The sequence below is a fragment of the Diadema setosum genome, chromosome 18 (genome assembly GCF_964275005.1).
Source record: "Diadema setosum chromosome 18, eeDiaSeto1, whole genome shotgun sequence".
Lineage (NCBI taxonomy): Eukaryota > Metazoa > Echinodermata > Echinoidea > Diadematoida > Diadematidae > Diadema > Diadema setosum.
Window position 1 is genome coordinate 16,579,828 of NC_092702.1, and position 132,518 is coordinate 16,712,345.

The window sequence follows — 132,518 nt, forward strand, 5'->3', positions numbered from 1 at the left end:
ATGGGCTGCGGTGCCTCCAAAGTAAGCCTACTATTCACTTCGGGGCTGCGCCCCTTAGTGAATAGTACTATTTTGGGGTCACCTCTGCCTATAATTTTAAAGGTAGGCCCTATTGAAGTATTATTATTATCATTATAAGTGTTATTGTTATTGTTATCATTACATTTTATTATCATTACTGATATAATTATGGTTGTAATTGTTATTATTATTATTATTATTATTATTACTTCTATTATTATTATCATTATTACTATCATCATCATTATCATCATCATCGTCATCACTGTTTAGTTATTGAAACTGCACTGGTCTTACAATCGAGACTAAGTGAACAGTTGTAGCACATTCATCTTTTATATTTCACTCGACACTGAGGTAATACATGGATATTAAATGAATTTATAAAGGAAATACAAAATATACAGTGGGTTGTGACTAGAAAGTGCGTCCTTACGAGATCTACATAAGGAACATAGCTTCAACAAGATTATGAAATATGAAGGCACCACAAATGCAAAGCTTGTAACTCGGGTTCCAGGGAAGAGATAACATGTAAATACGTCTAGCATTATTATCATCGTCATCATCGTCCGGGCGTCATCACCATCATCGATCGTCGTTATCATCATCATCATCGTCACCACCACCACCACCATCATCATCATCATCATCATCATCATCATGATCATCACTTCCTTTGGCGTTTCGCAACAAATACCATGCTGCAGTGTTGCGTAAAATACAATGTATACCTGAACCCACGGGAGCAGGTCGGTGTGACCCGCCAACCATGCCCCATGGTACCTGCCCAAGGTACGGGTATTGAGATGTGATTGAGAGACGCAGGAGAAAGCATCGAGACAGGAGGAGGCGCTTCTTGAAGACTCGCGCACGAATCCATCGACGAGATCGTCTTCGAGTTCGATCGACTCGGCGCGATTCAGCGGCCACTCGTACGACCTGTGTCCTGGGATGGAATTATTGATAGATCATACCATGCTTTTCAGGTCCACTCATAGTTGAGATTTACTGACATTAACTCATCGCAGCGAACTGTGTGATGTCAAATTAGCAACACTGAAATTTAATCAGCGTATTGTGACACTTTTTCTCTAGATTGCCTTTCTTTATTTTGTTGAAGAGTATATATGTGTTTAGACCTACTTGTTTGCATTTTTAGAGTCAGATTTTGTTTTGTTAATTTCAACCTGAAGAAAGGGAATAAATAATAAGTTAAGTCGTTCTGACTTTTTTGACATTGACTTGAAAAATCAGTTAAAGGAAAATGAGACTCGAATGTCATTTAATTTATGTGAATTGAGTGAATGCGGCAGCATGTAGATCTCTTCAGTGAAAAATAAATTCGCGTTAAAAATTTATGAATTTTTGAAGTTTTGATGCTGCTATCGCTGGATGAGAAGATCACAAAACTTTGTGACATCCTGCAAAACGACACAAAGAAAATATACAGAAAATTCAACTATTTTCACTTTTCTAGCAATCACTTGACTTACTCGTACCTCTTTCATACAGAAAGCAAACGATATCATAATATTATCCTTAACATAATGTCAGCAGCAAGTATAGAGAATCTTTACTTTCCATAGAACATGAAATTTTGTGGATTTCTCTTTATACATAATCATTTTTATATCGTTTTCCATACGTGACTTCACTAACTGAGATAGTATTCTCACCCAGCGTCGGCTACTCCGAAACTTCAAACGTTAAACTTTTCAATGAATTATCTGATTTTCCTGGAAACTTTAACTCAAGTGTTCTACTAATATTGATACATTCAATAATAATCCACATGATCATCTGGGTTTCAGTCCACTTTGATTTCATGGCCGTTGCACTTATAGTTTTCATGGTACAATGAATTATACAGTCATTCGAGAGAAAGAGAGGGAAAAAAAGATGATTATAATACATGCTCATAATATCAAACTTACTTACAGATACATTAGTAATATACGTCTAGCCTCTGCGGGCATCTGTTACTATCATACTGCCCTAAATCAATGACAGCACGCATAACTGACTGAATTCAAATCGACTGATGTGCAGATTATTCAAATTAGGCCCTACTGACACTTCGAAATGAGTGAAAGGAATTTCTTTTTTCGAGTACAGCTCAACTGGTGTTTCTGATGATATAAGCACTTTGCGTCACACACACTTGCACCAATACAAACTCAATATCACGAGCAGTGTTCCAGCATTGCCGTTTTAATCCTTACTCTTCATGTTTCACTTATATTTATTTGTGAATTCCTTACACACACACACACACACACACACACACACACACACACACGCACAAACGCACACACACACACACACACACACACAAATTAGCAGCTCATTCCTGTCATTTCAATCACTAAAATCAAATATTAAGGTACCATCCTTAAAGAATATAGAACGTTTGTCTTAGTTGAAAAATTAATAGGGTGATATGTCTCAGTGCAAATATTTCCTTCTTTGTTTTCCTAAATGAGAATGACAAACATATAGGTGAACTGTCAGATATTCTCCCTCTAATCTCCCATTCATTTTGTTCATCTTAAAGCACAAATGACCTTAAAGAAACACGTGACGAAAGACCAAGACCAAAAACAAACAAACAAACAAACAAAAACATGACTCATTCTGCTATCATGCAGTGTTCGGTGAAACTAGACACGTTCGATCTGATACAGAGAATCCCGTCACAAACCCGCAGTATAATTATATCATTCTTTTATCTTCATGTCACATGGAGAAAGAAAATACACCATAGAAGAGTCCATTCATATAATAATGGAAGGCATGATAATCAAAAGATACACATTCATTGCCAGCCTTGAATTTGTTGATCTGAAGAAACGCAGTTTACAAGGTATTTGAAACTATAGGCTTCCGGTTGAATGAGCTTTCTAAGCAAAAACATCAAGGTTGACTCACCGGTGTCAGCAGCAGTCATGAGCAACAGAGGCAATGCAAATAGACAGGCATTTCTAGCCACATCTAAACAATCCGGGTGAAGCATCGTCCATCAACAGAGTTATCACTATATTCAGCTGCTTAAAGTACAGAAACACAATTATAATGAATTAACTATGCGTTCAAGAAGTCAGATATGCCAGTGTGAGCTGCTCTGTCATTTCCACTGGGTGGGACAGGAATTAGTCTGTCAGGACAAAAAAAAAAAAATGCAGATAAATGTATAAAGACAACACGGAAACGTCGTACATAAAGATGCATTTTTGTAAGAACGAAAAAAAAAAGGACACGAAAAACCCACTCAGTTGCTTGGAATATTGAGTTTCTTAAAGGATTTTCCCATCAAACTGATAAGATCTCTGCTCGGAGATTATGATTCACTGCGTAAATAATGAGCTTTGTTGAATTCAAGATGATTTTTTTTCCCCTCAAGACAATACGGGAAGGCATGACGTCCGATATAACGATTTAGAAGCTGTTGGGATAGTTTGTTTTTTTCTAGCTCGGTAATTATTGATCAGAAAAGTCTACTTACTGATATCTTACAACAATTATAGGATTATTCACTCTGTATCTATAACAACAAGTTTTGCCTCTAAGTTTGACCGTCAGTGGTTACTCATAGAAAGTGCTTGGTAACGCCCTATTTGTTTCAATTACATAAAAACAACTAGGCGAAGTCATGTTCTCGAATTTGGGATTGACAGTAAAGTGCAGAATAAAGGCACGCATATGAATAAAAATCTATAATAATTTTAGGCCAGTTAAAAGTTGTCTGAAAATAAAGGGTAAAATGTTTCGAGCACAGCAGTCAAAGTTCATTCAAAATTGGATTAAAAAGTAAGGAATTAATGAAATTTCAAAGATTCGCTCCCAACTTTTGCAAAATAGTCTTCGAATAGATGATGTGAATATGCAAATGAGTGAACATATCTAATTATGTCATTACCTCACAATTTTCCATTGATCGCGTACAAAAAAAAAATTACGAAAGTTAAATTTTTCTGCTATCAAAGTGTAAAATAAAGGATTATAATTAATCCTGGCTGAATAACTTCAAAATAATGATCAGTCAGATACATAAGGATTGAGACTGTGGCCTAATCACGTTTGATTAAAAAAAATAATAAATTTCAAGATTTTTTTGTACAAATTTTACTTATGGTAAGTCATGAAGCAACAACATCAACTTTTTGCATACTCATGTTGACTGTTCAAGAAATGTTTTCGTGAAAAAAAAAGTCACATTTTTTTAAACTTCCCTAATTTTCATTCGATTTTGATCAAATTTTCACTGTTGTGCTTGCGTAAAAATGTTACTCTTTCTTTTCAGACTATTGACTGGTCTAGAGTCCACCTTCAACGTTTGATATGGGTATAGCGCCCTTCGTATTACTTGGTGTTCGTGTGTGATATAAGCTAGAGCTCTTTCTTCTACTCCTACTCCTTGAGCCAAAGTAGAGCGTTGTCTGCGAGTCACGTTAATCCAAACCAGATAAATGTAAATGGGCGTGAAACTGAGATTTCCGGTTAGATTAATTAATAATAGATCTGAATTTATCTTCTTACTCCCTCTCTCTCTCTCTCCTCCTCCTCTTTCTCCTTCACCTCTTTCCCTAATCCGTTCTCATTTCCCTTCCGTCCCGGGCACCCTCTCTTTAAAGGGATCGTATAGTTTTGGTTGAGACCTAATTTCAGATTTCTAACATTTTTTTTTTTTTTTTTGTGAGATAATGAGAAACCTCTTATGAAATATGAAAGAACATGTAATTCTATGAGGAATTCAACGTTTATTTGATGAAAATTGGTTTTGAAATGGCTGAGATATCAAAAAAAGAGCAATTTTAATAAAGTGTGGGACCCACACTTTATTACGATCGCTTTGCTCTACGTTGGCTTTGGATGTTTCAGTCATTCCAAACCCGATTTTCATCAAATAAATTTTGAATTCCTCTTAGAATGGTATGCTCTGTACTATATCATAAGTGTTTTCTTGGTATCTCTCAAAAAAGTTAAAAGCCCAATTCTCATCTCCACCAATACTGTACCATCCCTTTAATCCCCACCCCATATAATCCAAAATAATAATATGGATGTTGTTATACACAAAGTAACTTGCAAAACACGCACATGCGCGCTTCCCTCTCGCTGTTTCTCTCTTTCCTTCTCCCGCGTTATCTCCTCTCCTCTCTTTCCTTTTTTCTCTCTCTCTCCACTTCTCTTTTTTCTCTCTTTGCTTTTTCTTTCTTACGCTCTCTCTCTCTCTCTCTGTTTCTCTCTCTCTAAGCTGGTGTGCTTGTAGCATCAGGGAAAGATTTCCTAAAGTGAAATCTGAACACATAAATTGGAAACAGTTAAACTTCTGTATATCATTAAAAAACATAATTATTTATTATCACATCGCAAAGACGGCAAAACCGCATCACATCAACACTGCACGTTTTAAACTATTTTTTTCCTCTCTTGCTTTGTGGGTATGTATACAAAGTTAAATAAACATTGCATGTGCACCATCTTCGCTATCATTCAGCCACCCAAATTTCCAAGATAATTTGCATTAAAAAGCCATAGATGGGTTTTAAAAAAAGTTCCTGATACAACTTACCGTGCATTTTCTGACATCATTTGCCGCGTTATAGTCGCATGATGGCACACAATACTTAATTCAAGACTAGCCAACGACCACCAATGACACGACCACTGTAACTACTCGAATGGAAAGTTGCTAAAGTTGTATCAGTCCTAATTCTTTCAACTACCAGTACATAAACTCTTCTCTCTTTACGTATCAGGATGCAAATTATCAAAAAGAAATGCAGCATTCATTATTCTCTCTCTCTCAGTTCATCACCATCTCATGATAGACATACATGTAATTGCATGACTTAACAGCAGAGAGACCCACACACGTGATGTTGTTCAAAATCAAACATCGCTAATGTTTTGTTGGGTTTAAAATGCTTCCAAACATCATGGTACTGACGCTGCTGCAATTGGAAATTGTACAACAATCATGAACCATCAAATAACTTAGAACCAAACATATGCAAATGCATAAATACTTCACGTCTGAACATTATGGAAATCGAAGCAAAAGATGGAAGTTCTTGTCATATTATTGCATAAAGAGTGATATCTACAAACTTGATTTACACTTTTTGTGCACAAATGGATAAGTTCATATACATCAAGTGAAAATACATTCCATGAACGCATTATTTTATTTTACAAATCCTCTTAGGTTGTTTTTTGGAAGAGGTATTTCTTGTTTGGAAAAAAAAATTCAAAACAGCTGCATTTGACTACCCTATAACAAAGTGAATAAGGGAGAAAGAGTAGTAATCCCACATAGCCCTGATTTGCAATCCAAGGGCTGTCTTTTCATCTCTTCCACTTTAACAAATATGATGATTGCATTGAAGATTTCAAATTTCACGGTACGTTTTTGACTTTTGGGGAAAAAACCCCACAACAACATCAGAGCATGCACATCAAGGTGACATAACTAATGCAAAAACAAACAAACAAACAAACAAGATTAAGAAAAATGACAGAAATTACAAAACCAAAATAAATACGAGGCCTGTTTCATGAAGAGGTTTGCTAATACTGCATGTTGCAATGATTGGTAACAGTAAAGAGATAACCAGTTGGCTTTGAGTGTTGTAAGTCATGGCTGTGCAGTGACTACATTATTATCAGACAGTACAACCGTTACTCACAATAGCATAAAAAATATTACTATGAAAACAAAAGATCCCTGTATTCCTGCACACTATGTGCAATAAGTGGGGAAATTTCAGCTTAGGAAAACAACATGGTCCAGATTCTATAACATCCTGTTCGTATTTGATTCCATATACAATGTACTAAAGTGCAAACATCAATTCAATGTGAATACAAAATCTGTACTTGTCTTTTGAGCTAAACATTTCTTTTTTCTTTAAAGGGCAACACTAGTCACATAAACAGCATGACAAAAGAAAAATGACAAGTATAAAAACCTGGGGGGGGGGGGGGGGGGTTTCTCATGATGTTGCACAGAGCTGTAAAGGCTTCATGCTTTACATTAACATCATTACATTTGAGAACACATCCTCATTTTCACACTGTCTATAAACTACATAGAATTACAATTTGACAAGTGATAATCTACAGTGTTAGTGTCTATTGCACCAAGTCCATGTCAGTCATTCAGTGTTGGTATGATTTCAAACATAATTCTGCATGAAACATGCATGCTATTTTTGGCACTAGTTACAGGCAGAGTCTGAAATACATACATGGCCAAGTCACATTCCATCCACCCCTTCCGGGTTAAGTATTTTCTGTTGCAAGTCACTGTCTGTGAAGTGTGATTCAAATACATGTACTGCGCGTATACCTTGATGCCTTTTCCTCGATACCATTTGCTAGTTTCCTGCGACAAAAGTATGAAGACAATGCAGTGGCAGGTTCAGGAGAATTTTTCAAAACGGTGAACAAAAGCATAAACAAACAAACAAAAGATGAAGGCATGTCCCCAAAAGGAGGTCACATTTTGATAAATGCCTTTTGTGATGATAAAAAATTAATAAAATCCATCATCAATACATCAGTGATGATCATTTATCTCTTTCTCCCTTCTTTTCTCCCCAGCCCCTCTCTCTATCTCTTTTTTTTTTCTTCACAAAGTCGAAGTTTTTATCACTGAGTCATGACTAAGAACAAGCTGTCCTCTAGAATATATGACAAATCATCATCTATTCACTAGATGAAATCAGGTGAAACCAAGAGCTACCAGTACGTGGTTTCTTTTTAAATGACCCAGTCACAAACACAAAACTGAGACGTTCTGCCACAAGGTGCACAGTGTAATTTCCACTCTTTGTGAAGACAGCGGTAGTTCTCCATTCACAACATGGGGGGTGGGGGGGGGGGGGGGGAGGGGGAGACCGAGCCGGGGTCATATGTGGTTTCCTCTCTGAGAGTATGACACTTTAAAGTCATCTATTCGCAACATGACCACAAAATGAGACCCCTAGCAAGTGCCGCCCACATCTTTTGGAAATGATGTTCTGGAATTTGAGCCACAGGAGAGGGAATAGCCTTAGAGTAAGAAACTACCATGTCATCTCGCAAAAATTGGAGGGATTGGAATGAACTCCACAGATCGCTCACTTTCTTTGCACAAAATACCCTCGTAACACAGCCTTTTATATTGAACCTGGAGAGGTATAATAAATTACATACGTGACACCACACAAAGTGGCCAGCCACTCGCCCAGCAATCACTTCTTTTTTGTCACCTTCTAAAATGCAGGCTGCTTCATTGATTACAATAAAATTACACAGGGTACAGTGGAGGCTACCTGTATTTAACTAAAACTTTTTTTTTTTCACCAGCATTCAATAATCCCTGCAAACTTGACCCAGTGGTGAGTTTGTTAGCAAACCCACACAGGCATTATGATGTACACTTTAAAGGGTGTGTACAGTTCTGGTCGAGGCGAAGATTTAGCTTTTAATGTTTTGCGAGAAATTCAGAAACCACTCTATGAAATGTCAAAGAGCATGCAATTCTAAGGGGTATCAAAAGTTTATTCGATGAAAATCGGTTTTGAAATGGCTGAGATATCCAAAAACAAGGTGAAACAAAGAGATCCTAATAAAGTTGTGGCATGTCGCCTTTTATCATTAGCACTTTTTTTTTGGATATCTCAGCCATTTAAAAACCAATTTTCATCAAATAGATGTTGAATCCTACTTAAAATTACATGCTCTTTCATATTTCATGAATCCCCACCTCAACCAGTACTGTACAGTCCCTTTAAAGTCAGTCAGACAGGAAATCCATGGCAACATAATAGGAATTAGGGGGATTTAGGTAATTTCTAACCACTGAAAATCAGTTTTCAGACAAATTTGCCAATCTGCGAAAAAAGATATCTAGCTGCATACCGATTGGAAATCAACGCACATAAATGGTTTAAGATGGAATGTTGGGTCAAATTAATGCTGGGTGTCATATGGAACAGCACAGTCTGGTTCGCATATGTACACTACATGTGGTATTAGGAGCATCAGAGCCATGCTCAATGTTTTGGTTATTGTACAAGAATATTACAGAGAATTACACTTCACATCAAGCATTGAATTCCACTGTAATAATAGAGGGCCACAAATTTGTAAATACTGCCTGCTTCTTCTTCTGTTGTCCTTATCATGAAACAAAGTTTTCCTCATACTGTACATAATGCCAGCCCTGGTTTAATTTTTACCTTGCACATCAGAGAGTGCTGGCATTTGATATTGCCTACCCTATGTTAACAACTGATTTGTGTTTCTCCTTGAGTGTGTTTCCAGTTCAGGCAATATTCTTCAATATCATTAATTTCAGCATGCTAGCTACACAGTATAAATGCCAGAATGTTGTGTCTACTTGACTTGTCTGTATGCCATGAAGCAGATACAATATTACTAGTACTGTCAGGGGTCGCACTTAACTTTTTTTTTTAACTAGCCAGGCGGACTACTTAGAATCAATTTTGATACTGAAGCGATTTTTTTGGCTAGCCAGACGGACTAGTAACTTCAGAATTTTATGATTTTTAGCTAGTCCGACGTGATTTTGGGTGGCCAATGGCCAGTGGGACCATCGCCAATTTCGAACCCTGCTGTACAGCTAACAATTTTCCCATGGGCTACTACATCAGGGTCCTGTTTTATGAAGAGTTATGATTATATAGTTGAATTTTGAACAGAAGTCTATGACAGCGTGAGTGGTAAGGAAATTTGTAATTGATTATTATGATCGCTTCTTCATAAGCACAAATGCAGACGTCATCAACTTGTCATGATTACCTCTTCTCCTTGAGTTGTTCATATTATACTCTGTGATTCTTGGACAAAAATCTTTAAGGTACATACATGTGACTTGTCAAATTTGCCAAGTCACTGCATGATGACCTCAGTGATGCCACATAGTGCAAACTGCGCCTTGCATAATTTAGCAGTGTTGTAGCAATCACTGAGGCAGCCTCCATTTTAAAGGCTTCAAGGTTTGCATCAACAGGCGGAATTCAGAGAGAGGGATGAGTGATTCCACCTGCAGTAAGTAATTGATGGCATTGATTGATGGCATTGCATGGCCTTTAATGATTGCTTCAAATGAATGATTCCACTGGATCATGGGAATTCATGAAATGTTCCCTCGTTGTATCCAAACATTTCGTGGAATGCATCATAAGGTCATTCAATATAGACCTACAATGCAAACAGCCCAATAATGATGAATGGCAGCAAACACATGTTTGTTGACATCAAGACATGACTGAATACACAAAGTAATTTGCAAAGAGGATATTCCTGGTCATGACAAACAAACAAATTTACATATAACTGATACAACTAAACTGTAAACCCTCCTCCCCCACCCCCACTCCTTGCCTGCACACTTCCATTAACATACATTCAAATTGCAAGAAAATGTCAGTACGACAAATGATCACATGATTTCGATGGTGCCATTCTACTATTTTTTAGGGCGCTTTCTCCAAAATACCCATCCACAACCCTTGCATCGCTGTAACAAAATAAGTGATCATAAGATTAAACTTTCCCATATTCCATCCTACAATGTGTGGATTAACAATGTGACCATGATCTTTCATGGTCGAACCTGTCCGTTGTCTGTCAACTTGCAACCAGAAAAAAGAAAGAATCTCGTTTTAGGGCATTGAAGGCTCTCGGAGAATTGCAGGAGGAACAGGTTAATGATTCCCTCTGCTTCTAAGCATTAACATCAGACAGTGCCAGATGGGGGCAGGTTTAAAAATTTCTGGCTATAAATGATACATAGTGAAGCAAAAGTAACATCTCAATACATCTGGGAATCACCAATGTTATGATGCTATATCCAACCTGCCGTAGTCTCAAATTTATCTTACAACATCCCATTATCAACAACACTGCCCTGTTATACACAACAAAAATGGATTCTTCATATGAAGCAGAAATGAAGTAAGACTGACAATTGGAGTTCTATGTCACAACAGTATTTGAAAACTTCACATCACAAGATTAATTTCTTCATGAATATCCATGATAATTGTATTGCACATCTTTGCTTAAAATCACATTTGAAGTAAACAGCGCTGAAAGAGACACACGTTGTATCACACGTTATCATAGCTGCCAACCAATTCGATTTCAGTGGAACCATTTTGATCTTTTCAAGCAGATTTAAAGTTCTCAAGTTGTGTGAAAAGTATTTGTATTTTCCATCACTTCGGTGTCATGAAAACAATGATGTATATGATGTATAATGAAAACAACTAAAAAAAAAAAAGAATTAATGAACATCAAATGGATGACTTTAACTGGAGATTCATCATTAAAATATTGAAGCTGACATCTTCATTTCATTTTAGTTTTATAAAGGGAAACCATTTGAGGGTCATTCAAGTATTCAACACTTAAATCAGCTATTACATATAGTAAGCAACAGACATCCAAGAGCATTGCTGAGACATCACAGAAAAGTCCAGTTCCATCAACTCTTAGAGCTATGCTACTGAAGTGAACTGTTTCATAAGCAGCAGATCTCTATGCAAGCATCACAGAAAAGACAAGTTGCAGTATTACAACAAAGACAGCTTCAGCTCTTAGGGTGCAAGTGTATGTACTGGGTCGTCACGGTAACAAGTCTCATGCTACCATTTAATCATCTTCTAAACAGGGGATCTGATTGGATGTCACCTCTCTCCACTTGTTGATGACATTGAAGGCTTTTATTGCCCTTTCCTGCCATAAATAATACCCAGTTATCAGAAAGCCAACATTCTCTGGCACAGACAATTGGAGTTCTGGCACAGAAAGGATGACCTCTGCATCCATCAACGACTCCACATCAGACTGTCAAACCAGCTACTTGCACTGGCAATCGAACATGCAGAGCCAAGTGTCATAATCAGTCAGGGTGCTGTCCCAGATGGAGTGGCAACTTTTTGTAATCCATACAAACAATGTTCGTGTTCTAAAAGCACTACAATGGATGTCTAACAATCCTCTACAATTTGAAGTCGCGATAGGCACTGCCCTACCTCCGAGAAGAAAGTTTGAGATGCAGAAAACATTTTATATTTCATTGAATTATAAGTTGTATTTCATTGTAAAATTTTGAATGATACGCTTCTTTCAGAATTTTTTTAAGGACAATATAGGAAAGAATTAAATGATATAAACAAGTACATGTATTTCATTTCTCCTCATAATGCACAAAATTGAAATAAATGAAATTAGGTCCTCTTGATAGCTCAATGTATTTCCACATTGCAAACATTTGCGCATGCAGGTTTTAGTGCTATGGCATATTTGATCTTTAAAATGAAGTACACTGCTAAAGAATGTTTCAGCATGTTTTCCACTTTTTGATGCTAAAAGTGTAATTTTTACATTGCAGTTTGATTCACTGCTCCAATTCAAGGCAGAAACATTCATCTCTGCCAGCACATAGACAGAGAGCGAAGAGGGGGAAGTCTCCTCTGCTGTGAGAGCTCTGTAGTCCTGCTTTAATACTGATGCTCTCATTTGCCAAAGCACCCGGGTACAACCTGCAGTTTCGTGAATAACTCCTTGACGGAGCCGAGCACAACTTCAAAAAAGAGTAGAAGTCCTTGTCAGGTCAATACCAATAATAACCCTGAGACAAACTTCCAGGAAGCAGAGAGTAAGAAGAGTGATGATGAGTCATGCATCAATCAATCAGCCCAAAACTTCCTTGGAGAAAGCCAAGCAAGTGATGACAAAGAAAAGAAAAGAAAAGAAAAGAAAAGTTCCTGCCATGGGAAGGATGTGGGGGAAGTCCTCATCTCCCTCCCTCCCCTTTTATGTGAGGGCACTTAAAAGCCCTTCACCTGTTGAGGACGAGTCCCAAGTATACTCGGGCAGGTGTCCGTAGGAAATGCGTGTTATAGCAAAATCAGTCCATCCTCAACGGGTTAAAAAAAAAATTACGGATGGCAGCTATGCTCAATGATAATTTAAGTTTCAACTGCAATTCATTGCGACACAATATTATTACAATAAATCATTTTTCTTAACCCTTTCAAAGCAAACATCAAATGTATACTGTACCTATAAGATGTAAAATTTCAGTTTTGATTTTGTCCATCACATGCTCTGTCAATGAATTATCATGTATTGAATTTCAGTTTGACCCCCCAAAAATAATGAATAAATAAATAGATAAATGCACAAATTCCCTTTATCTCCATTTACTGTTTATAAGATATATTTTCAAGATACAATATTTCTCTATAAAGTGAGACATGTCAGACATTGATGATTGAGAACCACAGGGATGGAATGAAACCTAAGTATTTGCATATTTCAGATGAAGAGTTAAATGATTTCTCACACTGAAGATCATAAAGAGCACATTTGCTATATAAAAAAAGACAGTATTTTTTCAAGTTTGTTAATTTTGCCAATATCAGCACACTTGCAAAGTTTATGAAAATAAGCACAATGATAAAAAATATCCATAAACAGTGTTCTCTCTACGCAGCTTCAAAGACATCATCCGGTTACTATGAAATACTGTACGAGCTGAAATTTTCGTGGTGGTTTTATTTTCGCGAATTTCGCGAATCGCCTTTGAACCGCGAAAATAACAACACGCGAAAATAACAACGTGCGAACAGATAAGCACAGTTAGACCTCGCAACAACGAAATTAACAACATGTGAAAATGTTCTCCTAGTAGCAATTCGCGAAAATATCTGTACGCGAAAATTTCAGCTCGTACAGTATAAAGTGATATGCTCAATCAAGAAACTGTTACTTAATCAGCAACTTGTGATCCGAGTGTTGTACAGATATAGTTCATCATTATTCCTGTTTCCAATGGTTGAAGATACATCTCCCAAATTTTCTTGATCGGATGGCCAGTCAAGATTGTGCCATGCTACAAAACATGCCTAGGAATATGCAAAGTAAGAACAAACACAGATATGGATATATGGGACTGACACAAGTGTTTTCTGCTCAGGGGCGAATAAAAGTTCTCTGTCAGATGAACTTTCATGTGAACATGCAAGTCGTAATAATATACCCAAGGCTTTGCATCAATTTAGTCTACGGCTCTCTTGAAGTGTACACATCGGTCTCTATCCTCCATCATCTAATAAATCATATAAATATAATTATAATGCTAGTTACAATGCTTTCATGGTTTTGTATCATATCAAATATATGTGACCCAATCTAAATAGTCCTAAAGATGTATTATACTGTAATTCATCTTTACACCTGATGTTATCTGTCTTCTTAACAAGGCAGCAAAAAAGAAAAGAAAAAGAAACCCTGTTCTTTGTGCAGCAGCTCATGATTTCATGATAATGTTCTACAAAAATTCATTCAGAGCACACGATAGCATTCCAGATATATTGGTACAGCAGCTAGTGAACATTGAAGTTCATACACCTTATAAATCTATTTATCTCCATCATGACAGTGACCATTTTTATTTAGGGGAGACTGACAATGCTTCCATGAGGTGCTATAAAAGCCCTTAAAACCACAAATGAAATTTCACACTACCTGAAAGAACATTTCCTCTTGTGTTACCTTTCCACATATTTGAGACTTTCTTCTAACAGCTCAAATAGTCTCTTGAAAACAGCTGTTTCGGAAACTTTCATTCTGGATGGAAGCCTCGTCTGATGTAGACAGTCCTGGAGAGCCAAGTCTAGCTGGTTTGCAACTTGGGTGGGTGGATATCTGAGCAGGCCTGGGGTACCAAAATGTCGACTGAAGATATCTGAACATACAGCCTGGGACAAGAAAACACAAAACAGAACAGAACACATTCAGATGAAACTGCATTTAAAGATTCTCACTTATAATACAGGTAAATCTCTGCACATAGAAATCAGTTCCTCTTTTATAGAAGCAGTCACTACAAATGCAAAACATACAAAAGGATCATATCAAAAAAATTGTAAGCCATAGTACAGCTGTATGCATTGATAATATTTCATTTGACCAATGAACTGCCACTTTTTGTATATATTTCAGAGACAACTATAACTGGATTGTCACTTGTTTTGTAGCTGAAGCAAAGAACATAATTCTGAAAACTTAGAGAAAAATATTTCTGCTCATTAGCAAAATGAAAAAAAGGAAAAACTTACAGATGGACATTGCTATGTAAGACATTGAAAAATGTTACCGGTACATTGTTTCACTGTCATCCACAAATATTACACAGACATCAAGTGATTTGTGAACAGTGCATTCATAAACCACAGTTGTATATCTGTAAACATCAATATTTTTGTGCGATTCATTTTCGCGCTGAGCAGCTCAAAAACAGAAAAACTGTGCCGCTCCAACCATTTGAATGTATGGCCTGCACACACTCTACCAATACCTGGTACTGCAAACACAATCGTATTATAGGGAAGGCATCACTAAAGAAGCCCATTATTGTAATTCAACCTATTCAAAATATGCAGGGAAAAATGGTGAAGATATTTTTCACGGGTTCTAAAAATTAAGCTCACCAAAAGTTGTCTGAAATATGCGAAAATTAATGTACTGTGAAAATTTCCCAGTTTACAGCATCACATGCAGTATTGGGTAAGAGTTCATATACCTGGAGATTCGTGTTTTTCCTCTGGGAATGGCACTTCCCAGCAGCCATGTCACATGTGCCCTTGCAGTCAAAAAAGTGGCAGTCTGCATCACTGGTGCAGGCTGGCTGATTCAGCGTGATGTCTAGCTGATTTTGGTAGAATGTTATGTCAACGTCGATGGCCTTCACCACAAAGTCTGCACTGACGCCAAAGTTGTCATGCTTCACATCGCACAGGTGGAGCTTTTCAGGGAAGGCGCCGTCCATCGCCGCGACAAAGTCCATCATGCCAAGGGCGATCTTGGCGCGGTTCAGCCAGGGAAGTGAGGCCAGCTGTTCCTGGACACTGACCACACCCGGGTTAAGAATAAAGCCCGGTGGCACGTTCTCCAAGATGTAGAAGTGGCCACATGTGCCGTGCACCCGAGGATAATGGTGGAATCCATTCCAGTACTGAAACGCGACAAATTCCTCCTGTTGCAGCAGTGCCCACAGACTCACAATCTCCGACTCGGTGAGGTCCTTCATGCGACTCTGGCCCGCACCCCTCCACATGCGCTTCAAGAGCTCTTCCTCTGAGAGTTTAAGGTCAAAGCCAAACTGCCCCTCAACCGTGTGCCGCACCATGGATTCGAAAAGCCCCATGTCGGGAACAATGGTTCTCATATCACCATTCTGACGAATAACGGAAGCATACGGCTGAGAGTAGTCCGAAAGCTGGCTGAACTTTGACTTGAGGATGACAGGCTCACCGTTCCATGTCCCTTGAAAGACAACTTTGCCCTTGAGATAGTTAAAGCAGGATACATACTTGAGAGCTCCGCTTTCACAGAGGTCTGCACACAGATTTCCATCCACGAGGCTGTTTTTATACAGAAGACACTGTAGGAAGAAAAATGAAAGTGATAATTTACGACATATGAGTGTAATCCAAAAATTTCACTCAAAATTGTTCTTGCAAAACTTTTCTCACATTCAGATCTTGAGCTCAGCTTTCTGATGAAGTGTGTTTCAGATATTCTATTCATTTAAGCCATTTCATGATTTTGGGGTTGGTTTTTCTTTTCGTTCATAGTATATCTAATTTTAATACAATGTTGAAAAGTCTAAATCAATGATATAGGTTTTGTTAAAGACCAAGGATAAGCAAACTTTGAGTTATCTAGAAGTTAATGTATTAAATGACATACTAGTTCAAGAGAGAGATCTTGGCAAATCACTGTAATGAGAACATTTAAGTAAAGTAATTAAGCTAGATAAGAAGGCTATAAAACAAGTCATGAAGTCACAGTGATGAAACAAACTAAACTTTGTAAAGCAAGTATGTTCAGAATTCCACAAATATGATTAATAATATGAAATGTAGATACTCCTTCCACTTACAAGTATTATTTATAACTAGTCAATGAACCCGTGGAGTGCTGAATCAGCCGAAGTGGGGCACGGGGGGGGGGGGGGGGGGGGGGGGGGGCTATGATGAAGTACATGTATCATGCTTGTTTGGCTTCAGCCAGTGCCCACAAATCCTCTATGGGGATTCCCCCAGAAATGGTCAAGGTCACTGGGTCAACGGAGGTCAAATAACTGTTTTACGCACTCCTTGGTCCGATCTTGGCCAAACTTGCTGGAAGCATAAGTAGGCCTACACCTGGGAAATCCCCATTGAGGATACCGGTATTCCTGGGGGAAATATGTCATACCGAGGTGCCACCACATGTACCAATGCAGCCAAGGTAGGAAAAGTAAGAAATCAATATAGCGCCCTCTATCGGGTGTCTGATTATTGCAGCTGACGAAGATTAGAAGTTATTTGACCTTTGACCCCAGTGACCTTGACCTTTCCCAAAATGAACCCCTCAAGGGCAATATCGCGGTCAACCTGTATCCACCCACTAAGTTTGATGGAGATCGGACCAAGGACCTGGGAGCAGTAGAGGAACAAACAGACAGACAGGCAAACGTTGCTCGAATTATAGTATGATATGTGATAAAATTCATATGATATTATTCCCGTTGCTCTTTCAAGCAGTAAGTCCATGGCTCTTTCACTATAGTAGAAAAATTTGTTAAAAATGTGGAATTCTTTTCACATTTTCTGACAACATTTCACTACTTTGACATCAGGAACTGTTGTAGCCTTCTTATCCCGCAATGGTGGCACCAAAAGAAGAAAACTCTTAGAAAGGAGTCACATGTGTAAAATGTCAAAATGTCTTGAGCAATATGTGACAGTGTGTGTCTGCTTCAATGTGCTCTGTTGAGCTTTTTTGTTTTGATTTAGAGTTTAAAGGAGACCTCCGGATGATTTTCAGACTTTTACTTTTGTCTGAACATCTATAAATTAGTTATACTGGGTACAAAGTTTCAGAATTTATAGTGACTGGGATGAGGAATAAGAATGATTAAAAAAATTATAACAAATTGTAATGAACAAGGATGATGGCATGGCAGCCTCACCATAAGCATGCATGAGTTGGGGCTCAAGCAAGCAGAACAAAAGAAGAAGGCATGCATAGATTCCACACAGGTGAACTTGTTGTAGTAAGCAAGCGGTATTGTAATGAATTACACTGCTACATTACTGAAATATGAGTCTCCGATGTCATCATCACTGTTCAGTGTAATTTGTTTTTAAAAGGTTTTTCAGAGTATTGGTTTCTCTGCTCAAGGACCACAATAAATTCCACAAATCTATACATGGAGTTGTCGATTTATGTACTAAATGATGTGAAATTTTGATAATCATCTGGAATGCCCCTTTAAAGGGATCATATAGTTTTGGTTGAGACCTAACTTCAGGGGCCCGTTTCATAAAACTTGTCATCAGTGACAAGTTGTCATAGATGTGACAAGCTACAGATGTACTGAAATCCTTGCATCTGATTGGCTGAGAACAAATTTGTCATAGAAATGTGGCAGTTGTCACTGATGACAAGTTTTATGAAACGGGCCCCAGGTTTCTAACATTTTTGGTGAGATAATGAGAAACCTCTTATGAAATATGAAAGAGTATGTAATTCCATGAGGAATTCAACGTTTATTTGGTGAAAATTTGTTTTGAAATGGCCGAGATATCCAACACAGAGCAATCCTAATAAAATGTGGGTGTCCCACATTTTATTACGATTGCTTTGTTTTACTTTGTTTTTAGATGTTTCAGCCATTCCAAACCCAATTTTCATCAAATAAGCTTTGAATTCCTCTTAAAATGGTATGCTCTATACTATTTCCTAAGTGTTTTCTTGGTATCTCGCAAAAAAAAAAGTTAAAAGCCCAATTCTCACCTCCACCAATACTGTTCTATCCCTTGAAGACTTTACAGTATTCTAAAACAGTGGATGGCATCCTTTTGAGTATTGAGTCAGCTCCAGCTCCTGCCGCCTGACTCAACATGTGTACTCACCAAATTTTGGACAATCTCTTTGCCCTTGTGGTTTGGACACTCATAGGAGAGCAGACGTGTCAGCTGGTTGCCGAGGTACAAGATGACAGAGACAGCTCCCAGCATCAGGCTCCTGAACAGGAGTTTCTTGGATACCCTGCGCATGGTGCCTCCCTGGGTGTCCCTAATTCAATAAGACCCTCTTGCTGTGTGGTCCATACTCTGGAAAGAATAGGATACAAGTTGATCCCAGTTAGTTATCATATTTGACATGATCTGATAATCATTCTTTGTATCACTTTTGATTTAAAAAAATGTTCAATAAACAAACTAACAGAGAATTCCCGACGGCAAGACGAACTGGCATTAATCTGAGCAGTCAGACATCAAAGACAGATAAAAAATTATGCAAGTACATGTAAAGCCCCCACAAAAAACACACAAAACAAAACAAAACATGCTACTTCCTTGGCACACAGACATCAAGACTTCAGGGCTTAATTACATTTGTACCTAGACCATCCTTCAGTGCCAATGCATCATCACTGCTAATTATCTACATGTGTAGAGTGCCACGACACGGAAGCTTTATCTGCATTCTACACTAGCTGTGAAGACATTGCAAAAAACAAAAACAAAACACCTAACTGTATTAAAATTAAATGTCTAAACTCTTTTGCGTATTTGTAAATCCCTTGAGCCACAGGATCTCAAGGACAGCGTCCTCGCTTGTGGGAGAGCACTCATTCAAGGTTCAAGGCTGAAGTGATCTTTGCTGCCCCACTGTTGCCAAAATGGTTTGTTTTTGTTTTGTTTTTCATAAAAAGCTTGCTTCAATTCAAACAAAATTCATTCAAGGCAGATTTTCCCTTTTGTATTTCAATAATCTGTCACTTGCAATGGTAATCATTCTTGCACACTGCTAACCACTGATCAGCTGTTCAGTGTAAAATGTTTGAATCAGAACGCACTGTCACAGTACATATCCCAAATCTAAAATGACATAGACCCGTATGTCCCTAACCACCCCTTTCCCTTCTAATCTTCCCCCTGGCCCTGTAGTATATGTAGGCTGTAGTACTAGAGAAGTGACATGCCTTGAACATTTTCTTCTTCTTCTTCTTTAAAGGACAAGTTCACCTTCATAAACATAAGGATTGAGAGAATGCAGCAATATTAGTAGAACACATCAGTGAAACTTGTCCTTTGAAGAATTGAATCTAGTACCAAGTACTACCTCTCCTCATACCCAGTTCAAGGCTGCCAACCTTGAGTTAGAGTTTGGCGTGAGACACTGCGAGGGAGCGGAGCGACCTCCTGGCTAGCGCCTGGCGGCCTGCTGTGCGGCCGTACGTACAGTATATGGCAAGCCGTTAGTGTAAAAAGTCGATAAACTCTGTTTTTCACTGATAAACACTGTTTATCACTTGATAAACCGAGTTTATCAAGTGATAAACACAGTTTATCAGAAAAACTGTGTTTATCAACTGATAAACTCAGTTTATCAAGAAAAACTCTGTTTATCAGAGAAAAACAGTTTATCGGAAAAACTCTGTTTACCAACTGATAAACACAGTTTTTCCGATAAACTCTGTTTATCAATGATGTACACTTGATAAACTGAGTTTATCAAGTGATAAACACAGTGTATCAGAAAAACTGTGTTTATCAACTGATAAACATTGTTTTTCTGATAAACTCTGTTTATCACTTGATAAACTCAGTTTATCAACTGATAAACACAGTTTTTCTGATAAACTCAGTTTATCAGAGAAAAGCAGAGTTATTCAAACCTTCTCGGTAGTGGGCGCTAGCAGCATTTAATACGCAGAGCCGTCTGCTCTGTTAATACGTACATATATGTACGCAGATCTACAGCTAGTGATGCCATACACGGCACTGTATATGTACGCGGGGCCAGCCGGGGAGCGAGCAATTATTATCAACGAGCAGAACATATCAATCAGTGAAAACGCCCTCTCTTGTGGAGAGATAAATAACTCTGCTTTTAATATCAAAAGTGAAAAACTCTGTTTTTATCAACTGATAAACTGAGTTTATCAGAAAAAAATGTCTTCATCAACTGATAAATAGAGTTTTTCTCTGATAAACATTGTTTTTCTGATAAACTCAGTTTATCAAGTGATAAACTGAGTTTATCAGATTGATAATCTCTGTTTATCAATTGATAAACAGAGTTTATCAGAAAAACTGTGTTTATCAGTTGATAAACTGAGTTTATCGAAGAAAAACTCTGTTTATCAGTTGATAAACACTGTTTTTCACTGATAAACACAGTTTTTCTTTGATAAACTGTGTTTATCAACTGATAAACGCTGTTTTTCTGATAAACTCAGTTTATCAGATTGATGAACACTGTTTATCAATTGATAAACAGAGTTTATCGCTGATAAACACAGTTTATCAGAAAAACTGTGTTTATCAGTTGAGTTGATAAACTCAGTTTATCAAAGAAAAACTGTGTTTATCAGTTGATGAACACTGTTTTTCACTGATAAACAGAGTTTATCAGTGAAAAACAGAGTTTATCGACTTATTACACAAACGGTTTGCCATGTACGTACGTACATGTATGTACTACGCACACAGTCAGTGTATGTAAGGCAATGTAAAGCACACGTCATATCCATACATGTACTGTAATTTGCCAAAAGTACAAGCTACGCTCACGAGGCATAGGTAGAAACCATTCCTCTAATAGCTCATCTTTGCGCGCGGACCGAAAACGATTATTATTGGTTAAGCTTTACACCCGCGCGGGAAAATCTCAAAATTTTGGGCTTGGGCATATCGATATTCGGAATATCAGAGAATTTAGAGATATAATTATTTTTGTAGTCATGTAGGAGCCTACATTCCATTTTGGGGGTTTAGCGTGAGATTTAGTTTATCAGAGTGAGACAGTCAAAATTGGTTGAATTACGCGAGTCTCGACGCTCAATGCGTGAGAGTTGGTAGCCCTGCCGAGTTGATAATGATGAGGAAGCTCTAGTACTTACTAACTAGATTGTCTAGACAGAAAAATCTGTCTGTCCAGAGGAGGTTTTTTTTATCATTCTTTTTTGTTTTGACTTTTACAGCTCTTCTCGAGGGGATTCTGCGAAGCCATACTAGACATCTATACATATGCAGTCTCCGCGGAACATAGAATCTATTCCCGAGGCCTGACAAGATACACACAAATCCTTCTATTCACTAGCTAGTAGTAGTAAATTACTTCAGAAGTAGATCTCTAACAGTTAGTCTAGAGACATAAAGTGTACTCAAAGAAGAGTACATAAGAGGCATTTCCAAAAATTAATTTTGGGTTTTGGAAGACACACATGTACACATGCATGACATCATGTGTATACTACAAGGAGCGCCCCTACCCTTTCAAGTCAGATCAGCATGATATCAGACCCCCGTTTACGTGGTTAATTGCCAACTAAGTACTACAAACGGCATGCCATCATGTTCTACTGTGGTACTGACCACTTAGTACTGGCACTACTACTGGGATATGACAAGAAATGTGTTAATAGCTAAACTTAAAGGCTGGGCTAGTTGACGTAATAATATTTCAGCAATTCCTGACAGTTGAGTAGCAGCACCCGATCGCGTGCAGCACCTCATCGGCTCATGGCCATACATGCCATGCCTGGCCCTAGGCCCTCTGCTGGCTGTATCAACAATAACATAGGCCTAGGCCTATGTAGAATCTAGTTACATTACAAGTCGTCACCATTTCCATGACAGCGATTTTCACTGGTGGGACTACGAAAATCTTTGGTTCCTAGATACTAACTTTTTTGACGAAACAATTTTACTGGAAGCAAGCGTAATGTAAGTGCCTGATTGCATTGATCCCATCACATCACAAATACCACGACGGTAGGCTGCATGAAGGCCGATCCCTAGTCGTTTGCAGGACAAAGTCCGTCTGCACTAGGTGAAATGACATAGAAATTACACATCCATCCTGCCTGTATGAATGCCATATGAATACACAGACACACAACTAGCTGCACCGTACCCTCATGCCTCAGAGTTCACGTTCTCGTGCACATATGCACATGCGTTGCATTTGTAGACCACTCAGCTCACAACGCCCAAGCTAGGCGAGGAATCGACCCACATTAAAATGGATTCGGATAATCAGGTAAGAGAAAATTGTTGGTCACAATTCCGGCGTCCATAGAGTTTCGTATGGGCATATGAATATTTCTGAAGGTGTTTGATTTTGTGATTTTTGCATGCTTGAAGTCGAAGCGGTAACATATTCTTAGGCGTGAAAATGTGTTGGAATTTCTTCATAGTCCCACTCATTCATTTACAAAGTGTGCTTGCTTTCCACACTGCCAGCCGCGACGTCGCGTCGTCATTGACAAATGACATTAACCCTACGTCATTTTTTTCTTCTTCTTCTCTTCCTCCTCCTCCTCGTCCTTCTTCTTCTTCTTCTTCTTCTTCTTCTTCTTCTTCTTCTTGAATCGTCTTTTTTCCTTCTCCTCCTCCTCCTCCTCCTCCTCCTCCTCCTCCTCCTCCTCCTCCTTCTTCTTCTTCTTCTGTGTTGTACTATCCAACATTATGCAACACCCGGCACCCCTGTGCAGGACCCAACCTAACGTTAGACAGGGGATTCTGTGAAGCCAGATGCAGTCTCTGGCTGCAGAACATACAATGTATCCCCAGCAATCCCATTTCTACAGACCAATCTTTTGGTCAAAGGCCTACCAAACAGTGTCAGTAGCCTGACCAGACGCCCCCCGTGCATGACACTTGTGTACAGCGACAGGGCTGTGCACAGCTGTGTATAGTTAAATTTAACCAAACAGGGGCTGAGGGGGTGTGCTGATGTTAAGTTGGCAGGGTGGAGAGAGAAGCTTAGAAGCTATTTCCTTTGCTCTTTAAGTTGAATGTACATGTAGTAAAGGGTTGCTGTTTTGAAAGAATCCTTGTTTGTGATGCCAGTGTTTTGTGACCGTCGGTGGTAGGTAGTACATTCCAATCTGTATCTGTGATAGTTCTTTGAATGAATGAGTACTTGTACAGCAGTTTCTGTTTGTGGTGATTGGGATAAAACTTGCAGAAGATGCACCCAGTGTCTACAGCTTTGAAATTGGTTTGGATAATCTGCCAACTCTTGCCTCGAGACGCCAGGTCCTGAGACTATAACATCCTACTTCAAGGTGGTCGAGGGTTGGGACCAAGGCGAAACATCACAGCCAAGAAATTCAAAGATTGTAACGTGGACAACATTGTAGAGAAATATGTTACAAATCATACATGTACAAAGTGTTATTCAGTAAGACATTGTAAAACAGAGCAACTGAAAAATTATTTTTTTTTTTTGTGAAAATAACTCTGGCTTGGAATCTGCTTCCCACCGAAGTTGTCAATAGTACACTGTACATCACCAGAAATCTTTAAAGGACAAGTCCACCTTCATATACATAAGGATTGAGAGAATGCAGCAATATTAGTAAAACACATCAGTGAAAGTTTGAGGAAAAATGGACAATCCGTTCAAAAGTTACGAATATTTTAAGTATCTGCGCAGTCACTGCTGGAAGAGAAGACTACAGACCCACGCCTTTTATTAGGATCTCTTTGTTTCACCTGTTTTTGGATATCTCCGCCATTTCAAAACTGATTTTCTTCAAATGAATTTTTTTATACCCCTTAGAATTCCATGCTCTTTAACATCTCATAGAGTGGTTTCTGAATATCTCGCAAAATGTTAAAAGCTAAATCCTCAACTCAACCAGAACTGTACACACCCTTAAGTGGCCAGATTTTGGTCAGCTTACTCTTTTATCAGATGATTCCTGCTCAAAACCAACTGTACCACTGCACAACCAACTCTCATACTTTTTGTAGAACAATACTACTCTGTAATGGGCTCCTGGGATCCCAACCAACACCCTTGATATTACCCCACTAGAGTGATCATATCGTTTTAGCTGAGACCTACAACTGTAACTTCAGATTTCTAAAATTTTTAGATGAGATAATGAGAAACCTATTATGAAACAAGAAAGAGCATGTAATTCCAAGAGGAATTCAACATTTGTTTGATGAAAATTGGTTTTGAAATGGCTGTGACATCCAAAACAGAGCAATCCTAATAAATGATTGGACCTACCTTTTATTACAATCACTTTGTTTTACTTTGTTTATGGATATCTCAGCCATTCAAAAACTAATTTTCATCAAATAAACATTGGAATTCCTTTTGAAATGGTATGCTCAATACTATTTCATATGTGGTTTCTTGGTATCTCACAAAAAGTTAAAAGCCAAATCCTCATCTCAACTAATACTATACCATCCCAAAGAAAGGTGAGCAGTCTGATATTAGGTCAGAGGTTAAAATCATGCATAAGAATGTTTGTTCTTCTGTTCTCCTTTCTTTCTTTTTTTTTCTACTGCAGATAAGTGAAGATGAACTGACAAGGTTCCAGACATTACTGAAAGGATTGACAGAACAGGTAAGATTGTTTGGGGACTCTTGACTCTTTGATTTGTGGACTGCAATGTGATGATGCCTTTATGCAGTACATGTACAATGTACTACACTTGCATCATATCATAGGCTAACTGTAGCGCACTACTGCAGCTCACTTGTGGCATCATGCGGGTTGTGGTGTGCTGCCTTTATTGTGCACCATGTGTTTACATGACACTCCACATAAGCTTGAATCTGCTAAGTTTCCTTGTGTAGTCAACAGGAGGAGGTCCATGTCCACATCATGTGAAAGTTCCCATTGTAATATTTGTAACTTGAGATTCAACTTGCCTACAGGTATAAGTGCAAGCATGATGGCAGAAACAGGTGACCAATAAGGTACAGGATCAAAGATTTAAAGTTAATTTGAAATACATAGGATCTGTCCACATACTGCAGTACTAAGCAACACAACCAAAGCAACAAAGGAACCAGCTCTTCATAAAGAGAGGGGACCTTGGCGGAATTAGAGTTTACTTGGCAATAATTCCTGCAATAACAAGCGAGTAATTTTTCGGGATGTAATTCTTCCCTACTGCAGATTTCTGGTGTGGGAAAAGCAATCAAGGCCCTGCTTAAACGAGTGGAGGATGGGGAGCTGTCGACAAGAAAAGGCATCAGTTTTCTGGATGTCAAGCACCATCTTCTCCTGAGGTAATGTATGGCCCCTCCAGGGAGGAACAAGAAAAAGTCAAGTGCTCTTTCATTTTTGCCAGGAAAAATGTGAATCCATATATATTATAATTATTTGAGGTAGGTTACTATACCCTTTCAGTTTATAATGAGAGCATGATTAGATCCACTAGTGTGAGGTATTATGGCTCAAGTTGTGATAGTACATGACATCACTACGTTCATGTATTGTTAACATATCTATTTTGGTATGCAATGGCAGTTTTTGACAAGAGTGAACAAATTAAGAAGAACCAGAATAATTGACAATATATAGTGACAACCTGTATGTAACTGGGCCTTACAAGAAGAGGATTTGTGAGTAGGCTTGTTTCATGTGTAGAGGTGGTAGTGATGTTTATGTAGTGAAGATGTCACAAAATAATGTATGATCAGCATGTAATAGAAGTTGGAGAAGAATTTCTCATTTGTATTGTCTGAAGGAGAAACCATTTGAGTATGTTGAAGTTAATCAAAGAATCATTCACAGAGATTCCATTTTTCTTTGTATGGTATTGGAGGAATCCTGCTGAAATACGACCTTATCTAGACATTGTTCCCATTTGTGATATTGATCCAGCTATCTCACAGACCTCAGTTACATCATGCTGCGCAAGGCAAACGGCAAGAAGATCAGTGGCGATCCCGCTGTGATGAGGCTTGCAGAGAATCGCACTGTGCTGGAGAAGATGCGACCTATAGACCAGAAGCTCACTTACCAGATCGACAAGCTTGTCAAGACGGCCGCAACTGGGGTACCTGCTGCCAGTGACCCACTGCGCTTCAAGCCAAATCCTGACAACCTTGTGAGCCGAGTGAGTGTTGTCATTATCATCATCATCTCCTCCTCCTCCTCCTCCTCCCTCTTCCTCCCTCCTCCTCCTCCTCCTCCTCCCTCTTCCTCCCTCCTTCTCCTCCTTCTCCTCCTTCTCCTCCTCCACCTCCCACCTCCTCCTCCTCCTCCTCCTCCTCCTCTTCCTCCTCCACTCTCTTAGCCAGAGTATTTATTTCACTTACCATGGACTAGCATTTCTCTCTAAGATGTGATACAATCAACGTCACTTTCGGCATATTAGTATTTGCTGATGATGATTACAAGGTTAACTCCCATGTTTGTTTGCTTGTTTTTATATTACTTTTGCATTTCCCATCCAGCTGCAAGATGAAGATGTCAGTGACACTGATGATGAAAGTGATGAGGAGAAAATGAAGAAGCCAAAGAAATATGTTCCTCCAAAGGTTGCTGCCATGTACTACGGTAAAGTGACTAACCCTTTGTCCCTGAGCTATTTTTCGTTTCACATAGGGCTGACATGTAGTACAATCAGTTCCTGTTAGCAATGGATCGCACAGAATCATCTCGTGTACAGCATCTACACTTGTATTTTACAGTCATTAGAGGACATGTCCAGACCGGTCAAACGTTAGTCTGACAAGAAAGAATGTTGTTTGTGAGCACAGCATTGAAAACTGTCCGAAAATCATATAAACTTAAACATTTATTGGATAAAGTTATGAAAATGGAAAGTTGTGCTAATTTTCACAAAACAGTTCTTGTACAGTCAATATGAATGTGCAAATGAGTGAGCTGATGATGTCATCACCTCACAACGTGCTGTGTAGTTTGTACGTGAAACCTTGAAATTTCCAGTTTTTGTCGAGCCCACTGGAGGTGAGGGGAGACTAAGGGATCGCCTGTGGCGTCTGTCCGTCCGTCCGTCCGTCCGTCCGTCGTCTGTCTGTAACGCTACAAAAGCTTCAATAACTCTTTACTCTGGGCTTCAATTGCAATCAAACTTCGAGGGAAGAGAGGTCATACAAAGTTTCGATTTTTACCATATATGAAGGTCACCTCAAGGTCAAAGGTCACAGGCAGGGGTCAACAAACTTGTAGAGCCCAATGTTAAGTTTTTATGGCGCGTTTCTATTATGGGTCATAACTTTTGATCCATAACTCCATTTGTGACCAAACTTGGATTGTGGATGTCCCTTGAGGAGTGGATGGTCACCACAAGGTCAAAGGTCACAGGCAGGGGTCAACGAGCTTTTAGAGCCCAATGTTAAGCTTTTATGGCGCGTTTCTATTATGGGTCATAACTTTTGATCCATAGGTCCGTTTGTTACCAAACTTGGATGGTAGATGTCCCTTGGGGAGTGGATGGTCACCACAAGGTCAAAGGTCACAGGCAGGGGTCAACAAACTTTAAGGGCTCAATGTTAAGTTTTTATGGCACGTTTCTTTTTTGCCATAAATTTTTACTCTTTTATATCTCTTTTTATCTGTTATATCTCTTTTTTTTAATCTGTTATATCCATTCACGTACAATTTCTTGTACGGGAATGGGCGAGACACATCATGTCGCTTGCCTTTGTTTTTGTTCTGTTTTGAGGTGTTTTTTGTTGTTGTTGTTGTTGAAGTGAGTTGAAGCCTCAAGTCCTAATAAATGTGACTGATCATTATATTGAAGTTTTTCAGCCAGAAATAACATTGTTTTACATTTTGTATCAAGAAAATTTTATTTCAGCCAGATTGTTGTTTTTTTTTTCAAAATCAGATTTTGAGGTGATGCCGTCATCAGCTCACTCAGTTGTATATTCACATCAATTGTTTGAGAACTATTTTGCAAAAATTAGTTTATTTTTAGCATTTCATAGCTTCCTTATTTTTAATCTGATTGTGATACAATTTTCATTGTTATTAATTTTTTTTTGGTCCTTTTCTGGGGGGGGGGGGAAGGGTTAAAGTTAAATCTGGTTCAGGACTGTCCTTAAGATGATCTTGACAACTATGAAATTGTATTTTCTATGTACAATAAGTGTACATTACACTTTTACACAAATCAAGGCTTCTTGGATAGTGTGAAATACATGTTCTCATTTCTAGAACACAACGTATTAGTTTTGGGGTATTCTTATGTTCAGCAATGTCTCCTGTCACACATGCTGGAATTGCGTTTAAATCACACTTGAGCCTTTTTTTTTTCAAAAATGCTATAACAGGTGCCAACTTGATAATGTCAGGGCTATTGAGATATATACAACTAGACAACACACTTGGAAAATTATGGACTCTGATTCTCCTTTGTTGCTGATGGGATTTGTGCAAGGACTTTTCAGAAATTCATCCAGTAAACTTGTTAGGTTCATAAAAGTTCCACATAGCATTCTAAGTCAGATCTTGTCATGTCACTCTTTGTCTGTCCCTCACCGTCATGGCAGATGGAGACGAGAGCTTGAAGGAGAGACGAGAACGCCAGCTGGAGAAAGCCAAGAAGAGGGCGCTAAGCAGCCAGATGATCAGAGAGCTACGTGGTACGTCACCATATGATTACATAATTTATACATGTGACCCTGCATCACAAAACCAACAAGAAGTCGCCAGACATAGATTTTTAGTGAAGGGCAGATTCTTAAAGAGCAGACTCTAAGCTTTAAAATGGTGTATAACTCAGTTTAAATGGACTCCCCTAACTTATCTATTAATACTAGAAAGAAAGCACACACTCTGGAAAATGTGAACTGAGAAAAGAGGCTCTGAAGTACAGGGCCTATCTGTCTATTCAACCGTTTAATCTTTACCAAACCATGCTGGCTGTGCAATGAATGGGACAAAAAACAGGATGTAAACCACTGGAGTAACAACACAGAAGGGATAATCAGATTAAATTGAAATTGAGCATGCTCTATTAGTATTAACACATTCTATCCATGATTGATGCCAACTTTCAAAGCAGTAGCGTTATCCCTTCAAAAGTTCTCAGACTTGAAAGTGAAGAGTGTGCTAAGGGTTATCAAGAAATGAAAAGGAGCCTCTAAGACATACCTGATCTCATTTCTCTTCAAAAACGGGTTGTAGAAATACTGCTGAAAATGCACTTTTGCATTCATTTTATGATCCCAAACTAAACTAATGTAGAAGAAGGGTAGCTCTTTCAGAAAATATGGAAAACTTAATATTTACTTGGTTGACCCCTTTCACCTTTTTTGAGTCTTCACATAAAATCAAGGGGTGCGACTTTTTGGTCATTTTGTGATGCATGGTCACATATGATTACATAATTTATATATACAGGAAACTTCCGTTAAAGCAAAGTCCTTGGTACCAACATTTTTTTTTTTTTCATTTCATCAAATTTTTGTTAATTCTGAAGGGGCTTTTACCATGCATTGTTCACTCGCTAACCAACCAGCTAAAGAGACAAAGGGCAAAGATCACTTGAGACTGGATGTGAAACTTCCTATTTGGTTCAAGATTAATTCAATAACAATGCTGGTACCTTTGTGTGTATTTTTGTGTAGACCACCTCTTAAGAGTCTTAGTCTTGAGATTGTACAAAATATTTCAATGATTGTACAATGCATATTCATGGATCTGTTCATTAACAGTTATATTTCACACTATTTTCCTTGACTTCATTTGCAGTTGAGTACTATGATGGACCTGAAGAAGTTACGGTATGTCTTTTCATTGTTTTGTTGATTCACTCGTATCAAATAAGGCAGTGCTTGACTCTTTTTAACTCAGTGCTATGTAGCCTCCCAAAAAGGAGGTAACATGAGTATATCTCCAAAGATGCACCGGTGTTACTCATCTACACCAAGAATACAATCTTTGTAAGAGCAGTTTGTGTTCATGTTAAAGCTGCTCATTATCTTTTGTAATAAACTGTGTGCAGTTGTAATGTGCTTCTTTCATATTTGTTTGCAATCATTCATCATCATCAGTAATTAATGTAATTACTTGATGTGAATGTCACATTCCAGATGGAATGGGCAATTCTTAAGAATTCAGGGCCATCATCTTTTCAATAGATAGTATTTCTGCAAGTGCTTGCTTCATTATAATCCTGTAAGGATTATGATAGTTACTGTTAGGAAGCTGGGAAGACATCAATACAGTGCCTCCTATGTGAGTTATTACCATCATCTTGGTATTTTTGTGGGATCACATATATAGCTCATTACATTAGATGACATGAGATAATTATAATTATGATTTTTTTATTTTATTATTTTTTCTTTTCTTTTTTACTAAACAGGAGAAACATTGTGTAATGCAATGTATCCTGAATGAGTGATTGCTTGTCGGAAATTGTGCCCTCTTCATATTTTCTTAAGCGATCTTTAAGGCAAAAGGCACATGTTGTTGACACATTTGAATGCCCAAAGTGCTATGGCAAAATGACTGTAAAGTCAAAGTGTACGTATGTAGTTTCACACAGTCATATGTCAAGTTCTGTCCACATTGAGTAAACTTGCAGAAAGAAAAACTTGTGATAGGAGTTCCATAAACATATGAGTTTGTGTGTTCGCCATGGATACTAAGAAACCAAGTACTGTATGTGCACTCACTTGATTCTGATTTCATGTATGTGACAGGAATCCATAGGTCTTCATCGTCTGCGAGAAGATAGGGAGGCCAAGGAAAAACGAGAGTAAGTTTCTATTTTTGCAATCTTCTTGAAGGCATTCCATGAAAAATTCTTGATTTAGACAAGTGTTTCTGTTGATTACTAGTGATTATGATTTCCCTACATGTCTAGGTCTAGACTGTGGCATACTCTACTATTAACCCATCAAGGACAAGCTGATTTGCAATAGCATGCATTTCCTGCAGACACCTGCCCGAGTATACTTGGGACTAGTCTTCAACGAGTTCAACATACTCGCGTTATTTTTGAGACAGTTAATGACCCTTTTTGTAAGGTCGCATATCCGAGAGAATGCTAACCTGACATGGGTATGCTAAACTAACTTGCCTGGTTTTCTTGTTGAAGATGTTGCTGCATTTCATGTGCAGATATTGTTCTGTAGATTTTGAGGGCTGTGGAGTGCAATTTGATAATTGCTGTATCAGAGGGAAGTGCTTCTATTTTGTATTTAGTATAAACAAATATATCAAAAGAGATACACATGATTTACAAGAATAATCAAACCAAAAGAATTGACACTCCTACAGGTGGAAATTTGTGCTTCAAAGCTACGTGGCTACTATGTACCCTTGTAAGTTTTAGATTGTCTCCCATTTGTTACCTACACTTGCCCAAATGAAATGTCAATTCATTCATCCAATCAGGTTTGAAGAAGAAAACTTCATGCGCCTCCCAGTTACCAAGAGGGACAAGGTAAGTGACACAGTCACAACAGTGATGAAGAATATCTTTTCTGTTCGTTTCTTCTTTCTACCTCCACCAAGGAAGGAGGAGGTTGAGTGATCATCGGCATTAGTCTGATTGCTTGCAAAATAACTCAAAAAGTTCTCAACGGATTTGAATAAAATTTGCAGGAAAAGTTGATAATGACGCAAGGAACAGATGATTAAATTTTGGTAGTGATCTTGAAAATTTTATGGATTTTTAAAGGATTTAGGATCTTTTGACATATAATGTCAGTGAACTTGGGACTTCTAGCTGCGCATACCGAAGGTCTACATACGCGCACTAAAGCGCGTGCTCTGCTTGGGCAAGGCACCGTGTAGCTGATGATGTGCTGGGGTAATTGCCAAGGGGTTAATTGCTGTAGACCCCACCACTGTATGAGCTGTTATTTTTTGCGTACAGTTTTTTCGCGAATTAGGAGGTCAAAGACATTTTTGCGAGATGTTGTGTTTGCGAATCGTAAATGAAATGCATTGTTACCCTAGCGCATGGCAACATTTTTGTGTGTTGTTAAATTCGCAATCTAAATGTCATTCGCAAAATTCACAAAAATTAAAACCCTCATGAAAATAACAGCTTATACAGTATATCTTGGTTATATAAACCTGCTACCGAGAACACCTTATAGTGACTCGTTTGCTGTGGAAAGTGAAAAATTGGCTGTTGGTCTAATTTAGCAACAGAAAGGTCTTTCATCATTGCATAAATTGTTTCTTGTCAGGTAGCAGTAATCTCTGCTATTTCCTAATTGTATAAAAAACAATGGCTAATTGTGTTAGTGTATTATACTCTTATGAGTCAGTTATTCATACACTTCTGATGGTATTTTGATTGATTGTAGCCAAAATGTGCATTTATGTGAATAGATAAAGATGACATGAAACTGCATGAATCTGAAATAAATTTTTACTCAGCTGAATTGAAGTAATTGAAAAGAAGTGTGGTTAATTTTGTAATTCTTTGTATAAGTTCACTTTGTGTGTTTTAAATTACAGAAGTAGTAATTTCCTTTGCAAAAACTGTTTTTGCCGACATGTGCCAAGGAGAGTTACAAATTACTCTTTTTTGTTCCAAAATTCATGTCTGTAAGCAAAATTCAGTACTAATCATTTTAATATCTTGGCTTGATTTAGAGAAGAGGTCACTTTTTTTTTCTTTTATAACAAACCATTCAGCCCTTAAAAAAAGAAAGAAAAAAAAAAGTTACAGCCAGAGTACACTTACCATTATTTTAAAACTGTGAAATCGTCAACTTCTGTAAATAATGCTTCTAATATATTTGTCTTCTGTCTTTGGATCGTTTGTTTTATTGTGAAGCCTTAGAGGAGTAAATGGTGAGGCTGTGATCTCAAAGGACAGCGTATGAGTTTACTAAATTTGCTGGCATTAAAGCTTAAGTTAAGCATGTATGGACTGGTGCATGCAAGTAACCATCTGTCAAACCAACTTCTCATCGCACAATTCTCAGCAAGCATCCCGCCGCCTGACCACCATGTCCAGCCTGGACGGACTGACGAAATTTGACAACATCAGCGCGCTGGACAGAGATCTTGATGGAGAGCTAGATGAGCCAGTCAGAAAGAGGTAACCCTACACTGCACCAGTATTTTTGTTTTCTCTTTCTCAGTACCCCATCATGAGAATTATGATATCTGATACAGTGTCTTTGGGTGCATCTGAGTAATTCGCCCCCCTCGACGTTTCGCGCTATAATTCTGTAACGTGAGAAGGCCTCGTCGCGAGGCTTCTTGACTTTCTTTGTTCAAGTCTCGCGCAACTTTTGAGACCAAATTTGCAACGTCTGTGCATGCTTTTGCGAAGCCACGCCCATTTTTGTAACGGAATGTCGCCCCAAAACGGGCACAATTTTGTGATTTTGTGTACATTTCCTATGGAAAACAGTGCTCTGTCATGAAAGTCATAAAAACCTGATTATTTTTACAATTAATCACTTTCATTGATTAATTTTGTGCCAATTATGGTAGAAAAGTGGTCAGTGACAATTTCCAATGAAAAAACAAAGAAAAACAAAAGTTGAAAAACAAAGCAATACATAAGAAATTCAGAAAACAATAAAATACATAAGAATTGAAATGAGTTTTGGAAGTTTTTGTGATGTACAATTGTTGAATATGCTAAAACAGAGTTACAGATCAAAAATTAGACTCTCAATGCTTTTAACTAGGCTGAAATATGATCTTGAGCTTAATTTGCATTATTTATTAATTAAAATTAGAAATTGATTGTTTCAGAAAATCTTATGACACAATCTTGTAGATTATGACGTGGGTCTCAGGCATGCAAATTTTCATCGCGATCGCACCGCCGATGGGGGGGCGGAATCCATCCCCCCCCCCCCCCGGTCTGAGCATAGCCAAAAAAGCCCGGCCCTTTTAGGGTCAAAGTGCATCTTACCGTACCAAATATTGTCAGGGGAGCACTTGAACGCTCCAAAAGTGTACTGTACTGTACCTTGCTGAACCAAAAGTGGCCCACTTTTCTTTGTACCAATGTGCTCCAAAAGTGTACCATACCTTACCAGAATTCGCCTGAGAAAAATGCCCATAACATGCATGTATGTCATAATACAAAGAGTTGGCTCCTTTCATGGTAGAGAAAGAAATGGACATTGAAGTATGACTGTTTTTCCAAAGTGTGCAGGTATAGAGATTCATGTGAGCAGATGATGGTGTTCAAAATGCTGTAGGCATTCTTGGGTTCCCAAGCCTTGTTCCATTTGCAGTGCAGTGTGTCTGATCTGTAGCAAACATGAATTCCTAGCTCAACAATGCTAATACTACAGTTTGAATTGTCCATGTATTTACAGCTGGTTTTTTTTTTTTTTTTTTTGTGGACAATCCTTGCATCCATACCATCAGTTTTGTTTGTTTGTTTGTTTGTTTGTTTTGGTGCTTTCATAAGAGTTTTTATGCAGCACTTTATTGTAGAGTAGTTTGATTATGCATGCTTTACTGGCCCCATACACTTCTGAACAACCCCATACACTTCTGAACAACCCTCTACACACCCTTCATTTTCAGCTCTAATAACTTCTAAAAGTATGCTGCTACTACTTTGAAAGTTGGTAGTAGTCATGAATAGAATATACACATGCGGTGTGTAAAATTTCAGCATAATCTGATAATCCCTTAATTGTGGTTACCATGGGGTCTTACATCCTGTTTTTTTTTTCCTTGTCCCATTCATTGCACAGAGCAGTGCTTGATGAGGATTAAGTGTTTGAATAGACCTTCAACTTCAAAGCCCCCTTTTTTTCAGTAAACACTTTTCTAGAGGGTGTACTCTCTTTCCATTATCTACATTGTAGATAGGTTTGGAAACTCCATATGTATTGACTTATACACATATATCATTTTACAGCTTAGAGGCTGCTCTTTAGTATCTGTCCTTAACCAAAAATTCATGTTGGGCCACTTTTTGGTGGTTTGTGATGCAGGATCACAATTATGAGGTCCTGGAGTCAAGTCCACGGGCAGCAGGAGTTGTGCTCCTAAGGCAAGGCACTCTGCCCCATAAGTCACTGCCTAGTCCTTTCAAGGGAATGCAAAAAACGGTTGATTCTGTAGTTGCTTTCTAACGAGTATTCTTTGCTTCCACAGCAGTCATGTACGTAAAATTAATCATAAACATGAACCCTGATTTGCACAAATGAAGTCTTTAAATTTGCCAAAGAAGGCTCATTTAATGATTATCACCAGTCTTTACTCCCTCTTCTTTTGAGTGACTGACCATTAAATATTTTTGTAATATCCTTTTCTCTCTTCTTTTATCTCTTTCTATCTGGTTGTACATATCTGCAGGAGCAAAGTATCCAGCAAGGTAAGCATTGACAAATTCTTTTCTTCGTTTTCTTCGTTTTCTTCTTCTTCTTCTTCTTCTTCTTCTTCTTCTTCTTCTTCTTCTTCTTCTTCTTCTTCTTCTTTGTCACTTATCTGTTGACTGCAAGAAATCATCTGTCTTTTATTTTACATCCTATCACTACCAAACGGACTGTTGTTCATGGTCATTAACATTGTTTGCTTGTAGAACTTCAACTGTATAGGGGACAATTCATCAAAGTAAGCATGCAGTATGTTATGTTAGGTGTTGTACATTGAATGTTTATTTTTAAAATAGAGTTTAGCCAAAATGGTTATTTCAGACAATTGCCATGCAGAACATATCCCACCTAGTCTAAGTGTTAAATCTGTCTCAGGAAAGATGATCTTTTAAATCTTACACAGATGCTCCTTTGTCTTCTATCCCCAGATTCGAAAAGCGAACAAAAAGAAAGCGATCAAGGCCCTCAAGAGGAAAAGGAAGAAGTTCTACTGAGTCCAGCTTGTGTATGGGAACATGCGCATACTGCAAAGTGTGTAATTTGACCCCAAATTTGTGAAGTTACTTTTCATGTTTATTAGTATGTAAGAACAGTACAGGTTTAAATATCAGTGACTTCAGGGACACAAATGTGTGCAACCAGTTCTTGCATTTGAGAATAAGTGACTAACCTCCGCATGTCACATCAATTTTCTATCCATAGGTATGTGTATGAAATTTGTGCATGTTGAAAACTCATCGTTCACAGAAAGGGTTAGTGAGAGTAGACCCTGATTGCGGCTCAGACCAACATTGTTCCCCTACTGTGAATATTCTAGTACTCTATGCCCTATTATTTCTTTTTATTGATGATGAATTTGCAAAGTTGCAACTAATCTTTCTTTTTTTTTTATTGTGCCATACTGTTTCTGTTTCATTACAGCATTGATTTTGTCAGAATGAAAGTAGCAGCTACATTATTTTGTAATTGCTGTAGACCCTACTGGAGGCTTTTATCTTTGTGAGTGCACTGAACAATTATAATAATCTCCATTTTTAAAAGAAGTGTATCCACGACACAGTTGTAGGAGTTGGGACAAACATCAGACAGCATATCCTGAAATTTAAAGTCAGTGCTTCCCAATGCTAAGCGGTACTTTTATTGTGATTCCATGTATGGGTACACTTAAGTGGTAAAGAGGGTATAACAGATACAATACCTTTGATATCTGGGCCCTGTTTTATGAAGAGTTAAAATCGATTATATAGTTGATTTCAACTGTAAGTCTATGGCGGCCTGTGTGGTAGGGAAATTTAAAATCAATTTTATCTTTTGATAAAACGGGGCCCTGAACATCTACAGCTGTAGATGTACTCTGTTGTACAGTGATACCAAGCATATGATATCCTCTTCTTTTTATTTCGTCTCTTTTTTTCTTTTTTTTAATGTTCTATTATTAGTACAATGTAGCATACAATGTTTTCTTACAGAGGGGATTACTGTGGAATATAAATAGCTGTGTTATATGAAGCAACATTGTGAGAGTATCAAACTGTATCTTGTTATGTGCACAAACATCCACATGCAAACCCCAGATTCAACGCTAGCAAATGATTTCAAATTACGATCAGGTTTTTAGGCAGTCTTTATTGTCTGACGGTTATGTCAGATCTCGCCCTTCACTGTACATGAAGACAAAGTGCCATCCATAACAATATATATGACCAGGTTTTGACTTGTGATAGTCTCATCTTACAATAAGAAGCAATATTTTGCTTTAAAGGGATTTATAGTTTTGGTTGAGACCTAATTTCAGGTTTCCAACATTTTTTGGTGAGATAATGAGAAATCTCTTATGAAATATGAAAGAGCATGTAATTCTATGAGGAATTCAACGTTTATTTGATGAAAATTGGTTTTGAAATGGCTGAGATATCCAAAAAAGAGCGATTCTAATAAGGTGTGGGACCCACACTTTCATTACGATCACTATGTTTTACTTTGTTTTTGGATGTTTCAGTCATTCCAAATCCGATTTTCATCAAATAAACTTTGAATTCCTCTTAAAATGGTATATGTTTTCTTGGTATCTCGCAAAAAGTTAAAAGCCCAATTCTCATCTCCTCCAATACTGTACCATCCCTTTAATTTCAGAAATAGCCAATCACTGCTGATAAATAGGAGTTGATAACCCATTACCTATTAGAAAGAAATCTCCTGGGTTCTATGTGTAGTCATATGTATCAGAATCCTGTAACAAATGGGTTGATTCTGGCTGTATTTTGATATAAATGGATGTAAGGAAATAAATGCATGAAATGGCAAGTACCCAAGTTAGCCATTCTGTAAAAAAAAAACAAAAAAAAACAACAAACAAACAAACAAATGAAACTGTATACACTGTGTACAATTGGGTCTTGATATTACATGTTATCTTCTTACCTAGCCCAAGTTGAAAGCAGCTAGCCCAAATCATGATTGTCACTATCTCATGTGTTCCTGACTGTCCCATGTTACCTGGTGTTAACCTTCTTTTTTTTCCCCCAACCCTCACGGATATGCATTTTTGTACATGTATACAATTTAGAATAATTGCGGACAAATAAATCTGCATGCATTTCCTGTCATCACTCACATATCTGAATATTTTTCTTAAAAAGGAGTCCAGAATTTGAAAATATTGTATGCAGTACATGTGCCCTTGAATATTTGTATGTCCTGGTACCCTTAAATTGCCAGAAAATGTTATTGTTTTGATTTTGTCTCTGCCCATGTCACCTGGTAAAATGTGATTAATAATATTCATGTGGTTTGCCATCTGGCTAAACCTTTGTGAAATTATCATCTTTTAGGTTTGTTGGGGATTGTAGTGCTAGGTCACTGCTCCTAAGGCCCTTTTATAATGTGTAATTTTTAATGGACACCCACACAGACAATTCTCATTATTAATGATAGTTATTTACATATGGGGCCTTTCCACAACATCATGAGTTTTTACAATTGGTCAGATTGTATTTGTATACAAAGATGAGTGTTAAAAATGAAGTAAAAGAATGATTACACCAATAGATTTAGTTTTTGTTGTTTTTTTGTGTGCATGGTTTTGATGTACCTCTACATTTTCCCATACACAGGCCTTGAATCTAGTGAGACCTTTGCAAAGGCAACAGTACGGTCAACTGGCATGAAAATCAGGTTAACCAGTGTTTGTGTGTTTGTTTATTTTATGGCCAAAGCATAACTCCTGGCCCTGGTAAATATGTAACACTCGTACATGTATATTTCAGCCGTATTTCACGAGTCTTAGTATGGTATTAAGTTTTGTGATGACTTTTGAGGCCCAACTTATACAATACAAATAAAAAACAGTGCAAGCACACACACACACACACACACACACACACGCACGCATGCACACACACACACAGATGCTCACCAACTCAATTTTCAAACAACACAATGCTGGTACATACACGTACAGATAAGAAATACATTGTACTGTAGCCCTATAGACCACTGACAATTGGATGCTGTTCAAACAGAAAAAAAAAGAAGTATTTTTTAATATTTTGACGGAACTTAAGCACACTGGCATGAAGGCACTAGTGACATGGGATTCTGTGCACACAATATTCAGCCTGCAAGTCAGAAGGTAAATTGAAGTCGCATTTCAAAGTATCTGCACTGATATCTGACACTATCCAACTTAATCGGTAGAAATATTCATTAAATGCCATTCAATGAAATAAATTAATCATTATGGAACTCTGTTGAGTTTGGCAAATGTTTGGCAATGGCTCAACAAAAGTGCAATTCTTAATCATTTTGCCAGTTTGGAAGGTAGGGATTTACAGAGGAACAAGACAAAGTTTGAGCAAATTCTGCTAAAAACTATCAAAGTTATTACTTTTTTTTTTGAAAGCTGTGATTAATCAAATACAAATTGACAATTCCATGATGTCAAATGCAAGCTCACATCATTTGCCATGTACTGTGAAGTAAACAATTCTTACTTTTCCTATCAAGTAAACTTCCAATTGTACATGCACTCTTAATGCAATTGCAAATGGTTTTCTCTGCATCTCTGCATGGAAAAAAAAATCATTAAAAATACCCAAAAAAAAAGAGCTCATATGCTACACAGATTGTCAACTTTTGTATAGTTGGTAACACCTTCAAAATTTCATAGCTTTCTTATCTCTAGTCAGAATGTAGTCATACTTTCACTATCCTGCCCCCCCCCCCCCCCCCCAATCAAATCAACACATCGGTGTCTTGTCATGGGCAACTCATATTCTGTCTGGGATGGCCATTTTAGGCAAAAGCCTGAATTCAGGTCCTCCATTTCATGAAGTCATCACATAATTATTTCAGGTTCTCTCTTTTGAATAGCTGGCATCCCCGTTCTTTGCCTCTCTACTAAGAGTATCTAAACACAAGATATCCACAAGATATCTTAATCAAAGTTCTGGAGATCTTTTAGATTTACACAGTACCAGGCCAGCACTTTACCCCTTTGGGGCCACCTGTAGCCTACCATTCATACAACTGACTGTCGGTACGGAAGGATATGAACATGTTCAAGTTCACAGACACCAAATAATGAAAGATTGGCGGACAAGAAGCAACAGACATTCTCATTTGGCCTTTTCTTTATGTGAAACAATACTATTAGAACTTTGTACAAATGCAGACTCAAAACACATACAGTGAAACCCCGTTATAACGAGGTCCGTGGGACCGGCGATATTACCTCGTTATAACCGGTACCTCGTTTTATAACCGTACGCATCAAAAACAAAGAAAAACATAAGCACGATGTCATACCCGTCAATCAAGCTTAAGAACATCCTTTGCGTTGTTATTACACAATTATCGATCGTTATTATTGAGACAATAAAGGGAAATTATTTGTGAATTGATACATAAAACAGACGGAAAATAGTAGGGGTTGAAATGCGTTAATTCTTTATTTTTCTTCCAAAAATCTCTTCGCATAATCGTTGCACATTATGTTCTTGAGAAGTAGGCCTAATCGACAGGATCATATTCGTGATTCTTTCTACACCTATCTCTTCCTCTCTTATCGAACCATTATGAAAGAATGTTTTTTCGTTTGTGAAATTCAGTGTACACTTTTAAATGACAATGAACAAAATCAGATTGTATAAAATGCGTTTGTTTAGTTTTTCTAAACACCAGCGCAAATAGAGTAACATACATGCGTTGTTTATCGTAACTTGCAAGGTATGTTACGCTGTTGGTGCCTTGAGGGAATGCGATGATTTCGTGAATCATTTCGGCTATAATCTTATACAATATTTAATCGTTGCGCTCGAAGGGATTAAAAATGTGTTCGTTATTTTCTTCCGAAAATCTCTTCGCATTTTGTACATTAGTTCTTGAAAAATATGCGACAGTGTTGAATTTGAAAGGTTGGCCACGAGTGTCGCTACATGAAAAGTTTTTGAATGCGTTATATTTTTTTTTCCCTCGTTGCGCTGTGGTCTGACCTAATATCACGCACGCGTATCTCGCGAAAAACAAAATCGAATGATTTTATTCAATAACTTAGTAGGAACATCGGAAGGTATTTCTGAGTCTTATCGCGTGGTTTAGAAGAAAACATGACTTACTCTGCAAAACGGGAAAGAGACATGGATAGCGTAAGGCGGAATTTGGTTTTCAATGTTCTGTTTGTCGCGTGTTTGAAAGCGGCAAGTCTAGAATGGATCCTCGCAAAAAAAATATGAAATGATTATGATTATGTTATAGTGGTTAAGAAGAAACATGGAAGGAACGGTACTCGATTATTTGTCACTGATAATGGGTGGTAAAGAAGGATAACGGCAGGACTGAAACATGTTTGTTTCTGAGTCTTCCCGCTTCAGATAGTACATGCAGAGATCGAGACGGGACGGGCACTTGTGCAGTGTGTTACTGCGTTGTACACAGACTATGTAAAACGGGGATAGCGTGAATTCGCTTTTCAATGTTTCGTTCGTCGCGTGTTTGAAAGCGGCAGGTCAAGAAATGGAACCTCGTTGTATCCGATCAAATTGCTTATGTTTTTCTTCATCATGATGCACCGAAAATGTCCTCGTTATCACCGGAATCTCGTTATAACCAAACTTGTTATAACCGAGTCGTTCTGCCATAGGTTTATACGCAAAGGAAAACGGGACCGACGCGATCACCTCGTTATAAGCGGTTCCTCGTTATAACCGAACTCGTTATAACGGGGTTTCACTGTACATGGATATGTCACATAAGCTGTATATTACAGTACTGCACTTGCTGCAAGTTGCAATGAAATGAACAAGTTGGCAAAAATCAAAGTAAGCATACAAATCAATGTCTGAACATCTGTAGATTTCAGGTTCCTCTAGAACAGATTAACAAGACCTAATACAGGTAGCACGTTCATGGTGAATTTCATTTTAACAAGCATGATACCTGTGATAGAGACACAAGGCATAATTTACATTGAGTGCACACACAGTACATGGATTAACAAATAAGTCAGTTGTAGCACCATAACAGTGAAAAGAATGTTGGTCACACAGAGTACCTGTACACACACGGATACATGTTTTCACTACACACCATAATTTCGCTGTTAACGACATAATTTTCACACACTGACGCGCAAAATATATTCCACCAACCTGTTGGATATTTGCTTCATTCTGTGAGTCAACACTGGCAAAGTATTTGTCGTGGAGTGTTTCAGCACAAAAATTCTCTTTGTTGATATTTCTGATGATTTTTCCCAGGAAGTGCATCAGCACCTTGAATAACGTCAGTTACATTGGAAGATAAACAGCAAGAGGGGGAAAATCACAGGGAGTATGGGTGCATTTGGAATATTAAATGCGATAAGAATGTAAGTTCACTGCCTGATCCTTTCCCTATCCTCCCCCCAACAAATATCTGCAAAATACAACACTCCTTTTCATCATACACAAGTTTAAACGACGATAGGCAATTCATAATTGAATTTGTGTGAGGCCGTCCACTACCTCCTACTTCCCTTGTAAATTCCCCACTATTTACCTTCGTTAACATGTGAGCATCAAATGAGTTGTTTGTTTTTTCTTCTCCTTTTGGGTGTAAAGGGGTTGGGGTGAACCACTGAAATAATTCTTCTCAACATTCATACAGGGGGCAGGAAGCAAACTGCATTACAAATAAATGATAAGAGCTTAATTGTGATTCTACTGCATGATCAATTTCTGCTATAACCGCATACACATATAAGAAGTCCAGAGTCAAGCACACGATTGCCAATCCTATGTATGAATATGCCATTACAGTACACAAATAGCATTTGATAAAACTATGCATGCACTGGAAACAAGTCCCTGAAGTTATCAAAGAAGACTGATGAAACTATTTCAGAACTCAAAAAGTTGGTCATCATCAATTGCATTGCTTAAGCTCCAATCACATACCTGTAGGCTTTTCATAATTACAGGCATTATCTCATTGGAATAATAAGCTGAATAAAAAGAAAGAAAAAAAAATCAATGCTTATCAAACATATATTATATTATTATATTATTATATTATTATATTATTTCAGCATGCAAGGGATAATGGAGACTTTTGGTTAGTAGAGTTAGTAGTTGGTATATCACATTACTCAAAACATTAAAGACCACTCGTTTGGAGCAAAAGTATGTCATAGACTACACGAAAGAGAACCATTCAAAGTCCAACCGTTTCCACTAGGTAACTATTGCCATCATTCTGGCAGTGTCTTGCTAACTTTTGATAATGCTAGATTTTTACATTAATGCGACAACTTGGAGTCTTTCGCTTGTTCTAATATTGTGGTGCTTACACTTTGTTGAGGATTTTCATTTTTCTTATCTACACAACAAAAGTCTGAAAGAGGCACTCATCTGATTTGAGGGTAGTCCAATCTGCATGTCTCAAATCCTGTATCCAGGCTACAAAGTAAACCTACTGGTGGATTTTCGTGATAGCATAATGCCCAGTTACATGTGTGCACTACTGGAAATGTTAATGATGCTGATGATATTTTGAGCAAAGTCCCAGCAAGGTCAAAGATCAAAGGTCACTGAACATTGTCCATCAAATGTCTTTTTCTAGCCATAACTTCCAACTGACCATAATTGATTTATGTTACTTGGTAGGACGGATGTATACATATGGCCATTTGCTTCCGTAAAAATGTAAAGTGATTGATGAAGAGTCAAAGGCTACACACCTATGATCACTGTAATTGACAGCAAATCTGTCCTTTTCATACATGACTTTAGCTACAAATATCCAAAGGCAGTATAAATTTGGCAGGAAGGATAGCAACAATTTAAGTACAATCATTTGCATGAAATGACAGCATTTAAAGGTAACCTGCAACTAAATGTTTCATCATCAAGCCATATATTTAGCTAGAAATGTCCAATTTGCAAATCCCCAAATTAAGCTACATGTAATTTTTCAGTTGTTAAATGGGCAAGAGTTGAACGAAATTGTCATCTGAGATCATAGATAGAAATAAGTTGAAATCTTTCCTTTGTGCACAAAGTTTCGATGCACAAATAATCCTCAAAGTCAGAGGTCATGCCCATGCAAATAGGTGGACGAATCACAGTACGAGGTAAGTTGCAGATGAATTGCTCTCATTTTCTAACCTAGCTATTTTTTTTACTACAACACATAGCCTTCAGCAAAATATATAATATTTGTTTTCATACTACAAAAATAACCTGGATATTGGAAAGTTCTACACAGATAACTTTTATCTCAGCTTGACACTGCCTCAAGATTATTCTCTATCCTTGCCTGATCAAGATGAACCAATAGATTCAATCTTCACTGTATACAATATTTCAATTATAGAACATATGTACAATTCAATGATGCACACACTATTGTATGTAATCATGAAAACAGAACATTTATATGTAATATCCAACAACGTACAATAATTGATTCAGATACACTACTAAATGAAACTTCACTTCTTAAAGCACACACTAAATTGCAAAAGAGATAATGATTACAATGGCTAATTCTTATCACATTTTTACCTGAAAGCAATCGAGAGAAGGTGGATGAAAGTTAAACTGTGCTGTATTTTGTAACACTGCAAAAGGCCAGGGTCCTTGTAAATACAGCATCCCTATGACAACTTTTTAACTGCAACAATATCAGCTACTGTGGCAACAAGCAGAAATTCTGAGGGCTGAGTGGCTATTGCCAGTTTCTGCTGCTCCTACAGGAATTTACTTAACTAGTACCCGTTAAGTCATTTATTCAATAAATGGGGCATATCCAGTCAAAAGACAATTGCAATCTTACTTAACTATAGACTATATTAAATTTGATAGATCTCTAAAGCAAAGCAAAGAAGGACGGCACACTGCATTTTAGATAGAAATGAATTATAACACAGTCTCCACTGATCAATAGGGACTTGTATTATCAACAGGAACACTACTTTATGGGACAATATTGCAATAACTCATCCATAGCACTAATTGTCCTATTAATCCATAGCACAATTTTTACTAATGAAATGGGATCAGACAGTGGTTACTCAGGACATTCTTTCTGGCACAAGGAAATTTGTATAAGATTCATCTCGACAAAGGGGGGGGGGAATTATGAATCTATGACAAATGTAGCTATGAGTATTAAAAAAAAAATACTGTCCATAGTATTGGAAACTACTCATACAAAGGCATATTTAACCGCTGTTGAGGATTTACCTGGTATTGCTGGACAATGCATATTGTCCACTGACATGCTTTAAAGCCCAGCCTAGCCCCACCATCTGCCAACCACATGACAGGGTGAATTTCAGACCTGGATAGTTGCTTTGTCGGGACAAAGGTGTTATTCCAGAGTCATCTTGATTAAGCGGTGGCGGTTGTTATTAAAAATTCTCACTTGGTTCCATTAATTTCAAATTCATGTTTTGGGTTCTCACCACTGTGGATGTAGTCTTCAAAGAACTGTGAGAGGACATAAGTGAAATGATGGCCCTGCCAGAAGACTTTCCCGCAGGAGACGCAACAATAGAATGTGTCTACCTGATCCAAAATACCCCCAGGAATGATGTCAACTTGCAACGGGACGGACTCCCCAACGACCACCCTCTCAAAGTCGATGGCGTCCTTCAAATATGAGATGGACAGGCTGCTCTTACTCCGAGGCAGTGATGATGATAATGATGACTTGTCGTCGTGACAACCCGCACCTTCAACATGTGGGGTCGCTTCATCTCCTCGTCCACCCACGGCAGGAGAAGTCGTATCTGGACATTTGCTTTGCAAAGATGTGGTCGGTTGAAAAATACTGGAAAGTGGAATAGCAGGAGTTGCATGCCCACTGGTATGGCAGTCAATTGCATCATCTGCATAGGATGCCTGAGTCATCGTATTGTGTCTGCTCTTGTGGACTTGAGAGGAAGCATTTTCCACGGCAGCGGACCCCTTCACATAAGTTTGCAGCTTCATGGAGGACCCATCTCCCTTCTCCATAGCATCACCACCCTCCATCCAGCATTCATTGCCGGCTCCGACAGCCTGGTCGCTTCTCATACCAAGGAGGTCCTGCTTACGGTGCCAGAGCCTCCGCATGTCTGGATTGGACAACTTGACACCAACCCGCCCATTGCACACCTGTATCAGAGAGTGGGAGAGTGAGACACACATTCAAAATATCCGGTCGACAGCAAGAAATGGCATTAGCAGAAACGTGCTTTTAACCTCTTGTACAAACTTCTTCAGCGGTGTACATAGTCATAGGGCATACATAGCCTACAATTGTACATTTTTATCCAATCTACCCATCACATTACGTATCAATCAAGATATTCCCAAATAATCTGACAAGTTGTTGGTATGTCCGTGTCAGTGAGTCAAATAATATATCAGTGGCAAATATGTAAGGAATAGTCAAGTGAAACTTACTGTCACATTACCTGTCAAGGGAATCCCGCGTTTCTCAATGAAATCATCACTAATTTAGAACAATGTTTCAGGCTCTCGAGTTCGGATGTATCAGCTCCCTATGTCCGTCCTTCCAAATTTTCTACTACGCCACACAAAGTCAAGCCCTCTAACAAAAGTGGGAAAATATATATGTTGGTTTTTTTTTGTGTGTGTACAAAGTACTATGCAATAGATGATATGGCCAAGTGATCAAAGAAGTTGGACACAAAGCCTTTCTTAAGGGTTAAATAGCGACTGTTAAACAACCATCATGATTCCAGTATACATAGTTCAAATTTTAATAACACAATACCTTTCTAAATCTTTGTTGGCTTTATTGGATAAAGAGAAAAATGCATACAAACAAACCAAAAAAAAGAGAAGAAGCTGAATATGAATTTCCCAACAAGAAAATAAGTTGTGCACGAAGGAATTAAAAACAGGAAACAAATAAGCACAGGCTCATTGGACAACATCCAGTCCCACCTATTGGAATCTACGCCTGGAGCTCCCTGCCTTGGCGGTCAGTGCTGTGACTCAGGACGTGGGAGAATTGGGAGCAGACGTGTTCGAAATGTTTGCCCTCCCAAAACACCTTCCCACAGGTAGCACAGCAGAAGAAGAGTTCCACCTGGTCCAGAATCCCACTGGGCACCACGTCCACCTGAAGCTGGACCGAGCCCTGGACAAGAACCTTCTCATAGTCCACAGCATTCTCCAGGTACACAACTGGGGAGTGGCCTGCTGCCGAAGATGCTGCCGCATCCCCTTTCTCATCCATCACAAGATTGTCCTCCCTGGTACAGACAGACACTGGATCAAAGTCAGCGTCATCTCCGGCGGCCAATTCAGTTGACGAGACCTGATCCTGTTGCACGGCCGCACTGGGTAATGAGAGATCTTGAGTCATGTCAGTCTGGCCACTGGTCAGCTGCTGGCTGTTCACCACATGTGAATTCTCGTGACTATTCCAGCTGTAAGTCCCCCACTTGGCTTGCGGAGCACGCGGCAGTTCCTCCTCTTCGTAATCGTCGTCGTCATAGTCGCCTGCGCCGCTAATAATCATTCCATCAAAGTCGTCTAGATCTTCATCTTCATACGACGTGACAGCCGGCTGAGCCTGCATGGCACTGAGCTCTTTCTTGCGCTGCCAAAGTCGTCGCATTTCGGGGTTTGACACTTTCACATAGATGTTTCCGTTGCACACCTACAGTAATAAGGGGACAAGGGAAGGGTTGGGTAAACTGTGAAGCTCTTTAACTTCCATTACATTTTTCATATCACTGAAGCATAATATACTGATGCCTTTAACTGCAGGAGAAAATATACCTAGCTGCAGTCATTGCCAACATAAACTGGTGACTGATCCCAAATTTGATACAGTATCTAACTATACCTAACAAAGATTATTTTCTCATCTGTTACATAGTCATTTTAACAGTATCAGCTTGACATTTGTTTTTAGCTCAGACACAAGTGCTTTTGACTATCAACGATCACTGGTAATTAGAGTCACTTCGATGATATGCTCAACTTAATTTTGAAATGCAAACATAGTTGCTTGAAATAGTCTGCTAAAAGGAACTTCTTCTGCAAATGTGATTTTTTTTTTTTAAATGTTCATAGCAGTGCACCAAAATAAGAGCATAATAGCTTTGTGCTATTCTATTGCTCTTCCATCTCACAAACTCAACTGGCAACCCCCCCCCCCCCCAAATAAAAGAAACCCATACTCAACAATCCAAACACACAAGTCAGATTCATAAGTACCAAATATAATTAAGATTGAAAGTTTACGTCAAGAAATCACCGACAACTGTGTCTGCGACTTGCCAAGGTCAGATAATGGAAGCAGTTTGGTACTAACAAATGCCCAAATGCTTATTTTGGGGTAAAACAAAATACAAATATCTGATCTTTCACAGAATGTTAATGAAACTAAATAGCTACTGGCAAGAGGATGGCTGCATCAACCAATTCAGAACACATAAATGGAAGAAAAGTACATCTCCTAACAAGGACAAAAGCTAAGGGGTTTAGGGTTTTCTTTTTGAAGTACACTTTATCTTCGGTACTAAAGGTGACATCCTACCTAAGGATTTCTACACATTTCTCCAACACATCACTGTTTTGATATGAAAACCTTAACAACAGAAAGCATTTGGGTCTACGGCCTTTTGGTCAAATCGTATGAATGATCATGGAAAATGGAACACTGCAATATGCTGAGGTTATACACTAATGTATTCATTCTGATGCATGAGTAAGTGACACCCAAAGCCATATTCTGTTGGGTAAAGAGGCAACAGGAAGGGCTGTTGGGGTTTACAGCCCTAAAAAGGGCTGCTGCTTTCTTTATTTTAAAAAAAAAAAAAAAAAAAAAAAAAATCCAACAGTCTTGACTGATACTCCTTGAAGGATTAAGCAGTCATTTAGCCAACTTTTCAGTCTCCCAGCAGAAACCAAATGTAAAGTTGCTTATCTTGTTAGGCAAGGGGTTTGCTGTACACAGGTTCTTGACTACTCCATTTCTCAGCGGGGAATTTCTATGGGGTTGTTATAGACAGGTGCTCGCTGGAGTAGGATTGACTGTACCTCAAAAACACCCGTATGCCATTGTCACCATAATTACTGGGACATGACAGCATTATTATGAATGCATCATAGACTCGGACAGGTTCATTTACAAATGATATGAGTCAGTAACTACTCATCATATCCAAGAATATTGTTGGAAAGTGTAGGAAGGAGCTACAGGCTTTTTCTTTGGAATGCTCCTCATTCTGAAATTTGATTTTCAGGCCCATTATACAGTTTCAGATCCAATTCCTACAGGCAGATATATCACAAACATCTCCAATCTTCAACTGCTGTGACAACCTCCATTGCAGAAATCCACATTTACCCATCCTTCTATAGTACATGAAGTTTGGTGATTTTATGCAACAAGATGCAGCTGCCCCCTGACACCAGAGTGTTCCACGGTTCATGTCCAAATCCTCAGTATTCCCACTGGCAAAAATCATCACCCATGGTAATCACTGCAAGCTGCAGAAACATTTGAATGTGCCTCAAAGTTGGAAGCACATGCAAACATTTTAATGGCTGATTACTTCTCTTAAAGAAGATGACCTTGCAAAGCAATTATTATGCAGCATTGCGCACTGCTGTACAAGGTTTTTACCACATCACTTCTTCACTGTGGAACATTGGACACAATCCCTGATCATATATTATAAATCAACACATAATCCCAGACCATGTATGTTGTGAAAGCATAGGGAGGCTGGGGTAATAACTGTCAAAAAAAGGTAACTACCATTCATGGCAAATGGTTCTACTAATATAATTCCAATGTGGCCCCTCCTCCTCCACATACAGCAATTAAACAATTTTTGCCCCATTTCCTGTAAATAGTCATTACTGCCAATCACTGAAACCAGTCAAAATTTCAGAGGTGAAGATCAAGTAATTTGGACAGTTGGCATTCTTCTTCCAGTCTTCTTTACAATCACTGTTTAACATGCAGATGACAGATGTTTCCACTTAACCAGCATGAAGCAGATATTTTACGAGAGGTGAAGACCCATCATTATCAAAATGCATTTTTGACAGTTAACTGTTGACACACTTCTTCCATTATTTTCCTACAATCATTGCTCCCCATTCAGGCGACAGACTGTTCATACTTTCCAGCATCATGAAGATATTCATGAGAGATGAAGATCCATTGGGATGCATCTGAACTAGGAACACACTTCTTCTACTCTATTTTTTTAACATTCACTGTATCACAATCACATGATAGAATAAGTTTCCACTTTTCCAGTATCAAGCAAATATTTATGACAGTTGAAGATCCATCTAGAAGCATTTTGACAGTCTGCACACTTCTCCTATTCTTTATCAAAATCACAATTTCTTTATTCAGATGGCACGGACTGTTTCCAATTTTCCAGCATCAGGCAGATATTTATGAGAGTGAAGATTCATCCAGAAGTATTTTGACAATTTGATGGGCACAGTTATTCTCCTCTTATTTTACAATCACTGGTTCCAATTCAGATGACGTATGTTTCCAGTTTTCCAGTATCAAATAGATGTTTATGAGGTGAAGATCCATCAGGAAAGATAATGATAATTGGTGGTTGACACACTTCTTCTGTTACGTTTTTTACAATCGCTGCTTCCCATTCAGATGTCAAACTTTTTCCACTTTTCCAGTATCACACAGATGTTTATGAGAAGTGATGATCCAGCCGGAAGCGTTTTGACAGTCGCCGCACTTCTAGCATTTTTACAGTCACTGGTTCTCATTCAGATGACATATATTTCAAATTTATTTCTCAGTATCAAGCAGATATTTTTGACAGTTGAAGATCCATTGGGAAGATAATAATAGTTGGTGGTTGACACACTTCTTCTGTTAAGAGTTTACAATCACTGCTTCCCATGCAAATGTCAATCTATTTCCGCTTTTCCAGCATCAAGCACATCTTCTTCTATTTTTTATGAGAGTTGTAGATCCATCAGGAAGATAATGATAATTTATGGTTGACACACTTCTTCAGTTATGTTTTACAATCACTGCTTCCCATTCAGGTAATAAACTGTTTATATTTTTCCAGCATCAAGCAGATACAGATGAGAGGTGAAGGTCCATTCAAAAAGACTTTTGACACTTAACACATTTCTTCCCTTCTTCTTTATAATCACTGGTTCTCGTTTAGATGGCACACTGCTTTTTACTTTTTCAGCATCAAATTTACGAGTGGTGAAGATTCAGCTAGGAGCATTTTGACAGTTGCCACACTTCCTCTGGGGGGTCAAGGGCAATTACCGCCCCTAGACAATTACCCCTGGACCATTCTCCTGAACGTAACCCTAATTCTAATTCTTACCCTAATTCTAACCCTTAGTTGCCTTGATACGCCTCTATTCTTTTTTACAGTCACTGGTTCTCAATCAGATGTCACAAGTTGTTTCCACTTTTCTAGCCGTAAGCAGAAGTCACAGCACTGGTTTGTATGAAGGTATCGGCAGATGCAGCTGTGCTTCTGTCAAAGCACATAGTTACAATGAAAGACTACTCTAAAAGTGGGCATTTTGGGGGAATGGAAATGTCCATGCATTTTGGGTGACTACCACCACACCAAACTACCACCAAAAAAAAAAAAAGAAAAAAAAAGAAAAAGAAAACCACAAGAGTCTTCTGCTCATTGTTTGGTTACTTTTGTTATTTGTAGTTTTCTGCAAGTTCTCTAGTCCCACTGAGTGTAATGCTGACAAGTTACATTTACTGTAGCACGTCCCGCCATAGCCCTAACATTGGCAGCAGTGAGCTGTTGTGATAGCTCAATTGTCCTGACTGTCCATGTACAGTCAACTTCGGATACCTCGAATTCGTCGGGACTGAAGAAAATGGTTCGAGGTACGTGAAATTCGAGGTACGCGAAATTCGAGGTACGCATACGTACGTCGAATTTTCTTCGACTTATCCGACGTTTATCGATGTTCAACATGGTATCTGTTATAGTGCCTACCGATTGTTTGCATGCTTGTCAATTGGAATTGAATCGACTTTTATGTGAATGAATTGAATGAAAATCGGAATTGAAATCAATATGTCAGAAATGAAGATTTTGGTGGCCCTATCGCGCTACCAAAAAAAAGTCGGATGTTTGCCTTTACTTTTGAAAATGAACAGCGGTAACAATCGGCTCCGTAAGATACTAAAATAAATGTCGGATGTTTCCTCATACTTTTGGAAATGAAAAACGATAAGACTCAGCTCCGTATGGTGCTAAAACTAACGTCAGATATTTGATTTTGCGTTCGGAAATGATTAAGGACAACATTCGGCTCCGGAAGACGCTGAAATAAATGTCGAATATTTGCTTTGACGTTTGGAAATGAAAATCAATATTCAACTCCGTACGATGGTTAGATAAGAGTCGGATGTTTCCTTATACTTTCGAAAGGAAATAACAATAACATTCGGCTCCGGAAGATGCTGAAATAAATGTCAGATGACCGCTTTTATATTCGGAAGATCCAGTAACATTCTGCTCCATACGATGCTAAAATAGCTGTCTGATGTTTGCTTTTAAATTTCGAAATGAATAACAGTAACATTCAGCTGCGGTCAATAGTAAAATTAATGTTTGATGTTTGCTTTGACGTTCGGAAATGAGTAACAATAACATTCAACTCCTCACGATGATAAAATAAATGCTGGATGTTTGTTTTTACGATCGAAAGTAAATGACAATAACATTCAGCTCCGGAAGATGCTAAAATACATATTGCTTTTACGTTTGGCATGTTTGAAAGTGAATAGCAGTAATATTCTGACCCATATGATACTAAAAAAAAGTATTGGATAATTTTGCTATTACATTTCGAAATGAATAACGGTAATATTCAGCTACGTTTGATGGTAAAGTAAACGTCTGATGTCAGCTTCGACGTTCAAAAATGAAAAACAGTAACATTCGGCTCCGTACGATGATAAAATAATATTGTCAGAATGATTCATTTAGCTTTCGGAAGTGGACAGCAGTAAAATTCGGCTCCGTACGATGATAAGATAAATGTCGTATGTTTGAAATGAATAACGGCAATATTCTGCTTCGTACGATGCAAAAATAAATGACAGATTGTTGCTTTTACATTTGGAAATGATTAACGGTATTAATCCGCTCAGTTAGATGCTGAAACAAATAGCGGATGTTTGCTTTCACGTTTGGAAATGGATAAGGATAGCATTCAGCTCCGTAAGATGCTAAAATGAATGTCGGTTGTTTGCTTTTACATTTAAAAATGATTAACGGTAATATTCGGCTCCGCAAGGTGCTAACAGACTAATAAATGTTGGATGATTGCTTTTACAATATAAGAAATGAATAACGGTAACTTTCGGCTCTTTACAATGCTAAAACAAATGTCGGATGCTAACAGATGTCGGCAAATGCTCCCACTTTTTCCTTTCAAACGTAAGTTTTGACCTCCTAAATTTTTAGGCATCAACTTTTATAATAATCTATACGCCTGTTTGCTAAATCTTAAAACACAAAATAAGATGACTGGATTTTCTAATTTTAGTTTCGAGTAAATTCGACCATCAAAAAATAAAAATCAGTGATACTGGTGGCCCGATAAAAGTTAGTGTGGAGCCCTGTCTATTCTATTCTTTATTATGCTCGGCCTATACTTCCACATCATATTCCACAATATTTTCATAATCGCACTGCTGGAAAAAAAATCAGTGCTTGCATTCTCAGGGAAGAATAAATGAAACATACTTCGTGAAAGGCAAAAAGAAAAAAGTTTAAAAAAGGGCACTACACAGGAGATCGATGTTTGGACAGTGGACCGTGATTAATGCCAAAGATATAACTGTCAACACCCAAAACCTACGCAGGTGCGCCACGACGGTTTAGAAATCTAACTATCATGATCAAGAATTAAAACACAGTGGTTAAAGAAAAGAAGATGATGGGCAGAGCGTAGTGCTATCGTAAGCACTCCATTGGCAAGGGTGCTATGTGCATACCGTGTACGTATGTAGGTAGGTGTTGGGGATTTTTCTTGTCAAGCTGTGTACCGGGTATTTCTTTGGGCGCGCGATTGTTCTGGTCGGGAATATTTACAGTCGAGTGTGAAAAGATTTGTGACGTCTTCTTCGCTGTCCACGCGCGCTTAATCAGAGATGCTGAGTGATGTTGCAATTCGATTCGAGCTACATGCTGGGAAAAACAATAAGTTAATTAAGATCGGGACAGTAGATTTCACTTCGAGGTAACCGAACTTCGAGTTATTTCTTCGAGCTACGCGAATTTTAATACACGGAAACTCCATAGGAACAATCGGGACTTTCATTTTGCCCCCGAGGTAAGTGATATTCGGCTTATCCGACGTCGAGGTATCTGAAGTTGACTGTATTAAAAACACATGAAATTCATCTTACCTGTTGTCATTAAGAAAATTCAGTACTGTATGCAAATACAATTGCACATGCATCTATTTCACTTACCTTTGCAAAAGAAAGCAGACTTATGCCCCATTCATACTCATTAAGTACGAATGCTCAGAGCTAATTGACTCTAGCGTATTATAGTATGAACGCGAGGACGCATATTCTAGAATAGCTGGAAGCGTCCCCTTCCTGTTCCCATCACTCTTCCTAATCTACAAGATCATGAAGACAGTCTTTCCAAAATAATGGACACTTTTGAGACCATTTAATCATGAAATGCCATCCAAAAAAAAAAAGTGTTAATAAAGTCATTCTCAAAATTACAGGTGCCACGATCAGCGGTGTTTACAGCCACAAAGGACCCAATGGCTCTTGCTATTATCTGGTGTGAAAGTAAATACATGGAGAGTGATGTTCCCGTCAGTGTGTACTTATGTCTCGAGTGTGAATGGGATCTGTGTGACTACTAGGGTGGGGGTGTTCCCGTTGGTGTGTGCTTATGTTATGGGTGTGAATGGGCCCTGTGCGGCTCGTGGCAATGCATCAGCTCACCTGGCAACGGCTGAAGATGTCCTCTGGAGTGACGACCACATTGAAAAAGTTCAGGACCTCCTGGACCTGGAACCTTGCCTTCTTGTGAGCTTCAACTGGCATGATTTGGTCCTCTGGAACACGGGTTCTCAGCTGGCAAAAAAAAAAAAAAAAAAAATGGATATCACATCAAACTTTTACTTTGTGAAGACATTTTTTTTCCCAGTTCAGATGACACAAGCTACCAATAAATCTTACTGAAAAGTTTCAAAGCTTTGATACAACAAAATTGCATTTGAAACTGATCACCATTTCAGAAACTTTCACATCTGTGAGTGACCAGAGTGTCCATGCTCAATTTTTCCCATAGATAGTAGTGTCATGATATCTTCCACTGAATACACTTTATTAGCATGATGTTTGTTCACTGAAATCTTGGTAATGTCGCCGATGATTTGATAATTTGATGATTTGATGAAGATACGCCAGCATCAAAGTACTGCATTCAAAAGGGAGATACAGCATAGGTGTGGATTTGAAGATAACAGATAAAATTTCTTTAGATGTACACATGGGTACACACATTAACCAAAACACCCAGTCACTGTATTACTATCAGCGTATCGGTGTACAAAAGACATGGATAGATATGAAGTGTTACAAATTGACATATGATGAAATCAATTATCATAAAAGAAAATATTTACATGTCATACTGAAGAAAATCATGCACACATTTTTCTTTAATCATGAAGAGCCTGTGCCCTAAAGTGAAATATCTTTTTTTAATCATTACCATACACTAAATTTACTGAATCTATGTTTTTCTCCAGTTATATTGTATACATGCACAGACTTGCAGAATAACAGCCGATGGCTGAGCAAGTTCCGTTTTTATTACGAAGTTGAAATAAAATGAAAATGATATGAACATGAATACTCTTCAAGGGCATTTACTCTTTCTCGAAATGAATCGATGAAAGGGAACGTAACTACAAGTGTTGAATCAATGACTTCATAGGAAACTATGGTCAAAAAGACAAACAGAAAAGAACATATGACTTACAATGTAAAAGAACTTGCTAAATTATAATAATCTGTGCCATACATGAACAAAAAATAACAATAATTCTAGCAATTATACTTGCATTGCATAATTTCCTTAGTACATCAGGTTTTGACAGCCATACTTACAGAATAGAATGGAGCCCCAGCAGTCAAAATTGCCCGACCCTCAAGACGGTGGAGCTACAGGAAAAAATGACACAGTAGCATTCTGTAAAACATAAGAAGGGATCATAGCTACTTGTATATACACTGCTTACAACTTGTTAATGTTTTAATCTTCTTTTCAATTGCCATTACCAGACATAATATAGAATATACAGAGAAAAGTGCTGCATACTGGCACTGGTCCGACAGTCCCTGACCAGTAAAAATCACTGTCTGACCAAAAACTTTTTCAGGAATTTACATGTAAAAAGTGGGGGAAAAATGTGGGGGAAATACTGGTCTGACAGCCAGGTCAGACCAGTAGACGAAATGGATTAGTGTGCAGCCCTGCAGAGAAGATTGAAACAATCAATCTGACAAGTACACATTTCAATCTGCACCAATTCCTTGAGGATTCTCCCACTCCCCCCCCCCCCCCCCCCCAACAAACTGGGCTAACATGACACATGCACACAAACATTCTTCCAACACTCGGCCTGTAAGCTCCACACCATCAAAGAAACGCTGTTTCTCACCTCGACAGCCTTATCATGTTCGTCATTGTTGTCCAAGATCTTGACGTCAACACCGCAAGACCTCAGGTGCCGTCCCAAACCTTGCAACATGTTGTCGCACACCACGGCCAACTGGCCTGGTGAGATCGGAGGACCACGCTCAACCTGCCATGCATTAGTGATAAGAACATGATGCAAGGAAAAGAAATAATGAAAACCAACAATTCAAATACCTTGCTAAAAAAAAACGAACAAACAAACAAACAAAACAAAACAAAACTTGAGAACAGCACTTAGTACCGTTGAATATGAACAAACTTCAAAGGAATTTCAATCTCTGTGAAACACCATCAATTGGTAAAATTAACTTGCCATCAGAGTTTTCACCATTTCAGCAAGAATTTGACATCAAGGCAAGCCATTCATTTACTGACAATAAAACACAAACAAAAATTAATTGTTGAGGAATGTTTATGATAGAAAAAAAGACTGCATCAAACTTCACAAATGCCTCCATTCTTTCCAAAATATATATATTATATATATATATACATATATATATATTTTCAATTGTTAGCTGAGCTAACCTATTAGCATAAGAATGTTGACAGGTGCCGGGTTCGAAGCTTTCGCAGGCGGAGAGAGCTGTGGAGCTCACTGACCTAGTTCGACACGCAGCAGAACGGACGTCTTATTCCTTCTCGCTTCTATTATTATCGTGCACTAGCGGCAATGTGACTCTGCTCTCCGAAATCAAAATGTCGGATCAGGAATTCAGCAGAGAGCAAGACCACACCCTGGGTTCTGAAGTCTCCACAGTTTCTCAACCCGCAACACTGACCCCGTCATTTGTGAGCAATGCTATTAAAGAGGCTTTCGGTTCCTTTAAGGAGTATTTTGACTCTTCTATCGCCCAAGTGAAAGAGGAAAGCGAGAAAAAGCTTTCTGCCGCTTCCACGGAATTGTCATTTTGTTTCAAGGGCAATAGAGTTCAATTCGAATTCAACTCTAGTTTGCAGGAAAAGCTAGAGAAGGGCGTGGCCTTACTGGAGGAAGGCAAGCACGTTGCTGCCCTTTCCAAGTTAAAAGAGGGCATAGCTGACATCAGGAAAAGAAAGAAGTTAATCAGGCTTGCTGATAAATCTGATGCAGGGTGGTCTGCAGTTGACGAATATCTGAGCGATGACCTTGCAAGCGATTCTGAGGATGAAAAACGTATGAGGCAGGCACAGGCAAGGACGGCGAGAAAACGCAAAACGTCTCGGAACATCCCAGCCGCCAAGGGCAAACCTCCGAAGAGTGATGGATATAGGACTGCAAGCCCTTCTTTTGGTCACTTTTTTCGCGGCCTTAGCGGAAAAAGTAGATACGCTTATGGGAGTACCGGTAACTCCCCCACCCTTGGTTGGCGAGGGGCCAGCAGTGGGCCAAAGCCGACAGATTTCTGTTTCGCATGCGGAAAGCAAGGGCACTGGAGAAGGGGGTGTCCAGGGGCCGGCAACCAAGGTCCCCCGATCAGGGATAACATCGCGCAGCAACGCTAATGGTCCTGCTTCTATGGGACAAATTGAGCAAGGTAAATTAGTTTGATCGTTTAATCCGTTGACTACGACACACGAGTTATCTCGTGATAGCTGTTCTCCACTCAGATACTAAGCACGAGTTATCTCGTGGAAAAAGGAGCCTTTGAATGCACATTTTAAACCTAGAAATTCACATATGGTGAAATGTTAATCTGACTGAAAATAACATTCAATAATTAATGAATCAAGGGAACTGACATAGACTTTCCTTGGGGTAATACCTTAGATATTAGTAGTGAAAGTTGGGTGGAAAATCAAAAAGCCAAGCCCGCCCTGTTAATGCGGCTGTATCGAGCGAGACTTGCGTATTCAACTAGACCGTAAGCAACGGGATAATTGTGTTCTCAACATGATTGCCATGAAGAACAATGAGATGATAGTGTATGAGAGTGGTCAGAAGAATAATTAAGAATGTTGTCAAGTTTCTACACATTGTACTTCAAGGATTGAAGAAGCTGCTGTATAAACCAATTGTAAAAAAGGAACCTATTACACCAGAAATTTTGAAGGCAGTCGTAGAGAAATATAGTTCTTCCACTAGTTTAGTGGATATTCGTTTATGTGCCATGATATTGATTGCATATGCTGGATTTCTACGATATGACGAACTGATAAATATTCGTAGGTGCGATCTTGATATGTATGTTTCCCATGTGAACATTTTCATTATGAAAAGTAAAACTGATATTTATAGACAAGGAGCATGGGTCCTCATAGGTGCTACTAATACATCAACCTGTCCGGTTTCGGCTTTGCGGAAGTATTTGTTGGTTGCGGAGTTAGATGATCCAGCTGATGAGAAATTTCTTTTCAGACCCGTCAATTATTGTAAGTCCAAAGAATCATACAAATTAAGGGATGGACAATTGTCATACACTAGGTGTTTGGATCTGTTGCGGGATGCCCTGTCAGCAGTGGGTTTAGAACCGAAAAAGTTCGGCATGCACAGCCTTCGAAGCGGCAGTGCTACAGCGGCTGCAAAATTTGGAGTCCCAGATAGATTGTTTAAGAAGCATGGTAGATGGCGTTCAGAAACTGCCAAGGATGGATACATTAAAGATAATATGAACGATCGTCTCTTGGTATCTTTGAATTTGGGCCTCTAAAACATTGCGTATGGATATATCGTTGATTGTATATGATAACGTTAGTAAGCAAATAAACTGCGTTGTTTATTCTGCATTATATGAAGCATGTGAGATATTACTGACACATTGTTTATGGAATGAAACTTGGATTAAATTAAATTGTATGCGTTTTGTTTCCTTGTTACCCTTTCTTTAATTGACTGAGAGGGGAGGGCATAGGAATAGCCCTGTCTTGCCATCGAAGCTTGGTGCTCCCCTAGGATTCAGGTATTATGTATATATTATGTTCTTTTGCAGGTTATGCGTTAGGGAAGGGAGGCGGGATTGAAAATAATTTATTCATGTTTGAGTAGCGAATTAGGGAATAAATACATAAATATATATATATATATATATATATATATATATATATATATTGGACATGGAGACCATCAAAGTATTCATAATTCATGAATAATTCATGTGCAGTGCAGCTGTACATGTCCTATATTTTTGAAATATTATTGTTTGCATTTGTATCAGTGCTTCACACCTTTTCACATTATTGTACTAATCTATTATGCTTCTTTGCAATTAGTTTTGTATTATTTGGATATGGAAACACATACATGAAATGAACTGATATAAGGTTACCTAAAGGCAATGATAATATTACACAAGTTGGTACAAATTTCACTGCTTGGGACACTCGGCACAGACTTCACAATGACATCTTCAGAATGTTTAGCCCTGTTTCACGATGCATGAATTAACCCCTGCAGGACCATCATCCTAAAATCCCATTGACATTCTATGTGAAAGAGTTGCCCACAGGGAATGAAAGGGTTAACACACAAGATTCATCAGAGCTGAAAGACACATTCATCAAGACAAAACTGACCTGGTCGATCTTCTTCCAGATTGATGGCCCCTCCTTCGTCCTCACTGCCTTGGCCTTGACCTTGGTCTTGTTCTTGACCTTCTTGGTCTTGGAAAATCGAGACGGCTCCATGTCGAGTTCGAGGCCCAGCCTGGAGACTTTCTCCTTGAGGTCCTGGTAGATCTCCAGCAGGCAAAAGGCATCTAGGGCTGGAGAAAGAGTGTAATTTTTATGAAGGTTAGATGGAACAGATTAAAATCATTACATTTTCACCAAAAAAAACCCACAAAATCAGAATGAAGTTAACAGAAATTTGCTAACCTGTTTTTGATGGGAACCTGGCATACAAGATTCCCAAAATGTACATTATTAAAAATATGTTGCCCAATTCGATAATCATTTATGGATATAGCATCTATGAACTTTTTGGAAATTTTTAACATGAAACACACGACACTTAAAGGACAAGTTCACCTTCATAAATATAAGGATTGAGAGAATGCAACAATATTAGTACTGTAGAACACATCAGTGAAAGTTTGAGGAAAATTGGACAATCAATGCAAAAGTTATGAATTTTTAAAATTTTTGTGTTGGAACCGCTGGATGAGGAGACTACTACAGCTTGTGAGTCATATACGTACAACAGTATAAAGAAAATGTAAAGAAAATTCAACATATTTTCACTTTTTTCGCATAATAAAAGAGCACTTGACGTGCCTCTTTCTAAAGGCAGGGGGAATAATATTACCCATCACATTTGTTGGTAACAAGTCGGGGGAATGTGTACTTTTTTCAAAAGATTAAATTTTGTGAAATTCTCTTTATATTTTCCTTATATTGTTGTACGCATGTGACATCTAAGTTATTCACACACTGCAGTAGTCTTCTCATCCAGCGGTTACTGCACAAAAACTTCAAAAATTCATAACATTTGAACGGATTGTCCGATTTTCCTCAAAACTTTCAATGACGTGTTCTACTAATATTGCTACATTTTCTCAATCCTTATGTTTATGAAGGTGAACTTGTCCTTTAAAATAAACAAGGGCTCTTACACAAGATAATTTTTTCACTCTACAGTACCTGTAACTCATGACAGACTACGAATCAATCTTAAAAATTATAACAAAGTGATACAGCATTAAACAACAAACTGTCACTTCACAGCCTTGAGATGGCAAAATAATGTATATGGAAAATTCATGAAAATTGACTTAGTCACATATTTCATCTTATTTTAGTATAAGCTAACTCTTGACCAAATCTTGAAATAAGAACCAATTCCGTTACTGAGATATGATGCTCCCTCCCATTGGAAATTGTTCAAATTTTGTTAGCAAAACGATGTAAGCGGCAATACGCTTGCCCCTGCTCAACACACGACGGGCATGTACTTGGCAAAACAATGTATCTACATGCAATACATAGTTTTACCATCTCCATGTTCACGCAGTAATAGACTGTGCGCCGCTTACAGCTGCAGAAGCGTGCATATTGACATTGTAATGCATTATACGCGCGCCAGTGATCAAGACTTACATTGTTTTGTCTTATCAATGGCGATACTGTGGTAATGTTGAGACGGCAAAACAATGTATGTTTTGATTGAATGCGAATTATTCTAAAAAAAAAGGGTCTAGTGAGATCAATTTGCATGCACTGTATTATTGATAGTGTTGGTCCTTCTAGGGTAAGATATGAAGTGTTGAACGAAAACAGAAAGAGCAGTAGGTCTGCGAAACTTCAAACTCAATTTACTGGAAATGAGGTTGGATGTAGATACATTGTTTTGCCATCTCAAGGCCATTCAATTTACCTGCATATTGCACCTGAGCTGGCCTGAGAGGGCGCTTCTCCCAGTCTGAGATGCGGTCACGTTTGTCCAGGCGCTGGCCGAAGCAGTAGAAGACGAGGTCTGTCAGGCCTAGGCAGCTGAGCCGAACGGTTGTAGATTGTGGGGCTTTCTGAATAACCTACAGTGTGGAGCATGGACCAACAAATCAGGATGGAACAGCTTGGGTGTTTGCTGGCTTTCAATCGACTAAGAAAAGCCTAAAAATATCAAAGCTGTGGACTAAACAATAACCCCAATTTTTCATGGCTTTTACAATTGTAATGTTTTATTTTTATGATCACAAAGAAAACACACAAAGAATATGCATAGAGGTGTACATGAGCAAGGTACTTTCTGTTAATGTAAAATAGCATTTCGCGAGTATTTAAAGGTGCATGGTCTCGGTGTTTTAGTCAAATGCATACGCGGGTGCACGGCGCAAGTTTCCTATAGAGACCTATGCTATCGACCCCTCTTTGGGGCTTACGCTGTGGCCCACTTCCCCGAGTCCGAAGAAGTCCGATCCACTGTAGTCAGTGGTCTGATCACAGTTCGGCTCTTGATGACAGCTCAACTTTGGCAATCTTCGTATCAATGCTAACAGTGATCGGCAGTATCATCAACAGCGCCCTCTAAACTACCGGGACTATGCACCTTTAATATAAACGTGCACAGAGCGAAATATCAATCCTTGCAATCAGCCTAGAATCCTAAGTTCATAATATCAATCGTAAGCACATACAGGTGAAACAGGTTACTTGAGGAACAGTTTAACTGCAGACACAAACTAGAAATGTCGCTATGGCGACTGATGCCTCCGCCATAATGCATGATTCTCCCAATAGGCGTATAGTACAATGTCTTCACAATGTGTGATCCATGACAGTTTCACATAACTGGCAAAATATTGAAATGACAGGTTTGTCAGAAATGTCTTGAACTGGGTTTGCTATAATTTTCTAAGAGTGCAGGTATGTACATATTTGGGGAATTTTGGGAAAGTTTATGCAATGAGTAATTTCCAAGGTACGAAGAAAGAGTGTGATGACGGTACAAAATAGATTTTTTTTTTTTTTTTGGGGGGGGGGGGCATTGAAACCTGGCCTTTGACCCTTAACCTTTGACCTTCTGGCTGGAAATTTCCCGGAGAATCTCCATTAGGTAATGCATGTATTAAGTTTTGAAACTAATAATGCAAGCATTGCATATACTAGTATATGAGGGAAATAGTAAAATTTTGAGGAGTTGACCTTGACCTTTGACCCCTGACTATTGACCCATGACCCCTAAATTCCCTAGATAATCCCTGCCAGACAGTACATGCATATGTACCAAGTTCCACGAAGATACATTGAAGCATTTGAGAGAAAAGTAATATTGCAACATTTTCACCTAACCTTTGACCTTTTGACCTTTGACCTTATGACATGAAACTCTCTCTGGAGAATCTTTACGCAGTAGTACATGTCCACACCAAGTTTCAAGAAAATACCTTTGGGCATTGCATAGATATGGGGGAAATTGCAACATTTGTAGCATTTGACCTTGACCTTTTGACCTTTGACCTCTTGCCAATGTCACTAAAATCTACTCAACTAATTGTCCCATCATACATCATCCTTGGACCAAGTTTGGTGAAAGCTGCTTCATCCAGTTTTGAGTTATCACGTAAACAGATAAATTTTAGGATTTGACCTTGATCTTTGACCTTTGACCTCTGTCCGATTTCACTGAAAAACTAATCAAGTAATTGTCCCATCATACATCATCCTCCAACAAAGTTTGGTGAAATTTGCTCCATCCAGTCTTGAGTTATCGCGTAAACGGATACAATTTCATGATTTGACCTTGACCTTTGACCTTTGACCTTCAGCCGATTTCACCCAAAATCTAATCAAATAATTGCCCCATCATACTTCATACTTGGACCAAGTTTGGTAAAATTCCAGTAAATATTACTCAAGTTATCGCGTAAACGAAAGCGGACAGACGTACGTACGGACGTACGGACGGACGGACAGACGGACGGACGGACAACCCGAAAACATAATGCCTCCGGCACCACTTCGTGGCGGAGGCATAAAAAAAAATTAGAAAGATATCGAGATGGGTACGAGAACATGATACACAATGCTGTCATGATAATCATGTGGTAACCCATGGCAACCGTATAAAATTTCCTCTTTCAAGTGAAAGAAAAGAGACGAGACGAGTAAGAGGTCATGCCCTGTTCTGCTCTACAAATGTGCGCTATTTTGTCCATGTTATTACTGGAGCTGGTCCATCATATTGCCATATTTGGATCGTTATAGCCTCAGGAACCTTCTGGACATGTTTTATCACTCTTGGATCCACGAAACTTGAGTTTTTTGTGATCATCATTTTTGGGATTGTCCTGCAGTATTTTGGCTACCAGTGCTCTGCATTGCATACAGTATGGGTCGTCCAAAACAAGGGAAGAATCCAGGCAAATTCCTCACTCCACAGCGTGCTCGCACTCCATCACATATCAACGTGGCCAAGGAGAATGTTATCGCCCACGGGGGAATAGACACTGCAGTCAAAAAAGTGAGGGGCATGGAGGATAAAGCAGGGCCCAAACCAGAGGGGAATGGGGTGTTCATTAACTTGGACGGTATACTAGACCAGCTGGAGGGTGTCAGCCAGATGGGGGCGAGAGCTGCCCAGGGTGACATGTCCACAATTGTTGCTACTGCTGTCCAAGCAGCGGTTAAAGCTGCAGTACCTGCTATTGTGCAGGCTGTAAAAGATGCCTGCATGGCGAGTGTGACGGAGATCGTAAACCCATACCTCCTTCGTACGCAATTCAAACAAGACGAGATCCAGCAGGAGATGAGGAGGGAAAACCTGCGGGTGAACGGCCTCCCTGAGAATGAGGAGGAGACAGGTGAGGCTCTCATCCAAAAAGTATGCAACATAGCCAAAGAAGTTGGTGTCGACATCAAACCCGATGACATCTCCATGTGCAATCGGGTTGGAAAACAGAGAACCGACGGCAAACCTCGACAGGCCATCGTCAGGTTTGTGGCTAGGAGGAGAAGGGATGAGCTGTATGATGCACGGTTCAAGTTAAAGGGGAGAGACCAGTACAAAGGTCTGTTCATCAACGAGGACCTCACCCCGATGCGGTTAGCTGTGCTTGCCAGGGCCAAGGATTCACAGAGTGTGATGAAAACGAAAACCAAATCAGGGAACATCATCTGCAAACTGCATAATGGTGAACAAAAGATCTTACGCAACCCTGATGACTTGTTTGACATTGGAATCGACGATGTTGATTACGGTGATTTCAAACTTCATGTTCTTGCTTAAGAAAGCACATTAACACTGTATTATTTTAAGAGTACACATAATATGTTAACATGGCCGATAACCCTCCCATTGACCATGAAAGTAATCTCAATGTTAAATCGTACCGTCTAACTCCTAGTAATTTCGATAATGTTTTACAGGGACATATGGCAAAATCTTTTTCAGTAACACATGTTAACATTCGTTCTTTAAATAAAAATGTCGATGAGCTAAAAAACTTGTATGAATGTAGTTTAAGTTCAAATTTTGATATCATTGGTTTATCGGAAGTGTGGAATGTGAGTAACACATCTTTACTGGGAATAAAGGGCTATAATCTTGAGACTGAATGCCGCCACGGAAATGTTAGGGGTGGAGGTGTAGGGGCTTACATTCACTCATCATTAAAATATAAACGACTTGGTTTCACTGCAATAGCACATGCAGAATCCCTGTGGCTTGAGCTTTTATGTGATAAAAAGAAGGTCATTGTTGGTGTTGTTTATCGTAAACCCAATACCAACATTACAGAATTCCAAGAATCTTTCTTGAATGTATTGCATTCTTTAAAATTGGATAGACATAATTGTCTGATTATGGGTGATTTTAACATCGATCTTATTGATATTGGAAAAGATTCAGAAAACTTTCTAACTGTCATGCATTGTATTGGATTGTCTCAAGTGATCTCATTTCCAACTAGATTAACCCGAAATTCTGCTTCCTTGATTGATCATTTGTATACAAATATGGACATGTTTGATATACATGCAGGTGTTATCGAGGCTGATGTTTCAGACCATCTTCCAATCTTTACTGTCTTTGAAAGTATGTTTTATTTTAAAAGTATTGTCCCAACTTTTGGGAAAGTTGTACGATCGTATAAACATTATGATGTCGATTTATATTGTTTAGACTTAGCCAATGCTAGGTGGGATTTTGTGTACAAGTGTAAAGATGTGAATGATGCATATTCTGTATTTTATGGTATATTTCGGGAAATATGTGATAAACATGCTCCATTAAGAAAGAACAATAGTACTAGTCATTCAAAATGTTACCCTAAAAATCCATGGGTAACAAAGGCCATTTTAAAATCAATTAAAAAGAAATACAAATTGTATAAAAAGTATAGGTCATCAAATTTTGATCTAAAATATGAAAGGGAGTACAAGGTATATCGAAATATTCTAACTACTGTTTTGAAAAATGCCAAACGCGTTTATTATAGTAGTATGTTTAATGATAATAAGCAAGATTCGGGTAAAACATGGAAAATAGTCAATGAGTTGTTAAATCCTGGTAAAGAACATACTGCAAGTTTAGAAATTGAAGAGTTGGAGGTTAATAAAGTTGATGAAGTTAAATCTGTCTTTTCTGCAAAAGAAATAGCAGAAGAGCTTAATGACTATTTTGTTACTGTAGGACCAAAGTTGGCCACTAAAATTCCTGAAACACAAATTAATCTAAAAGAATTCTTGGGGGAAAAGAATAATAAATCGTTATTTTGGAGGCCAGTTACAGAGAAAGAAGTGTTCGATATTTTATTCGCATTAAACTCTAAGAAATCACATGGATATGATAATTTACCAGTAAGATTATTAAAGGATGCAGCAAGTTTTGTTTGTAAGCCATTGCTTTACATTTTTAATTTGTCCTTAGAAACTGGAATTTATCCTCAAGCCTTAAAGATAGCCAAAGTAACACCAATATATAAAAAAGGACCAAAATCGGACCCTGGAAATTACCGACCTATCTCCGTTCTGCCAATAATTGGAAAGGTTTTAGAGAAAATTGTAAATGATAGACTGGTTGATTTTTTTGAGTCCGATGATATTTTTTATAAACACCAATATGGCTTTCGTAAAAGATACAGTACGAAATTGTCTTTAATTGATCTTGTAAATACACTAATGACATCACTTGATGAAGGAAAAGTAACACTTGGTATCTTTATAGATTTTAAAAAGGCTTTTGATACGATAAATCATGATATTCTTCTATGTAAACTGGCTCATTATGGTGTTCGTGGAATTCCACTTCAATGGTTTGCTGATTATCTGTCCAACAGATCTCAGCTGCTATCTTATAGAGGAATGGTCTCGACACCGAAGACTATAACTTGTGGTGTCCCGCAAGGGTCAGTTTTGGGGCCAACACTCTTTTTGATATTTATAAATGATTTGCCACGCTCTTGCTCTTTCTTTAAATTCAGATTGTTTGCCGACGATTCAAATATTTTTCATACTTATGCTGCTCGCCAAAAAGAAATAGATGTGAATGAAGTAAATGAAAACCTGCACAAAGTTCAAACATGGTGTAATGCCAATAAGATTACAATCAATCTAAAGAAAACAAATTATATGGTAATCAGAAGAAAACGTCAGTTAGTTTCGATGAGGGGTGCAATAAAACTATCTGACACAGACATTGATGAAGTGAGTGTTGCATCCTTTATCGGAACTCAGATTGATTGTCATCTCACTTGGAAACCTCACATTCAATTGGTAAATAAATGTGTTCGAAGGAAAGTAGGTGTATTGTATAAATTAAGACAGTATGTTCCGCAGCGCATTCTTGTGCTTTTGTATAAATCTTTTATACAACCACACATATTATATGGTATTGAAGTATGGGGCAGTACTTATAAATCTCACTTAAATTGTATACATATTTCTCAAAAAATGGCTCTGAGAGCTATAACATTTTCGACTTTACGAACACATTCAGAACCATTGTTCCAACGATTCAAACTTCTAGATGTTGTTAGGTTACATAAGTTCTCAGTTTTAACATTTATGTACGATCTCTGCAATGGAACTATTCCGCACCCTCTGTATGACTATTGCCAAATTGTGCATCATACTTACAGGACAAGAACAAATGAAAAAAGAATGTTGTACTTACCAAAATTTAGAACCACACAGGGACAATTTTCAATTTCTTACTTAGGACCAAAACTTTGGAACACATTGCCAGGAGAAATGCGTGAACAAAGCAAAAGATCTACATTTCGTAAATGCCTTGCAGATTTCCTTCTCTAATAGATATTGTATCAAGTATAATTAGTTTTCTGTGTTAGAAAATATATGATGTACGTTGTATTTAAATATTAACAGCCATTTCAACCAACCATGTAATAATTTTTCGTTTGTGTTTAGCTTTTAGTATGAAGATCAAGGTGACCAATCTCGACTAGCACGTGTGCTAACTTTTGGTTTCCTTGTTAACAACAACTTTGTAGAATTACGCTACATGTATCACATTTAAATCTCAAATGTCTTCATTTGATCATGTTATTGTAAAGGAGTAATAGATAAGTATTTTTTTTTCATATATGTATGTAAATACCATTGTATAATGATTGAAAATGTACATGTTCAAATGTTGTTGCTAATAAAACTTCAAACTTCAAACTTCAAACTTCAAAGTGTAGAGGTTACCAATGAGTGATCGTCATACCTGTTTACCAAGAACATGCAGGTCTACAGTTCTTTTCTCTTCCTTCAGTACCGGTTGAAGTTCTGGGAATGACCGGCCTAACATCTGGTAGTCACCAGAGATCTCAAAGCCTGCATGACCGAACACAGATGTCATTTTTTTCAAGCCTTCACGTGCTGGTAAACTCTGACACAACTTGCTACACAATCTTGTTGGCAAGAATTTAATTCCGCACCATCCTTGGCCTCACTAAGGCCAAGTAAAAAAAAAAAAAAAAAAAAAAAAAAAAAAAAAAAAAAAAGATTAGTTTCTCATCCTCACATTTTTTTAACTACAGGAGGATGGAGGCACTTTTTTTTTTCAAAAGGCCAATCCACTGCATAACGCTCTTCAAGTAGTCTAATTTCCAGCTGTTTTCACGTACAGTATGATATGTACGCTGTGCATGTGCGAGGTTCAACAGCTGGAAATGGGGAAAATCTATCAAAATTTTGTCTTTTTAGTGTTTCAAAAACAAAACAAAACTTTTTTGATGCAGCAGCAAAAAAAAAAAAAAATGTGGGCAGGGACGTCGAACTAATAACATTTTTTCTTTTTTTCTTTTTGCTTGGCCTATTAAAGCTGCTTGTAACAATGTTCCTCATGTTCCATCAAAAACTTTACTGCCTCTTCTAGCTTGGTTAAATATCATACATTTACAGTGAAGATTATTTGACAAGAAATAAACATATTCCAACTGTGTCTTAGGTGTGTGAGTTTGAGGACTAATTACAAATAAAAACAAAATAGGTTGGCCTGCCACAGTTTGATAACTGATTTTAAACAGTGAAAGTAAGTTACTGCAATTTCATTGGAAGCATTTAACACCTTGAGCTACATTTCCTACCCAGCTTGAGGATCTCCTCGGACTGAAGGAGTTGTGTAAAGAATCTAATGACATCTGCCTTGTTCTCGGGAGTCCACAGGGCTACCATGTCCAAGAGGTAGGCCGTGTTTGGTGTGGCAATCTGGCACAGAGCTACCCTGGTAAGATTTTAGAACCAGAGGGGAAAGAAACTAAATATCTCATGATTACTAAAGAACAAAACAATACATGTCTCAATGAAAATAGCAAATTTTTCCTTTCCTAGCACTACTCAGAAAAATTTATGGTACAGGGAGGGGACTGATTTAAGCTATGTATCCAGAGGTGAAGATATTGCTATATTATACAATAATCACACACATTCAACAATATTACAACTGACCATGTACACTAAAGTTAACAACATGGATCTAAGAATATGGGTTTTGGTGTCAAGCTGCACATTTTTCTTGTTTATGTGTGTATATTATGTGTTTTCTTTTATTATATTGTTTTTTATGTTGGTAATTACTGAGATCTTGGCCAAAATTCTCTTTTCTTGTCATATGACTGTGAGATTGCTTTTCTGACAGTTGAAACTGATGAACAGAGTAAACATGCTATACTTTAGATTCTGATGTAGAACATTGTCGTAAATACTACATTACAAAGTAAAAGCAAAGAGGAACCAAAGAGCTTTATCAACTTTATATGAACTATCAAATTCCACAGGAAAACCAATATTTAGTATAACAGCCCCTTTTACATCTCTACTACAAACAAAAACCGTTATTTTTAACTCATATCGTCTGAGCCGAGGTCATTACACACAGACTTGAAACATGAAGCACCTGGTTCCAATATGAAATGGGTTAAGCACCAAAATCTGCCTGTTGCACAGGTGATAAAACATGCTTATCTTCATTAAATCCTTCTCATGTAAGAGCAGGGCTGTGATACACTAACAACGCAGCTGCCATTAAACAGTACTTGACATTACATATGTATGCCATAACAGGAAATGTATGCCACTTCCTGTATCAGGGTCACAGGAAATTGTATGGAGGTCATAACCTTCTCTCTTTTTTCTTTTTTCTTTTTGGTTTTTGTCAAAACTTACTTGGCAGTTTTGGTCGGTGTGAAAGATGGTCGCCACTCCATGTCGATTCCAACAATGGAATCAGGCTGTAAAATTTCACAAGAAGAGTTATAGAAATTACCATTTGACGGTACGGAAGGAAGAAAACAAGTAAAATCTACAATATTTCACTACAGTGAATCAACGAGGCAATCTAGAGGATTCTTAAAGCACAGACTGTTCCTTTGCATGTGTTACACGGCAGAATGTACTATATGGTCTGAGCAGTGTGTCTGTGAATATTTGACATTGTTTTTTGCTAAAAAGCCCATAGTCCAACAGAAATGTTACAGTGAATGAAAAAGGCAAGAGCATTTTTTTTTTAAGTATGAAAAAAAGAAAACAAAATTATGCAGTAGTGGTATTCTGTTTATGTACAAGCAAGCGCTAAGAAGTTTACATCACATCATCATAATATAAAGGTGCATTATCAGTAATAAAATAAATAAAACACTCCACTACTTATACATGGATGATTTATGACATGCACTGCACATTATTGTTATTATTATGCCATATCCTGATGTCTACATATCATGAAAACAGTATTCAATCACTGCACATCCTTGTAGGTGGTACCAACAGTGTTAAATTCAATGTCATGGAAAGAATAAGGTATTTTCCCTAGTGTCCAACCAATCAGTTGGAAAGTTAAACTACACTTCAACACCCCCCCCCCCACCACACACACACACACAAACATACACACACACTCACACATGATCACAACCATACACTCACAGCATCTATATAGATGAACTTGATTCTAAGCACACAGTACACATTACAGTGACTTTAATAGTGTACATGCATTTCAGTTCAACAACTCGTGCATACCGGTACCTTATTTGCTATCTCATCAAGGCACTGTTGTAGTCCATCCAGTGTAGACACTAGTAACACTCTCTCGTCTGCCAGGTGGAGTGGATAGAAATCTGGGGTCGGTTCATCTTGAATTTCTTCATCCCAATTTTCCCCTCCTCCATCCGCTATATCACTCACAGGATTTTGGCTAGGTAGAAGACAAGGAAGGGAATATAATGAATCCTCATATCCTTTTACAGTACATACGTTGTATTCAAGCAGAACAGCTATCACTATCCATGATTACAAAACTTTCCCCCTGCCTTGAAGATAATGATAACTTCCTAATGGCTTACCAGAGGGTATGCTCCATTTCCATTATACAATCAAACCTGCCTTAGCGGCCACCTCTCGATAGCGGCCACCTGTCTATAGCGGCCACCTGTCTATAGCGGCCACTGAAAAATCCCCCCGAGAGAAAAGCCATGTTAAAGACCCTGTGTATAGCGGCCACCTGTCTAACGCGGCCAGCGGCCACAAATTTTGTTTCCCGCGGTAGATTTTAACCTGTCTATAGCAGCCAAAAACCCGATGGAGCCGTAGCCGAGCCGATAATTTAGGGTATTTTTCTGCTTTTTAGCCGTGCCAGTCATTTCTGGGCAACATTCAGTGATCGCCACCGTTGCATTCATCACTTATTCAGTCACAATAATGCACTAATTCATGACTGTGCACATGCTACATCTAGTGTACTGTGCAACAATTTCATAAACACCGGCATTGTTCTATGCATGATACACACGTGTGCATACCTACACACATAAATGTACATGTATATACAACGATGATACATGTACATGTAGGCAATGCACACAAAGTTGGATTACTTGTCTATAGCGGCCACCTGTCTATAACGGCCACTTTTTCCGTATCCCTTGGGTGGCCGCTTATAGACAGGTTTGACTGTATATTGACCAACACAAGAGCATAACCACGGAGTATATTCCAGCTCACTTTTTTTCTTTTTCTTTTTTGTCACAGATTTCTTTGAATAAATGGAGAAACAACAACTGCTTAAAACACATACAGGAAATTGGGAAAACAAGGGTTTATTCACGAGTTTACTGATTAAGGTTCATTTACAAACTCAATGAGAGAAAAAAGTCAAAGAATGACAGAATACTTCATACTTTCTTTAATCTAGTTCAGACATGGAGTTATAATCTGTACATGTATTCATACATGCGGACAGTTCTCTCTCTCTCTCTCTCACTTTCTCGAAAAGAGAAAACACCATTCTAAATGACTTTGTGCTTATAAAAGCAAAATCCAACTGACAGCATGTAAATGTTACTTGATGAATATCACCAGAAAGCTAGCCCTTGAAAGTATGAAATATGATGAAAGATGGACAGTACTGAAGCTTTAATTAAACTTAACAGAAAGTATCAGTGTATTTTTCTCTAATGAAAAAAACAACAAAGTTTTCCTTGCGATAATAACACTTTCATTTCATGTACACTGTAAAAGGAAGGGGTAAAAAGAGCCAGTACCTCTCTTCTACCTTTAAAAAAAAAGGGGGGGGGGGAGGGGAAATGACGTCAAAATAAAATGGATTAACAATAGACAAAAACGCATAGTAATATTGCACTTTTGACAGATATCTGCCATAAAACTGGGAAGTGGGTGGGCACTTGGAAGAGATTCTTCTTTATACAAAGATGTGCAAATAATACAAATTTTTGTTTTTGTTTTTGTAAAGAACAGACCTGAGATAACGATATGTATCCTCACTTTTCACCAGTGTTGTTCTGCAGTTCTTGTTGCACAAACTCTGGCAGTTGACTGGTGTCCAGCCCATAGCTCACTGCCCATCGGGCAGCAGCCTGGGGGTCATTGTAGCCCACGAAGAGATCAACAAGTTCCTCCTGGACAGACTTGTTGTCACCGACCGTCGATATCACAAGTTCCTCAAACACGTCCTGTGCCATGGAACCCTGGAATGAAGGTGGTTTAAAAGCAAATTCATGGTTAAACTTTTGGTCCATGGACTGAAACACCGTGACGCATGTGTAGTTTGCATTTGCATGTGATAGTGTGAATTCACTTATGGGATGCTTGTTGGCATTTTGGGATGTGTTTTTAAAAAAATACATTTTTCTATGCAGTCAAAATGTGTTATAATCCACGTGGACTAGATTTAAACTCCCTTTGTGAATTTGGGCCAACAATGATCAGTGTAACAAGTTGCCTATGACATATTTTCTTTGCTTCATATTAAGATTTTCAATACAAATGGAGAATGTGCCACTATCTACAAAGCGTGATGTTGTACTTCAACTGGAGGTTTGTTTTTAACAGCTCTGAGTGACCACATACAAAAAAAAAAAAATTAAAAAAAATGTGCATTTCATTCCACCACCATGATATCTTGGCATGATGCTCTCACCTCAATGTACCTCTTGTGGAAGAGGAATTTTATTGCACCGAGATCCTTGGACTTGGCTGTGTTTGGACACAGCGCCATGTCTAGTTTGAACATCTTGACCAGGCGCAAGATGAGCTTGGCGAGGTGGCGTCGACGGAGCTTGTCCTTGCGCACACCGGGAATGCTTATTCTCATGTCTCTGTCCGGTGGAAGAGAAATAGCAGAAGGGAAGAACAATAACAGAAGCTGCTGCATCCATATTCCAACATAAATTATAACCTTTAAAATCTTGAATTTGATGGAACAAATATATACAAATGCAAACATTACTGGTAAGTTGCCAGTGATCGGGTCCGTATGCTGGCCGTACGCACTGTGAAAATGAATGAGGTGATCTTATGCACCCATGCGCAACATGTGGAGGTCAAGTGGGGTCGCATTTTTGGGGTTCACCTTTGTACTTCCAGCAACGCCGAGTTATTGAGCAGTGTGCAGGCACAAGTGGAGCATATCCTATGCAATAATCACATCTGATTTTCCCCTTTCTATCATGACTAAAACATTGTCACCTCACAACAGAAATGCGTCTCCAGAGCTTACAGTTTGGATATCTTTTCCCCAACATGCAACAATTCCTAGGAAAATATCAAAAACTATTGTAGAGTCAAGGTAAGAGATAGTGCTCTGTATTTTTCATGTACGATCAAACAGAGAGCTCATACTGTTGTTGACTCATTGTTACAGAAATTATACAGCACTGCTGCCATTTGAATTTTGACAGTTATATGCGAGAGTGAGAATTGTGTTAATTTCTTTTGGCATGCAAATAATCTTTTCAAACATCGATAACAATTTATACAAATCCACAGATTAGATTTGTTTCTATCTAAAGGCTCCTCCAGAAATTACAAGCATTTTGACATTTAGCTGCAGTCGCATATGAAGAGCTTTAGTTCAGGCATGAATGTATTAGAGAGCGGGCATTAAAATGCCCTATATAAAATTTATAAACACCATTAAAAGAAAATGCTTTGTTAGATCCAAAGAGTATAAAATTCCAAAACATTTATAGACTTTGAAAGCATAGATAGAGATAGTTTAAATATATAAAAACTTTTTTGGATTTTGAACAGCGCACATATCTCATTCATCATTCAAGTTGCACCATCTTGCTGTTTTCTCAGTTTTCATATCTTCAACTTTCTCAGTATGCCCAGCATCACCCACCTGATGAAAGAATCAATGTCATATCCCTGCTCGCAGAAAGCATCTAGCTGCTTGACAAGGGCTTTCTGCAATTCTGGTTGGTGCTGAATGTATTTTTCCACCATGTTTACCTTGTCCTGGAATATCAGCGGCAGGCAGATCTGAAAGAGATATCACAGAATGCAGTACACCATTAGAGTATGTGCTCTAAACATGAAATACTTGCGAATAGTGGTGTAGACATTTTCACTAAATTTTCGGTCCCACAGTACTGTCAGGAAAATGACATCAAGCAAATATCTTGAGCAATGTAAAATCCTGTCAAAACATTCTCTAATCAACAAAGGGAAGTTCAATGACATTTAAGTTTGCATCTAAACACACATACATACATACATACACACACATAACAGCTTTACTCACATCTTCCAGGGAAAAATGATCCTGAAGATGAACTTTTATGACACACGTTGCTGCCTGCAAGACAAGATGACATTTTACACAATAGTATTATATATGTCAGGTACTGAAAAATCAAGCACAGCAAGGAAACCTCTATGAACAAATACTCCAGATGGGAGGAAAAAATAAAATTGCCCCATGAGCACACAGTGCCTACAATTGAAATATCGCTCAAGTGTATGCATAAAGCCCTCTCAGAGAATGTGAGCTCACATTAACCCTATTCTAACTGGGGGGGGGGGGGGTCAAATTGACCCCCCTCGACGTTTCGCGCCACGATTCCGCAACGCGCAAAGATTTTGCCGCGTCGTTTCATGACTTTTTTCATTGAAGTCTCCCGCATATTTTGAGACCAAATTTGCGACATCCGGGTACACCGTTCTGAAGTTATGCAATGTTTTGCGTATGCATGTCAACCCGAAAACCGCTCAAATTCATGATTTCGTGTGCAAGTCCAATGCAAACTGTGTTTTTTTTTTTGTTTAATTGATATTAATTAGATTATTTCAACTTTTAACCATTGAAATAAATTAATTCTAATGTAGATAAGCTTAAAAAAGTGCCTCCAACAAATTTTGGCAAAAAAATAATCGAAAACAAAAGATCAAAAAAAACAATAAAATACATAAGAAATTAACAAAACAATAAAAAACAAAAGAAAATGATTTTGATTGCGCCATTTTTTTACAAGAAAATTGTTTGATGTGTCTTGAGGAACTCTGACACAAAAAAGTAATAATCCTTCAGTCTTTTTGATGGAGTTATAGGTGAAAATATGATTTCATGCGTTAATTTGCATAACTAATTTATTAAAAAATATGAAATCAACATTTTTCTCTTGCATGACCATGTAATCTTGTAGTTGACATCCGGCTCTATGTTCAGGCAAAATTTTGCGGCGATCGCTAGATCGGCGGCTGTAAAAACTTGGTCTCAAATAGCCCAGTTAGAATAGGGTTAAAGGCACATGGTCACGGTGATTTAGTCAAATGCGTACGCGGGCGCACGGCGCAAGTTTCCTATAGAGACCTACGCTATCGATGCCTCTTTCGTGCTTATGCTTTGGCCCATTTCCCGTCCCCCACCCCCCACCCCGAGTCCAAAGAAGTCCAATCCATTGTAGTCAGTGGTCCCATCACAGTTCGGCTCATGATTCGGCTAAGGGGGATGACAGCTTTAGCAAACTTCTTTTGTGATGTCATACTAAGAAGCACATATGCACACACCCTGGCACGACTACAGACTGCGTGATGCGCAGAGAAGACAACGAAGGCAACGTTACCTAGCAGCACCAACGCTCTTGATGACACCTCAACTTGGGCAATCTTCGTATCAATGCTAACGGTGATCGGCAGTATCATCAACAGGGCCCTCTACACTACCAGGACTATGAGCCTTTAACCTTTTTCTCCATGACATTAACCTTTTTCTCCCTCATGTTAATCTTTTTCTCTCTTACAACAGAAGCCAGCGACTACCGACAGTGAGGACCAAACAGCTAAGAGCACTTTAGTGAATTGCTAGAATGTCACCCTGCAAATGTCACCCTTTCTGATAATAAAGTCTTCTTCGTGGCTTGATTAAAGACAGCTAAGATGGAGGTAGATCCCAGAGTCGATGATACGGTAACTAGTCTAGCCTGAAAACTATTTCAGTGTGCAGTTTACCTCTTTGAACTGTTGTCTGGCCAGCATGATGTTGACCCGCGACACAAGGAAGGAGTTGTCGGGCCCCTGGAGGTTGTAAATGCGGGACAGAAAGTCAAAGACATTGGAATGTGAGCTTGCCGCCAGATGGAACGCAAGGCTCCTCAGTTCGGGCGTCAGGACCGAAGACTTGACCTGCAGAAGGATGTACGTATGTAGAGGACGAGATTCAGCAATGTGGCTATGGCCATCTCACACTTTTATATACCAAAGTGCTGATCAAGAAACACAAACAAAATGTGACTGTTGCAGAGTTAGTGTTGACAAAAAACAAGTCAGGGCATATTACAGGATGGTCTCTTCAGAGACTGTGATAGGGACTGGTGCACTTTGCTATACAGGTGACCCCCATTATAATGAAGTCCTCATTACAGGCAGTTTTCTTTCGTTATAAACCAAACAATAGAGTGTATGGAGATATATAGACATTTAGTTTTGGACGTGAATTGTTACTTCGTTGTAACCACAGTTTTTGTTATAACTGTGTCTGTTAGTACAGGAGTGCACTGTAGTATAAGCTGTCTTTTCCATGAAGCCTTCAAATAGCCAGCACCCACACGAAAATTCAACGTCAACCATGTACATTCTCTTTTGAGTAAGAAATATCAATAACAGTTTCAGCATATCAGATGAGTAGTACTACAGAAGTATCAAAATAGTAAATCTTTATTATTTTTGTTGCAATGTTATTTGCACAGATAACCTTGCTTTACTGATTACACAAAAAGATGGAGGTATTGTATAATTTTCCTTGAATTTGCATACAAGTACAGTTAAACTCGCGTAAGTCGATCTTCTCGGGACTGAGCAAAACACATCGACTTAGGCGATTTTCGACTTGTGCGTAAGTCGAAAAAAAAATCGACTTACAGTTTCACCACAGGTACATACAATCATGTATGTTTAATGTACATGTATGTTGTCTACCAACTCTGGAGCCGAGAGCTGGAGCGGTGTGCCGCAGCACGGGTCGCCCAGCAGGGCCGCGGCTAACTTTCCATGGACAGTGCATTAGTATTGGCGCAGGTCCGATTACTTTACACCCTTAAACCTTGGGAAAGTGAATATGAACGATATTTGAGCAGTGATTGATTCCAGTTTACCATACCGTGGCTTGAAATGCGTGTAGAGGTGCAATTCTGATTTACCTGTGCCCGTAACTTTCCCCCTACTTTCCGCTTTGAAAACTCAGCAGCTTTATCCATTATACCACTCCACTGCACAGCGCTGCAAATGCCAAGCTACATGTACACTGCAAGCTCAATACTGTACATGTAAATGAACGCATGTGTACTGTACGAACGCTGTACGTACGTAGCGCGACAGCTGACAGGGCTGTACCAGCGGACCTCCAAATACGAAGAGAGTTAAACGATCCCATGCGATCGCTTTGAATTTTGATTTTAGATTATTTTTTTTTTGTCACCTCAAACTCATCTGACAAACAAAATAATGAGTAATAAATAATGAATAATAAATGACAGTGATTTATTACACAATAAAATCTTATTCGACTTAGGCACAGTGAATTCAATGTTTTTTCCGTGAAAGTGTTCTTGGAATTTCATCGACTTAGGCGAGTATTCGACTTACAAAATTCGACTTGTGAGTGAATTAATACACGTACGTCAATGGGGAAAAATCGGGACTTTTCAAAATCATCGACTTAAGCGATTATTCGACATATGCGACGTCGACTTAGGCGAGTTTAACTGTATAGACTTCTTCGGTCCTTCACGAAGCAACACACAGTGTAATACCATACCCTCGATTTATCTTGAGCATAATCATGAGGAATTCAAATGTGTCTGAGAAAATTTACCATAAGAAACGGTTCAGGAATCAAATAAGTATCATGCCCCACTCTCATACTTTTGTTCACTCTCATACTTTTGTCCGATTTACAATAATACAATGCGAATTCACTAAAATATAGTTTATTTGTTGTTGTTTTGAGCATAAGATTTAGAAAACACCTTTCTCCCCAGAGGGGGGTGTTGCTTTAATTTCCTTATTAATAATTATATGGTGATTTTCTGCTTTGCTTGTGTGTGTAATGCAGTGCTTTAGGCACCAACTTTGTGAACTGATCTCCCGATTAGGATGAAGACAGGGTCAGGTACCTCAGCACTAAGGGGGTTGGCCTTGAGCCATGCCTCAAACCCCCTAAGGATGTAAAGTCCAAGTGTCTCAGGTTTCTTCTTGCGTAGATCCCTGCTGTGGTCTAGTAAGTCCAGGACCAAAGCGTAGTGGAGTCTGGGCTCAACCGAGGACAGTGCTCTCCTGAGCAACTGGATGATCTCGACCTTGGCCTTCTGTTGCTGATCTTCCCACAGTTCCTCCATGGGCTCCAGCCAGGTCTCAAACTTGGGCTTGTCCAGGGAGTAGATGCTGTCTTTCTTCTTTGGCTGGGGCACCCATCGGTTCATTGGGACGGCTGCAGTGGCTTCACCAGGTGTGTCCCCCTGCGGGCCTTGGGAGGAACTGGGACACTCCTCCGCCATTGTGCTGGATTGTGGGCTCTGCAATACGGAGACGTTTAATTCACTCACTTCTGTTTGAAACTTGGTACCCCGAGACGATGTCTCCTTGATCATTGAGAACTGCAAGAACAGTATTATAATTTGTGTTAAGATGACCCTGAAATCCAGTAACACTAATGCAAATTATAGAATCATCAAAACCAAGATCATTTTATTCTTTGAGCTTGTTACCTTAATACTATAGATAACACAGAGTTCTTTATGTCCCCCCCCCCCACTTATTTTGCAATACCACTCAACATTACCCTGTTATGTATAACCTTACCCTTCTCTAAAGCTTTCCTTATGCAAGGATGCATGTTATGTATGAACACATATTTTGAAAGTGGTGGGGACTGCATGCATCTGTGCATATTAAGCTAAGAATACATTAAACAAAGTATCTAAAATTAGTTTCGTTCTGGTGTACATACACGCATCAGGAAACTGCTTCGCAAATACTGTGTTTGGTAGAGCACCCTCATTGGCAAAGGAATGGTCTAGGTCATTGCCCCACCAAAAAGCCTCCTCAATATAAAACGAGCCGGGCTGACCAGATTTTGCAAGTTCTGAACGAGAAGTTCTTCAAGCTGTCTCAACCGTATAGGCATGCTCAACCGTAATACTATAGGCATGCAGATTGCTCCCCATGCCAAATTATTATCATGATTATTGATATCATTATAATTGTCTAGCAGTGCAATATTATTTTTTTTTCTTTTGTTCCAAAAATATTTGTTCGAGTGTAAATTTCTATGAAAGGCGCAAATAATCAACACTGAATGAAGCACCTTTTAAGCACCACCACCACCACCACCAACAAGGCCAAGGGTAGGGTAGAGGATATGGCAAAGTTAGCGGGGGGTTGTACTTGTGACCGTAGACCTACTTGTACTTGTCCACATAACACATTATCAAACAAACATGGTTGCAGGCCATTGATTTATACGAGTACTACTAGGGCGTCTAGTTGAGACTTGCACTGTGCAAGGTTCACAAGGGTCTAGACCTAAAAGTTAGGCCTAACGTTAGTTAGAAATAAGACATTGGTGTAATTTAGTTTAGAAGTCCAACTTTACGATTTGTGTCTGCCGTTAAAGGTAGGGGATACCTTTTACAGACCTCCCAAAATGCAGCAAAACATTAAATATGAACCTCAGGGGACTTGCTTAGGCCACTGCTTAGAAATTTGGAAGTCAACAGTTATCTAAAATTTGAATAATGCACAAAACTCAACTACTCAGTAGTTCTGTGTGTCAGCCACACTTACGCCTTTTTGTTGCATTCTTCTGTATTTGTGATCTATAAACACAAATCTAAAAGTACAAGAGCTGATGTAATAACATATAGAGTGTGTGGCAAGAATGTATATAGAAATGTTTGTAAGTGTTGATGAACTTTCTTCACAAAATATACATGATGGACACACATCCAGTACATGGGTCTGCAAAGGTAGCCTAGTAATGTACTGGAATTTACGGTGAGCCCCGAAAACAATTCAATTCAAAATCTAACGGTCAAAAAAATGTACTAAATGTTACCTTCCACTTTCAATACTTTATGGGAGTTTCTAAAATGATACTCTCTTCAACATACCACTACTGTATTTATACAACTCAAATGGGATTCCCTACCTTTAAATTTACTATTAATCGTAGTAGAAAAAACAAACAAACATTTTTTTCGAAACAAACAACATGAACAACTGAATTTGGTACTAAATCAAATAGAAATGATCATTTACAAGACATAATTTTGAGTCCTTGCACCTTGAAATTAGAAGAACACTGTTGACTGTTGAACATACAAGAGGATAGCCATGGGCTATCCTGGGTTTTAGGGGTCTAAATTATTTTGGATGATTCACAAATTGGTCTGAATTGCGTCAGCAGGTGGTGTGTCTGTGACCGTGAAATGTCAAATGTGTGTCTTCAGATATGCCGATATTCATGATATTGCAGTGCAACACACCGTCACCGGCCCCACACCAAGGGCCCAGGTGAGGTTTAATACGCTTTGAACAGGGGCAGGGCGCTAACGTTAGCTGGTACCTTTCTAGTACCCATCAATATCATATTATTTATTATATGAATGAATGAACATTTTTCAGCCGTAATAGCACACTCGTAATACCAACGAGGCAGGACCATAAAGTGTCAAAACATCTATGAAAATGCGCTGTAAATTTACAATACCTGATTACCTCTCTTTCCCACTTGTGCAATCAAGGTCCACACACACAGTCACTTCCCGTCTATCTATCCACTCACTGTTGATGAAGAACGTAACGCATGCCGTGATAGGATCATGGAGCTACTCTGTGTTACAGCTAGTACAATAATGATGCATGCATGCGCATGGAGCATTGCACAATGCACAGGAAATACTACTGAGAATCGCGAATGTACAAAATAAAGATTGGCGGTTGACTTGTGTTATTGGGTTGGTTTTTGACCATGTCATCACCAGAAAGAGAGAAAGAAGAAGCCAGGTCTTGAGGTGATTTGGCTGGTTGTAGATCTATAACAAAATGAAAAATTATGATTTTTTTTTTACTTATACAAACAAAAAAAAAAACAAATAAAAACCAAACAGCAAATAAGTATTCCGTGTACACTAAATAATACTGTGCTTTGTAAAGACAAGTATGTAGGACCTACAGATGCCAAACCTGTTGCAAAGGTCTTCTGATCAGTTTATGTATACATGTAATCAGAGAATAGTATTGATTTCTTGTTGGCTCTATTTATGATTTAATACGTTACAACAGGGAAAAATACGGTATGTGCAAGCAAAATGTGAGAGCGAACTGTTTTTGTTTTTGTTTTTGTTTTTGTTTTTGTTTTTTGGTAAACCGGTATGCCTACATTAATTCAGATTACTGTACTGGAAAATCAGACCTTTCATAATTTATTCTTTCTTATACTCAGGGGCGGATCCAGGGAGGACAGCAACCGGCGCACGCCCCCCTTTATTTTTTGTTGAAACAAAAGAAATAAAAAGAAAATAAATGGGGGGGGGGAGGGGTGCGTGCGCCCCCCCCCCTTTATTTTTGTAAACACGCCCCCTCTTTACGGAATTCCTGGATCCGCCCCTGATACTAGTACTTTGTTCACTCTGAAGCCTCATGGCAAAGTAATACTGTCTATGGACTTGTCATGTTTTATATATTCTTCGAGTATTTCGTAATACTAGTGCATTTAAATAGGCCTGTATCGAAAGGAGGGGGGGGGCTGTATAAAATTGTATTAAAGTGTGCCAATCATTAAACTTTGTCCGTAAGGATCACGCAATGATGAATGCCGGAGCTTATAATGTTTTTTGTGTTTTTTCAAATTGAATAAATAACAAACATACATCGTCTACTTTTCTTTCTTTCTATTTTTGAAAATAATTCAAAATATTCCATCCAGGGTCGTGTTTCATTAAATGGGAACATGAGATGAGAAGAAAAAAAAAACACACACACACTTTTTTTTTTCAATGATATTTTATTGATTTCATTCAAATTAATCATAAATCAACCCATTCTGGGTGTAACATGAACATACGCACACACACACACACACACGCACACACACACACACACACACACACACACACACAAACACACACACACACACACCCACAGTGAACCAAAGGTTTGGACAGAGATCAGGGTAAAGTTGAGAAGGATACACAAACATTAGGCCTAACTATAACTACACTAACTATGTATTCTATATTGCTTCGTGAAACAGTCCTGCATGGAATACACCCTGTGAGAGGACTGCTTTATCCCAAAATTGACCCTAACCAGTTGAACTGAACTTAGCATTTATTTTAGAGCTTTTGAGAAGACAAACCACATCAGATCGTTCCGTGTTCAGATTTAAAGGAATAATGGTGAGTTTTGGTTGAGATGAGGATTCAGTTTTTACGTTTTTGTGAGATAATTAGAAACCACTTATGAAATCGGGGCATGCAAGTCTAAGATGAATTCAAAGTTTATTTGATGAAAATCGGTTTTGAGATGGCTGAGATACCCCGAAAAACAAAGTAAAACTCGAAGTAAAACAAAGCGATCCAAATAAAAGGTGGGTCCCATGCATCTTTTATTCAGATCGCTTTATTTTGGATATATCTCAGTCATTTCAAAACTGATTTGATCAAATAAACTTTGGTTTCCTTTTGGAATGAAGGCTCTTTCAAATTTTATCAAAAGTTTCTCATTATCTCTCAAAAAAGTTGGAAACCTGAAGCCCCATCTCAACCAAAATTATGCGGTTTAGGTCTCGGCACCTTAACACACGCGCACTAGAGTTTCTACGCTTTATCAGATTATCACTGAACAATCCATTGAGCGAGTATAATTATAATGAGAGAATCTCGCACTAATAATAATAATAATAATAATAATAATAATAATAATAATAATAATAAATCAGTTTGTTTTGGGATTGTTTTTATTCGGGATAATCTTGATGAATAGCAAACGTATCGTGTTACATGGTGGGTTTTTTTTTTTCTCTCTTCTTTTCCTTTTGAAATTTTCCCAAGATATTCAGTCCAGCGTGTAACAGATATAGTTGATTAAATGTCAATATAAACATGCAAAAGCTCCCAGGTCACATGAGAGGGGTGTAGCCCCCAATACACTCCCCCTATAAATACTCCGTCGCTGCGCTTAACCTTAGACAGCTATTTCTATTGATTATACAAGTCAGCGTATCACGTATAATGAAAACAAACTGTCACTCAACCGAACAATAATTTACAAAATTTAGCTTGTTTGGGCATAAGTTTGTTTGTGTGTTTGTTTTATTAGATTTTAATCGCGGGATTTTTTTTTTCTTTGCAATTTAAATACACGACCAACGTATCGTCTTATTCTCTTTTATTGGAATCTTATATGCCACCAAAAGTGAGCACAAGGTTGTTGAATTTCAAATCTTAGTATTAAAAAAAAAATGCTCCCTCGAGGGGGACGGACTATCCTCCCTCCCAACTCCCAAACCCTTCCCCTGCTCGGCCGGTCCTTCAGTTGCTGCGCTCCCTCTTTTCTCGCGCGTTTCTGTCAAAGATTTAACATATTAAAGGTCCTTACTATTTGCTATTTTGACCCTCCCTTAATTCTTCCCCCCCCCCCAAAAAAAAAAAAAAATCGTAGTTACGTGCCTTCACACAATATTATAATCATAGGCCTATACAGGCCTATGATTTTTTTTTTTTCTGGGGTCAGTCTTTACTATAATCTCCGTAATCTCAAGCAGCTAAGGATTTAGTGAGAACTCAAATCAAACAAGCATGTTGTTACGTTAAAGGGATAGTATAGCATTGGTAAAGATGAGGATTGGGCATTCAACTTTTTGCGAGATAGTCCAAGAAATCACTTATGAAATAGTACAGAGCATGCCCATTCTAAGAGGAATTCAAAGTTCATTTGATGAAAATCATTTTTGGAATGGCTGAGACTTCCCGAAACAAAGTACAAGTGTACTTGAAAACAAAGCGATCGTAATAAAAGGTGATATATATATATATATATATATACATATATATATATATATATATATATATATATATATATATATACATACATATATATATATATATATACATATATATATACATATATATATATATATATATACATATATACATATATATATATATATATATATACATATACATATATATATATACATATATATATATATATCCAAACATTGTAGTTGCTCCGCATAGCACTGTCATCCCTGACGAAGGGGAGGCCCCCGAAAATTCGGATTTTGTATTAAAATCAAGGCAATTGGCATTATGTAATGCATTCCTCTAATGTGACATTATTATTGCTATATATATATATAGACGATGAAGACAAACAAGTTGACATAATGCATTAGAATCCAACTTCATTTATTTGTAAACCAAATTTTCGACCCTTGATCCGTGCAAGGGTCGAAAATTTGGTTTACAAATAAATGAAGTTGGATTCTAATGCATTATGTCAACTTGTTTGTCTTCATCGTCTTCATGCTCTTATTCCAACACGCAATAATACCATTATATATATATATATATATATATATATATATATATATATATATATATACATCTTGATAGGATCGCTCTGTTTTGGATATCTCAGCCATTTCAAAACTAATTTTCTCAAATAAACGTTGAATTCCTCTTGGAATTCTCATGCACATTTCATAAGAGGTTTCTCATTATATCTCACCAAGATTGTTAGCAACCTGAAGTTAGGTCTCAAACAAAACTATATAGGCCTACATTGTATATAATTATTATATATATGAAGAGTTTGTTTGCAAAAAACCGATAAGTCCATATTTGTCAATTGGAGATATTTGCGATTAAAGGTCAAGAAAAATAAAGAGAATAATGAGAAAATTTTTGCTTCTTTTGACCATAACTTAAAAAATATACCACTATATAGTGACCAATATATCATTTAAAAGGTATTATTTTGATCTTTATGACAGAGATCGCACTTCAAAATCTTCAAAAATGGACTTATCGATTTTTGCAAACAAACCCTTCATATATATATATACGATCCCTTTAACCCCCGGATGCATGAATATTCTTTAAAATTTGTTTGATACCCGACATAATTATGATTGCACATTATACTACAGTAGTCTATAACCGCAGTAAAAATAGTCACATGTGATGTTTCAAAAATGAAATGGAAAGGCAGAGTAAAGGAGTCGATCAACAATTTGTACTGCTCAACATCATCAGTTACTTGTCTACAAAAGTGGCCATCGATGGCTCTCTTAATTGCATAGTGAAAAATTCCTTGCCATGTCAATTTTTTTTTGACGCGTTATTCTGCATTTTTAACAGATTGTGCCAAGATTTAAACACTTGTGCCAAGAACTTTCTTGCCGGGGAATAAATCATGTTCCAAGGAAATCCATTCCAAGAATGAATTAACCACAAATAAAGAGAAAAATATTCCATACAGAGTGACGCAAAAATGACAAAAATCGGATAAGAAATAAGGAAGATGTGACACTTGAAATTTCACCTACAACAGGTCCATGATCAGAGTAAACATTTGTTATATTTTGGGTGGTTTTAAAGGGTGTGTACAGTTCTGGTTGAGGTGAGGATTTAGCTTTTAAAGTTTTGCGAGATATTCAAAAACAACTCTATATGAGATGTCAAAGAGCATTCTAAGGGGTATATCAAAAGTTTATTTGATGAAAATCGGTTTTGAAATGGCTGAGATATCCAAAAACAAGGTGAAACAAAGAGATCCTAATAAAAGGCGTGGCCTGTCGCCTTTTGTTATCATCTTTTTTTTTATATATCTCGGGCATTTGAAAACCAATTTTCATCAAATAAACGTTGAATCCTTTTTAAGATTACATGTTCTTTCATATTCCATGAGAGATTTCTCATAATTTCACACAGGAATGTTCAATACATGAATCCCCACCTCAACCAGTACTGTACAGTCCCTTTAAGGTAAGGTTTTTTTTTTTTTCATTCTTACAACTGAAATATGAAAGTTTTGTCATTTCTGTACATACAAAATGAATAAGAAATTGTGAGAGCATGACAGCGTTTGGTTATTTGAACATATACGACTGATCAAGAATTAAAGTGTCTTCTGAAAAATTGTGAAATATGAGAATGTCATGACTTCCTTATTTCTTATCCGATAGATCATCTTATTTCACTGTTCTGCAGAAGTTCTTTTCTTTCTTATGAAATTGATAAAATTTTGGAGTGGACTTATTATAGTTAGGCCTAGGCCTTATCTCTCCGTCGATAAGAAAACGGGGAGTTGCAGATATTAGAATGCAAATCTCTCCCCTGCGAGGGTCGTCCCGCGGTCTTCCACTCTCCTCCAGTATAGTGATGCTCCCCCCCCCTCTCTCTCTCTCTCTCTCTAAGTATTTTTCTTTCCCTCTTTGAACATAATATATGAAGTTGTGATTATTCGGCTTAAAACGAATGCATGGAACGTGCAACAAGATGATTTATTTTGGTAATACACCATGTTTAAAAGGGAAAAATAGATGATAAATTATGGTTCAAAATATAATGGAGAAATTGGCATATCTCATGGAGCATAGGCGCCGGAAGTGGGGGGGCAGGGGGGGCGGCCGCCCCCCCAATCCAAAAAGTGGGGGGGGGCAAAACGCATTTTTGCCCCCCCAAAAAGCCCCCCCCCCCCAAAAAAAAAAAAAAATAATAATAATAATGATAATTAAAATAAATGAATAAACAAATAAAATAAACTAAATATATATATATATATGAATAAAAGGGGAAAAATATGGTTACAAACGGCAGCTTTTGGACTGTAAAATGTCACAATTTTCAAGCTCGCTCGCTTCGCTCGCTCGCATCCAGCAGTTGAGCCCGGTGCGCCTCCCCCTAAATTTCTAAAGCGAAAAACATAGCTACAAAACGGCAGTTGTTGGACTCTAGAATGTCAAAATTTTCAAGCTCGCTCGCTTCGCTCGCTCGCATTGAATCGTTATGCCATTTTCGTAATGTTGCTGACAGTAATTGCCAGTAGTTGCGCCCGATGCCCCCACCCCTTAATTTCCAAAGCGAAAGATAAATATAGCTACAAACGGGAGTTTTGGGACTGTGAAATGTCAAAATTTTCAAGCTCGCTCGCTTCGCTCGCTCGCATTGAATCGTTATGCTACTCTCCTAATGTTGCTGCCAGTAATTGCCAGCAGTTGCGTCCGATGCCCCCTCCCCCTTAATTTCCAAAGCGAAAGATATAGCTACAAACGGGAGTTTTTGGACTGTAAAATGTCAAAATTCTCAAGCTCGCTCGCTTTGCTCGCTCGCATTGAATCGTTATGCCATTCTCCTAATGTTGCTGCCAATAATTGCCAGCAGTTGCGCCCGATGCGCCCCCATTTATTTCAAAGCGAAATATGTAGCTACAATTAAAACTCCAGTTTTGGAACTGTAGAATATCAAAATTTTCAAGCTCGCTCGCTTCGCTCGCTCGCATTTTATTGTTATGCCATTCACCTTATGTTGCTGACAGTATATAATTTGTCGATCGCTTCACACCGTCATTCCATAATCCATGTAAGGAAAACTTACAATGTTCCTCAATGACTGCGTTGTTGAATGTATCACATTCCGTAATGTATAGTAGTCCCATTATTGCTCACGCACACACGCACAAGCATACAGACCGTCAAAATGACTTTATGGTTCCCCCATGTTTCGACCCACCCTACGCCACTTTACTTATATATATATACAAGTGTATATATATATATATATATATATATATATATATATATACATATATTAGGCTATATAAATAATAGATGTGTGTGTGTGTGTGTGTGTGTGTGTGTGTGTATGTGTATATTGTGTAACATATGCATGGTCTAATCTTGAGCCCCCTCCAATGTTTGCCCCCCCAATCCAAAACTGCTTCCGGCGCGCCTGTCATGGAGACACGGGTTTTGAAGATTTTTGAAAGAGAAAATATCACAAGCACATCACAAAACCCTCTGCAAATGCATGGATAGCTAGATTCTAATAGATTCCCACTGGGCATTAGGTTTCAAAGACAAATTTTGAGAACTGTGATTTTTCAAATTCATGCATGCATGAAATTCTTCCGTCGAGATGTTTTCATTGCAACTGATTGCCCAATTATTGCCCTACATCGACGTAAATAAGCACTGATTGATCAGTGTTTTAGTAGTAGCCATAATTTTGTTTTGTTTCGTTGAATGTAATTTTATTTTATTTTTTCAAACGTTATTTAAATAAAAACGAAAACGATTCGAGGCACCCCGAAGGCATACCTGGAATCATGGAATGTAATTTACGGGATGGCGGAATTTTTCGGTGTAAACGTATGGACTGCAATACCAGTAGTTTACGCTCTTGTACCACCACGTGAAAATCCACTCATTGCATGTATGTTGTACGTTTCATCAGCGTACTCTACTGGCCCGGTGTGACGTGTGTATGGAACTGCCGCACTTGTGGTCCATCTACTGGGTGCCTGATTATAGTCGTCAACATGGCTTCTTCTGAAAGGATTCTAAATTCGAAGACATTTTGTATTATTTCAGGTGCTAGCAGAGGGATTGGACGCGCTATAGCCTTGGCCATATCGAAGCAAGTAGAAGAAAATTCGGTGGTTGTCATCACAGGCAGAAGTGCCGGTGATCTGAACGAGACGCAACGTCTGATGCACGCCGCTACTCCTGGCGTACAAGTCATTCCGGTTACGGCGGACTTGTCGGACCAGTCGGCACTCTCCAACGCTCTGCAGGAACTGACGAAAGATGTCAATCCAGAAAATTACCAACATGCTCTCCTCGTTAACAATGCTGCATCCTTGGGCGATACTACTCGATACAGTCGAGATTTGTCTTCATCTGACGACGTGGAGTCCTTGCAAAACTACTGCATGCTTAACTTGACGTCGGCATTTTTGCTCACTTCTCACTTTCTCTCCAAGTTTCCCGCTAGAGAAGGACTCCGAAGGACAGTAATCAACATCTCTTCACTTGCTGCTATTCAACCTATGAGTTCGTGGTAGGTACCGGTACATGTACTAAAGTGTCAGGATATGCCAATCTTCCATCTTTCCTCTATCATTCTTCTCTAACACTATACATTACATTTTCTTACTCTTTGGTCTATCCTGCAAGTGCCCCACCCTGCCCCTCCCCTGGTGCGGGACCCCTCCTCCTCCTCCTCGTTGTCCTCCTCACCTGTACCTGGCTCCAGCCACCCATCTACCACCTGCATTAACACACCCTCTCATAATCTTCACTCCCTCCCACAGTGGGGGGGGGGGGGGGGGGGGGGTGGGGTGGGGGCCCCACTGCGCTACACCTCTCTTATCCCCATCGTCCTGCTATATACATTCCTTTACCCAGGCCCAGCCTCATCTAGCTTGTTGCATGCCCCTCTTCTTATCTTTTTTTTCCAACTTTTCCTATTCTGGGCATTTTTTTTGTATTTGTTAACCCATTTGCATAGTTTGCATAGAGATCATTCAATATTCACAACATTTCCACATTACATGGCACAGTTACATGGTACCGGTACATGATTTATAAGCCCAAGATTCACATTATGCAACATGTTATGTAACATATCTGGGGCTTGCATTATTGAGGCAAAGGTACTTTCACTATATGATTGTAAATTCTCCTTTCCTATTTAATCATTTTTTTATGTGAACCATGGATCTTTTGATAGTCAGCTACCACCAGTTGCTTTTGAACTGACATGATGTTTGATACATGGGACTAAGCAATGACATTAACAAGTCAGTTTCCAGGCTCTTGTTGACTTGTTCCCTGTGCAGAAAGTATATAGGCCCTCATGTAGAGTTTCACAGTGCATCCGAGAAAAAGCAACAACAACAACCCTTTATTAAACAAAGGCTTACTAAAATGCAGAAGCAGTGGGGTGTATGATTGAAAAACAAACGGTTCAAAATAAGCTTTGGCTTACCATGCTCTTTCAAACTTGTGATACATTAATCCGTTGAGGATTCCTCATGGACACATCTTAGTCTCAGAATAAACAGAAACCTAAAACAAGATCATATTGTACCAAATCACTGGGTGTGTGATTAAAAACAAATGTTTGAAATAAATTTTGACAAATACATTGTACAGTCAAGCCTGTCTTAGGCTGCATTTATCTAAAAAATTTCTGAGGCAGAATCACGATCCTATAAACGCGTTTGAGGCATTCTCAGGGGTTAGATAAACCCAACCGTGTTTTCAAATGCGTTTAGAAACGCTGTTTTGAAACGCCTTTCAAAGGGCATTTTGAAACACATTTGAGACCACGATCGCTGTTCTGTGAGTAGATAAACGCAATGCCGTTTTGAAACGCGTTTATATCTGAAGGTCAAATCCCAGCTGTTTCCGGTTGTGCTCTCTACCCATTATTTGTGTGTGACTGAGGAGGCATGTTTGGTGGTATGCAGTTGACTTTTACTTCCCGGGTCAAACGGCGCAAAGCAGCTGCGCAGTGACACCACTGGAATCGCGATTGTATGATGGTTAGATAGACATGGCTCCCCATGAATCCTGTTTCAAACCACGTTTGCAAACACCGTTCCAAACGCGTTTTGAAACATGATTCTCTCTCAAGTTAGATAAACGCAGCCTTAGCGACCACCTGTCTATAGCAACCACCTGCCATATATACAACCACTAAAAACAAACCCTCAGACAGAAAAAAGCATGTTAAAGACCCTGTCTACAGCAGCGACCTGTCTATAATGGCCATTTTTTTTTTTGTCTCCCTTGGGTGGCTGCTATAGACCGGTTTCACTGTATTCAGTATTCTTTCAAATGATACACATGTATAATAGATGTGAGTGATACCATTTACTGAAGGTGAAGCCTGCAGTCACTGAAATACAGCTTGTATGCAATGTGGACTTACAATGATAGTGCAGGTGGTCATGTTCCAAGAAGGTGTTGACAAGGCATAATTCATAATTGCCTACTGTAAACAAACCTTTTTACAATGCTATAGATTAAATGAGCTAAGAAGTGTCTATCTCTTTCTCATCTCTTTCCAATGTGGTGATGTGTTTATTTAAAGTCAAAAGCCAATAAACCCTTTGTTTAGGGTTTTGTTGTTGCAGTTGTTTTTTGTTTTGTTTTTTTCTGGGGCTAATGTTCATCTATATATTTTTGTGTTGTGAGGAGTGTCTAGTATCCAAAAAATGTGTCAAATGTTTTATATATATATATATATATATATCAAATTTTCAAGGTCATGGTACTCGGAGATGCATGAATAAATGTTTTATTCAATCATACAGTACACCCATCACTTTGCACAATAAACCTTTGTCCTAGGGTGCTGTGGCTTCTGGGATGCACGGTATGTGCATGTACATGACCCACTCCCATCCTTAAAGGGGTCATTTTTAGCAGATCAGGGGCACTGTTTGCTACATGTAAGGTGTTGGCATAAAATGTTAATACTAGTAATTCACATCAAACCAACAGCTGTATGTGTTTGGAAGGGGGCTCCACTATGGAGGGAATGCTAACTATTGATAGCTTCACATGTGACAAATTCATGAAATCTGCTTAAGAATAAGAGATTCTCTTTGAAAGTATGCTCCAGATTGTAATGTCTTAACCTGTTGAGGACAGACTGATTTTGCTATAACACTAATTTTCCATAGACACCTGCCAGAATATACTCAGGACTCGTCTTCAACAGGTTAATTAATGTATAGTGTTTTTGTATATTCTCATACAAGTTTTTTTTTTCATTTTTTTTCATACAACTGTCTCCACCCTTCCTCCTTTCCATATCTTATTCTACAGTGGTTTGTATTGCATGGGCAAAGCTGCCAGGGACATGTGGTTCAAGACACTTGCATCAGAGGAGCCAGACGCTCGCATCCTCAACTATGCCCCTGGGCCAGTCGAAACCGACATGTTCCAGCGTATGAGCACCAAGTCTGCCGACGACGGCCTTCGGAAGTCATTGGTTGGCTTGGTGACCAGCCAGAAAGTGTTGAAGCCGGACCAGACTGCAGCCAAGCTGGTCAGACTCCTCGAGGAGGACACGTTCGAGTCCGGCGCACACATCGATTATTTTGATTTTGAGTGAAATGGTTCACCTGAAATATAAACTTGATCAACTTAAGAGGGCTTCTACATTCAACAAAAAAGGATGTTTCTAATCTTTTTTTTTTCTTTAGCGTATCGTATCAAAACACGCTAAAAGTTACAGTTAAGAGTGTACACACACAGGAGTGAGTGCAAAATCATTCTAAGATCCGCCTGAGCCTCAATCATGTTACAGGGGTTGAATTACAAATGCACACCCAAAAGCAAGCAAACCTTGAAGACTCAAATACATCTAAAGGCCACAGCTGGTCAAACATGATTTGAGAAACGTGTTTTAAGGAACGTTTATTTAAGCTTGCTGTCTGATTTAGGGCAATAAAGTTACTCTGATTGTGTGAAATGCATAGAGAGAAGTGCTTTCTAAGTGCAAAAGCCCTCAAACTTACATTTCATGAAGTCTTATGTGTCAGAGTATAGTACATGTACAACTGTATTGCAAATACTGTCGTTTACATTGATACAAAACACCAATAATGCTGGGTGCATATGTGTGTTTCGTTTTCAAATTCATTACACTTATAGTTTTGTCATGCATATTGTTCTGACATTTCCCATATGTGTAGAAGAATCATACATCATGGGAAAGAAAATTGATTTAGTCAGTAAGTGTTATTCTCTGAGACCAATATGAAAGGTAGATAATGCATTTATTACACAAATAATGCTGAGTGCATTTGTGTGTTTCGTTTTCAAATCCATCACACTTATAGCTACAGATGTCGTGCAGACTTGTTTCGCCATTTTCCGTATGTGTTGAAAAATCATACATCATGAGAAAGAAAAGTAATTTGTTTAGTAAGTGGTATTTTTCTGAGAGACAAATATGAAAGGTAACTAATGCATATCATGAGAAAGAAAAGGACATTATATGGCCACTATGTTGTGGTAGGTACTTACTAATTGTGTAGATTTTTGAAGTGTAGCTCATTTTCCTTGCATTCCAGCAGCCAGAAAGTCGGCTTTATCAGTGTGATGGTCCTGTCCATACTACACTTCATAGTACATGTACCCAGTTGCTGTGTGAAGGATAGCCAGAGAGCCTTGTGACATGGTCATTTTTATGTTGAACTATACAACAAGCCAATCTGAGCTTGACGTTTAGCTACCATGATTTACATTGAGCCTTCTTGGTGTAGGTACAAATGAAGACTTCTGTTCAGTTTGTGTATCATTTTATCATTATTCATTCATTTTTTTTTTTTTTTTGCCATCTATTCATCTGTGTTTTTTTTTTCTTTTGCTTTTGTGCTACCATTTGGTTTCCATGAATACATACTAGGTGTTACAAAAAACATTTCCCACTTTTGATGCTTAATAGCTCAAAAACTATATATCAGATAAAACTGTCATTGATATGAGTAATAGCTGAATAGTGTTCAATTTAGTTGGAGGTGATTTGAATATGAAAACCTATATCAGTTTCATGAAATCCATGATTAATTTCAAAAATAGGTCCCAGATTTTGGTCCTATTTTAACCCTCTGTACAAAACCTGAACTTTACACTGGAACTAATGATGTGTATGTGAGTGTGTACTTACAATGATCCTGAACAATGGACCTGGATATCACCTGTTTATAGCTCTACTCCAAGGCACATGAATGCTTTAAATTATCAATGATGGATTGCCCTGGGCACTGCAAGTCTGAATTCCTAGCAAAGGGTGAAGTGCATGCACATGAAAAAAAAATAATAAGCACATGTTTCCATGTGCTTGCACACACCACATTTCAGAATGAATAAAGACTAGCTGTGATAGTGGAATTCCTCATGAATAAATAATGGAGCATTCAAATCCTGGTCATTGTTCAGGACCATTGTCTGGGTATCAACTACACACTCCCATACACACCAATTGACTTCTGTGCAAAGTTAAAGTTTTGTACAGAGGGTTGAAAATAGAGCAAAATCTGAAACCTAACTGAGAAATTAATGTTTAATTTAATGAAACTGAATTATGCTGTCATTTTAGAATTGCATCCAACAAAATTGTACACTAGTCAGCTATTGCTCATATTAATGTCAGTGTTATTATGATGTATAGTTTTTGAACTGTTAAGGATCAAAAGTGGGAAATGTTTTTGTAACACCTGGCATTTATACAAAACAAAATTATACTGTCATTATGTATTTGCTCCATCTCTTGAGTTGTAAGCATTTTGTGAGTTTTTGGCAGCTAGTCTTTTATCCTGAGCTGTCTTATCTATGGTTTGAAAAGGTGACAAGATAGGAATTGTTTTCAGCCTGTATCAAACATATAGTATATCCATATTATGTCAGTCGCACAATTCCCACAGTACTATGAACTATGTAACAGATGACCAACCATTTTTGTTGTTGTTGGGGATTTTTGTGTGAATTTGTGTCTGTGCATTGTTATTATGACACTGTATTGTTATTGTTATTGTTATTATTATTATTATTGTTATTATTGTTATTATTATTATTATTATTATTATTTTATTATTATTATTATTATTATTAAGGTGCTGGAGGCATATTTTTGGATTATCCCTCTGTCTGTCCCAGATTTTGCAATTTAAGAAACTGAAACTGCTAGATGGAATTTATTGATAACTAGCGACTAGCCTAAGTATGCAGCATAAGGTGTAGATGCTGATTAGATTTTGGGCATTGGGTAGGGCGTTTATCTTGATCAACCAAACACAAGCATTGTACTTCTCACGTATAAACATTCCACAGCCACTCTCATGTAATGATGACTATTCACCTGTAAGATTTCACCATGGAGCTACATTCACTTATGAATTTCTTGCAAAACATATTGATAGTTTCAAGGTTCTTATGATAATGTGATATGTTACAACATGAGAGAATCGAGTTACTATCAAGTCCCTTCATAAAGCAATGGAAAATGAAGGCAGCATCCCTTTTACTCTCTCTCTCTCTCTCTCTCTCTCTCGCAATGTCTCTGCCATCCATGAATGTCATATTAAATTTGAATCATTGTTTATTTTGTTGCTTGTTAATTGTACTTTAAATAAAGCACTGCATGGGTCGAAAACAAATAAGATGAAATGTATCTCCTATTTATATATGGTTATGTCTTCCTCACTCTCTCACACACATCGTTATTTCACCGAACATCGATAAATCCTGACAGACTGCGAAGGAGAAGGCCTTTGGGAGAAATGCAGTACCTGAAAATTTCACTTGGAGAAAATGTTTTTCATTCCAGTAGCTGGAATGGAATTGTTTTACAACTTCTTTGCCTAAATTTTGCAAGCCTTTTCCTCATCCCCAATGGTTCCACAGAGATAACATTTCTTAACCCACGGTGCCCTAATACGGCCTTCCAGTTTAATGAAAGTAATAATGGTACTGCCAATTACCCATCAACAGCAATAGCTGAATGATCATCAAGTATGTATATATATATGTATATATATATATATATATATATATATGTGTGTGTGTGTGTGTGAGTGTGTGTGTGTGTGTGTGTGTGTGTGTGTGGCAACCCAGAAATGAGCATCCCAAACAGTAATTATGACATACTTAGTAAGTTCCCCCCCCCCTACAATTTTGTTGAAAACATTTTGATAACAATAATGCACATCCGTCAGAGGTACTACAAAACCCCCACTATAGAATGGAGTAATCCATGAGGCGAGAGGAGAGGTTGGAGGTGAGAGTGTTGGTTCTGGTGCCATAATGCTCAAAGCCATCACCAGCAGCATCAACTCAAACTCCTCTTGTTCTTATTATAGGTAAGAAACAACTTTTCTACCCTTTTATTTCACTACCATGCTTGTTGAACATTTTCATAAATATGCCTGAAGATTGGTTGACCATAGTGTTGATTTGATTGTTGATGCATAATTCTATGTTTTAAGACAATTATCATCAAAACCCAGATGTAAAATCATTGTGCCATCACATGAGATAGTTTAAAGAGTTTTAGTATAGTAAAACTCTAAGGGAGATGTACTGATTCATTTGTTGTACATAAATATGTATGTAGTTAATGTATACAATAGACTTGTTGCATGTATTCAGAAATTAGCGCAGAAATATTTAGTTTGAGAGCAAAATGTATAGGTAGGCCTACTCTAGTGGTGTAACATTCATGCTCTCAGACACTCGTAGTGTATTATGCTTTACAGAAGAGGAATAGGTTGAGAGATTTAGAAGTGAAAGTCTCAAATATGTTGGGTGACAACCTGAAGAAGTTATTGGCCCGAATTCACGAAGGTGGTGCAAATGAAACCATGGTTTAAACCATGGACAAAAACCATGGAGCGCCAAGTGTCGCACGGAATATTTCGTTACGAAATTGGTCATTTCGTCGATGAAATGACCGTTTCGCTAACGAAATTATCATTTCGTGGACAAAATGTTCATTTAGTCGCAAAATGTTGTCATTTCGTTACAAAACAATAATTTCATTGACGAAATGACTGATTTTATAACGAAATATTCCATGCGACACTTGGCGTTCCATGGTTTTCATGATAATTACTTGTACATGATTTGTTATCATTGTTATGACATGTAATAAAAGGCCATATTGCTCAAAGCCATCACCAGCAGCATCAACTCAACAGATTGTCTCCCCTCTTGTTCTTATTATAGATGTCGTTCCTTACCCCGAGACGTGGGTTACATATTATATATAATCAAGAGTTTGTTTGCAAAAACCGATAAGTCCATATTTGCCAAATGGAGATATTTGCGATTAAAGGTCAAGAAAAATAGAGAGAATAATAAGAAAATTTTTGCTTCTTTTGACCATAACTTCAAAAATATACCTTTATATGTAGTGACCAATATATCATATAAAAGGTATTATTTTGTACTTTATGACAGAGATCGTATCCAATACTTCAAAATCTTCAAAAATGGACTTATCGGTTTTTGCAAACAAACCCTTCATATATATATATATACAATGTATATATATATATATATATATATATATATATATATATATATATACACTGTATATAACATACATCAAACATAGTACATAAACAAAGTGTGAACTGCAATATGGCTGACAGTGCTCGAGTATTTAGGAGCTCATGTAGTACAATATATAATGTAGTCGGATGGAATTGCTTTATTAGTGACTTTAGCTGGACATTGTTTCGGCTGAAGCCTCGTCAGCAACTAAATCGACTTCGTATACAGTTTTATTGTTTAAGTACAGTGTGAGACATCCAGCTCTGGTGCACTCAAGCAAAATTTAAAAAAAAAAAAGTACTATTCGACAACACAATGAATTTGATAAGGGGTAGCTTGTAACATGTATAGACGAGGGGCGGTTATGGGGGGCTTTCCAGATGTGCTCTGCAAGGGAAAACTTTTTCTTATGTTTACAGGTTGAAATGAGTTCAGAATTGCTGGTTTCTTGGACGTGATGATGTAGTATTTCTCCCATAGACACAGATTGCACCGGTTTGTTTTGGATGAGTAGGGTTGAGTATGTCTCACAATCCTCCATCCTCCATCTGAGTGATTAGGGGGTGCTGTCATCCTTCAATTTGCTCAGCTCTGTCTAGTGCCGTTTTCCCCTGTTTGTGAAGCTTGCTTCGTGTGTTGCGTGTCTTGCTTTGAACGACGTTGACGTGAGGCCGATGTAGATTTTCTTGTCGGTAGAGGTCGCTACCTTACTAATTGGCTTCATGAGGTTCTTACCCGGCGGCGGTAGCGTGCATTTGTCGGATCGGGCAATCGTCCTTCTTTCTGCAGTAGTTGCAAGAGTCCTTGGCTTGTTTTTGACCACGTACTGTTGATTATTTTGATGTTGTGCGCCTTTGTTATGGTATCCATGTTGTTCATGCAGCTGTAGCTGACCTTTAGGGTGTTAACAACGGCGTAGCCAGGATTTGATCTTAGGGGGGGGGGGGGGGGCGGTTAGTCTGCGAGGGAGCGAGCGAGGGGGGGGGGGGGAGGATGTGGGAGGGGGGTGTACCCCCTCCCAAGGATAAGAACTTTTTGCATTTTGATGTTGTGAATGGTGCAATTTGATGCATGTTTTTGCTCGTTTTATCGACGTGAAACAGTCCCAATTGTTTAAGGTAGCAGTATATTTTAGTGTAGATTATTATTGAACAATTTGCCTATAAAATTGCATAATTTAAATACACTTTGTATTAATTCTTTTCACTGAATATCATGAACACGACTGAACCCGAGCGAGCGGAGCGAGCGAGGGGGGGGGGGGAGGAGAGGGTGTGGGAGGGGGGTGTCCCCCCTCCCACGGTAAGAACTTTGTGCATTTTGATGTTGCAAATGGTGCAATTTGATGCATGTTTTTGCTCGTTTTATCGACATGAAACAGTCCCACTTGTTTAAGGTAGCAGTATATTTTGATGTAGATTATTATTGAACAATTTGCCTATAAAATGGTACAATTTAAATACACTTCTTGTGTTAATTATTCTTTTCACTGAATATCATGAACGCGACTGAACCCGAGCGAGCGGAGCGAGCGAGGGGGGAGGGGAGGGTGTGGGAGGGGGGTGTCCCCCCTAACACGGTAAGAACTTTTTGCATTTTGATGTTGTAAATGGTGCAATTTGATGCATGTTTTGCGCATTTTATCGACGAGAAACAGTCCCACTTGTTTAAGGTAGCAGTATATTTTGATGTAGATCATTATTGAACAATTTACCTATAAAATGGTACAATTTAAATACACTTCTTGTATTAATTCTTTTCACTGAATATCATGAACGCGACTGAACCCGAGCGAGCGGAGCGAGCGAGGGGGGAGGGGAGGGTGTGGGAGGGGGGTGTCCCCCCTCCCACGGTAAGAACTTTTTGCATTTTGATGTTGTAAATGGTGCAATTTGATGCATGTTTTTGCGCGTTTTATCGACGAGAAACAGTCCCACTTGTTTAAGGTAGCAGTATATTCTGATGTAGATTATTATTGAACAATTTGCCTCTAAAATGGTACAATTTTGAATACACTTCTTGTGTTAATTATTCTTTTCACTGAATATCATGAACGCGACTGAACCCGAGCGATCGGAGCGAGCGAGGGGGGAGGGGAGGGTGTGGGAGGGGAGGGGGTGTCCCCCCTCCCACGGTAAGAACTTTTTGCATTTTGATGTTGTAAATGGTGCAATTTGATGCATGTTTTTGCGCGTTTTATCGACGAGAAACAGTCCCACTTGTTTAAGGTAGCAGTATATTTTGATGTAGATTATTATTGAACAATTTGCCTATAAAATGGTACAATTTTGAATACACTTCTTGTGTTAATTATTCTTTTCACTGAATATCATGAACGCGACTGAACCCGAGCGAGCGGAGCGAGCGAAGAGGGAGGGGAGGGTGTGGGAGGGGGGTGTCCCCCCTCCCACGGTGAGAACTTTTTGCATTTTGATGTTGCAAATGGTGCAATTTGATACATGTTTTTGCGTGTTTTAACGAGTTGAAACAGTCCCACTTGTTTAAGGTTGCAGTATGTTAGTGTAGATTAATATTGAATAATTTGCCTATAAAATGGTATATCATTTAGATAATCTTCTTGTATTAATTCTTACACTGAATATCATGAACGCTGTCTGCAGTTCAGCAATCAAACAGAAAAAGCATGCACACGAGGGTGTAGATAAGGGCATATCCCCTCCCACACGAAGGTGATTTTGCGTTTTCAGACCTGAAATTCAGCGATCTGGTGCAAAGTTTTGGTGCAATACTTTTTCATCGAAGTGTTAAGATCACGGAATTTAGCTCTTATTCCGAATGTGCACCATCTGTGTGTATGTATAAAGTCTAGTGAGGTAGAGCTTAGGGGAAGGGGGATTCCCCCTCCCGCTCGCGGAGCTTTTGCGTTTTTAGAATTGAAATAAAGCGATCTGGGTACAGCCACAGTCTACTTCTATGCATGGCGGAAGGGGGGAGGGGCGGGCGAGCAGGGAGAAGGCGTGGGCGAGTGTTATCTCCACCCTTCCCTTCCGATGGAGCTTTTGCCTTTTTAAGGTTGAAATTGAGATATCTCGTATACGCATATTTGATGGAATCAACATTTGGGAAATCACATTAAAAAAAAAAAAAACTGATGGGGAGGGGGGCTGAGGGAGGAAAGGGTCGATTAAAAGGGGAAATTCCCCTTATACATGAGGGAACCTTTAGTTTTCGGAATATGAGTGATAAGTCTTGTGCACTCAGAATTATTCATATTTTTTTTTTTGTAAATCTAAAAAGTGTACTAAGCTAGGGAAAGAGGCACAGAGGGGGAGGGTTTGGGAGGGGGATACCCCCTCCCAAGCACGAGAGATTTTGCATATTTTGAATTGAAATTCAACGATCTGGTGCACACTTTGAGTGATTTGTTATTCAAAAAAAAAAATCTTATTTGATGAAAGGTTGCAAAGGAGACCCGCTTCATGTGCATGCATACAGTATACACGCATTTTTTTTTTTCCGCCTCCCAAATCCCCGGTCCAAATCTTAGGGGGGGGGGGGGGGCGACCGCTCCCATCGCCCCCCCCCCCCCCGGCTACGCCAGTGCCTGTTGCACATCTTGTGATGCTGATGTTCATTCCATTTACAGTACTTATCTATCTATTCATTTATTTGTTCTCATCTTTTAAATGCCTCTCAGTTCTTGTGATCACAACAGACCTGCTTTTTAAGAACTGCATACAGTATACATAAACCCTATAGACTTCTAGGGTAAAAATAAAGCAATTATATAACAGTATTTACAAGCTGCTCTATACAAATACATTCACAAAAGATATAAACTATATTTCATAAAATGGTACACTGTATGTCTCTTTGTTTACTTGAATATGTTATATTATATAATAATATATATAACACTATTTTCTTAAATTAAGACTCTAGAACATCAGATAGGTCAGACTTATTCATTCTACGCATCAAAATTCATCATCCTCCGCATCATCATCATCCTGAATTCACCATAAAGATGTAAATTATCAATGTGAAGAATATATACTTCATTCGTTATTTGCTTTAAAAAGTAATCGGTATGGGCACGTTGATTACAGCTGTAAATGCATCTAAAAATCATTTCGTGCGTTATTGATGGGTTGTCAATATTGTTTCTGGGTGAGGTCAATTTCCCTTTTAAGTATTCAATAATTTAAGTAGTTGATTTCGGCATTTTATAATATCTTAATCAGAAAATTATATTACATTGTAAATAACCCCTACATTCCTTGAAAATAAGTGTGTGGGTTTGTTTTTTTTTTTCAGATAAATAAGTTGACTGTTCCACGTTAAGTGACCATCAATAAAAAAAACCCCTTATATAAAAATTTATACAAAAATTCATATAAGAATCGACGGGAGTTTGATTCTCCACAGAATCTGAACCTGTAAGGTTATCTAAGCAATTATTGAAAAACATATAATGTGTGTGTGTGTGTGTATGTGTGTGTGTGTTTTAATGAATCAGTACAGTTCACTATTGAGAGTTTTAAGAAAAAAGAACTGAATCTTTGTGACAAAGGAAGACTGTAGAGTCGTTGGCGAATAAACTAAAAGTCAAAAGTTGGATGAGTGTGTTATATCATTAATATAACGATCGAAGGAAAGGAGGGGTCCTAGTAAGGATCCTTGGGGTACACCACGTCCACATAAAATATTTTTAGAAGACTCGCAATCATGAAATTATACACACTACTGTTTGCCCGACAAGTAACTCCTGAGCACTCCAATTCCCGCCCTCATACAAAGTATAATAAAATTGATTAAGTTTGTAAAGAAAAAATTCGTGGTCGATGGTGTCGAAGGTCTTGGGGAAGTACAGAAGAATATTTATGGTGTGCGTTACCAACAGCAGCAGCAATTGCATTGCTGTGCATGTGAGGTTGAATGTTTCTCACGAAAGGCAAATTAGTTTCAATAATCATATGTATAATGTATTTCTAAAAATATAGCTATTCTCACTTAAATTTTTTTTCAAGTATTTTAGAACAGGATGTGACTGGATACGGTTAATGGAGGAGGCACTTTATAGGAATCGCCCTCTTAAAAACAAACAAACCTTGGTTTTAAGCAATTTCATTTCTAACGTAACGGTGAATGTATGTATTTATAAAGTAAACAACATAATCATGATAATTATGTACGAAACAAAATGGGAGGAACTACATCTTTCAATATAAATCATTATGCCTCCGCACGAGGTTAGTGTCGCCAGAGGCATTGTGTTTTGGGGTTTTTCCGTCCGTAATCAATTTTGTATAGACAGCGCCATAACTTAAAAACAGTTTGAGGTATCCTAATGAAACTTGGCATTATGACTGCATTAGTGGACAAAGTTGTGCCTGTCAATTTTTGGGTGCACATGTTCAAGGTAAAATTCTTAAAATTTCAATATTTCCCCTAAAGTCCTATCTATTATATCTGCAATGCCTGACGGTATTATCTTGAAACTTTCTTTATACATGTATTACCAAATAAAGATCGGTATAATTTTAGGTCATGGGGTCAGAGGTCAAGGTCAAGTGAAAAGGCACAATTTCACCTTTTTTTTCCATATCTCAGAAATGATTCGACTCACGGTTCACTGAGTACAAAGTACAAGTATAGTAGGAGCGCGATATATAAGTTGTACCTTTTGGTTTATCGCGCTTGTCACAATAGGTCCAACCTGTCGACAACATGGCTCCTTCGAGAAAGATCTTAAGCGCCAAGACATTCTGTATCATCACGGGAAGTAGTAGTGGAATCGGACGTGCTATGGCCATAGCCATAGCGAAGGAGGTTGGAGAAAAGTCGGTGATGGTCATTACGGGCTTAGATGCTGCTGATCTTGACGAAACACAACGCCTACTACGAGAAGCAGCTCCTTGCGTGCAGGTTAGGTTAATAGCAGCCGACTTGACGGACCAGGCTGCATTCCCCAACCTTCTGGCTGAATTGACGAAGGACATCGTCGCAAAAGATTTCCAACACTGCCTCCTCATCAATAATGCTGGATCTCTCGGCGATACTTCCCGCTTCATGCGAGATTTGTCCTCGTCCGATGTGGAGTACGTGCAAGACTACTGCATGCTTAACTTGACGTCGGCTTTTTTGCTCACTTCTCACTTCCTCTCCACGTTTCCCGCGAGAGAGGGACTCCGAAGGACCGTGATCAACCTCACGTCGTTTGCCGCCATCAGGCCCGCAAGAGCATGGTAAATAACCAATATTGACTAGAATTTCATTCTTCATCTCCTTGTATGCATTAACCGGGGCAGTTGTCGTACGACAAATACCTCAGCGCGTTTTCCTAAAAAAAAAAGAAAGAAGAAAACAGACATGAATGAATACATAGAAAAAACCTGATGTGCTCTAGAATGGAGCCTATGATATATTTCACTAACCCGTTACACCCGACTTCTATTCTTTTTTTTTTTTGTATTTCCGATACATCAGCGAACTCAATTAATGCGTTAACAGTCCATGTTGTATCACTTTATATTAATTAATTTTGTTTATGTGAGCTTGTAAGGCTGCCAGCTTCCGTCTTCCCGAAACTAGTGTCTAATCTTGTCATCTATAACCTTCCCATCCTCCTCATGATGCAAAACACCTCTCCAATAAACGATGAAAGGCGTATGTTCCAGATGGATGAGTTTAAAAGAGGTGTGCATCCACACACCCCTATTATGCACACCTTCGACCTGCAATACATGGCTGTTATACTGCTGGAGGAGATTGGGGTGACGAGATGTTTTCGCAGGAGGATGGGTTTGATCAGCGCACCCATCTTTCGCAATTTGATCCTCTGGCACAAACATGCATCTTAATGCCATCTTCCTCCTGCCTCAAATTCCTCGCATCTATATCCTTCCACTGAAATACCAACCTCTTATTCTTTGTAGAAAATACCATAGTAACAATCACCTTTTTTTGACATTTATTTTGTTATTTTCACATGCGCACAAAGTGGAGAGGGAGTGCAGGGTGAAACTGGACGAAGGGAGACAGGGGTTGCTATAGTGACCGAGCGAGTGCAATCGGAGCCTTTTCGAATCTGCGTGCGGTTATACAATCATTGTTCTTTAAAGTTATTACAAATAACTCGCTCTTATATTCAGGTATTCAATTCAATCTGTCGAATGTTATGACTTTCGAGATCACCCAAAGACGCATAATTATGGTAGCATGAAATAAGCGTTTGATATCGGAATAGGTGGTCTAGAATAGTGGGTTTGTTTGTTTGTTTGTTCCTTTGTTTTTGTTTTTCTTACTCAGCAGAGTCATAATAAAGCGAGTAAAGGTAACGAATCCTATTCTGACTTTATATATAACTTTTGGACTTTCTACGTAAGTTTGGGACTAGCTGCTTAAAAGTTGTGATTCCCGTCAAGCGTAGTTTTCCAAAAGATTGTGATCGGCCCTGTTTATGGGTTGGGATATTCTTGAAATTATTGGAAAACGCATTTAACCAAGCAGAAGCGAAGCCAAAGGATGGAACTCTCCTTAAAATTATCCCACTATGGAGGGAATAAACAGAGCCTTGATACAACTTTTATTCTTGCAGAACGTGACTTGTATATTTTCAACGACGCGCATATCAAATTTCAGTTTTCTTTGTACATTCTATTGAAAAAAAGGTGAAAATAAAGGTTGAATTGAATTGAATTGAATTGAATTGAACATTGTCAACGCATTGTTGGTCTACCCTGTATAAGTACTTCAATCTCTTTCTCTCTCTTCTGTCCAGCGGCCTGTACTGTATGGGCAAGTCTGCACGCAGCATGTGGTTCAAGATTCTCGCAGCTGAGGAGCCGGACGTTCGCGTCCTCAACTACGCCCCTGGGCTCTGCGACACGGCCTTGTTCCGCCAGTTCACCACCCAGTGCGTGGACGATGGCGTGCGAAATGCAATGGCCGGCATGTTGACCAACCAGCAACTCCTGAAGCCCGACGATTCGGCCGCCAAGCTGGTGAAGATTCTTGAAGAGGACGCTTTCGAGTCTGGCGAGCACGTCCACTCTTTGGGTCAAAAGCCCCACGCTGAAACTTTTGGGTGATCCACGCGATCGTCACAGCGCTGTTCTAATCTTGATGCTTCTATTTCCAATACCCAACCCAAATCACTCGCAATGTATTCCTTCTCATTCCTGAAACATCTTCCAGATTAGTTTATTCGTTCCCTGGTCATGTGTGCAGAATGGAATATTATGATGCAAAGGTAAAAGCATTTGCAACTTGATACCTGCAGGGTAACCGTGAAAATAAATTGCACTTTGCCCAGTGGTCTCAAAATTGTGTGTACATCCCGTGAGGTGGTATGTGTAAGGTAATGTCACAGACTATATAAACTATAAAGTGGAGAACTTGATCGTGTTCAATGAAGGCTGTACTTAATCAGTCAATGAGGGTTACCACAGGGCTCTGCTTATGGAAGAACTCGTCTTTCTCTGTTATATCAGTGATATCAACATACTTATCTTAAGTTTTACGATTCGTCCTTTTATAGGGGCATTCCAGGCGATTTTCATAATTTCACATCATTACATAGTACATAAATCAACAGCTCCATGTATAGATTTGAGGAATTTATTGTGTTCCTTAAGCAGAGAAACCAATACTTAATATCTTAAACAAGTTACACTGAACGATATTGATGACATAAAAGTCTCACATATTTCAGAAAATGTAGCAGTGTATAGTTCCATTACATTATACCGCGTGCTTAACAGGTTCACCCGTGTAGAATCTATATACATGCCTTTTTCTTTTGTTCTGCTTCCTTGAGCCCCCACTCATACATTCTTATGGTGAGACTATCTTGTCATCATCCTTGTTCATCGCAGTTTGTTATAAATTTTGAAAACATTCTTATTCCTCATCTCAACCACAATAAATTCCGAAACTCTGTACCCAGTATCACTAATCTATAGTTGTTCAGATGTAAAAGTCTGAAAATCATCGGGAGGTGTTCTGTAACTGATTACCCCTGCGTATTTTAGAAAGAAAAAAAAAATCAAAAGATGAACAAAACCAAAAAAAGAATGAATTACACGTCATGAAGTAACGCAACTGAGAGTCTTCCTGGTGAAACAATTCTGGGTTCTTGATATAAGTCGTATCAGATCAATTTGTTTTTCTGTCTGAACGTAGATGAAAATCCGAATTCGAACTCTCATTGATATTTTGTAGATAAACTCGAATTAAAAAACAAAGGCTGGAGTTGTTCACAGACAAAAGCCATGTCTTACTAAATATACATTTTGCTCATGTTTTATTTGTAGACACTAAAGATTTGTTGTTATAGTCCATTGCATACTCGAAGTGGGTTGGTCAGCACCAATGAACCTCGACAAATTCTTTTCATACTGATAGTTGCAATTTCCGAAGTCGTATCAATCTCCTCTTCTCCTGTTAAAAGCAGATAATTTAGAATCGGCAAGATTTATATCATAATAGATTATATGAACACAATTTGCCACCAGTGACAAAATCATATCAGGTATAATACCTCTTAACCCAACCACGAGCACCATACCCCCACCCTACCGGTTGGACCAACCCACCCCCCCCCCCCCCCCCACACACACACACACACACTCACACACACATACACAAACTTTTGCGGCCCATAAAGCAGCAATTTGTCTCTTTCCTGCTGGAGGTAACACAGAGAACCAATGAGAATGCCGGGTGAGAATACAAAGAAACGAAGTGTCAAGACTACGTAACAGTTCATTTAATGGAAATGTGTATCAAGTATGACTGTATCGCCAATTCCTTTATTCCTTGTAAAATATGTCTTTAAGTTTTTCATTGACTGTGATGAGAACAAAGTCAGTAACATGCATCTCAGAAAAAAAAAAATAATATTTTAAGTAGTTCATAAACGAAAGAACCAACGGCTTACCAGTGTGTGATTGATGCATGTTCTTGAGTACTTCTGAAATTAGAACCTGTTATCATGACGATAATATTTTGATTACTTTTGTTTGCAGGGAAATGACATCCAATTAAACACACTGCATAGTTTCTAAATTAAGATTCCTCGTTAATTATAGTGCCGTAGATGGCACGTAACACTTTATCATGTGTTGATCTTTCCTTGTATCTACTATACAAAGGAGACAAAATATACCAATCTGGAGCTTTATCGGAATTTATCACAATCATAACATATTTAAGTAGGCCTGTGTGATAATTAAGTTATTTTCGGACACAAAAAGTTTGTTCAACAAATTACGGTATTGACTTTGAATTTCGTCACGGAGTATTTCTGTATTCTAGTGTTTCAAACTTGAAAAGGTGTTTAGTGTAACGTGAACATTGCAGAGATTGCGTCCTGTCATGCTCCTTAGTCGTGATTAGGCTGTACTGTGATAGTTTAGTTATCATCAAGCTTGTTCTTTAGCCGTTTAAAGAAAATGCAGTAAATCGTGTTTTTAATAAGATTATATACAACACTTATGTAAGCCTGAAGAGAAATAAATAACATAAACTCCTTCACAAACTCCTGTTATTTTGTCACCATTGAGAAAATGGCAGTTAGTATTTTATGGACTCTCTTCTCATTTAACGGGTATATATTTTAGATGTTTTATCTCATTTTCATTTCATATAATACTAATGTCATTTATCCAACATTTGATTAGATATGAAAAAAAAAGATTAAAAAGTCATATAATATATGTATACACACACATATATATATATATATATATATATATATATATATATATATATATCATACATAAAAAGTAAAGGATACAAAACATACAGCATACACATACGCACAAGCGAAATGTTGTGGGATAAGTAAACGCGATTAGAGCGCCTAGTCTGTCAAAGGCATATTCATGTTCAAAATCAATTGAGCAAACAGCCTACCAGTAGTCGCTGATCTTAAAGAAAAGATAAATGGCAATGCTAATAAGACCAAAAGGCAAAATTCATTCAGTCTCAATAAGCTGGTAAAGTTGAGAAATTAATAGTGTCTACGTGAAATTTCACATCTAAAGAACGGTGAATGGCATTGCGAACGTAAATATACTGGGTGCATTGAAACCGTTGAGACCACCACGAAAACAAACAACAACAACAACAAAGTAAAAACATTCGTATTTTTTGTTGTTGTCGTTGTTTTAAAGGGATGGTATAGTATTGGGGAAGATGAGGATTGGCCTTTTAACTTTTTGTGAGATACTAAGAATTCCCTTATAAAATAGTACACAGCATACCAGTCAAGAGGAGTTCAAAGTTTATTTGATGAAAAAAACAAAGTAAAACAAAGCAATCGTAATAAAAGATGGATCCCACCTTTTATTAGGATCGCTCTGTTTTGGGTATCTCAGCCATTTCAAAACCAATTTTCATCAAATAAACGTTGAATTCCTTTTGAAATTACATGCTCTTTCACATTTCATAAGACGTTTCTCAGTATCTCACCAACTATGTTAGAAACATGAAGTTCGGTCTCAACCAAAACTAGTATCCGCGGATAACGCCGCCAACCGCCATCTAGACCTCACATGATTGTATGAATTTTATTTTAGTGATTACATCTCTAGAATTGAAATTCAATAACCTGTTACACACTTTTGGTGGAATATTTGAAAATTTTCAATCAAGGAAAAAAAAAGGCAAGAAAAACATATATTCAGAGAGAATGTGGGTTGGCTTTAAATCTTGGTAGCTGTCCATTCTGAAAGTTCACTGTGTGTTTCCTCTGTGGAGTTGCATGGCTTTTGCATATTATATAGAATAAAAGTTCTGACGATCTGGCTAACACTTTTGTCATGATATTGAAATAATATCTTTTATTAAAAATAAGAAATAATAAGAATTCAGGGAAAATGTGAATAGCTAAAACTCGTGTGCATATTCGATATCTTCATAGTGCACTAAGTCTATGGAAGAGCATAGCGCTCACCTTCAATGTTACTATAAGTACAAAACAATTCAAGGGCTGTGAATAAAGGGATGACATAATTTTTATGATAATGCCGTTTTTATGCTCACACTGGCTAACAGGAAATGTAATTAGTAAATACAAAACAATAAGGAAGAATGAGCACTTGGCGTACCTCTTTTAAAAAGCATGTGGATAATTACCCTTAACATAATTACTTCAGTAACAAGACGCGGACATATGAACTTTTCATCTAAAAAAAAAAAAAAATTGTATTCTTTGTATCGTTCCGTATATTTTGTGACGTCACAAACTGCAGAAGTCTTCTCATGATCATCCAGCAATGGCTGCATCACAAAAAATAACAATTAGTTTTGAATGGATTGTCCTATTTTCCTAAAACTTTCACTAATGTGTAATTCTACCAATATTGCTGCATTCACTCAATCCACATTTACATATTGTGTTTCATGTAATTCCCCTTTAAAGGGACTGTACAGTACTGGTTGAGGTGAGGATTCAGGTTTATAACATTTTTGGTGACACAGTGAGAAACCTCTTGAAACGAAAGAGCATGTAATTTCAAGAAGGGCTCAACGTTTATTTGATGAAAATTGTTCTTGAAGTAACTGAGATATTAAAAAAAAAGCGATCCTAATAAAATTGGGATTATTGGGATCTCTTTGTTTTACCTTGTTTTATCTCTGTCATTTCAAAACCAATTTTCATCATATAAACTTTTGATTCCAATTAGAATTATATGCTCTTAAACATTTCATAAAGTGGTTTCTAAATATCTCCCAAACCGATACAAGCTGAATCCTCACCTCAACCAGTACTGTACAGTCCCTTTAACTAGTTTACTGAGGCAAAATAATGAATAAGACCTATATACACACCGCTAATGGAAGCATTACAAGTCATACACTGTTGGGAACTGTTTCGTCACGGAATATGAATTACGATCGCCGAAATTAGTTGCAATATTACAACAGACTTCCAGAGCAGGCCATTGGATCATTATTGCACCGGACACGAAGTCGTGGGAGTCGTCGAAGTCTATGGGATGGTACCCCTTCCGCGAGATGACATGGAATATGTGACTTTAAGTGCATGCCTTGTGGCGTAAATGGCGTCGGTGATTGTATGATGTGTGATGATAACTTCACTGGCAAATGACGGACAAAAATGGATATGTCAAAACAATAATTTCATACGTTCAACCTTTAACCTTATAACAAACATCAAAGGGACAATGAGCGTTGAGCAATGCTAATATTAGCCTGTAATATTGACGGACCATATCTGGTCTGTTACACTATTAATAGAAACACTCAGACCTGGTTTATATGAGATTAGTATAATGACTGATAACCTTTAGGAGTAAAATTGATGCCAGACGTGACTGCAAGGCAATATTGAAAGGCAAACTAATGCAAATTAATACAAGGTCTAGACAGACAACAAAAGGAGAGTAGACAAACCAGGGCCCCCTTTCGTCATAGCAACTCTTTCCGGAATGGCAACTTACCATAGCAACAACCAATCAGGAAGCTGGATCCGTGGCATTACCATGACCATGTCAACTGCATTCCAGCAGGAGTTGCTATCATATCAACCTTTGTTCATGAAATGGGGCCCGTAATGGGGACCAGATGCACAGCAAAGTAAACAACGACAAAATAACGGTCCTACACTCTTATATCAGTCTTCACATCCCGCAGTGACCCAGAAAAGTTTATTTCACCTGAATAATACGCATTCACAGTGATAAATGACGAATGAGAAATCCATGCTCACAGGGCTGCCGAAGAGTATAAACGGGACACGCCACTATTGACTATGCACTCGGGAGTCTCCGTGCAATGCGTTGAAAACTGGAAGTCCATCTAACAGCAATTAAACATGGCTTCTTCGAAAGAGATCCTGAGAGTTAAGACATTTTGTATCATTACAGGTGGTAGCAGAGGGATTGGACGCGCTATAGCCTTGGCCATATCGAAGCAAATAGAGGAAAATTCCGTGGTTGTCATTACAGGTAGAAGTGTCGGTGATCTAAACGAGACGCAACGTCTAGTGCACGCCGCTACTCCTGGCGTGCAAGTCATTCCGGTTACGGCGGATTTGTCGGACAAGTCAGCACTCTCCAGCATTTACCAAAAACTGACGAAAGATGTCAATCCAGAAGATTATCGACATGTTCTCCTCGTTAACAATGCTGCATCCTTGGGCGATGTTACTCGATACATTCGCGATTGGTCTTCATCGGATGTGGAGTACGTGCAAAACTACTGCATGCTTAACTTGACGTCGGCTTTCCTGCTCACTTCTCACTTTCTCTCCAAGTTTCCCGCGAGAGAAGGACTCCGAAGGACCATCATCAACATCTCATCAGTTGCGGCCATTCTGCCCGTTAGTACGGGGTAGGTATTACCACTAAAATAGGCCTACGTGGCATTATGGATGTGTCAACAACGCATCTACCTCCCTCTCCTTCCATCCTCCTGTAATCCCCTTCTTTGTATCCTACACAACCCTCACTATATGTGATGTGAGGAAATATCCTTGACAATGCATTTTTTTTCAAGTTGATTTTACCTTGACCATTTCGAGATAACTATAATCTTTACACGTTTGTGCAATCGGTAATAATAAACATCTTATATAAGCCTGAGCACATGAAGAGTTTGTTTAGCTGGGCACATGAAGAGTTTGTTTACGAAAACCGATAAGTCCATATTTGTCAAATGGAGATATTTGCGATTAAAGGTCAAGAAAAATAAAGAGAATAATAAGAAATGTTTTGCTTCTTTTGACCATAACTTCAAAAATGTACCTTTATATGTAGGGACCAATACATCATTTTAAAGGTATTATTTTGTAATATAATATTATGATAGAGACCGTACTTTAAAATCTTCAAATATGCATGGACTTATCGGTTTTTGCGAACAAACTCTTCACATGTATAACACGCTCTGATGAGGAAAAGTGAGGAAAATTTCTTGAACTCGTCAGGAAGAGTAAAAATAAAATAATATTACTTGTCGATGCTATACACATATTTCTAAATCCTGTGTTACAGGGAATGTATTTCACTGAGAGCCTCGGTGGTCAAGTGATAAGTTGATACAATGTACTTTCTCAGTCATTTAAAAACCGATTATTTTTCATATAAAATTTCAATTCCTCTTTGTTATTGTATGCTCTTTAACATTTCATAGAGTGGTTTCTAAATATTTCGCAAAACGTACAAAACTAAATCTTCACCTCAACCAATTTTATACAGTTCCTTTAAGTCCTGCAGCTGACAGTAAAATTTCTGTCTTTCTTGACAGTACGGCACCATCCTTCTCCTCTTTATGACGTCACTACGTATATGTATTCATATCTTTACGAAGCCAACTGACTATCATGTACTAGAGTAATATAATTCGGGCAAATACACTTATGTTCACTTCAAACCTTTCCCTTTCCTCAGTGGCTTGTACGGCATGGGCAAGGCTGCCAGGAACATGTGGTTCAAGATTCTAGCGGCTGAGGAGCCAGACGCTCGCATCCTCAGCTACCACCCTGGGCTCGTCGATACCGTCATGTTCCAGCAACTCTCCAGCGACTGCCCAGACGACGGTGCCCGGAAGATCGTGACCGAGATGCTGGCCGAGCAGAAGCAACTGCTGACACCGGACCAGACTGCAACCATACTGGTCAAGATTCTGGAGGAGGACACCTTCGAATCTGGAGCGCACATTGATTATACTTACCTAAAATGACGGACGTCCTTTATCAGTATGGTTTATAATAGTTCAGTTTCGCAACATGTATAAGCTTCGTCATTACAGTCCAACCTCCTATCCGGCCTCCCTTTATCCGGATCTCTCTATTATCCGCACGTGATCTTGCCGTGATTTTTTTTTTTAAATCTGCAATTACGGGGGAAAGGGGGATGTCGATCTCAAACAAACTTCCTACATAAACTGACATGGATTAAATATTATTCCCAACAAAAGTAACAAGTATTCACATCAGTTTTTCATCTAAATAACATGCATTTAACATTCGATTCTCCAAATCACAAGAACATGGACAGAAAACCTTTCATTAAATCATTGCACGGTACAGCCGATCGTTTATTGAGCAAATTATCGGAGAATTCTGAACCGCAGATCAGCAGCTGACGAGGACGTGACATGTTCACGCAAAATTGATACATGCATGTATAGCTACAATCACTGGGTAGGCAGCTGCGTGTACTAAACAGTCTAATTTAGACTCTCCCATATCCGGCCAAATCCCTTATCCGGATGAGCGCTGGTCCCGACATGTCAGGATAGGAGAGGTCGGACTGTATATCAAATCTTCACACCGCGCGAAAAGTAGAATAGCAACTTCATGTCCATTACTTCTCAATAAATCAAAATAGATCACAATCTTTAATCCTCTTCTGCATTTTCTGGTTTGCTTTTATTGGAAACCTAGACTTTCGAGGTTTCTGCCATGCACCGAGACTCTTCAAGGGGGAGGAGGGATTTAACGTTGACCCTTAAACACCTACCTATATGCAAAATAGAGAAAGATGAATATAGCAATTACACTGGTGGCAGATTTATCGTTTCCTTTTAAAAAAGAAACAAAAAAAAACCAAATAAATCAGCTGGTGGTATAGCGGAAGTAAAAATTTTCTTGTTAAGAACAATAATTATATATACGCTTTAACTTTTCCTGTCCTGCTTAGGATATCACAAATCTACAAAGAAGTATTTGACTACATTCGATATCTAATATTCAATTAAGTTAGAGCTTATTGATAACGTCTCCTCCACCTGTATCTTAGGATATGATTTATAGATAATATGCAGTACTATAAATGCTGGTGTATACTACATACATCTATCTATTCATGATATCTTTATTTCGTTTAAGTACTCTTATATGATATATACACTTAAGTTGTTATTTTTTCACAAGGATTGTACAAGCGGAGAAATAAAATAAACTGTCACTTAAAACGACAAAAACAACAGTAACTGAAAAGTTAGAGCCAAACAGCTCGTAATAAAATAGGGATACTCGGTGCGCTGAGCACGTTCGGGTCTACGGCCGCAGAGGCGCGAGACGATCCTTATACTGCACACAATAATTAATGTTTGTATTCCCTGACCAGAGATTGATACTGGACAGAATTTGGCCGAGTTTTAACATAAAGGCATCATGTTCTGGTACAACAGTTAACCTTAGTGTAGTCCTAATGTCTTAGTAAACATGTTTGCTAAAGCAAAATTTGACCTCAGGACTGCCATTTTTTTTTTTTTTTTTTTGCAGGTCTGGTTTGATCATTTTTATAAAGGCCCCTTATGTGTATGTGTGTGCGTATCACAGGTATAATAAATGATAATATATGACTTTTATCTATCATATACTTATATTCATTTACTTTTGTGGACTATATACTCATACATATGTGATTTTTTGTATTTGATGGTGGTTATGCCAGAGGGGGGCTACTCAGTTCTTATGAATAGCTTAGCTTATGATGATGGTCCCCTGCATTTCATTTTTATCATTTCCTATTGCTTCCTTTCATATATGATATTCGTTCTTGAAAAAAAAAAAAAGAAAATGTATGTAAGATCCAAACGTTACGAATGTTAGCTGTGTAAATGACTATGTAAGTATTTTGTTGATTTGTTGATTTGTATTGATTTTGAAATGCAGAAATAAAAACTGAACTGAACTGAAACTGAATATCGTTAATGTGAAAGCTTTCAAACTAGAGAAAATATTTCAGTGATAAGGGTCGATTTAATTTCTTCTCTTTGAATCCATTGTCTCTCAGGTTGTACACTGTACTAAAACTTTAATCATATATGCAGGAAAACTGCAGACTTTTTTTTTTTTTGGTAATTTTGTTTTTATTACTTCAAAGGAAATCACAATATTTACAAATGATTCTCACAATTATCAGGATCATGAAACATAAAAATAATAAACAATAACAATAAAGTCACTTACACAGAATAGATATAAACAGTGGCAGATATTTGAAATGTACAACAAATATCAATTATATGCGAAACTCCCGAGACGGAATAAACTCATCCAAAGATAACTAACATCACCAATTTTCCTTTAATGATAACTAACCTCTTAAACATAACAGAGCCCAGCCACTACAGAAGTCTAGGACAAACAGAACTGGGAAGCGGAGCGATCCCTGAAACAAAACACAACCTCTCCCGCCCCCCCCCCCCCCCCAAACACACACACATTCACACATCAACACCCAAGTAAACCTCCTCACCCCCCCCCCCACACACACACACACACACGCACACAAACAAACAATTAAACAAAAAGTCGCTCCGGCACCCAATCCGGCCAATCCCAGGTAGTCTGCAATGGATTCTTATTATACAATCAACTGCTCAGTATCAACATAAAACAAATATAACACCATCCAAAAGAGGAAAACTGGAGACTTGAGCTCTAATGACAGTTTTGTTAATAAATCTGACTTTCCTCGTGATATTTAACCCCGATGTCAAGGTCTCATAACAACTTAACAAAAGGACACAACATTGTCAAATAAATGCCCGGATCTTATTACGATGATTGTACCACTCTGTAATATTATTATAATCAGTGGATGCAGAAATAATACTACCGTCATTGACAGTATATATTAGGGATGTTTCAGGCAAATCGCACAATCCGTTTTGAATTATATGATTTTTAACATTTTTCTCTAAAATAGACATTTGGATCTTTTGAATGCAGAAATATTAGAAGTACACTGTAGTGAGGCCTGACACAATCTGACAATCCGTTTAAAAGTGATTTTTTTTTATTATTATTTGGTTAAATGGGCTTTTTGGTGAAAGTTGTTTGATTTGATTGGGAATTTCACTTCCGCTACAAGAGACAACAAACGAAAATTTCTACTTTTCTTCTTGTTGGAAACATGCATTGTATCTATGTTTCCCAATCATATGGCTCCGCAATACCGTCCCTGTATTTTCGTGGTCTGTGTTGGTGAAGCAAATTTTGCACATTTTCATTACACGAAAAATACGTTGCATACAAAGCAAATCTAAAGTCATAGTACTAAGGAATCACCTCAATATAGATTGTACTAATTGCAATATTCCGAATAAAGGGCATGACAATACATGAAAAGACATGAAACATATAGCTTATACGTTTTGTTATTTTTCGAGAGGGGTTTATACCATACATGCAGTTATCCTGGTCTGATTTGTTGAGTACAAAGAAGCAAACAGAGTCAAAGCAAAGAAGTCGTATGAACTAATATCTTTTGAATATACAAAGTGTAATTATGTCCCATGCTAGAAACTCCATGCAGTGACATACTTCTTTGCTTTGAGAGGTTCGCTTAATTCGTAGGATGGAACAAGTGGATGATAAAATAAATTGTTATCCTCTATCATGCATTGCAATTCAGAAAATTTTTCATATTTGAGAAATTTCAGCATTTTTTATTGTTATCTTGTTAATGAACTATAATATCCTTCAGAAAATGAGACACACAGGTCTCAATTGCTTTGATACAGCAGCGATGTAGGCTACATTACACTTTTGATCTCCATTTAAATGCAAGTGCATCCTTCGAAATCTCAAGCATGTTCGCGTAAAATTTGCATACGATTTTAGATTATCCCATAATCAGAAATAAATGCATTTCTCCAACGCCACACCATTCAAGCAATATATTTCTAGTTAAGCAACTATAATTCAAGTAATGTATGCAGACATAATTATTACAAATACCCACACGAACAGTGTTGGTGCTGTAAAACAGCGCTGTTACGATAGCAGCGCTGAGTAGGGTCTTCCCGCCCCCTTAAAAAAAAATAATGACAATGCATGGGTAGGACCAAAAAAGAAGACAAAAAATCATTTAATCTTAAAAGGAAGCTTATATAATGGATTGTAATGTGATGTATTTCTGTTAGGTAGTTCACCACGAGTTTTGCGTTTTTAAGGTTCTACCTTCCTTTGTATGATTTCATGTATGTGCAATGCAATGAGAAGAACATATTACAAAATAAATATATTACAAACTTGAGTTTGAACTTGAACTTGAATGCTGAGCATCTCTGAGAGAAAGTTCATATTATTTTGATACAGCTTTATAAAGACGGGCAGACTTCATGGTCAACATGTCAAGCCATTCCATAGTTCTCCCGATGTTGACACGTGCATGTGGGTCACACTGTCCCGAAATAAATGACACGAGATGGCCATACGAATATGAAATGGTCAATTTCGTGAAAATTTGTTGGCCGCGAACTTGAACGAAAAGCTAATCAACAGCCAAAGCAAGGAGGTCACACCATGACACCCGAATCACACTAGAAGGCTGTACATAAAAATTTAAATCTTAATTATAAGTGACTCTATTCTATTTTCTGGCTTGTCAAAGATTTTGCCGCCGCTAACGAAGTTGCTATTTAGTATAGGACCTGAGAAGCTCCATCGGTGGTCATACGGTAGTTCAAGATGTCATCACGAATAACCCGAAGTTTATAACATGATCAAAGCCGAATTTGAACATTTCCTTCATCGCGTGTCCAGCGTTGCCTAACTTTGGGACAGTGGGACGCATACGGATGTATTTGATAGGCTGGCGCCACACTGTCCCGAAGCTGGCACATGATGGCCATATGGAATAAATTATGGAATTTTCAATTCGCGCGAAGTTGGTCCCGGACCTGGTTAAAAGCTAATCAATATAATATAGCCAAAGCAAGTGATCTCCTGTTACCACCCTGAGATACTCTATGACCAGCGATTATACGATGGCTTTCAGACGCTCTCAAGAACAATCGGGTGTTTAATTTACGCTCAGAGCCGAATTTGGACATTCCCTTTATCGTGTGTCCATCTTTACTCAACTTTGGGACAATGACGTCGGCATTGAACACGGTGAACGATGATGCGAACATAAATGAACATGAGCTCTAGATTTTTTTTTTAACTACCGGAGACCGCCACGAACAAAACAAAACAAAACAAAACAACAGCAACAACAACAACAACAACAGCAACAGCTACACAAAACAACACAAAAACAATAATATTTTTTTTTTTATTCCTGTATGTTTACAAGAATTGATACGGAAAATGAATAACGGATAACCAGTACTAAATAATGATAACGACTGTCACGGTCCTTGACAGAACGTCTGCGGGCTTTGCTAAACAGCCATAAACCATCATCTAGGCCGGGTTATATTCGTTATTCCGTAGGTTCGTTATTTCTAGGGTTCAATCACCCGATAATGAAATAGGGTTCGTTACTCCGAAGGTTCCATAGAGCCCGTTTACAGTGCGGGGCTGGGCCGAGCCGCGGCCGAGCCGCGGCCGAGCCCAGCCTCTATTAGGACCCCGTTTACAGTGCGAGGCTCGGCCGCGGCCGAGCCGCGGCCGAGCCCAGCCCCGCTTCAGTGTAAACGCGCAAAAGGCCAAATGCGAGGCCAAAATTGGCCTCGCATTTGGCCTCGCTCTGGAGGTGGTCTCGGCCGCGGCCGAGCCGCGGCCGAGCCCTGCCTCTTCTTGGTGTAAACGCAAACTGGGCCAAATGCGCGGCCAATTGCGCGGCCAATTTTAGTCTGGCTTCCAAACCCTCTGCCTGTATCTTTCGCTATTCAGGATATTAACCCCCTCAACGTCGAAAACTAGTATAGTTTAAGGTGGTTTTGTCCTGCAAAGGATTTTTTTTTTCTTCGGCAAAGGCCTTTGCCCGAACGGCGACTTCGTCGCCACGGAATTCATTTGGCAAAGGTTCTGAAAACCAGACAATACCAAATTGCGTTTGTTTACAAGCAGAGCGCCACTACGACAAAATATTGAAAGGTTTGAATCAAAAGCGCGGCCGAGCCCAGCAGTGTAAACGGACAAAATTGCGAGGCTCGGCCGCGGCCGAGCCGCGGCCGAGCCCGGCCCCGCACTGTAAACGGGGTCGTATTGCGAGGCCGGGCCCCGCAATTTTGTCCGTTTACACTGCCGGGCTCGGCCGCGCTTTTGATTCAAACCTTTCAATATTTTGTCGTATAGGTGGCGCTCTGCTTGTAAACAAATGCAATTTGGTATTGTCTGGTTTTCAGACCCTTTGCCAAATGAATTCCGTGGCGACGAAGTCGCCCTTCGGCAAAGGCCTTTGTCGGAGGAAAGAATCCTTTGCAGGACAAAACCACCTTAAACTATACTAGTTTTCGACGTTGAGGGGGTTAATATCCTGAATAGCGAAAGATAGAGGCAGAGGGTTTGGAAGCCAGACTAAAATTGGCCGCGCATTTGGCCCAGTTTGCGTTTACACCAAGAAAAGGCCGGGCTCGGCCGCGGCTCGGCAGCGGCCGAGACCACCTCCAGAGCGAGGCCAAATGCGAGGCCAATTTTGGCCTGGCATTTGGCCTTTTGCGCGTTTACACTGAAGCGGGGCTGGGCACGGCCGCGGCCGAGCCGTGGCCGAGCCTCGCACTGTAAACGGGGTCATAGACCCCGTTTACAGTGCGGGGCCGGGCTCGGCCGCGGCCGAGTCCGGCCTCAATTGCGCGGCCGAGCCTCGCAATTTTGTCCGTTTACACTGCTGGGCTCCAGTCGGCCGCGCTTTTGATTCAAACCTTTCAATATTTTGTCGTAGTGGCGCTCTGCTTGTAAACAAACGCAATTTGGTATTGTCTGGTTTTCAGACCCTTTGCCAAATGAATTCCGTGGCGACGAAGTCGCCGTTCGGGCAAAGACCTTTGCCGAAGGAAAAAATCCTTTGCAGGACAAAACCACCTTAAACTGTACTAGTTTTCGACGTTGAGGGGATTAATATCCTGAATAGCGAAAGATACATGCAGAGGGTTTGGAAGCCAGACTAAAATTGGCCGCGCAATTGGCCGCGCATTTGGCCCAGTTTGCGTTTACACCAAAGATAGTAGAGATATAAGATACGAAGGCGCGCGATAAAGATGGACACAAAATGGCTACCCTACATGACGATACAAAAGAGAGCTAAGTACAGACTCAGTACACCTAGAAACATCATTCATTTCCAAAGGTAGTGGTATTCTTGTCATCTTAAAAAGATTTAAAAATTATAGTCGTAGCTTTTTTTCGATGAAGGGGATAATTTTGAAGAACGAGATTTTAGAGTAATAAGGATTATTTCGTGGAGGTAAAAATTTGGCAACAACATGATCTCACAATCAAGAACGCTTGATAAACAACAACATCTTCAAAGACAGCGCGTCTCAGGCAAAGACACACATCACCTGAGACGCGCTGTCCCTGAAGCCGCTGCTGTTGTTTATCAAGCGTCAAGGCAGCGCGTCTCAGGTGATGTGCGTATACGCTTGAAGACCGCGCGCTGTCCATTTGTTTTGTACAGGATTAGCGCGCACTTTCGTGTCTTATTTATTAAGCGTCTTTGGTTTACACCAAGAAGAGGCAGGGCTCAGCCGCGGCTCGGCCGCGGCCGAGACCACCTCCAGAGCGAGGCCAAATGCGAGGCCAATTTTGGCCTCGCATTTGGCCTTTTGCGCGTTTACACTGAAGCGGGGCTGGGCTCGGCCGCGGCTCGGCCGGGGCCGAGCCTCGCACTGTAAACGGGGTCTTATTCTGAAATACAGAAATTCCCTACATGATTACTAGAGGTTCGCTAATCTGAAAAAAAAGCAAATAACAAAACAAAGATGGTGCGTATAGGAACGAACCTTAAAAATCACGAACTGTAATCATCTGTATCACAGATGTATGAAATGGGCTTCATAATTACACACAATAGTCGCATGAAGCCCTTCATTTCCATACTACAAACAAACCCACAAAGTAAGCGTTGTGATATACATGTACCTGGAAAAAAAAACGCTTAACACCACGGACTAATAATTTTTATTGCGAATTTGCGTGGATTTGATGATGTGGCAGTCAAATGATTTGAAAATTATCTATGCAGTCAGAAACAACAATTTGCATGTATCAGTGGTATGAGAAATATAATCCGTGCAATGGCTACCCTTTAACTGTATTAGTATGGTACTTCTATTTTACACAAATCACCTTCATGAGAAAGTACCTTTTTTTTTTCAAATTATACTCTATTCGCAGATGATACTTATCTGTTCTATTCAAAATACAGATTCAAACATAATAAATAGGATAAATTATGATTTGAAGGTTATCCCAAAATCGTTAATGCTAATAAGCTTGTGTTTAATATGCCAAAAAGTTTGAAATTGTGGCAATTGGTACCACAAAGGAAAAGACTCAAGAAGAAGTATTATGTGTTTCATTAACGATCTTCATAGGTTCATAAATTGATGAAACCTTATCATGGAATGCAATAAACTCAATATACTGAATATTTGCAGTCTTAAGTAATATGTAAAAAAAAAAAAATATGTATTAAAAAAAAAGATTAAGACCATTCATTACAGAGCTGCAATCATCATCATCGTCATGTAAACTCGTCATCCAAGCTCATTTTGATTAATGTTCCGTGGTCGGAGTAACACTAACAAAACAATACTAATATTTGAACAAGTAGCAAATTCTACAAAATTGATCATATAGAGGGCAGTGTTTAGCGTAATCTGTTCCCAACGCTTAAAGTCATTGCGTCATTAAATTGTGTACAATCAAGTGTCAAAAATCGTGTTCAACTTCATCATACTAACTCCCCTTACTTCAAACATTTTACATGCAGTCCGGCAATCTGGCAGTCTGGCGTTTATTACATGGAGCCTTAGTAAATAATTATTGCTGAGCAAGAGATACCAGATAGAGCGAGTACTATGACCCATATGTCTAGTAAACTGGACCAGGGCCGTATATACGCAGCTGGAGGAAGGGTTTTAAAAAAAATTTATTTTTCTTTAGACGTTATAAAGTTTTCAAATAACTTATCAGCAGATTAAAAAACCGTAAAAATTACAAAACCTATTTTGCTTCCCCCCCCCCCCCTCTATTTGCTTGTTTTATTATATTCTATTGTGAGAATATACATGACATCAGATCTGTCACAACTCCATTCATGCTTATTTTGTTTTTGCCGGTGAGTGCGCTATTCACCTCCGCAGGCTTAGTACGCAGTGAAGACTCGGAACTCGGAACAAGAGATGACAGATGTACGACGATTTAACTGATCCGTATTTCCCCTGAATATATATTTTCCTCACTTTTTTGACCGAAAATTTCCCAAATTTTCCACCCGTGCACCAGATAGCTGAATTTCTATAGTAAAGATGAAAAAGTCCCCCCCCCCTCCCCCCACAGGCACCCCCTTCCACACCATCGCCCGTATAGGTCGCTGTGCTTGCATATTACATTTTCAAATTATTTGATCAGTAAACAAGAAAATCATGAAACATTATTACAGTATAGGCCTATTTAGTTTGCTTGGCGCGTTTTCACGAAACTTGAAACATATTACCAAAGCATCGAAAGTTTTGACAGTTTGAAATATTGAAAGTTTTCCAAACATTCCACCCAAAGTATATGCACCACATCGTTGAAGTTCAGTTCTGAAAATGTAAAAGCTCCCTCTTAGAGGGGACACTCCCGCGACTAATTTGGTTTGAACAATTCAGTAAATTTCTGTTCTTCATGGCCGACACTACGTCAAACCAAACTGGTAAAGACCTTTTTTCAATACTTCTTTGGACACTTGCAAAGAATCATCTACATAACTGAATAAAATATAAGGGCCTGTTACATTGCACGCGAGGACTGCTCATCAACCTCCAGAACCTCCATGCCCCCCCCAAAAAAAAGCACAAACAAACAAACAAACACACAAAACAAAACAAAAACAAACACCCGAAAATTTTGCCCGGCGACCCGGTTACTCGGTGAAGACAACCAGCTAGCTATTGGTCGCCAATTGGTTACTGTTGTCCGTTTGGCGCTCGGCAACCATTTCAAGATTTAGCTAAATAGGTACTGGATTAGAAAATGTATAGGACTGATCATAAAGGTATTAGTATAATAATGTTATTCCACAAGCTGAAAACAAGGGGTTAGCATGGTAGTTGCCTAGATAAGTCCAGATCATGTATTTAGTGATTGGTCGAGAGGATTAGGTTTGAGTCAAAAGACGGTGTTAGGTAGTTGAGGGATAACATGGGTCGCAGGGAGGACGCTGTTTTACCCCTTTCATATTGGCCAAAAACACGGCACGTCCTCCGGAGGACGTGCCGTGTTCATCCCAGACCACTGTCAATATGAAAGCTCGACTCGGCGTAAACACACGAACAGTGGATGGACACGGCGTGAAGTTCGTGCTAGACCGTCTAGCACAAACACGACACGTCCTCCGGAGGACGTGCCGTGTTTGTGCTAGACGCTGCCAATATGAACGAACACGGCATACAACCGGAACCGGAAATCCCAGATAAACACAACTGCGAGCGCGCTAGTTTGTGTACAGTTACACATGTGTGCTTTGTCAACATACAATGATCGTTTATTTATTGTATATTGTAAGCCGTTGCAAATTGTTTGCCGACTTGCAGAGGTATCAAATTTGTAAGAACAACGAGTTCTTATTCTTCTTCTTCTTGTGTCGACTACAAAATATTATAGTTTATGTTTTATTTGTGTCTAAACAATTTTACACTCATTTCACGTGTAAAATTGCACGGCAATTAAGTGCGCCTGCTTAGAATTGGGTCAGTCTGCGCTAGTAATTGACATGATTACTGAGGACTGCCATCAATGGCTATACATACACTGTACTGATTGCTGTCAGCTGTAAAATGTATGTAGGCCTATTGTTGTAATGCATTTGGAAAAATTGTTGGATTCGGCATTTTGGTGGACTGCCAGACTGTCGCTTTCATGAAAAAAAAAAAAAAGCGCGGGAAGCTGGCCGCAAGTAATCACGGGACCGTGTCCCGAGCGGGTTGCTATCCTGGAAACGTGTGCCGAGTTCGTGCCGTGTTTGAGATCAATATGAAAGGGTGTTACGGGCTGTACCTCGTGTTTGCATAAGAATTTGGAGGCCAGTCACGCCGTGTTCATCGCAGACTCAAGTATGGCGTGACATCCGAGGAAGCCAATATGAAAGGGGTATAGGACGTATATGAAAACCAGAACTGGAATAGCCTTTGGACAAGGCCTCCGCTGCCTTGATTGTAAACTAAGCGTGCCCACTTGAGAAGGCGTTTGCAACAGTGATTTACGGCACAAGCTGTGTCAACAGCTCTCGACGGTCTAGGCCATCACCGGATGTGATTGTTGTTGTTGTTGTTGTTTTGTGTTTAGTGGCGTTTTCCTTTCCCTTTAGAATATTTACGCCTGGTTGTTGTATGACGATTAGTCTTAATTCAGACATAAAGGGGATATAAGTCCAGACCGCGTTGACCAAAGGCTAAGATGGAAAGGAAAGCACCGGAAGATTTAGTTGCTTACCTTCGAATGGAACCTATACATGTACTATCAATGTTCCATGAGCTGCTACAGAGGTAAGATTTTATTCGTGTGTATACGGGTGCCGTTCGTTATTCCGATGGTTCGCTATTCCGAAGGTTCGTTAATTCAAATGTTCGTTGATCCGAAACACGCAAATTCCCTATACCGAGAGGTTCGTTAATCCGGAAATGAAAAGGGGTTCGTTAATCCGACCATTTGTGGCGTTGAAGGTTCGTTATTCCGGAGATTCGCTAATCCGAAACTGAAATTCGGAATAACGAACCTTCGGAATAACGAATCTTCGGACTAAAGAGCCTTCGGAATAACGAACCTTCGGAATAATGAGCTGTAACCGTGTGTACTACATATTTCGTATTTCGTGTATCACTTGAGAGCGTGATACATTATTTGAACAGAGAGAATGGTTGGCGTTCGTCGTTCGGGGTTTTTTTTTCTGATTACTTTCTGCAGTACTTGAGGAGAATTTACAAACTTGTAACTCGACTTGTAACTAACATAAAGGGTAATATCATCCCTCTGCTTTCTGAAATTGGTTAAGTCAAGTGCTCCTTCACTGTGCTAGAAAAGTGAAAATATGAATTTATTTTATATTTTCTTTGTATTGTTGTCCATTATGACGTAAAGAAGTGTATAGTGGTCTCCTTATCCAGCAATCATAGCACAGAAACTTTAAAAATTCATAACCTTTGAATCGACTGTAAGATCTTCCTCAAACTTTCACCGATACCTTCTACTAGTATTCTGCATACACTTAATCCACACTATATTTGGTGTTTGGTTTCCTTTAAAACACGAAATTCAATATTCTGCTTATCGTTTCGTAAAGCTACATATTCATATGGCAAAAGCATCTCTGTGATTTAAGAAACGCAGAAATAATGTAATGCTCGTTTGGCACTTTGGACCACCAATATGATATTGAAAACACGTGAAAATATAGAAAATATGGAATAGGAAGAAGTATTCAACCCGAACACTTTATGGAGACAGGCCCACGACTAATGTCTGTAATGCCATAGATCATTGCGCCTGAAAAGCCTGAACATGCAGATACTTTGAATGTGCACATTCAGAGCAAAGGACGTGCTTCAATGGAAATATTCAGGATCACGCTCAGAGTATAAAACCAGAACATTGTAACGGTAAACGCCAATGCACCAGCTCGGTGGTCCCGTGCAAAGATCTACTGTTAGTCTATCTGTCACCAATATGGCTTCTTCGAAAGAGATCCTCGGGGTAAAGACATTTTGTATTATTACAGGTGGTAGCAGAGGGATTGGACGCGCTATAGCCTTGGCCATATCGAAGCAAGTAGAAGAGAATTCGTTGATGGTCATTTCAGGCAGGAGTGAAGGTGATCTAAACGAGACGCAACGTCTAGTGCACACCGCTGCTCCTGGCGTGCGAGCCATTTCGGTTACGGCGGACTTGTCGGACCAGTCAGCACTCTCCAGCACTCTGCAGGAGCTAACGACGGATGTCAATCCAAAAGATTATCGACATGTTCTCCTCGTTAACAATGCTGCATCCTTGGGCGATACTTCTCGATTCATTCGCGATTGGTCTTCATCGGATGTGGAGTACGTGCAAAACTATTGCATGCTTAACTTGACGTCGGCTTTCCTGCTCACTTCTCACTTTCTCTCCAAGTTTCCCGCGAGAGAAGGACTCCGAAGGACCATCATCAACATCTCGTCAGTTTCGGGCGTTGAGGCACAGAGATCATGGTAGGTATTACTAGTCCTTAAAGGGATGAGAATTGGGCTTCTATTTTTTTTTTTTTTGCGAGATACCAAGAAAACACTTATGATATAGTACAGATCATACCATTCTAAGAGGAATTCAAGGTTTATTTGATGAAAATCGGGTTTGGAATGACTGAAACATCCAAAAACAAAGTAAAACAAAGCGATCGTAATAAAGTGTGGGTCCCATACTTCATTAGAATCGCTCTTTTTTGGATATCTCAGCCATTTCAAAATCAATTATCATCAAATAAACGTTGAATTCCTCATAGAATTACATGCTCTTTCATATCTCATAAGAGGTTTCTCATTATCTCACCAAAAAATGTTAGAAACCTGAAATCAGGTCTCAACCAAAACTATACGATCCCTTTAATAGCTTGTACTGGGCGGTATTATGGATGTAACAACAACGCATCTATCTCCCTCTCCTTTTATCCTCCTCCTGTAATCCCCTTCTTTCTCTCCTACACAACCCTCATTACATGTACCTTTTACCTTCTCATAATGCTAATAACAATATCAATATTTTGTTAGCATTCTAAAACAAGTACTGTTGATAATTGTGTTTGTATTATCAGCATCATATGTAAATGAGCAAATGTACAATGGCACATAGACGGTTTTCATATAAATACATTATATTGGTATATTGGTGTCGCTATTTGTTTTCTTTTGAGTGTTCTACGTCCTACAAGCTTAGCTTCTTTTTTTTTTAAATAGTGGAACGCTCTTTTCCAATGTTATGAATATTTCCTTTGTTGTTACAATGCCAAAGTGTACATTGTTGTTTTTTTTTTTTTGCTATACAATAACTACTACCATTCGTGCATAATATTTGGTTTTAATGACCTGTCCTTCCTAGCTGGATGAAAGTCGAAGTGACACATGTATCACTTTGTATCACGTGTTATTTTCCTGATGGAAATAATAAACAATTGAATTGATAGTCTTTGTACAAGTATGATTAGTGTGCAATTACAGCATTGCGTTCTAGACTACAACCATGATGCACCACGACGAGAAAAGGGGAAATTTTTCTTCAATTTTTCGGACAGAGCAACAGAGTAAAATGATATTGTCAACACAGTATTTATTTGTTTTTCCTTTTCTTATTAAGGAATTCATTGTACTGAGAGCCTCGATTGTCACAGTTGTACTCATAAAAGAAACTCGAGCTCATAATGGAATATATAGGCCTACTGTTTCTGCCAAACTCACTTTCCATTTTATTATATTCATACAAAATAATACACTTTGTCTTCCGTCCCTGTCCCTTTCTCAGTGGTTTGTATGGCATGGGGAAGGCTGCGAGGAACATGTGGTTCAAGGTTCTAGCGGCCGAGGAGCCAGACGCTCGCATCCTCAGCTACCACCCTGGGCCAGTCGATACCGTCATGTTTACGCAGTTCATCACCGAGTGCGTCGATGACGGTCTCCGGAAGGTCTTGACCGATATAGTGTCCGGCCAGCAGGTGCTGACACCGGACCAGACTGCAACCACACTGGTCAAGATTTTGGAGCAAGACACCTTCGAGTCTGGAGCATACATTGATAATACTTACCTCGAATGACGCATTTTTTTGCACCATAAAAGGAATACATGAAGTGTCACCACTTTTTTTTTTTATCCCGGGAGTACGTAAACGGCACTAGAAAGAAATAGATAATGCTTGAAGTGTGAGCGCGGTAAGGCTTTGTTTTTGTGCTGAAGACCATTTTTTTTTTTTTACTTGTCAGCTGATTAAACCGGGAAGTGGCACCAGAAATCTGAAGTGCCACCCCTCCCCCCCCCCCCCCCCCCCCCCCCACTTTTGAAAACGTGGCGCCGGCCATGGACAAAGCTATAGAGATCAAAGTGTCCTTTGTCTACTGCCTTTAATTCATACATAGGCCTATATATATATATATATATATATATACCGGGTGTCCCCCCAAAAAAACGGAACGGTGGATTTTCAGTACCTTGCGGTCTAAAAGTTATACATCTTTTGACATCCTTAGAAAGAACATCTTCCGCAAAAGACTATGATACCAAAATTATTAAATTTGGTTCAGGACTTTTAATTCTACACCAATTTCTGAAAATGCAGTCATTGTCAAATTTCGCCGGATTTTTGCGACTTATGAGATAATAATTTGAGTGCGACGCGCGATCCATACGGTGAATATTGTGTAAGCTCGGTGATCCATGTCAACAAAAGATACAGCTTTCACATTGGGCACGGGCCAGGAAAAAACAGTGTGTGTGTGTTGTGTGCGCGCGCTCCCGATATGAAAGCGTTATCTTGTGTTGACATGGATCAACGTTGAAAATGACTGCATTTACAGAAATTGGCGTAGAATAAAAAGTACTGAAACAAATTTAATGATTTTGGTATCATGGTCTTCTGCGGAAGATGCTCTTTCTAATAATGTCAAAAAATATATCACTTTTAGAACGCAAGGTACTGAAAATCCACCGTTCCGCTTTTTTGAGACACCCGGTATATATAATATATATATATATATATATATATATATATATATATATAATTCAGGGTAGAAAATGACGTGATGGTAATTATGAGAGAAAAAAAATGATCAAACTTATTTCGGGATTTATAGAGAAAGAAAAACATCAGCGTCAAAAGGTACGCTTGCATTTGCATATAATACGAAAATGGGAACTCAGACTGATGACTTTGGTGCATTGACCATAATGTATAATTCTTTTCTCATTTTTTTTCCTCCGCTTCCCGACCATTCCATGTTCGATTTCAATTCATTGAGTTCTCTGTGTTACTAGTGGTAGCATACTACTAGAGGTAGCATATTTCTCGTGTCGGGGGGGGGACGGGGACAGAGGATTGAACCTGAACGGATGAATAGCACGAATAAGTGAAGGAATGTACGTAGTTGCCTTCAGAGCGTAGTATTACAATACAACTTATTATACTCTATTCTTTAGAATGAGTGTATGCGTGAACGTGGGGTGTATGTGTATATGTGTGTGTGTCTGTCTGTCTATGCAGTGATATGGGCTTATAGTGGGGACATAAGGGATGGGAGTGAACGGAAATACATGTATGGAGGGTAGAATGAACTATGTAGGATTAGATATATGGTTTATGTAAGAAGAGCAATAGGTAATATCTTCTAGTTATGTTTTCGTAAGGGGATTGAAAAGGATGGAATGCCGCCTATTATGTGTGGTGATGTAGGAAGGACTGTATTTTGGGTACAGGTGGACAGTTTTTTTTTTTCTTTTCATTTTGTCGGTTTGTTTTTATATCATACATTCCGCGAAGTTATGTTTTTTCTTCGTTTGAAAGAACGTCATTATTGATCACGATAATTCAGTATTAAAAATACATTAAATAGCTCCAGCTATTTTCATCGTAGTTAGTTGCTTTCCACTTTCAAAAGATCCACAATTTTGTTGTTTATTTTGTTACCACATTCAAACCGATTGTGTAAATCTAATTTGGATTTTAACAGAATTAGAAATAAAAATCAATCAGAAATAATGTACAAGTATCAAAAAGTGTGTGTGTGTGTGTATTTGTATAATAACCAGTTAAACCTCGCAGAAGTTAACCTCGCCCAAGTCAAAAGATGGGATAAATAAACAACAACTACTACAACAACAACAACAACAACAACGCCCCGGATTTGATTTGACTTGATTTGATTTATTGGTTCCTGTATCATCATTGTACATGAGCACACATGTACATATATATACATACACTGTTGGAGCCATATACATAAACATCATTGTTAACAAAATATTTTTTCTTTATTGCCTTTACACAATGTACAAAAGAAACGTATCAGCAATACAACCGTACAATGAATGATACAGTAGGGCTACAGCTAACGTGGCTTGATTTGCCTGCAGCCCAGTGGCGTATCTAAGGGGGGGGGGGCCAAGGGGGCACGTGCCCCGGGCGCCACTCCTTGGGGGCGCAAAAATGAAAAAAAAAAACGAAGAAGAAGAAGAAAAAAAGAAAAGAAGAAGAAGAAGAAGAAAAAAAAAACTCGCCCGGAAGGGGGAGGAGAATGGTGGGGGGGGGGGGGGGGGGGCAGAAAACCAAATCAAAACAAGATAAAAACAAAACTTGACATGATGATGACGCGGACAAAATGACAATGTTTATTGTGTTCACCACAAAAATTTCCATGTTCTGGTGAGCCTGAAATAAAAAAGTTTCGGCTCGCTCGCCATAATTTATACAAAAAAGAAGGGTAAGAACAAAACGTGATGATGACTAAATGACCAGTGTCTAT

The 132,518-nt window shown here is 38.6% G+C and overlaps 7 protein-coding genes and 2 pseudogenes across 8 annotated transcripts; 7 read left to right on the plus strand and 2 right to left on the minus strand.

Moving 5' to 3' along the window:
* Positions 1 to 13,788: 13,788 nt before the first annotated feature.
* On the minus strand, positions 13,789 to 22,889 carry LOC140242041 (divergent protein kinase domain 1C-like). Of its 2 annotated transcripts, none has more exons than XM_072321792.1 (5): positions 22,801 to 22,889; positions 19,014 to 19,214; positions 15,632 to 16,492; positions 14,602 to 14,807; positions 13,789 to 13,952 (listed from the first exon to the last, which is right to left on the minus strand). In XM_072321792.1, exons 2-5 carry the CDS (start codon positions 19,155 to 19,157, stop codon positions 13,940 to 13,942), a joined length of 1,224 nt encoding a protein of 407 aa, XP_072177893.1. In that variant the 5' UTR covers positions 19,158 to 19,214; positions 22,801 to 22,889; the 3' UTR covers positions 13,789 to 13,939. The 2 variants fall into 2 exon arrangements, with proteins under 2 accessions (XP_072177893.1, XP_072177892.1); XM_072321791.1 differs by lacking the exon at positions 22,801 to 22,889 and adding an exon at positions 20,242 to 20,263.
* Positions 22,890 to 23,088: 199 nt separating this feature from the next.
* On the plus strand, positions 23,089 to 39,221 carry LOC140241519 (neuroguidin-like). The gene is made up of 12 exons (XM_072321257.1): positions 23,089 to 23,154; positions 25,430 to 25,486; positions 26,045 to 26,157; positions 26,756 to 26,990; positions 27,331 to 27,433; positions 29,395 to 29,487; positions 30,599 to 30,630; positions 31,555 to 31,610; positions 32,252 to 32,300; positions 33,802 to 33,917; positions 36,155 to 36,173; positions 36,603 to 39,221. Exons 1-12 carry the CDS (start codon positions 23,137 to 23,139, stop codon positions 36,666 to 36,668), a joined length of 957 nt encoding a protein of 318 aa, XP_072177358.1. The 5' UTR covers positions 23,089 to 23,136; the 3' UTR covers positions 36,669 to 39,221.
* Positions 39,222 to 46,644: 7,423 nt separating this feature from the next.
* LOC140241360 (exonuclease mut-7 homolog) lies at positions 46,645 to 80,571 on the minus strand. The gene is made up of 17 exons (XM_072321094.1): positions 80,191 to 80,571; positions 78,029 to 78,202; positions 76,323 to 76,376; positions 75,921 to 76,060; positions 74,715 to 74,892; positions 74,060 to 74,262; positions 72,305 to 72,473; positions 71,444 to 71,508; positions 70,366 to 70,502; positions 69,501 to 69,610; positions 62,709 to 62,865; positions 60,911 to 61,098; positions 57,381 to 57,524; positions 56,827 to 56,880; positions 55,654 to 55,785; positions 47,610 to 48,330; positions 46,645 to 46,811 (listed from the first exon to the last, which is right to left on the minus strand). The coding sequence occupies exons 1-16, from the start codon at positions 80,569 to 80,571 to the stop codon at positions 47,620 to 47,622; spliced, it is 2,997 nt and encodes a 998-aa protein (XP_072177195.1). The 3' UTR covers positions 46,645 to 46,811; positions 47,610 to 47,619.
* LOC140241610 (uncharacterized) lies at positions 58,118 to 58,903 on the plus strand. The gene has a single exon (XM_072321345.1). It carries the CDS (start codon positions 58,118 to 58,120, stop codon positions 58,901 to 58,903), a length of 786 nt encoding a protein of 261 aa, XP_072177446.1.
* Positions 59,326 to 60,048, plus strand: LOC140241887 (uncharacterized). The gene has a single exon (XM_072321639.1). It carries the CDS (start codon positions 59,326 to 59,328, stop codon positions 60,046 to 60,048), a length of 723 nt encoding a protein of 240 aa, XP_072177740.1.
* A 9,995-nt stretch (positions 80,572 to 90,566) lies between the features above and the next one.
* On the plus strand, positions 90,567 to 96,633 carry LOC140241663 (sepiapterin reductase-like). The gene is made up of 2 exons (XM_072321407.1): positions 90,567 to 91,143; positions 93,924 to 96,633. The coding sequence occupies exons 1-2, from the start codon at positions 90,623 to 90,625 to the stop codon at positions 94,210 to 94,212; spliced, it is 810 nt and encodes a 269-aa protein (XP_072177508.1). The 5' UTR covers positions 90,567 to 90,622; the 3' UTR covers positions 94,213 to 96,633.
* An 8,216-nt stretch (positions 96,634 to 104,849) lies between these two features.
* Positions 104,850 to 107,212, plus strand: LOC140241361 (sepiapterin reductase pseudogene; annotated as a pseudogene).
* A 5,753-nt stretch (positions 107,213 to 112,965) lies between these two features.
* On the plus strand, positions 112,966 to 114,833 carry LOC140241348 (sepiapterin reductase-like). The gene is made up of 2 exons (XM_072321082.1): positions 112,966 to 113,483; positions 114,542 to 114,833. Exons 1-2 carry the CDS (start codon positions 112,966 to 112,968, stop codon positions 114,831 to 114,833), a joined length of 810 nt encoding a protein of 269 aa, XP_072177183.1.
* A 12,877-nt stretch (positions 114,834 to 127,710) lies between these two features.
* On the plus strand, positions 127,711 to 129,820 carry LOC140241363 (sepiapterin reductase pseudogene; annotated as a pseudogene).
* The last annotated feature ends 2,698 nt before the right edge of the window (positions 129,821 to 132,518 follow it).

What these genes read in the sequence shown, in the direction of transcription:
- LOC140241348 (XM_072321082.1), top strand. Translation starts at nt 112,966, where the DNA reads ATGGCTTCTTCGAAAGAGATCCTGAGAGTTAAGACATTTTGTATCATT. An exon ending in ATTCTGCCCGTTAGTACGGG is followed by an intron (nt 113,484 to 114,541) that starts GTAGGTATTACC and finishes CCCTTTCCTCAG; the next exon opens with TGGCTTGTACGGCATGGGCA.
- LOC140242041 (XM_072321792.1), bottom strand. Translation starts at nt 19,157, where the DNA reads ATGCGCAGGGTATCCAAGAAACTCCTGTTCAGGAGCCTGATGCTGGGA. An exon ending in AAGAGATTGTCCAAAATTTG is followed by an intron (nt 16,493 to 19,013) that starts GTGAGTACACAT and finishes TTCTTCCTACAG; the next exon opens with TGTCTTCTGTATAAAAACAG. An exon ending in GGAAAAACACGAATCTCCAG is followed by an intron (nt 14,808 to 15,631) that starts GTATATGAACTC and finishes TTCTTGTCCCAG; the next exon opens with GCTGTATGTTCAGATATCTT.
- LOC140241663 (XM_072321407.1), top strand. Translation starts at nt 90,623, where the DNA reads ATGGCTTCTTCTGAAAGGATTCTAAATTCGAAGACATTTTGTATTATT. An exon ending in ATTCAACCTATGAGTTCGTG is followed by an intron (nt 91,144 to 93,923) that starts GTAGGTACCGGT and finishes CTTATTCTACAG; the next exon opens with TGGTTTGTATTGCATGGGCA.
- LOC140241519 (XM_072321257.1), top strand. An exon ending in AAGCACCATCTTCTCCTGAG is followed by an intron (nt 26,158 to 26,755) that starts GTAATGTATGGC and finishes ATATTGATCCAG; the next exon opens with CTATCTCACAGACCTCAGTT. An exon ending in GGTTGCTGCCATGTACTACG is followed by an intron (nt 27,434 to 29,394) that starts GTAAAGTGACTA and finishes CCGTCATGGCAG; the next exon opens with ATGGAGACGAGAGCTTGAAG.
- LOC140241887 (XM_072321639.1), top strand. Translation starts at nt 59,326, where the DNA reads ATGAGAGTGGTCAGAAGAATAATTAAGAATGTTGTCAAGTTTCTACAC.
- LOC140241610 (XM_072321345.1), top strand. Translation starts at nt 58,118, where the DNA reads ATGTCGGATCAGGAATTCAGCAGAGAGCAAGACCACACCCTGGGTTCT.
- LOC140241360 (XM_072321094.1), bottom strand. Translation starts at nt 80,571, where the DNA reads ATGGCGGAGGAGTGTCCCAGTTCCTCCCAAGGCCCGCAGGGGGACACA. An exon ending in CCAACCCCCTTAGTGCTGAG is followed by an intron (nt 78,203 to 80,190) that starts GTACCTGACCCT and finishes ATCCTTCTGCAG; the next exon opens with GTCAAGTCTTCGGTCCTGAC. An exon ending in CCAGACAACAGTTCAAAGAG is followed by an intron (nt 76,377 to 78,028) that starts GTAAACTGCACA and finishes CTTGTCTTGCAG; the next exon opens with GCAGCAACGTGTGTCATAAA.